This window comes from Lutjanus erythropterus, chromosome 3, assembly GCF_056507025.1.
Source record: "Lutjanus erythropterus isolate fLutEry1 chromosome 3, fLutEry1.hap2, whole genome shotgun sequence".
NCBI lineage: Eukaryota > Metazoa > Chordata > Actinopteri > Lutjaniformes > Lutjanidae > Lutjanus > Lutjanus erythropterus.
In genome coordinates, this window is record NC_139319.1 from 7,840,150 (window position 1) to 7,965,527 (window position 125,378).

At 39.8% G+C, this 125,378-nt stretch overlaps 5 protein-coding genes across 11 annotated transcripts; 4 read left to right on the forward strand and 1 right to left on the reverse strand.

The window, feature by feature from the left end:
- Positions 1-2,321: 2,321 nt before the first annotated feature.
- On the reverse strand, positions 2,322-42,358 carry LOC146329585 (zinc finger protein GLIS2-like). Its single transcript, XM_084714851.1, has 7 exons — positions 41,892-42,358; positions 19,406-19,594; positions 17,587-17,780; positions 13,760-13,945; positions 12,483-12,616; positions 6,891-7,009; positions 2,322-4,074 (listed from the first exon to the last, which is right to left on the reverse strand). The coding sequence occupies exons 2-7, from the start codon at positions 19,569-19,571 to the stop codon at positions 3,395-3,397; spliced, it is 1,479 nt and encodes a 492-aa protein (XP_084570977.1). The 5' UTR covers positions 19,572-19,594; positions 41,892-42,358; the 3' UTR covers positions 2,322-3,394.
- Positions 42,359-46,782: 4,424 nt separating this feature from the next.
- Positions 46,783-51,457, forward strand: LOC146329586 (uncharacterized). Its single transcript, XM_084712387.1, has 7 exons — positions 46,783-47,077; positions 47,152-47,385; positions 47,503-47,607; positions 48,843-49,058; positions 49,555-49,893; positions 50,968-51,225; positions 51,360-51,457. Exons 1-7 carry the CDS (start codon positions 46,945-46,947, stop codon positions 51,455-51,457), a joined length of 1,383 nt encoding a protein of 460 aa, XP_084568513.1. The 5' UTR covers positions 46,783-46,944.
- Positions 51,458-52,995: 1,538 nt separating this feature from the next.
- On the forward strand, positions 52,996-63,129 carry LOC146329587 (B-cell receptor CD22-like). 2 transcript variants are annotated; one of them, XM_084714853.1, is made up of 10 exons: positions 52,996-53,773; positions 54,659-54,961; positions 55,036-55,269; positions 55,621-55,725; positions 55,814-56,032; positions 58,185-58,517; positions 60,026-60,283; positions 61,641-61,734; positions 61,860-61,917; positions 62,448-63,129. In XM_084714853.1, the coding sequence occupies exons 1-10, from the start codon at positions 53,719-53,721 to the stop codon at positions 62,523-62,525; spliced, it is 1,737 nt and encodes a 578-aa protein (XP_084570979.1). In that variant the 5' UTR covers positions 52,996-53,718; the 3' UTR covers positions 62,526-63,129. The 2 variants fall into 2 exon arrangements, with proteins under 2 accessions (XP_084570979.1, XP_084570978.1); XM_084714852.1 differs by having other exon boundaries at positions 53,003-54,961.
- Positions 63,130-66,648: 3,519 nt separating this feature from the next.
- Positions 66,649-78,312, forward strand: akap8l (A kinase (PRKA) anchor protein 8-like). The gene is made up of 13 exons (XM_084714854.1): positions 66,649-66,794; positions 68,673-68,711; positions 69,230-69,455; positions 71,943-72,546; positions 73,463-73,577; positions 73,698-73,747; positions 74,666-74,696; positions 74,787-74,892; positions 75,180-75,321; positions 75,807-75,912; positions 75,999-76,129; positions 76,619-76,714; positions 77,829-78,312. The coding sequence occupies exons 1-13, from the start codon at positions 66,770-66,772 to the stop codon at positions 78,309-78,311; spliced, it is 2,154 nt and encodes a 717-aa protein (XP_084570980.1). The 5' UTR covers positions 66,649-66,769; the 3' UTR covers position 78,312.
- A 2,810-nt stretch (positions 78,313-81,122) lies between these two features.
- On the forward strand, positions 81,123-103,304 carry LOC146329589 (bromodomain-containing protein 4-like). 6 transcript variants are annotated; one of them, XM_084714855.1, is made up of 22 exons: positions 81,123-81,251; positions 84,598-84,752; positions 85,719-85,959; positions 86,057-86,149; positions 89,070-89,207; positions 89,321-89,453; positions 90,794-91,119; positions 91,230-91,601; positions 92,423-92,551; positions 93,404-93,625; positions 93,800-94,029; positions 94,121-94,221; positions 94,330-94,587; positions 95,907-96,005; positions 96,519-96,908; positions 97,177-97,791; positions 98,731-98,831; positions 99,068-99,188; positions 99,556-99,689; positions 99,805-99,995; positions 101,444-101,687; positions 101,777-103,304. In XM_084714855.1, the coding sequence occupies exons 3-22, from the start codon at positions 85,831-85,833 to the stop codon at positions 101,843-101,845; spliced, it is 4,095 nt and encodes a 1,364-aa protein (XP_084570981.1). In that variant the 5' UTR covers positions 81,123-81,251; positions 84,598-84,752; positions 85,719-85,830; the 3' UTR covers positions 101,846-103,304. The 6 variants fall into 6 exon arrangements, with proteins under 6 accessions (XP_084570981.1, XP_084570985.1, XP_084570984.1 ...); XM_084714859.1 differs by having other exon boundaries at positions 99,556-99,683; XM_084714858.1 differs by having other exon boundaries at positions 95,910-96,005.
- Positions 103,305-125,378: the final 22,074 nt, after the last annotated feature.

The following is a 125,378-nucleotide window of genomic DNA, read 5'->3' on the forward strand; positions in this document are numbered from 1 at the left end:
AAATTGAAATTTAAAAAAAAACTTCAAAGCCAGTTTTCCCACTTACACTTCATTTACACCTGGTATTTAAATGTGATCTCTGTCTGGATATGAAGAGCTTTAGCATTAGCTTATATTAGCTTTACTTTATGTTCAACTGAATACCAAGTGTTTCAAAAAATACTAACAATATCAACGCCAAGTTTGCCACAGTTATCACTGTAAACTGCATATATGCAGTGCGAGAACAGAGTGCGTGACAGACATAGCAATAGTAACTAAGATGGGTGGGGCTTAGTGATGGGTCAATTATATCTGTGAGTTAGTTTTTCTAAAGTTATACAGGAAATTAAGATTAAAATAAGCATCCCATTTACACCTAGAATTAAAATGAGATCTGTATCAGGTTATCCAGATAAGGAAAAACGCGTCAGTGCAAAGTAAATTCTTCATGATCAGATCTGCCTGCCCACATCTGGAGGTAGCCTTGCTTGCTTTGTGTTCAGATCTTAGGTAGGTGTAAACGCAATCCATACAATCTGGATAACGTATCTGGATACAGATCCCATTTTAATAGCAGGTGTAGATACACAGATACAGACACAGCATTGACATCAGAACACGTTTTTTTTTTTTCAGTTGATTGTGTTTATTGACATAGAGTCATTGTCATAGTCGTCAACACTGGTGACGTCCTTGGAAAGTGTTGCAGTGGCCCTGATGTACAAATCACATCTGTTGTCAAGTTATTAAAGTTCAGTTTTTCTAAAATGTAATGAAAAGTACATTTATACACTTTACATTTGTGTAAATATTTTTCATATATTGTGTGATATATTTCGGTTGAAACACAAGGCACTTGGACACCTTTGAAATACTGATTAGGATAAATCAATGTGCAAACGAGAATACAAGATACATTGACACAGATACTGGCCACGTGAGGCCATTGTCAAACATTCACCCTTTAAAATCACCCGAGACAGTTTTTTAAACCATCTTTTGGCTTCTTCTTTTGTACCTTTTAGTGTTTTAACATTCATCTGAAGCAAATGTGTACTCATTATTGCCTAATACACACCTTTGTCTGCCTACCACCTTTGTTCCTACGTGAGTGTTGTCGTCATCAATCCACTGTCTTGTGTAAAAGTCAGGGCTGATCATGTACAGATCGTTGTCTTGAAAGATTGATAGAGCAAAGAAGTGGCTGCAAGCGAGATAAACGGTAAGCAAAGGGAGTTAACCTCAAACCTACATTCAGTTGCGTCAGCACAGTTGCTTACTTTCTTCTTGTGACATGAAAAAAATCACATGGTCAAACGGATATGTCTGTGTGGATTATTATACTTTTTTCTCACCCATCATAGTAACTTCAATTTGCCGATCTGAGTCACGGTCTCTTTGTGTTTAAACAAACAACAGAGCAGCTGGCAGCCACGCTGAGATCACTTTAAGACTTAAAATCAGTAAGATAACTACGCCATAAACTATGATGCTTTACAGTAACCCTCAGGAGGTTCGGGTTTCCTTGAGGGGTTAATTATATTGTGTGGATGTTGTCTGGGCTTGAGAAGGAAGCAGGTAAAGAGTCATGCTGTGCACAACCGCTGCACATGACAACTAATGTGCCAGATTAAATCCACGGAAACCTTATTTAAACAACAGGACAGAGTCTGACATTAAAGGGTTTAATTTTAAAACGCCTTAAATCCATTTTATGACCAGGCAACTATTGAAATTGGTGTCAAAACCACACAATTATTTTGTATACTGGATTATTTTTTTAACACCGGACGACATTTAATTGGAGTTGTTGTCAAATTTTTCAAATGATTGAAATCATATTTTGCAAATGAACCGTTAATTGAACAAACTCTTTGCCTTGGCATGGATGTAACAAAGGTAGATGCTCCCCATGTTCATGCTTTTGCCCATATTTACTGTAAAGAAAATGGGTCAGTGGAAGCAGACAGAGGGGATTGTCAAACATAAAAACAACAAAGTGGTTAATGTACCTGCTCTTCTCACGGTACCTGGTTTAGTAAATCTAATACAGGTGATTGTCTACTGTGAAATGGTTTCTGACCACGAACGGGAGGAGACAGGTGAATCAAGGAATATTTAAAGGGTCAGTTCACCCAAGTCACACATCAAGACATGCAGATAGATGTGATTTTGTGGTTCAACTCTTGCCACCGTCGTCATAGTGCTTGCTCTTGGTGGAGTCTAGACCTGCTCTGTATGAAAAGTGCCACAGGACTACTGTTATGATTTGGTGTTATACAAATAAAACTTGACACAAGTATCTGCCATCACCTCAATATACTGCATACAGAACTTGACACTGCAACAGGATTAAGAGTCTAGTTTAGAATTTTAGCATGCTAACAGTTTTAACACCAGACAGTAGGAATAACTGAGGTTCATGTCATTTCTGCAAATAGGCTACTGTCGAAATGAGTTCAAATACTGGTTGAAATGAAATGCTGCCGAGCTAAAGTCAGGGGTCACCAAAGTCAGTAGGATTCATCCTCTTGGGGCCATGAATGTCCGTACAAAATTTAATGGAAATTCGATCAAACAGTTGTTGAGATATTTCAGTCTGGACCAAACAAAATTAATCTGGGAATTAAGGATCAACTTGCTGGTTGATTCAGGAAATTATCAGATTTATGGCACACGTTTTAGATACATACATGCTTCTTAATCTTGAGGGCTGGGGGCAGGTATGACGCATTTTCAAGTCTCAGGTCCAAGTGAAGAGACGAGTCATTGTTTTTTTAAGTTCAAGTTGAGGTGACAATGTCAAATTGAGTCTAAATTCATTAGATTTGTGATAATTTGTCATATAACTCAAGTCCACCTCTGCCTACTGGTATTTCTATCCTTAGCGTGGCTCGTTGTGTGGTTCAAATAAAGAAACTATTCACATTGATGTCTGTGGATGATCCAGATAACTGGGACTTTGAATTTCACAGCTGTATCAAATGTCCAAATGTTCTTTGCTGTTTCCAGCAAAAATCTGAGGATAAAAATGGACCGCAAGGAGTTTCTTCGTAATTTGGGTGAACTGACCCTTTAAAGCTTAAGCCAGGTGAAACTTGAATGGTTCTGAAACCTTTTGCAACCCAACACCCAAAGGCTGTTCAGGTTTTGTAAAGTCAACACAAAGACTTCTGTAGTTATCAGTCTTTCAGTTTTTCTTCAGTTGTTTCTGGGCTGGAATGACTGAAGTGCTTTTTATGGCTCTGCAGGAGATATCGACCTTTGATCCCTCACACACACACACACACACACACACACACACACAAACACACATACACATTCATCATAATCACATGTATGTCTGTGAGTACACACACACACATCCATGCAAATACAAACACACACTCCCTGGTTGTATTGCTGACACATCCTAGCTGACAACAGCTGGTTTGAGTAGGAGGGCCCTCGGGGGAACAACCACCCAGGATAAAGGGTCACTTCGTCTGGGCCCCACCCCTGCAGACAGGTTCAGCACTTCCCCCTCCTCTCCCTCCTCCTCTTCCTCTTCACCTTCCGTCTCCTTCCCTGCCATCTGTCCAAGACCTCTCAGAGCTCCCAGCCCTAACATCGAGGCAGCTGAGAGTCCAAAGTGTAACAGAGGAGAGTCCGCGAGTCCGAGCGGCCCCATGCCGCCGCCTCCTGCTCCGCCCAGGGGGAAGAGCGGCGCCCCGTGGTGGCCCAGGGCTCTGGCATGGCAGAAAGCAGAGAGAGGCAAAGAAGTCCCCAGTCCTCCAAGAAGAGCCGCAGCGGCCCCCGGGATGATGATGTGGGCCCCGCCTACAGGTGGCAATTTAGCGGAGCTCTGGTCCACGGCGAGGCCCGGAACAGTTCCCAGCCTGTTCGGGGCGCCTTGCTCCTGGGAAACAAAGTGCCCATGTGCCTTGATGTGTTTGCGTAGTGAGCTTGGATCCGTGTAGCGCTTCAGGCAGCCCGCCATCTTGCAGTAGTAAGGCTTGTCAACATAGTGGGTGCGGGTGTGTTTGAAGCGGTCGCTCGAGTTGGAGTAACGTTTGCTGCAGCCTTCATAAGGGCAGATGTAGGGTTTCTCTCCTGGAGGAGGGAAAAGAGAGAGAGAACAAATTACACAACTGTCAGAGGGATAGAGGAATGAATAAATCATTTAATTACAGAAAAAATACAAACAGACAGAGAAGACTGGTTTGAATAGGTATAGGTATGTGAATTTATAATATTCTTTTTCCTCATTTGAATTCTATTGATGCTGATTATTCATATAATCAATTAACATTACTTTTGTAATCATATTCCTGCTAGTGTTTTTTTCTTTTCTTAGCCATTCTTAAAGGGTTACAGGTTCTGGTTATTCTATTACAAAACACTATGATCCTTGCAAAAAGCACATACCAGTCAATTATGATATTTGACCTTATAAGTCATTACAAAATGCTTTATAATGTTCTGATTATTGTTATAACACTATATAAACATTTATAAGTCCTTATAACTATAATGAGCTATGAGCAAATTATAACACATTGTAAGTGTTTATAATGCATTCTAGACATGTTATTTTTTGTTTTGTTACATGCTGTACATTTTGTATATTAAATATTAGGCGAGCACACAGAAAACACACAATAAAATAGGATAACAAACCATGAGATTAGATAACGTTATAATCTTCAGATGGTCACTGTGACTGCTGAATGTTCAGTTTTCTGCCGCTGCACATCTGTTTTACTGCCCCTAAATGAGCTCAGATGTGACAGACGGCAGTTTTGTGTGGACACAGACAGGAACATTGGACGAGAACAACGAGAAATTGAAAAGGCAAACAATTATGCAAAGGTCACCAGGCGGTTGGCATAAAGCCTTGGGATATTTGCTCAAGCTGTTTATACCAAGTAAAGTTATTAATCTATCTGCATTTGCATGGGCTGCTGCTGTGTAAATACATGAATCCATATGTGCACAAGCTGTGTGTACTAATACTTAAGATGAGTCCAATACAGTGAAGATGTTTCACTATTGTACTGTGCAGGACAGTGTTTATTTACCTGTGAAGGGTGTGTAAACACATACATATCAGCAGGAGCTTTTAATTTACAGAAATTACATTAATTTAATTTAGATATTTGGTCATAAACCAACATTATACACAAAAATACATTTTGACCTGATGATGGATGAAAGATCAATTCAACCCTACAAGTTTGTACCAAATTTAAAACTGAGAAACTGAGACAGTTCAGTAAAAACTGAAAGGTCAATCTTGAGTTGCTGCTGAAGTAAAGTTCGCGACTAAAGAACAGTTGTTCATCCGGTGTAGATGCTGGCAATTCCTACAAAACATGAAGTCATCACAGCATAACACAAACATCAGCCACACAATCACAGAGGTTCATTCTGCAGAGGTGATTAACTGTTTGAAAAAGCGATAAGAGAGGAATTGAAGAGAGGAAACTGTGAATTGACCCTGGCAGCACCAGCAGGAATTAAACACAAAACAGTTTCCACACAGACACCCAAACTACACGACTACAAAAAACCCCCAACACTCTCTGCCAGCAACAAAAATTAAGAAAAGTTTATAAGGCAACTTGGGTGCAGATTTCAAACTAAAGTTAATAGAAGAAAACTCCACTGTTGAAATATTTCACACAACACATTTTAAAGGTTTTGTTTATTCCACTCTTATCTATCTTAATCAGTCATCTGAACCATAACAGATTGGTTGTGCGTCACTTTCCTGTTGTCAGAAAAACAAGCAAAAAAAACTAATGGCATCATGCCTAAAAGTTGCTGCACATCAGTTTTTTTTTAAAATGACAATTTCCTTTGCTTTCCCAAAGAGTGAAAGATCACTTCATCACGCGTAATTAAGGCATAACATGCAAGATATTTCTAAAAAAGTTATGGTTCACGCAAGTGTGTCCTGCCCTCTGCCGGTATTTCTTCATTTTCTCATTATCTTACTGTGTTCAGGACGCTTTATGGACCACAAACGCCAATATTTGACATCGAGGGAACGAAACAACGAGCAGCTCAGATGTTACTGAGTAAATGTCGTGTGCCGACTGTGCCGGTAGATCAAAGCGAATCAGAAAAAGAGCCTCAGTTATGGTGCGAGCAAAGTTTTTACTGTAAAAAAAAAAGTCCCTTCCATAAAACACCTGCTTTAAGAATGGGAGTAAAAAAATTAGGTATCAATATATCAGTTGAGAATGTATGCAGAAACACTTTTGTTCACAAGTGGTCAACAGCTGTGAGAAATATATGTAATGGAGAAAAGATATTATACAGTTTAACAAAAACTCGTCCAATCATGATATAAAGGCACTAAAATAGTTAACTTTCAACACTACTTTTAATAATTATAAATAATTATATCTAAAACAACACAAACAGAGCAAAATATATGTATTTATTTAACTTGAAATAAGAATAACTTTTGAATATACACAGAATGATGCTATAAAGCTAACAAATAAAAACAATCTGCATTATGTTTTGTTAAAAAAAAAAGTTTTCATATAGGACTATATTGGACACCATATGCTGATACAACTATAGGCTGATACATCTGTCGATAAAATAACAAAGTGGATCTAAAACTGACCTGTTTTCTTTTAGTAAAACGTTGAATAATAAGCACAAACAGCTGATGTCATTACAATAAAGTCACACTGGACAGTAAGAGAAATTCACCCGTCATGTTCATGGAAACATCCAGGAGTGTGTCACCGAGCTCAACGGTGTGTCTGACGTGTATTTTTAATTAATAAGGAATGACATGTATCAGGCTTTGGATACAATGATAAATAGTAGTGGTAGATTAGTGGTTCGGGTTTTGGTCCTTTTGCTGTCACTAATCCTTTAAAGCTGCCTGTCACTCAAGAACTCACCTGTGTGTGAGCGGGTGTGTATCTTCAGGTTCTCCAAACGTGAGAAGCTCTTGTTACAGGTGGGGCAATGGTGCGGCTTCTCATTGGTGTGTGTGCGGATATGAATCAGCATTTTATACCTAGAAAACATGAAAGAATTTTTGAAAATGTGTTTATAGAACACAACGCATGCACACACACACACACACACACACACACACACACACACGGTACGTTGCTTTTAGCATGTTCGGTGTTCGGTTCTGAGGACGTGGCTGGTAATATTTGAACTACAACCAGTTGTGTCGCCACAGAAAGCTGCTAGAACTGTGAGCATCCATCTGAAATGTCATGAACCAGTCTAACAACTGGCCTCAGTTCTGACACAACACACAGTAAGAGTCCATGAACCAGGAAACTGGTATTCTTGTGTTGCAATGCTTTGCATACAGTCCGGGGTCATTTACATGGGTGGATGAAACGTCTTCTTGACAGGCGTGGTTTTGACTGGTTCCTCTTTGTGTAGTTTTGTGCTATTACTGACCATTATTGACCTTTACTTTTTCACTGGTGTTTGTCTTTTTTAAACTGCACTGTTCACCTGCCTCATCAAATAGCCTTTATTTTGATGGAAGATGCTACCTCATAACATTTATCTCTCTTATTATGCTTGTTTCATCTTTTTATTCATTTTTTATCCATTTTTCCTTGTATCTTACGTACTTATTCTTGTTTTTTCCCTCTATTTTGTTGCTGCTGGTCTGAGAGTTACCAAACACAATTTTGTTGTATGCATATGATGACAAATTAAGTGTCCTCTGTCTTCACACAGCTATTTCACCACTTCTTACACCTGTTTCTTGGTTTATGTTCCCTTGCTCTCTTATGAAAACTGTGATTGTTGGACCCTCACTAACATGTACAGATAATTACTGTTTAACCGCACTGATCAGTCAGTGTGTACAAACTCCTGCTGTGCAGCCAAACTCCCTGAACTTCATCTTCAACTTTTTATTCATTCATTAATTTTTATTGGTTTATTCAACAGGGACGGTGCTGTAAATGTTTGCCAAGAGCCTGTTTGTCATCTGTAGTCCCTGGACAGATGTTACAAAGCCACCCTAAAAAACAGAATATAAGATTAAAATAACAAAGTTACTCATCACTTATCGTTTATAAGCATGCAGAACAATAATACGTGTGTAGGGAATTTGTGCAATAGTTTTGTACAGGACGTTTGTGCAACCAGTTCGATTTATGGCGTTGTGTAATACTCTTGGGTGTTTGCTTTTTTTGGATGTGTGGCTCTGGTGGTGATACTGTATGTTAACTGTAGTTTGTTTGTGCATGTGTGTGGTCGGGTCGCCTGTCTTCTCTCAAAAGTCCAAGACAAATTTCTCCTAAAGGAGATTTATCTGATCTGATCTTAATAAAAACTAGAAAGAATATTAATATTAAGCGAAACATCATCAGAAGGTCCTTATACTACATTGTTGAGTACTATTTAAAACATGCAACACAGACGCCCATAAAACAAAACATGCACAACAAATAAATGAGAGATTTTACTGTTTTCACAGGACTAAAGACAACATGATGCTGCATTGTTAGACACTAAATCATGCAAAGCAGAAGCACACATCTAAAAGAACGCAGAAATCAGTCTGATACAGCAAAACAACAAGACCGGAAATAGCATGATAGTTTCATGTGGAAACTACTTTTCACTACTACTTCTACTACTTTCTTTCTGCAGTAGAATCTACCAGAACTATTTTTTTTTGTCTACTAGAAATTAAATAGTTCCTACATGAAACTGCTTACATCGAGGTCTGTGGATTATCTTGAGTATTTGGGTCATGATGTCTTGAAAGAGACACCGGTTTTGATTTTTTTAAATGTATTTTTTGGGACATCTCTCTAGCCGATTTCACCAAAACTCTGCAGCTCGCACCAGAACAATCTAGATGAATAAATAGCGCTACAAGCCATTGGAAAACTATGTAATTTTGATTTTGGGTTTAACTACCTTCTAAGCCATCACCCACAGGAGCGGAAGTGATCAGCAGTATCAGACGGCAGCAGCAGATCCTTTTTCTGTTCATTCAATCAAGAATCGGATGCCAAAGAATCAAATTAAATTATTAGATTCCCAAAGTTTCCCAACCCTTTGTTGTTGAGTCTCATTCCTGATCTGGTAATGAGACTCTCCAGAATCGCTTATTCCACCCTTAAGTTAATTGACAAAACGCTGATGACTATTTTGGTACTTTGTTCATGCTTAATTACATATCAAGTAAGAAAATATCTGGCCGCAGCCTCTCAAATGTCAGGATATATCAGCTGTTAAATATGTCTTAACAGTTTAAACTGAATGCCTTTTGTGTTTTTTAATATTTACCAAACAGGAGCACTTCATGGCCTGACCTCAGACTGCATCTGTGAATGACTGCGTCCTTATCACCGTGCACACACACAGGTCATCAGGAAACAGGAACCTGTTTGTTATTCCCGTGTTGAGGTGTGTGACTGAAGAGGGGCCAAGCATTTGCATTTGCACCGATCAAACATTGTCCAGCCAACGCAGATAAAGACAGATGGGGAGTACAAGTAACAGGATTATCTAATCTGGATTTCAGACACATTTAGTAAAAGAGGGGAGAATTACAATAAAGAACGATAAACTAACATGCACAGTGCACACAGTTATCAACAGGGGCAGAAGTAACTAATTACAAATACTCAAATTACTTTAATTAAGTAGTTTTGGGGGGTAATTGTGCTTTTAAGAGTAGATTTTCATGTCTGTACTTTTACTTGTAATTAAGTATTTATTTCACCATGTAATCTACTTAGTTACTTTCAAATTCATAGTTGAGTACTGAGTACAATTTGAATTTATATCCAAACCTTTCATCTGCATTTTGTAGCCAATCAGGTGATCTGATCACAAACGAGCCGATGAAAATGAAGACATACAACTAAAAAAACAAAACGAAATGCTGCGGCAGGAAGATTTAGGAAAATGTATCTTATAAATGATTAATGATTAATCAGTTGTTTTCAGCCATTGGTTGGAAAAAAGGCACAAAATTTACAACCCTAGTTTGGAGAGGTGACTGTGACATCAGCAGTTGAAAGTAACTAATACTAGTTTCTCAGACAAATACTTTGTACTTTTACTGAAGTACATTTCGAACACCAATACTTTTACTTGTAATTGAGTGATATTTTAGCAATGTAACAGTATTTGTACTTGAGTACAGATTTTTAGTACTCTTTCCACCACTGGTTATCAATTAATTATCATGGACTCGGAATGGAATCAATCAATCAATCAATCAATCAATCAATAAACTGCACACTGTTACACCCTGAGGTTCCGCTGAGGTCATGTCATCCTTGTTTTCAGTTTCTCTCTGTGCTTCCTGTTTTATTTGGTGCTCACCCTTCCTCCACCCGTCTCTTGTTTCAGGTACTTTACTTCCTGCCCCTGTGTGTTTCCCTCCCGTGTGATTGCCTACCCCACCCTGATTGGTTTCACCTGGCCCTCATTGCCCCTCCTCCTCCTTGTCTGTTGTCAGTTTGTCTCAGTTGTTTGTGAGTGTGTTCCAGCCACATTCTTAGAGATCTCTTAGTTTTTGACCCGTCTTTTGCATTTTGGACCCTGTTTTTGCCTGCTGCCTTTTGATACCTCTGCTTGAGTCTTGGACTGATCTACTGTGTACCGACCACCTTTCCCATTAAAGACCTCGTGTTTTGAGTCCTGCATCTGAGTCCTCCTTTGTTGGCCCACGTCTGATACACACAACAAAGGAAGGAACAACTGGACAAACTAATAATCGACCATGAAATTAATCTGCATCTATATTGATAATAGATGGTTGGTAATTTTTTTTTATTTAAATAAGTCAAAATTCTCTGATTTCAGCTACTTAAATGTGAATATTTTCTGATTATTTTTGAGTTGTGGACAAAACAAGGCATTTGAGCTTTGATCAGCATTTTTCACCTTTTTCTGACCTTTCATGGACCAAACAACTAATCAGTTAATGGAGAAAATAACCTGCATATCAATCAAATCAAATATTTGTTAGTTGTAGCCCTAAAAACACTCACCATGTTTTATATTAAGGTAATCCAAAAGTTAGGACAGTAGTCAAGTTACACTACTTTAATATTGTGATACTTGGATTATGTTACTGGCTACTTTACCATGTAATTAGTAACTGTGACAGACTCCATTTTTAAATGTTCTGTCTATAGCAGTGCAGCTCACACATGCTGAGTATCAGCTGTAAACTCAACTGGACCAGCTGTGGGTTTGTTGTTGTAATTTGATGATGTGATCTCAGGTTCTAAATCTAGGTTTTCAGAATCGTTCAGTTGATTCTCAGCTAGACTGCGACATGATTAAACCAGCCTAACTGGTTTCAACCTGTCATCAAAAAGTTCAGAGGCCATCAGTTGTCATCATCTGTTGAGAGAACAACCGTTGAGAGATGATCCCTGTAATTAGTGTCTTGACTTCTTTAAGTGACGTAAACTTTTCCAAAAGCCCGAGCTACTTCTCTGGTGCAGAGTTGAAAAGCTCTCCTGTGTTGTTTCACCGCTCGCCACTTTAACGCACAACAGTACAAAGTTTTTCTCAGAATCCTTTCCAGCCTCCATCTTAAGGTCATATTTAAGATCAGCTGTTTGACCTCTTTAACTTTTGTTAACTTTTGTTTGGATTTCTTAGATCAATGTGCAATAGACAGTTGGTTTGATTAAAAACAATCAAAAGTTCCCTGCTCTCCCCGTGTCTGCGTGGGTTCTCTCCGGGTTCTCCGGCTTCCTCCCACAGTCCAAAGACATGCATGCTAGGTTAATTGGTGACTCTAAATCACCCGTAGGTGTGAATGTGAGTGTGAGTGGTTGTCTGTCTATGTGTCAGCCCTGCGATGAACTGGCGACCTGTCCAGGGTGAACCCCGCCTCTCGCCCAATGTCAGCTGGGATAGGCTCCAGCAGCCCCACGACCCTTACGGAATAAGTGGTTACAGAAAATGAATGAATGAATGAATGAAAAGTTCCCTGCTATTAGAGAAAGTTTGATTTGTGTGACATGAGCTTTAGGGTACGTCAAATCTGGAAAAAAAAAATAATGTGAACAAACTTTTCTCACATTGCATGAGTCTATGATTTTGTATTTTTTTTTCCTTGTAGAGTTCCCTTCTTAACCTCTGCTAAGTGCTGGTAAGTAAATAAAATTATTATCATTACATGAGTGATTTCCAGACGTCATTCTGAGGTGCTGATGGTGGACAATTTCCCTGTTTAATGACTATTATAAACTAAAATATAGATCAGTTAATCCAAAAATAAGTCAACAATAAAGCTGAGTTTGTAATATCGATTAAAAGGGGTTTTTACGGCTTAAAAGAAACCCTTCAGATTAAACATAACATTTAAAACTACATCTCTTTAATCTAATATTGTTATATTTATTTAGTTAAAACAAGCCAGTCATTATGTATGAGACTTCTGTACACAGTAGGAGAGCGTCATTCACCAGTGTGTGTGTTTGTCATGAGATTAGCTGGTATTTCATGTGATGCTGGCGTTAACATACCTGGCATTGAAGCCCCTCCCGTTACGAGCACAGCCCTCCCACTGACAGCAGTAACCGGAATCCTTCTCCGGCTTGACGTGGAAGTCGTTGATGTGATCCACCAGGTCCTGCAGCGAGTCGAACAGCAGGTGGCACTGCAGGGTGGAGGAGGACGCGGACGATCAGTGGTGCTGCGTGCATGACTGCTGCAGCTTCAACTTGTTTTTGACAAGTTTAGCAGTGATTCCACACATCTGACGTGTTTTATGTTAAGTTGTTTCTAACTTTCTAACTGTATTAAGTTATTGTGCTGTTTCTTTGTTTTGAGCTGCTGAGGGACTACAGATGTAATATGATACGGTGCATGAAAAGGTGACATTTCTATTTTTTAACTGCACACTGTCCAACAAAACAAATAAATAGAAAAGAAATTGAGTTTTATTATTTAAAAAAATATGTTTCACTTGTATCATAATTGTACTGACTGGACTGATTGCATTAAACACAAACATTTTATATTTTCTTAAAACACTTTAAATGAAGACCTTATTCAATTCTACGGTAACTTTTTTGTTTCATCTGTGACTTATTGCAACTTTCCTTTCATACAGAATGTCCTGTGTACACGCTGCTTGAGTTTTTGTTTTGTAAAAAAAAATAATTCATTGTTTAGTCTTTAATATTTCAGAATATATTGTAGCACTTTCCAAGAAGCCCAGGTCACACTTTTAGTGTTTTTTGTAAATGACCAATGATCCAAAACCCTGAAATATTAAATTTCTAATGAGAAAAGCAGTGAATCCTCAGGAACACATGGATATTTAGGGTTTTTTTTCTGTTTGATAATTGGCTATATGAACTAATCAACTGTCTTAACTGTTTTTCAACTAATAATTTAAGCATCATTTTTTAATATTGTAATTATAAGCCATCATCATCCTCTATCTTTCCTTTTCTGACTCCCAGTGATGAATTATTTTGTTCTCAGCTCCACCTTGTGGTCAGACTAATACTTAGAATCCTTTTCTCTCAGTCCTCTGTGATTTTCTTAAAGCAGAAATTCAGCACGTCTGATTGTTGACTTATTGTTTTTGATTAATGAGCTGAAGACTCAACTGAGATTCTTGCTGTATTTTGTGTGAGATCATTGTAAAGTGAAGACAATGATGTATAAATAATGCAAAATGCATTAGTTGCATAACTGCAACTGTAAATGTCTTAAAAACCCTGACACGTGCCCCTCAGTCTGCTTTGATTTCCTTTTTTTGTCTGTTGTTTGTTTTCAGAATTGTATTTACCTTCATCCAGCGGCAGGCCAGCTGCCCGTCCAATGAGGGCTCAGGTGAAACTTGCTTCTCTCTGTTCTGACCAATGAACATGGAGGAGGGAAAGCTGTACGCCCTCGGTGGACTTCCAATCGGCAGATAAAACGGATAACCCTGCGGCGAAGCTCCGCCCTCCACGCCTCGATGACGAGCCTGTTCCTGAAAGAGAAGAAGACAGAAAGGATAAAAAAATAAAAACAACCCACAGGCCTCACGTCATGTCATTCCGACTGTAATTACAAGAAACCAAGTGGGAAAAACTGCTCATGTCAACCTCCAACTTATGGTTCTAATGCAGAGATATTAGGGATTTCTGCAAAGCTCCCACTGCGGGGAGATACGTCTATAAAACATCAGATTTTAACATTGACTGCTATGTGAACTGGATCTCTTGTCTAAGATACTGCAACGAGTCCCATGTCAATGGTTAGATAACTTTTATGGAATTTCTGTGACTGTTTTCTGTCTGGCTTCCCATTTGCAGCTGTCTTATCTACTGGATATGAATCTAAACAATTACATAGATCAGTAAAATGTTTTACAAATTGGCTTTAAACTGATCTTAATCTTCTATTGAAGGTTTTAGTTTTAGTAAATCTTCACTTTTTACTACAGAATATTAACTAGATAAGAGTGACGGAAACAAAAATCTGTTTTATTTCGCATTTTTAACAAAGAGACACAGGTTGTTAGACCTTCTTTTATTTCTCAAAGATCAGACAACATTCAAAAATCATACCAGCTACTTATACAATACTGGATGAGAGAAAAAAAAACTTTTGTTCACATTTGATGTCACTACTGCAGCATATCTAGTGCTGACAATGATCAACACATTTTAAAGTGACAAGGCTGTTTTGCACTTTGCAGGAAAATGTCAGGATTACACTGTGAAAGCAGTAAAATAAATGTTTGTATGTCTGATGCTGCAGTGAGAAAAGGACTGGGCTGAGTATTGAACCTTGTGGTATCTCACCTTTGACCTGACTGAAAAAAGGAATGATTTATCAGTGGTAATAGGAGGAAATGATAGTATAAAATTATAGTTTTGGTGCTGTGGAATCTGCTGCCTCTACTCTTGAAATATTACTACTTTGTCTTCTTTACTTTGAGGATAATCACTGCTGTCGGAGCTTTATGATCCATTTAATATAGTGAGAATTGTTGTTTAAGTGCTACTTGACTAAATACTGCTGCTTTTGGTTTAAAAATGAATGTATGGTGAATTCAACGTATTTCTAAAGATCTAAAGATAATCCATGCTGGTCAGCTCAGTGAATTATGGATGAAAAGCTGCTGCTAAACACTTTCAAAGAGATATTTGAAGTAAGTCTGGAGGACATATTGAGCGGCTCTCACAGTTTAGGGTTTTTAATGTGTTAGATCATTTAAAATCTGTACTTTCTGAGTTAAAAAGACGAATCTGGGCCAAGAGGGGAGATTTGATGCTCCAACAAAGAAGCTGTGTGTTTCGTGCTTTACCGTTCAAGCATGGCTACAATTTGATTTAGAGGGAGTCGCTGGACGGACGGCTGCGTGCGCGATGTGCAGACACTGCAGCAACAAATTAGATTCACTCCCAGGATCCCAATTCAATTCAGTCCTGTTGAAGAAGAGTGGAGCACATTCAGCCACAATCAGCGGCTGGCTGGATTATTCTGAGAAGACCGTGGTTATGGACAAGAGTGACTGCTGACGTGAAGATACACACCTTAAACACAACGGGCTTCCTTTATGAAACAGAAGGGTTTGAATTTAAAATGCCTGTATCCTTAATTTTAATAACAATCTATCAAATGATCACATGAATCCAATGCAACAAACTAAAAGGAATCACTTTTGGAGATGAACCTGCAGAGAATAATCACCTGAATCTGCAGCTCCCCTCGACTTTGCTGTACAGTGAATTTAAGCTCATTGTGTAGCTGTCCGGCCCAAATTCACCCCAGCATCATTCTGAGCCGCTGCAGGCAGCTGTTTTCAGCAAATAAGCACCAACCAGCACTTATTTAAGTTAGAAATCTTAGCCTGCCATTTCACAAAATCCAAAATGTTAAGTTTGTTTTGTTTTTACATTTATGGATTTTATTGATGCCGAATTGACGAGAAGACTGTCGACATATGACGACTTTAATCTTGTCTTTCAGGAGTTAAATGCTTTTACAGACATGCACTGAATTCTTAATATTTCTTAAAGGGAGTTTAATGTAGTGGAGATTCAGTCACATTCAAACTGGTTGATGTTTTGGTACAACTACAAACACTAGGTAACTGCTAAAGTATGATAGGCTTATCTGATGTTGACTGCTGTTAGTCATTAGTTTGATGATGGTTTCCTAATGAGTGTATTGATTACCGATGGAGGTGCTCAGTTTCTACGGCAGCATGCAGCACATGGTTGCATCTGAGTTCATTTTCTGTCACTCACTTCTGAAAGTGCAGCACAATGAAAAACTAATACAGTGTATTTTCATGCGCAATATAAGCTGAGCAGCTTTGCTGGTCATGACTGAAGGCTCTATGTTGCAGGAAACAACACATTCAGATGTTAAAGTAGAACATTTTAATCTTGCACCAACACTTTTAACTAAAACTAGACGCTCATGACTCTGCAAGACATATTTCATAAGATGTCAAACTATTCATTTCACCCATAGCGACAGATTGTTCTTAGACTTTTGATAAATTAATTTCTTCTGGCAAAAAAAAAAAGCTGGCACAGCTGTCATTTCTTTAATTATATGGGGTCTGATTGATATGGTTTTATAAATTATATAAAAATGCTTGTAATGCATCTTCTCCAGTGGTGGAAAGAGTACTGAAACTTTATACTCAAGTACAAGTACCGTTACATTACCAATATATTACTCAATTACAAGTAAAAGCACTGGTATTACAAAAATACTTAAGTAAAAGTACTCAACTCAAAAACTACTAGTATTAGTTACTTTGTAAATAGGTGGCAATTACCAAGTAATGTATTTGAAATTTCTTAAGAAATTACCCCAAATTCCAGAGTTAATTATGTTATAATTAGCAGGTACCCTTTTCATGTAGTGGGTGGTAATCACCAAGTAACATATTAAGTTTGCAGAATTTCAAATAAAGTTCAAATATATGAAATGGTAATTACCACCTACTTGCATAAAAACAAGACTTGCGAATAAAGTCAGAGAAAATTCAAACATGCTGCTTTGTAATTCCCACCAACTACATGAAAATGGTATGACAAAAATGCAGAAGAAAAGTCTGGACAAAAATTCAACTTGTACTCGGTGTTCAGTTATGATTTTGAAAGCAACTAAGTAGATTACATGGTGTAATAAATACTTAGTAAAAGTGAAAGTACAGACTTGAAAATATACTCATAAAACTACGCTGTATTCATTTCAATGTTTTTGAGAATTACTTTGTCATCTCTCTTCGTCTTTCCATCTCTGCTCTGTGTTTAAATGTACTTTGCACCTGCCAGTCTGATCGTATCCGTAACTGATATGAAATCACAGGCTGAAGTTTTAGTAATTTGATGCAGTTTTATAGTCAGATCATTCCAGTAAAAGTAAAGTGACTGCACTAAAATTCATTTCAGGAGCCCGTTTCACCAAAACATGCAACACTGCATGCTGTGATTACCAAAATGAGATCATTTCCTCTCACTAATAAAAACTCTACTATTACTACTTGCATGAGTAATGCCAGAGGCCCGTAAGACTCTTTAAATGTGAGTAGAAATCATTTGTGAAACTTGACAACTTCTGTTTCAAGACGCATCGTCTGTCTGTGAAAAAATGCGGACTGACCTGTGAGAAGAGATGCGGCTGAGGGCTGCTGCTGGTGTGAGGGGACTCCAGGGGCGAGGAAGGGGAGAGGGAGGAAGGGGAGGAGGGAGACGGGGAGAGGGAGGCGGCGTGGCGGGAGGCGGGTGACATGCTGAGGTCCATGGCTGGAGGGCTGAAGCAGGACCCGGGTCGTTCTTGAGAGGGAGACTGGGAATCTGGATTGAAGATAAGAGAGTGGAATGATATCTTCAAGCCCTTTCTTACAGTTTGGGCGAACCTCCAAGTGAATTTGCTTCATGTTGAACCACTGAAAAACAGTTAAGATCCCTTTACACTGTGTGATTTTGGGCTTTCTGAGACTAAAGTTGACAATCGTGAGAGAAACAGGGTGAATTCTTCTGTCATTTCTGTCACCAATTTTGAGCCTGAGCCAAACTTCTGAAAATTTAGAGCCAAATTCTCACAATGTAATCCTGCAAAGACCTACCAACCAACAACAAAAGAAAAAAATCCATGCACCAAAACGATGGAGGCAAAACGAAAACGAAGCTTTCCTTCTCCTCCTTTTCTTTTGGGGCTTTTCAGTGCATAGAAGCGTAGAACCACCTGACTATTGTGAGACCAGTGTGACTCTCCTTTCTGCCCTTTTTTTTTCCTAAAAAACTCTTGGGTCTTACGCTGCTAGGTGTTTGAATAGTTGCTAATTTTGTGAGTTTATCAAAGTTTTTTATATTATATTTACTATATTTCAGTCAGACGACTCATGTTTTAGATTGTTTATTGCAGCAGAACAAAGTTAGCGTTTGGCGTCTAGCCTCCAGCCTCATCGCTCCTCACAGATTATATTTACAGAGATATTGAGGAGTGATGAACACATATCTTTGACGCCCTGTCGGAGCCTGCAGGTGGATGCTGGGGCTGAATGAACAGGCAGTGACGCTGATGGCCTTGACGGGCAGAGGGAGAGATGGGAAGTTTCAGCAGTTTAAATAGAGCGCCAGACTGGAGGGGTGCGTTTGGTATGTACTACAGAGAGCGAGGCGTGTCACATGTGATTGCAGTGCAGCTCATGTTGACTGCCTGAACTAACTCGCAGGCGTCGCTACATATATGAGCAATGCACAACTTTATATGTTGAGTTTCATGTTTTAATAGTTGACTAATTTATCAAACTGTGGTCATGATTAGTTCTGTTTTCCAGCAGTTCATAAGAATTCAGAATCTTTACAAACAACACTGGTGTCTAAAACTGTACTGCCAGGGAAGGTCCAGAGGAGGAAACGGCGAAAACAGCTGGGGTGGTGAGGGCAGGGCATCAAGGCCTCTGTGGCCTCAGGACACATCATTTTTCGAGGGGCATACATGGGGAGCACTAACAGTCTGCCCTGACACATTTAGCTCCACTGAACTAAAGAGGGTCACGGGAGGAACAACTGAGAGGGCAAAAGGGCATTATTAAACACACATTAGATATTCTGCACATTGTTGAGAGTTTGGGAAAGTGTGAAGTTATACGATTCATTCAGGGTCACCGGGGCCAAGCTGTGGTTATCTTGGTCGCTTCATGTCAGTGTCACGCTCTTCTTGTTATGAGCCGTACTGACAAATCTGTGGACAATGTGCGTCTATCGGAGGACAGAGGAGAGCCACCATTCATTGGATTTACATTATTAAGTTACTGGGAAAGTGAGAACATGGAATTCACTTATTATACTAATGCATTATCACGGTGACAGTCTCGATGACTGCATCATGGCAGCAGAAAAAGGCATGTCATGTGAGTATGAGAGAGACACAGAGACTGTACGTTGTAGTTCAGTTTTACCTGGTTAACTCTTACCTGGGGAGGAGGGCGGCGAAGGGAAGGTTGTGCATAGCAGGCGTGGTCGTGTGGCGCTGAGAGGGGCGCAGATCGAAGAGGGACAAGCCCTCTTTCCTAATCTCACTGGACCGTCTGTCCGTCCTGAGGGGAGCTTCAAGTCCAGCGGCTCGTCCACTGACAGCATGGCTGCTGGTTACTCCTGACAACCTGAGGAGAGAGAGCCAACATGCAGACAGCTGTCAATATTAGAGCCGAACGAGATGGTAGAAAAGTCATACTGTGATTAAATTACAACCGCAATGTTCAATACAATCAGTGGGAATGATCATTTTAGCAGAAAAAAAAATCAAACGCGTGATGATGTGACATTTCTCGGGGTCTGTACCAAACAAAAATGTTTTTTATCTGGAGAACAAGATTTGCAGTCAAGGGCATCTCTGCAGCACTACAGTACTTCATTAAAATACTGTTTTCTCTTTTTCAAAATTGCAATTTGGTTCTGGTGTTGCAATTTGGACACTGTACTTAGCAATTCAGCAATTTCGATTCGATTGCAAGTAATTAATCAATATCCATTTTCAGTGGTGTCAGTGTTTCAGAAATAAAACAGATCTTTGCTACAGTTTTGCACAAAATGATGATTGTCTTCTGCTTTGCAAGGAGATTTAGCTTTCATTGTGTGTTTGAAGGTATCAGTGATTTTCCTTTTTTTTTTTAATTTTACACAGTTCTCTGACCAAAATGTGTTTTTTGGATTTGCACTTAAACCAGCATTGATTTATTTTTTTCGGACACTTGGCAGCAGCGCTACATTGACATGTTGTCACCTCATAAAGTTGATATGGTGAATTTGTTAGCAAACCGCCGCGTATTCACACATCCACCAGACACAGAGAAGTCTCACACTGACCTCCACAGAGCTCAGCGCTGAGGAAAGACGAGGACACACTGATGATCATTCTGCTATAGGAGAAAACGCTCTGCCTGGTTTGAATTTCTTTAAACCAATCAGAATCATCTAGGGCGCTAAGTGTCCCTGCAAAATAATGCTGGGGGAGAACTTGTTTAGGTGAAACATTTGCACGTGGGGAGGACATATGTAATATATAAACCTAGATAAGGCACTGCTGCTCAGTCTTGCCTCCAGTTTTCTCAGTGGACACTCGCAGTACTGCAGCAAGAAATTCCCCTACGACGCAAAAAGCATTTTCTCCAAAAGCCACCATTATGAAGGGGACATCTAACAGGACACCTCAAAACACAAACTCAACTATGACTCTTTCTATTATGATTTTTTGATCCCCGGAGATTAAAATGTCTGTGGCGTCATCACAACGTTAAGTCTATGGACCGAGTGGGAACTCGTGGACGGGGGCAACGGGGTAAAACACTACTGCGCATATTCAGGAAGTAAACCCAGGAGCTACGGGTGACTGAACAGCACCCATTCAGTCCAACTCTCAGATGCTGCATGCTGTATCCATATATGTCAACCTTGAGACCTCAAATATGGGGAGGATTTTGAAAAATTTGAGTTTCAGGAACTTTGTTTACTGCATTTTGGTAATTTTTACATAAAAATACTGCAACCGCATTTTATGTTGCATGCTTTTCATTTTCCTTGTAGTTCTCAGGAAAGAATACAGAATAATTCGCCCCTCTAGCGTGAACTTGCATGGATCTAACTAAGATGTTATGCAACCAGCTGTGGTTGCTTTGCTCCAACTTTGACTTGAATGGCTACAACTAGAACAGTAACCTTCACATGCTCTCAGGTCTCTCTTACATGTGTTAACCGCAACAGGAAGTTCCCCCCACAACCCCGCCCACCCCATCGTCACAGTGTAGTGATACGTCTGCTCCAGTATCTCCAGTATCTCCAGTGTCACAGTATCTCTCAGTGGGACACTGATCAATCAGGTGAGTTCAGTTTTTTTTAATTAATTCCAGCGACATTAGACACAGACTCAGATCGTCACGAGAGCAGATCATTATTTAAACAGTGTGACTTGAACCACATGAAGCCAGCTTATATGTTGCTGCATAATAAATAAATAACATAATATAATATAATAAATATTATAAATCAATAAATAAATAAGAGGCTGAAAGTAAACAGTGTCAGATTTTCTTGAAACAGGGAATGCTAAACGCACATTTACTCTGATTTCTTGATGGGGTTACGTTCTTCACTCACTTGCACCCATTACACAAAACCATCCCCTGTAAAACAACGTCATGTAGGAACTAACATCTAACATCACCCTGAGGCAAGGGAGCATGAAGTCCACTGTTATACATTAACATAAACCAATCAAGGGCGTCAAACTCAGTTTCACATGAGCAAGTTTCATAAAGCTAAGTTCGATCTGATAGGATGTCAGTGACAACAGACAGTGAATTATTTTTCTTTTTATTTATTTATTTTTTTTTTTTAGATCTATATTTTGCAGCCTATCAAGTGCAGAGGTGTTCACAAAAAAGTTTGGGTCTTCAGTCTTTTCCTAAAGTCTGAATTAGTCTGGAATCTTTCAGTTCATTTTCAATTTCTGAGGAGCTTCAACCAAAATGCCTCTGCCAGCTGGACAGACCTAATCTATAAAAGCAACATAATATGTGGCATAGTGCAGAGCAACACATGCAAACTGCAGCCAGGTGAGAAGCTTTCTCAAACTACAGCTAAACAGTGCACTAAAATGTCTCTGAAAACATATGAGGTGATAAATAGGCCATGTAGAAACAGAATCTTGACTCATATTTCCTTCCTTGTTTGAAAGTTTAACCGATTGGCCAGAAGAAATCCAGGAGGGGTTGAAATCTTACAGAACAGGAGGGTGGCCAGACTCATCTGCTAATAAAACATGAGCTTGCAGATTGGTCAGGTCTCCAGGCTGAGGAAAAGTACAAATTTAAATGATAAAATGAATGACTGCATGATTCCTTTCAGTAACTTCAGATTCAGGGTGCCGCTAATGTGCACGCTGGTTCACCATTCTCCCCGTCATGGCTGAAAACCTGTGCTCTTCAACTCTGAGAAGTCAAAATGACCACTGTAAAAAAGTCATTATCTATCAGATGATCAACTGATCAATCAATAGGGGTGAGAAGAGTGCACATTTATATTCACAATCTATTTAATTTAAAAAGAAGTTCAGTTTAAAACAGTTTTCCATACAAAACTTTATTCTCAGCCGAACATTTTTGAAATATAGACATCGGAAAATACAGTGACCTAGATTTAACTGTTGTCCTGTCCTCTTCTAAAACCATTCAGTTAATTTGAGAATGATAGCAGGGTCCATTCCTGTGTTGTGAATTTTAGTTGTTGCTCAGTTCCTGAGGGAAAGAGCTCTGAGAAGCATTATGATGTGGGTTTGTTACTGCGATCCTCTACATTTCTGTGGTCGGCCTTCGCTGAGGGGCTTAACAAGATTTTGCAGTAGTTTTCCACCCGTAGTGGTATGATACTCTGGGTGAGGCATGAGACAAAAAGCTACCTCGGTCCATGACTCAACTCATAAGTTCTTGTTAGACCGAATGACTCAAGACCCAGATATCTGCTTCAAAGCAGAAAAATCTCACAGGAGGAAACCAAACAGGAAAAAAATGTGCACTGAAGTGGACCGAACCTGCGAGCAAATGCTTGACAGCTGCTGTGAAAGTTGACATTGCACACTCTCGTTTTTTTAGTGACACACTGCTTCTGACTAACGCTGTTACACACAATTCACACCTGAGAGCTGCCTGACGCATCCTCAGTCATCGGTTTGGTTTATGTATAACATCGGCTCTGTTTACCGGCACTCACCATCTTCTTATGAATCTGATTTCCTGAAAATTACGTGGTAGCAGAAGCTGCCATTAGTAGAGACCGATATGCATGGTCGATATTATCATTTATAAATAACTAAATATTATCATATATTATTCTATTCTATCAAGTCAGTTGAGCGATGAGTTAAAAGTAACTAAGAGTACAGGCATGTCAAAAGATTTATGTTTGACTAAAGCTACAGTTGTAAGTTTTAGGTTCTCCCACACATTTGGAAGGGGAGGGTGAAGCAAGTTGGTTGCAATCTGCAAGCTCAACACTGTTTTTGAGCTTTTGAGAAGGGCCTGGTGTCTCAAGGACCTCAAACAGATCATTAGCATTTGTCTAAAAGCACTTTATCCCGCTATCTGTATATATCAATACATATCGATAGTGAAATATTGCAAAACAAAGCTCTGTACTGTACATTAACCACATGGTAAATGTTGTTCACTGTAGGCAGGCACCATGTGAGTAGTCTCCACAGGGGACCACAGGGGACCAGAGGGCACATCCTCGCCAGTCTATGAAAAAGTTGTCATCCACTCTATACCAGGCTTGTCTAAACTATTAAAACACACCAGGCTCGACTCATTTAATCAACTGATTTCAGTCTTCAAACAGCTGATTAGTCGAGTTGGATGTTGGATGCTGGTTGGTTGGAGTGAAAACTTGCAGCCACTCGGCCCTTCGTGCAACAGTCTGGACGTCCTTGATCTACACAGATTCGAGGCTCATGCTTGTCTGGATTTAATTACATGAGGTCAGGCGGAGGCAGCATTCACTGAATTAATTTGTGCACACACATATACCGTTAAAAAGAGACATGATATGTTGCTAAGTCTGCAGCCTGAGCGTAGTGCTGTTATGCATGACCACTCACTGTGTTTTAGTGTTGTTACAATTGAGAGTGTAGAGCGAAGTGACAGGCCATCGATCGCCCCAGAGACAGCTGCTCAAAAGTACTGAAGTTTTTGTATACTGTGCAACACTGCTATGTTAATTGTCTGAAAACAACACCAGGCTGCTACAGTATAACCATACAGACCTCTGCACACACCAGATGAGTCAGAACTCTATTTTCTGCTGTTCTTTTTTATGGAGGAGACACCTGGTTACTAGGGCTCATCTTTTTCCAGCTTTCTTTTTATCCCATTGTTTACGGTCTTCACCTCAATACTTAAAATACCGTCATGAGAGAGGTATCGACTTTTTCAAATTAACATATTTCCCAAAATGGCTCACTATTCCTTAACAAATTTACCTTGCAGACTTTTTCACTTTCACTTGAAACTTTACACCCACAGCCAAAAAGAAAAAAAAAAGTGTGCAGATATCTGTTTTTCTAGCCAGTTGTTTTACTGGCTACTCCTAAATGGCGCCAGACATGGGTTGCAAGTAGATTTGTGACACAACTGCAGAACCTCTATTGGGTGTCCCACTGTATGGCTCTTTAATGATAGCTGGCAGCGAGAGCATTCTTAATTTACTTTCACTGGCTGGATTTCCAAACACAGTCTGGGATTCAAACTGGCAACTTTCCAGCTACATGTACACCTCTTTAACTTCTAAACTTGCTGTCACCACAGATTCCTCCACAATCACCGACAGGATCCCCCGACATAATATGAGGCAGAGGCTAAACCACAATGAAGTCAGTGTTTAGGTCCTTCTGCCGGCCTGCCAGCTACCTCACCACACTGGTTTCACATTCCACAGCAACCTCGCTGACTTCTCCCTCTCTCTCTCTCTCTCACACACACTCACACACACACACTGTTATTTGGAGGTATTGTGACGGCACGCACATACAGGACCATATGTATCCAGGCACGCATGCAGACTGGAGTCACACCAGCAGGCATGCGCAAAACTAACAACCACACGTGAGCTCCTCCACCTCCAGCAGCTCCTCCCCCTCTTTTCCCTCAATGACCTGCGTTTGGGCAGCATGCCCGGGCCCTCTTATGGATCCCCTACTGCCTCGCAAAACACATACTTCTGACTATTCGCACACTCGCACACAAACAGACGTGCTTGTGCACACATGCACGGACACACGGTCACATATAGTGTATATTCTAAACACATGTAAGGAGTAGCCCTTCACACGCACGCAAACGGTTCTCTTTCTGTACTTGTGAGGACCCTGGGTGACATAATGCATTCCCAGCAACCCCTAACCCTAACTACAACCATCTCAACTAAATGGCTGCCCCTAACCATCACCCTGAGTCTAATTCTAGTCTAGTGGGATTGTATGAGGTACTTTTCCATAGTCTGTCTGCGTTAGTTGGCGGTTGACACACCCCCATTTTGAAGAAGCTGGAGGAGTACTGGCGTAGGCAGCTAAGCTATGTACTTCTGTGGACAGGGTCAGCAGCAAATGTATTTTAGCGTCCTAAAAAAGGCCCTGTTACAAAACAATATCAGCTGAAGCATACGCTATATTTAGAATATTTTCACCCCTCTATAAGCAAAATATGACTCATATTCATTTAAACTGGCAGAACATGGTAGTTGCTGGTCAACTGCTGCCTAAATTAGTTTAGTTTGGATTGACTGATAGATATAATTGGGTATCATCTGCATAACAATTGAAGTTTCTGGAGCATCTCCTCATAAATGAAGCATATATTGGGTGAACAGACCCTCGTGGAACTCCGTGACTAACTTTGGCGTGCATAGATGACTCATCGTTAACATCTGATGAACAGGAGTTAAACCAGTTTAGTGCAGCTCCTTTTAATGCCAATTAGATGTCCCAGTCTCAGTAATAGGATGTCATGGTCAGACAAGTACAGAGACAAGTCCGTTGTCTGATGCAACGACACTGTCTCCTAGAAATTTCGTTTGTATATTAGTGAAATGTTTTCATAATTAAGTTTTCGTGAGGTGGTGGCGTAATTCCTGCCTGGATTATATTCACAGACAACTTTTCTTTAAAACAATAGATTTATATAAGAAGCTGGATATACAAGGAGGTAACTGACGTGGACAGTTGTCGTATTAATTGCAGGACTTAAACACCAGAGTCCGGGTTTCACGTCCAGACTCATGCAAAAAAAAAAAAGTGCTTTGGTTAAGGCAAGGAAATATCATCATTTCTGGTAGGTTTTGGTAAAAAAGCACTTTGGGTAGGGTTAAGAAAAGATGGTGATATGGGGTAGCTTTTGGCGACAAAAGCACCATCTGAATCCTAACACAGCTGTGAATTGAGGTCAGCTGCTTGCTCACACACACACTGCTGCAACACTGTACTCATCACGAGTGGATGGTGTACTGCAAGATTGCCTATTTTGGTCGAAAACAAATTTAAAATGTTAACGTGTCCTCAATATAATAATAGAAACATATTCCCGTCAGCATTACATTTCCCTAAAGAGCGAATTTTCTTTTGCAAATTAGTTGCAAAAACATAATTTCAAGGAGACAAGGCTGGATGCAATCAGAGGGTCATTTGTCACTGTCACCAGTTCTGTTTCTGTGCTATGATGCACTATAAATCCTGACTGAAATACCTTAAGTAACATATTCTTTTGTTGAAAGTCACACAGCTGATCACCGACTGTTTTCTTATAGATTAATGGGGGGTTAGAGGTAGGTCTATAGTGGGCTAAAACCTATGGATTTTGTGGGTTTTAGTGTTTTTTTCTCACGTAAACAAACAATGTGAGCATTAACTACACACTTCTTGGTTTTATGTATGAACTCTTTTATATAAAAGTGTGCAGAGTGTTGCTGATGCCTCCATGTCTCCAGAAAGGCAGCAATGCACAGGAATATACGTCCAGTCACATATGACTTCTGTGCACTGGAACTTAAAAATACACACCAAATCTCTCCTATGAAATACATTATTCTCACGGAAACAGTAGCAGCAACTTAATATATTTTCACACTGTTGCATGTAGAACTTTTCAGACTCTCACACAGAGTGGATGCCCCGTTCGGGTGTAACGTTCACTAATGCACACAAACACACGAGAGAGTCTTTCCCCCTCTCACAGGAAACCTTTGCTTCCACGGCGCCCTGATCTGGCCTCTCCCTCCCCATTTTTCTACTCCTCTCTCTCCACTTCCCTCCCTCTCACTCCTTCCTGTGGTTTTCCTCTCCCAGTCCTCCAGCAGAGCATACCTCTCCTGTTCTCCTCCCCTCTTCTCTGCCCTCTGCACCTCCCACTCCTTTTTTCTTCTCTCCCATTTTTTTATTCTCCAGAGTGTTTTCCATTTTTCTTCGGTTTCTCGCCATTCTGTCGTAGCAGAAACACATCACTCTTTATGAGAAGTCGTTCTTGACTTCGGGGTATATTGCTTCTTCATTTAAACGTTATGGCACATCATTTTTTAAAACAATTTTCTCCTCATTCACCTCTTGCTACCTCTCTTCTGAACAGAGAATAAATCTAAGGGTGAAAAAGAAAAGTAACTTTGATTTTAAAAGTTATGATTTTAGGGGATTTCTGAAGAAGCGGGATGGATTTCAGTGGGAGGGAGTGACAGCAGACGGTCTATGACGATGGAACGATGTCAGCCCTTGTTTTTTAGGGGTTACATCCTTTGATCTTTCCATCCCACATCCTTATAAGGTATTACGCAATGCCGCTGCAACAGCAAGGATGACAGGAGGCTTTGTTTTCGTGAGCTGGAGGCACACAGGGACAGGAGGAGAGAGACTGACTCTGAGGTGCATTCATGGGAAATGGCTGGAATTGGCTGAAACTGGACACCTGTTTGAACAGTGAATAGCAGGGAACATTTCAATGGACAAAAACAAAAAGACAGGGTGGTTTGCACTGTGGAGAAAAAAAGGGATTCTAAGGACATAGACGGGGTTGAGTATTGGGCTCTTGCGGTGACAGAATTTCCCCTGCGGTTATTGAATTTGTTTTTGCAAATGACTCCATTTATGATAAGTCAAGTAATTTCGTGCTGAGTGCAACGTTATCTGTGGATTTCACTTCACTGCCCAGCAGGCAACTTTATGGTCTGAGCAAGCTAGCTGCTGGGTGCTAATCATAGTTTCATAACGTTGTCAATGAAAGGTAAATTTACATACAGCGATGACAAAAACTGCAACACACCATCATTGAGAATCAGACCAGAACCAGCTGCTTCCTGAAGAACAACAGAGCTAACAGGCAGCTCACACTGCAGTGTAAAATCTGACAAAAGCAACATGAAAAACACTTGCCGACGTCCGACCTAGCCCAGTCATCACCAGTCAAGACCTCATGACTGATTTACAATTGAAAACTGGTTGACATTCAGTCTGAATTCACTCTTTTTGCCCTGTGGCGACAAACACAAATTTATTTGTTCAGTCGTAGGTTGAAAAAGAAAAGAAAAGCCTTGAGACTAATATCGACTAGTCTCCAAAATCATATTTCACTAGTAGGTGAAATACGGCCTTCATAAGGATGTAACTATATAGGCTGTGTGCTGCCAACAAGGAGCTTCCAGGACGTCCAAATGGAAGAAGTTCTTAAGTGTAAATGTTAGAAATTAAAAAATTGTGCTTGTTGTTGTGGCCTAATTCACACGCACAAGCACACACAAGCTTACAGCTGCAACTACTCCATGACATATGTACTGGTGCACAGTATAAAGAGCGACAAAGACAACAAATTCAACTGGAAGATGAGGCAGATGAATGGAGTAAACACAGGTCTTTGAAATTTGGATGTGGATCGTAAGTGTGGGTCTAAAATGGTGACAGGCCGTCGGTGACGCAAATCCCAGTGAAACATGAACATTCAAGCACCATCTTCAAACAGTTTCTGAAAACACTTTCACTTTAGAACCAATTCTGAACGTCTCTCCACTGGTGATCACAGACATTTTTTTCTACATATTTTCAACGGAGAAATGCTCACTAAGAATACTTCCTCTATTTAGTTGGCTTCAAATGAGGCTTAATGTTTACACTGTTTCTCTTGACTGTCCCTCAATATTATAAGATTAATCCAATGTCGCCTCAGTCACTGGCAGCAGCCAGATTAGCTGCTTAACATGCTAACATCAACTTCAACAGGTTAACTTACAAAATAAACTGATTTATTCATTTAACACACATCAAAGTATAAAACGAGAAGTGAAAAAAGAAAAAAACATGAATATAGCAGTTCTTGCTTTCTTGTGGTTCTTGCCATCCCCTGCGGTTGGCACATCAATAGCGCAGTATTTCAAAATTGTGGTTATTGCAACAGCCCTAGGGTTGAGAAGCATCTAGAAAACAGCAGGGGGTCTCCCTGACCACACAGACTGTAACGAGATGGAAACAACAAAAGCAGACAAACAAAAGTTAATCTTCTCTTATTGAAATCTGAGTATTTTTCAAATTACGCAATGTCTCTCTGACTGTTTTCAAGAGCCCGAGCCTACACGGTTCATCCAAAACAGTAATGACCATATCACATTTCAAACTAAAAGTCACAAAAACAAAACCACCACCACTGCAGTTAGGTGGTTTCTGACGCCACGGCAGCGAAAGGAAATTTACTGTCAGTGTTCGCAGCTTGTGAACGTGTTGAACCACTGTTTTATATTATGTCAGCTCTGATTCACAGCGTGTTCTCGGTGCCAGCGTTCAGGAGAGTGAATTTTTCTCCGGACAAGAGAAAATGGCAATGCATACGGGCAGACAGAGAGTGAGCAGGCGGTGAAAACGACAAATAGAATAACTAAGAGTGAAGAAAGGAGGGAGGGCAAGACAGACATGGGCTCCCACCCTTTTCTTCTCCTCACACTTTTCCCATTATTTGTCTCGGTATTATCCTCTCTCTCTCTCTCTCTCTCTCTCTCTCTCTCTCTCTCTCTCTCTCTCTCTCGTGTCTCGGCAGCGCTAAGTGATGCAACTCTGCAGAGCAAGTCTGCAATCGCCACCAGTAGAGCCTGCAGTGTCTCTCGCACTGACACTGGCGTCTTCACCATTTAGGAGGGGAGTGGTGCTGGCTGTCAGGGGAGGAGGAGCGGGGGAGTAATCTCTCAAGACAGGGATTATTTAGCCCTTCACTAAAAAAAAATGCTCTTTCCAAACTTTCTCTGAACTAAACAAACTTACTTTTGAATCACTGTAAAACTTTTTAAAAGTTGTTGCAGCAGGTAGAATAGACTTTCTAAAACAAAAACACAGCTCATTAGCTGCACGAATTTGATCAAAAGTGCTGAATACACAGAGGACACCAGAATTTCTTATTCTACTTGTACCAGAGAAAGGGGAGAGGAGATGTCGCTCAACATTCCTTAATCAGGCAGAAGTTATAGACAAAGTTGCAAGAAATTAACTTTGTAGTTTTTGTAGCATTGCACACAACACTGTTTGACATATCCTCTAGTGCATCAAGTAGACTAAAACAAATAATGTAAATTACAAAAAGCTAAATAGAATTAGTTCAGATCTGAACATACATGTTAAAACAAACAAACTGACCGATCGAGGCAGTGGTAGAAAAGAAACTCCTGTGCTCCAAAAGGTAAACTGACTAAAAAAAACACTTGGCAGCTGATTGGATGAACCATCTGTCCATCACGTCTAACACGGGCCAATTCCATTGAGAAAAGCCTTCAGTGCCGTTCTTTGCGCTTCTTCTTCTAATGAAAAAATACTCTCCAGTTCTGATGAAACTGATGCTACCACAGTATCTACGCTGACCTTTTCAGGAGCCGCCATTGTTTGTTCAAGACAAGTTGCTACTATGGACGCTTCTCACTGTCGTCACACCTAAAACCACGTCCACGCTGCCAGTAGTCTCTCCTAGGACGTTGACTGGTGTTGATCTCACAGATCTCATGCTTTGCAAGGACTAATTCATTCCACATAGACCTCAAAGTATGTAAAAATATAGGGCTGAGGCTTAACAATACCATATATCACTGTAGCATTTAAGTCTAGGCCTAGTCCAACTCAAAAAAGGAAAAAACATTCATTTTTGATGTAGCCTGATATATCAGACTGAATTGTCTGGAGCCTGGAGGTGGGAGGGTTCGATTTCCCCTAATCAATCACTAGAGACCAAATCATTTTAAATCGACGCTGGTGCATTGCCGTGCCAACATACTTTGTTTTTGTCCCCAGTCTTTGGGTTTATGAGTGAGTATGTGAGAAGGTTTTATGTTACTTTAGTCAGTGTGTAGATAAACTGTGTGTTGTGTTTGCAGCTGCAGAAAAGAAATCAGACGTCCCTGTGAAGTCACTATCGCGTCTTTCATGTTCATCTTCACAGCCAAGTTTGTACAGACTGTGAAAAGCTAGTTAACGACGACGATCAGATGATTGATCGTGCTCTCTTTTGGTCGTGGGCCGCCATAGGGTTAGCTTGTAGCTGCTAATTAGCTAGCTGCGCTGTCGCGTAAACGCTTTACATAAATTGGGCTTTTTATTTCTTTTCTGTGGCAGCAAACACATCACACAGCCTTTCCGTAACTATTATGCTGCAGCCTAACATATCTATGCACAACGGCCTCGACTGCAGCATCTATCTTGTCTGTAGCATCAACATTGTTATTACTCTTCCTTGACAACCCTTAACAGTGCACTGCTAATCATTACTCCCCCAGCAACACTCATTGGTCATTTGTTTTTGACTCTAGAGTTGTTGCGTGTCATGATGCCAGACCAGGGAATCAGTCGACTCTGTGGAGAGGTGGATTCATAGGTCTGGACCCTGGCAATTTCTGATATATCTCTGATGTTTCACTGCAATTCAATGTCCTCTGAAAAAAAAGTTCACACAGAATAGATGATTTTTCTGTCAGTTAGTCTGAGCCTTTTATTTTTCTGAACAGCAGAAGCTCGAGAGCTGAGACACGTCGTATTTAGTTAAGAGGCAGAGCTCTGTTTTTCTTACTGCAAAATCTACACTGTTGTATTTGCTCTCTGCACTTGGACAGTTTGGTCGCAATCTCTGGGTCCCCAAACGATATTCTGGAACATGTAGAAAACAGCGCTAGAACACAATAGGCATGTTACTCCTGTCAAAATGACCTTCTGAAATATCTGAACAGGTAGGATCCTTGGAGGAAACTGCTAGAGAGTTCATTCTTAAACCAAAAGGAGACAGAAGACGGATATTTTGAGTGAGATGGGAAGGAGATTCCATTTGGGTCGGTGAAGTGATGCAGCAGGGCTATAATAAAGGATAAACCCACCTCATCCCACTTTATCCCTTAGTAGCTCAAAGATGAACTTAACCATGTATAGTCATGATATACACACTTCGAGCCGATACCATTTGGAGAAAATTTGGGAGAACATCCTGCTGGCTGCTGTGGAAGACACCAAAGTTTACTAGTTTTAATCTTTTGTCATAGAGGAGAGTCAACAGATTGTCTTCTTCAGAAACACTTTACACTTACACACTTATGAATGGTAGGAAATAATTCTTATTAATATTTGAGCTTTTTAGCATCTTTCACATCATTCTTTTGATTTTACTGCATAGTTTTAGTTCACTGCTCTATAAGTGTTGTGTCTAGACGCACAGAGTAGCTGTTTGCAGCCTGAAAGCTCAGTTAAATCCACTGTTCATTACCTGTCCAGCATAAAAACAGCAGGCAGGCAACCTGGTGAGAGCAATACGCTTCTAAAAAAGACAGATGTTTCCTGGAGCAAAATAATATTTCAGTTTTTTTGTTTACCGGTTGCTTTAAAGGTGCTCCGGGGAATTTTCAGCAAATACCAGTTATTAATGACAACAGTAGCTGTTAAGTGAACTGCAGTCAGTTTCCTGTTGCTCGGGCTCACACTCCGTAGGCGCGAGCGAGCTTCCTGGTCATCAGTCAAAACAGCGGAGCGGCATAGACTGAGACTGATCGTGACTGACCAGCATCATGTTGATCAGTGAGGTAGGTAAAGTTAGGCTTTCTGTCATGGTGGGTGATGAGTGTTGCACACTGTCGGTGCTGTAGGGGAGCAAGGCACTCAGGAGCGCACATAAACATCACATCATTTAGATTTCCTGGAAAACATCCTGAGTTCCTCACATAGAAATCAATCATCAATCCACAGGCTGCTATTGGCAACCGAGGAAGTCAGAGAAGGTCTCATTCAAGAATGTTACGATCCATTCACACACTGTGAGGCAATTTACATGTATTAATAGCTTTGTATTGTCAAAGCAGCTTTTAAGTTAAAGGTCAACACATGGTTAGGTTTGTAACATTACATAACATCAAGTCAAGCACGTTTATATACTGATTTAAAACGGTTAATAAGATCTTTGTTTGAGGTGTCCTGTTAGCCAGTCAGAAACTATTTCCCATGGCAAGGGTATGAAAATCCATAAAATCTTTTAAAAAGATAACCCAATGCACCTTTAAAAGTATATTTATAGTTTAAAGGAATAGCTGGGAATTTTTGAAATAGGGGTGTATGAGGTACATCAGTGTATTATCCACAGTAGATGGCTAGTACTGCTAGAGTCTGCAGCGAACGTATATTACCTACCTGAAAAAAGGCCCGCCTAAAAAGAAATCAACATTTAGAATATATTCATGGCTTCTACCACCTCCTGTAGGTATGACACTGACAATGGATAAGCACTTCAAACAAGCAACCCCAAAAAAATGGTCATATCATCACTACAAACAGGGAGTTTGGGAGGGACGTCACAGTCCTCTGCAGATGGTAGTTCGGCTGCATTTATATAATGCTTTTCTTGTCTTCCGACCACTTAAAGTGCCAGCATTTATCCCATTCACACAGGAGCAATTTGGGGTTCAGTATCTGGCCAAAGAATACTTCACCATGAAGACTAATAGAGCCGGGGATCGAACTGCCGATCCTCCAATTAGTGGATGAACCTTGTGTTTAATCGATTTAATCTTATTTTTGTTTGAGCCACTGAATTCAGGCTTTTTTTTCCACTTCTTTTTTCCTTCCATAATTGTTCTTCTCCTGGTCTTCTTCATTTATTTCTCACTCTATCCCTTCTCCTTGCTCATAACCCCCACCCATAATCCCTCGCACCACCAGCGCTACCACCATCCAACCGTTTGGCAGCGGGACAAGGTCAACACAGAAACCTCTACACTTCTTCTTTCTGCTTTCCCTCCCTGTAATTCTTCGCATCAGCGGAGCAACAGATCCCTCCGCCCTCCCCGATCCTATCATCCACCGCCACCCCTCCGAGGAGCGGGGGGGGGGGGCATGAGGAAGACTAAAGATGGAGAGGAAGACGAAGGAGAAGTTTCAGGGACGTTGCGCGCAGATTATTCTGGGTTGTGTTGAAAATACAAAGCCTGGTAGGACGAACGAGGGAAGGAACACTAGGAAATGAAAGGCAGAGAACGGGAGGAGGGGAGAGACGGAAAGTCAGAGGGAGAAAAGTGTTTTTAACCTTTGTTGTCAGGCGAGACGGACGAGGCCAAGAGCAGTCTGCACCCCAGAAATCAATCTCTTTGTCTCTCTGTCACTCATTTTCCGTTTCTATCTGTCTGTTGCGTCTTTCTCTTTCATTTCTTTCTTTTTTTCTGTCTCTCCATCCCTCTTTCATTCCCTGAGCTCTGTCATCCAGACCTAAAACACACAAACACATGCGCCTCACATTCCTACGTGCAGAGCAGATTCACCCAATTTGTTTCCACTGCGTGCGTGTGTGTGTGTGTGTGTGTGTGTGTGTGTGTGTGTGTGTGTGTGTGTGTGCCAAGCCAGTAAATAATAACCAATCCCAGCTGTACTGTAGGCCGTTCCTCTCGTTCTCGGTGGAGAAACAAAGAGGCAGCGAAAGGAAAAAGTCTCCAGCAAATAAGGGAGTAATGAGCTGGAAAAAAGTCAGCAGAGAGTTAAGCAGGAAGAATTAATAATGTTTTAATGCTAGCAGACATTACGAGTCCTTTAGAACTGGTAGTCAGCGCTCTCCACGTATAGCAGTTACATGCCATTTGAAAAAAATCCAATTTGTACTCATGTCAACGGGGAGCCTCGGAGTCAAACCACCGTAATGCTTTTTCATCTCGCCAGCAAGCGTTTTTTAGAGGGGAAAAGCTGCTTCGCAGGTAGGTTAACTCCACGGCTTCCTTCAAAATTCCTTAAACTAATCACTGGTGGAGTTGGCTTCCTGACACCGGAGAAAATAACCTGCCAATTTCATCCCGATTCTTCGGATTTGTGTGACGTAGCAGAACCTAATTGGGGCTCAATCTTAACGAAATAGAGCAGTGTTTTTCCACCTTGAGGGAAGAGAAGAGGTCGATCAAAACAAGAGAACAACAGAGGTCATGAAAAGTGAACAGTGTAGATCAACGAAGCAACAAGGACGGTACATTTTAAACTGCTAAATGCATCATTATTCCTTATGTTGAAATGCAGATATTTCCGGCCAAACGCAGTCGTGTATTAAAGGTCCAGTGTGAAAGATTTAGGGGAATCTACTAACAGAATATGGCATGGACGAAATATAAAATTCATAATTATGATTCCACTGGTGTATAATCACCTGAAAGTCAGAATCATTGTGTTTTTGTTACCTTAAAATGAGCCGCTTATATCTACAGAGGGAGCAGGTCGTCTTCGATAGCGTCCACTACATTCCAAGTTTCTACAGTAGCCCAGAACGGACAAACCAAACTTTGTCTCTAGAGAGGACCTTTCATGTTTTTCTTAAGTTTCGTGACCACCTAGCTTCTCTGGTGATGGGAAAAGAGTCGGATCTTTTCTGTTCCTTTCCACAATCTTTATTTATTTATTTATTTTTAGGGGTTAAGTTGGGTTTATCTGCAAAATAATCCCTGGCTCCGAATCAAACCTAGGCATCCCACCAATAATATTAAATTTTGCATGTATCGACCAGGTTGAGCAGCACTAAATACCAAGTATTGCGAGGCCATACTACAGCCAGCGTCTGTCTTTCAGCCTGCCCGGCAGATTTCGACCTGATGGTATGATCTCTGTTTGTCATCACACATGATTGGTGGCACACACAGCGTTCTGTCGGTGCATGGGCCGAGTGCACGTGGAGGGCAAGCAGTGTGGCTTGTATTAATTTACAAAAAAAGAGAAAGACAATGACTTTCAGACGGGAGTCTTCTGCAATTAATCACTAAAAGCAGCAAGCTCATAGAGCTGACTCATTCGCAAACAACACATCAGTACTGGTACTTTAACAACAGCAACATTTTTAACTATCAGTTTATTTTCATGTGACTACAGTGATTATTAGTCCCGTCACAGCTGTAAAGTAAACCCAGGTTTTTGATGAACTTCAACATGTGCATACTTAATAAATTGCAAATTGTGCAATTAAATTAATTATGTTTACTTATTTTCTGGTAGCAGCTACATTAGCTAACTGTCACTAGCATGTTCCCAGATTACTTGGTAGTCAAAGTAGCTCACTTTACTTTAAAAAATAAATTAACACTGAGTCAAGCTGTTCTTTGATTTTGTTGTAAGTTAGATTTAGTTTGGTCAGAGCTATTAAATATTAAATCATCCATCTTTGATCACTACATCTTAGCCTTTTTTACCTACAGATTGATATAAACTACAGGTTAAATGAACTGCTTTTTAAAATACAAAAAAAACAGTGTTTTATCTGTTGGATCTGGGAAATAATGATGTGCATTTTCCCTTTCTTAAATTTTAGGGAATAGATGATTAATTTATTATTCAAGGTATAATCATCAGATTACAAGACGATCAAAGTATTCGCTGTTGTTGCTCTAGAGGACTTTGAAAGCTTGTTGAGGCTGACACCAAAGCAATGGGTCATCAAAGCTGTAAGAAACGAGAGTGATGAAAGAAGAAGAGAAATCAGCTACAACAGTCTGTCCATTGTAGTCCACATCTTTGAGCCACTGGGACACAGAAGAAGCCCATTTCTGACTCTACGCCCATCTGCCATGGCACTTGATCCCTCTTTACAATCATAATTCCCTTCCTCGCCAAGACATCTTTTTTTTTCTTTATCCATTTTTTCCTCTTCTTCTCCGCTCACGCTTCGCTCCGTCTCTTTGTCGGGCCTCTTTTTTTTTTTTCAGCATTTCGTTTGCCTCCTTCCTCAAACACAGACCAAAAAGAAAGAGGCAGCGAGTGGGCCGGAGGGAGGGAGGGAGGGAGGGTAGAGGAGAATAAGACTAGGGAGAAGGGGAGAGATGGAGGGGAGGGAGGGAGGGAGAGGGGGGGTGTCGGGGTGGGGTTTGCGGAATTTGGTCTATGTTTGGTTTGGAAGTGAAGGCCCCGGCGCTGGGCTCTCAGGAGGATAATGGAAAAGAGAGGGAGAAGAAAGGGAGGTTTATGGATGTGTGTGTACCCTCACAGGTGGTCGGCACATACTGATGGGGGGCCTTTTGTGAGGAGTCAAAATGTGTGTGTGTGTGTGTGCGTGTGTGTGTGTGTGTGCATGCATTGGTCTGTGTGGTTTAAGCAGACATTTGACATGAAAAAACACCAACACTAGGTGGACATTTTGGATTAGCGGGACATAGTGTCCCTCTAATGCATCAAATAACTTGTTTGTGCACCAGTGTTGTTTTAGTACACAAAAAACCGTGTGTGTGTGTGTGTGTGTGTGTGTGTGTGTGTGTGTGTGTGTGTGACAGAGTTATGTGTGCTCAAAGCGTGTGTGTGGACATTTGTTTATTTGCAGATGTTGGTACGGATGCATGTGAGCTTTTAGCATGTTAAGAATTTAAAGAAGGAGGACAGAGAGAGGAGGTGAATAAGACATTCCTAAGATGGAGGAGGAAGAGGAGGAGGAGGAGGAGGGGGTAGACGCAGGGAGCCAGTGGTTAGTTAGTGGTTAGAAACTAAGAGGAGAAAAATGAACGTCTGGTCCAGGGCCGGGCCCAAAAACGATACCACAACCAGCCAACGAGCCAAGCGAGAGGAGAGGAGAATTGAGGAGAACCGGGGGAGGCCTCCTCTTCCTCCTCCTCCTCCTCCTCCTCCTACCTCACCCTCCTCCCATATGAGGCCTGCTAACTCCTGCCTCTGCCGCAGGGGAGAAAATGGGGGAGTGGTGCTTTTATAGCTGAGCTGAACCCGCTGAACCCATCATGTGCAAACAGCAGGCAGAAGTATGGAGACAACAGAGGGGCCGAGGCCAGCGGCCACACAGGGGGGCTTCACCGAGGGGGGGGTCTCAGGTTAGGGAGCACAGGAGGTACAAGAAGGAGGAGGAGGAGGAAGGGAGTGATGGAGGACGAAGAGGAGAGTCATCCCAGCTCTCCCTCTACACCATCAGTGTATGGTTGAACAGGGAGAAACTTCACCATCTTTCTCCTCCTCTTCCTTTCTCCACTTTCTGTCTTTGGCTGCCTCACTTTGTTCGTTTCACTTTCTTTCACTTCTTTCCTTCTTTCTTTTTCCTGACTTCTGTCATTCCTACTGTATTTTTCTTTTCTGCAACATTTTCTGTACTGTATTGTTTTTCTTTTTCTTTCTTCCTTCTGTCATCCGTTCTTTCTGGCACTGTTTGCTTTTTCCTTCCTCCCTTATTTTTTCTTATTTTTTTTTACGTGTTATCCTGTGCTTCCTTTATTCCTTTTGCCCCTTTTCTTAATCCACTTTTGACTTTTCCTTTCTTTCTGCCATTCGTTGCTTCTTTTTCTTTCTTTCTTTCTTTGGCTTGTTCACCTTACTTCATTCCACCATTTCTTTTCTTTTTCAAAATCTGTTCTTTTTACATTTTTCCTTTGTTCTTCCATTCTTTTTCTTCACTTTCCATCATTTGTCTCCTCCTTCCTTCTGATGTTGTAAATAGTGCCTAAAAGTCATACCTGCGTAAAAGTAAAGATTGGACCAAAATACATAATAAGGTATCTCTGGTCAGAGTCAGACTGTGGACATTGTAGTTGGTTGGTGCTTGCTTTTGCCTCACTTTGTTCTTTTCCTAACTTTCTTTTGCTTTATTTGTTTCTTTGGCTGCCTCCACTTGCTTCCTTTGCCCATTTCTTTCTTTCCTTCGCATGTTTTTTTTCCTTGACTTTCTTCCTCCCTTCTCTTTATTCCATCCTCATTTCCTTCCCTTTCCCTTTCTATCATTCTTTGCTAGATTCCTCCCTTCCTTCCTTCCTACAAACACCTATTTTAACTCACACACGCACACACTCATATATGCCATATGTATGAGCAACCCTCCCACCCTGCAGCAGACAGTGTGGGTGGAAGTGGGCTGTAAGGCAGACGCAACAACAGGAAAAGAGCTTGCTTGGCTCCGGGCCTTTTTTAAAATCCATCCATGAGCGTCTGTCCAACCTTTAGAGAGCAGCATGATGCAACGAGCCTGCAACCTGCACATCGCTGCCGTCACACAAAAACCTCACATCCTCAAAACTTTTCACCCTGACCACCGTGATGCACCTCAGGAAACTAAGGAAGGGGCTCAAGTGGAGCCGACGCACCCACGGGCCACTCCCCAAACATGCCCTGCCTCTTGGGACCCCGTTAGAGTGTTGGTTTGTGTAAAAGCGTGATAATCATTGCAACTGGAGTTAGGGAGTTTCTCTAATGGGGAGGTGCACTCCTCCTTTTAGGGAGGATGAGGAGTCATGATCGTGATCTGCAGTGGTGTCACGGGGGTGGAGGACTTGTGGGATTTGATGAACCAAACTGCTGGGAGGAAGAAACAGGGAAGTAAAGGTCTTGTCCCCACCCTGTTTGAGTTGGGAGTTTTTACAGAGGGGGGTGTACACAGGAGTGTGTGTTTATCTCTGACTCAACTTAACACTTTTAAAGTTACAAATTCAGTTCACCTTGCTGTTATACCAGCCAGATCGGAAGAACGCCAAACCCTGGCTAACGTCCAGCCAGGAAAATGGATTAAAATGGGACTCGGACTGGACAGGAAACAACGGGAAATCAAAGGCCGTTGTGCCCATGTCTTACAAAGACCGGCTCCACAACATCCCGGATCAAGCACTCGATGGGCAGATCTCTTCTGAGCTCACAGGATGCAACACGCAAAACTCCGGCAGAATGAGGGGAGGTGATGTCAAACTGTTGACATGAAGATGTCAATCATTTTATCATCACCATCTTATTCCTGCTGGTCACATTCAAGCTGATGCGAATTTAAAAAACATGCCAGATAAGAATGTCTTGGTGTGTACTTGTATATGTGTGTATGTATATTTATTTTAACATGTATTTCATCCTATTCTATTCAGTTTTATTTATCAGTGTGTATGTTATATTTGAAGGGACTACAGCTGTATTTTTGTTGTGCAACCCTGTGTCGTGTAATGATAATAAATTACCTTGATATTGACTAGAGCTGCAACGATTAACTGATTAATCGCCAGCTATTATAATCATCAATTAATCATTTTGACCCATTTTTTAAATTTTAAATGTCCAATTTTCTTATTTCAGCTTCTCAAATGTGAATAATTTTCTGGTGGTCCTCTTTTGACCATCCATCCATCCATCCATCCATCCATCCATCCATCCATCTTCAACCGTCTATCCAAAGTCTTTTGACAGTTAAATAACTGCTTAAACAGCTTTGTTTTGGTCATAATTACTCTAAAATGTGAAGTTTGATCTTGAAAAAATGACATTTATCAAGCACTGAACTATGACTATTTCACAAAGACCTATAGATACCAGTTTTTCAGATATACAAGGCTGTTTGCATATTTGATTTTGTTTTAAGGTTCGAGTCAATTTAAAGGACAGTTCACCCCCAAATAAAAAAATACACAAATACATATTTCCCCCCAGCCTGTGGTGCTGTTTAGCCATCAAGTTTTTTATTTTTTTGGTGTGAGTTGGAGAGTTTTGGAGATATCAGTCCTAAAAATATCTGGCTTTTCTCCAATATAAAGGGACAAAATAGCACTCGGCTTGTAGAGCTCACAGCACCAAAAAATACATCTGACAAAATCAAATCCAGTGTCTCTTTCCAAAAATCACGATGTGGTTACTCAAAGAAAAAAAAAAAAAAAAAAAAAAAAAAAACAGTCCTCGTTGTGAAAAGTTTCACATAGGAACTACTTTCTTTCAGCTGTATAATATACTGGAACTACTTAAGAATCTACTGGAACTACTTTCTTTCAGCTATACCAGAACTATTTTAAAATGTATTGGAACTACTTTCTTTCAGCTGTAGATTATACCAGAACTACTTTAGAATCTACTGGAATTACTTTCTTTCAGCTATACCAGAACTACTTTAGAATCTATTAGGACTACTTTCTTTCAGCTGCAGAATATAATGGAACTACTTGAGAATCTATTGGAACTACTTTCTTTCAGCTGTACCAGAACTACTTAAGAATCTATTGGAACTACTTTCTTTCAGCTGTAGAATCTACCAGAACTACTTGAAAATCTATTGGAACTACTTTCTTTCAGCTGTACCAGAACTACTTAAGAATTTATTGGAACTATTTTCTTTCAGCTGTAGAATCTACCGGAGCTACTTCAGAATCTACTGGAATTATTTTCTTTCTAGATTCAACTATTTTTTCACGCACTCTTATTATATTGGCGAGAAAGCAGCCATCTCTATGCCAATATCTCCAAAACTCAGCAACCACACCAAGAAAATCTAGAAGAGTGAGTAGCACTACAGGTCAGGGTTGTATTTTTGATTTTGGGTTGAACTGTTCCTATAACTCCCATTATAAATAGTTGTCATGCCAGATAAAATTCCCAATAAAAACTGCTAACTGAGCAGCACAGACATTTAACAGAGGAACATCAAGGGGTTAACAGATAAACGTTGAGGAGAAGTTCTTCTGATTTACCTTAAAACAGTGTGAAGACAGTGAAACAGCCTCCTCTGCTCCCTGTAGTCTGTCTGAAGATGCTTCCGAGCCTCCAATAGAAACAAACTGAGAACACAAATTACCAAAATCAAGCGAGTTCGTCCGTCGTTTCCCGTATCATCTTCGATTAAGTTATCAGTTGTCTCTGGCTGGAAATCGGTATTGTGAAATGAAATCCTCCCACGGGGGGATCGTTCAAGAGGGGAAAAAAAAAGCCTGTTGCGAGTGTTCAGTTTTCAGACGTGTAACTGAAAACCTTGTCCTGTGAGTTTTATCTCAAAATTAGAGTGACTTGAGCTAAAGAGATTACCGACACTGATTCCCTGAAAGAAAAAAACTAAGTGTCATTCAGGTGTGAAGATGCAGGCTGCTGTCAAATCCGCCGCACAAAGGTACAGAGGCTCTCCTGGAGGTGCATCGCCCAGTTGCGACGCTGGTCAACTGAAGCTTCCAGCGGCGGAGAGGAGGGAAGAGACTGGGAGAGGAGGGAGGACGAGGAGGGAGGAGGGGGAGGAGGAGGGAGGGGTGGAGAGACACTGGAGCAGCAGAGGAGAGAGAGAGAAATGCCAGAATACAGATCCAACTTCCTCCGCCAGCTGTTGACTCTCACGATAGTCTGAGCTGTGCGTGTGTGTGTGTGTGTGTGTGTGTGTGTGTGTGTGTGTGTGCGTGTGTGTGTGTGTGTGTGTGTGTGTGTGTTATCCCACCACCATTAGGATCTGATGTTATGCTGTGTGGCACAAACTGAAAGTACAGAAGATGAGGGGGGAAAAAAAAACACAAAATGGAAAATAAACATGAATAATGCAGTGATCCATCTTCTCATCTTACAACACATATATGCTTAATGAAAAAAAGTTAGCCAGCAATGCTATTTGCACCAGGGGCCAGTCTTTCAAAACTTTTAATCCAGATCAGTTTCGTTAACCATCAAGCACGTTAAGCCCCACCAAAATAAGACTGAAGAGGAGGAAGAAGAAGAAATAAAATCCAACGGGGTCCTCGCTCCATTGGGCCCTAACTATGTCTAAAAATGTAAACACTGACTTCTCAACTCAAACTCCACTCTCATACAGGAGAATAATAGTGAATTTATCATTATTGATGGCTACACTATGGCGGTCAGGTGCGAGTAGCTGAATAGCTGTTACGTACCTTTTCTCCAGATTTTATCTTCTTTATCTTTTCTATTTTATTTTATTGATTTTGTCCTGGTTTTTTCAAAGAACTGTCAGATAGGATCATTCCGATCCAGATATCACAAGATCTGGATTAAAGAATGTAGTTTTGCAGTCGTTGGACCAGCCTTCACCTGTCAGTCAAAGTGATATTTTATTAACACAGACGTGAAAATGTAGGGAAGTACATTATTATTACTAATTAAAAGTCTTACTGGATTAAAAAAAAAAAAAAAACAATAACAAATGAGACACAAAACTGTTTTGTCAGCATACTACAGTTTTTATTGATCAAAAGACCCTCAGTAAAATATTAGATCACTTGAGCTTCTCTTACTGAACACCCAGCTGCTCCAGTTGGTTGCAGTCTGGTCAGTTTCCACCACAGTGAGGAGCCTTGCATCCTCTAGTGATATTATCAAGCATGATGCAGGTGAGAATTATTTTGCATATTGCACAGAGGAAGAAATGTGAGGTTCTTGTTTTTGCACTGACCCATTTTTACACAGCAACAGCTTGGAACAGCTTGAACAGCTTTAGCATGATCTGTGTTACTTTAATATGCAAGAAATGAACAAAATAATGATTAAAAACATCCCCTGAGCCCTACATGTCTCCACCTTGAATCCATGATGAATCCATCTTTCCAGTGGGATCAGGATAATCTTGATTTTTAACTCCAACTTCAGCTTTCAACTTTATTTGTCCCAGTAGGCACATTCATTTTGGAGCATAAGTGCAGCATAGAAAACGCACATGAATTAAGACATAACAGCAAAAAAAAAACAAAAAAAAAACAAGGGGTAGCACAGACTCAGCTCTGCATCAACACACAGCTGGTCAAGAGCAACAACAACTAAAAACGATGGCCAAGCTGTCATCCCGCTGTATAAAATATGTCCAGCATACATCACAACATCGCCAAGTAAAGTCAAGCAGTGACAACAACATGAAAGGAAAAAAAAAAAAGAAAGAAAAAATGGAATGCTACTTGTTGATTGAAGTCTGACTCTGTTTATTTAAAAGGGCGGTTCACCCCAAAATCAGAAATGCAGATTTCTCCCTCTGGCCTGTAGTCCTGTTTATTCATCCAGATAGTTTTGGTGTGAGTTGCAGAGTTTTGGAGACATCGGCTGTAGAGATGTTTGCCTTCTCTCCAGTGTAATGGAACTCATTTGCACTCTGCTTGTGCTGCTCAAAGAGACAAAAAAACAGCATAACTAAAACCCAAGACCTGGTTATGCAAGTTTCATGTAGGAGCTACTTTCCTTCTAGTTAAAAAAGAAAGCAATGTTTGGAATGAGACACTGGTTTCAAAATTTTCGAGTGTATTTTTTCTGGTGCCAAAAGCCATTTAGTCCAATGATACTGGAGAGAAGACACACATTTCTATGGCCAATATCTCCAAAACTCTGCAACTCTCACCAAAGAAAATCTAATCTGTCATCTTGGTAAACACCTTTCTCTCACTTCTCTCTTCTATGGAACCAGAGGGCAGTCCAGAGCAGAGCCCTGTTTTATGCCTAATGCTTACTGCAAAACTAATTTTCCTTCAGGAACAAATAAAGTTGAAGTTGTGTTTTTAATACATTGCATTGCAATCATTACATTATCAACTGTTCACATTATGAATAGCCCCATCATAACAATAGTGATCACATGAGAAGCATAAACCAGAGCTGGATTTCTCAAACTCTGCTACAGTCAGAAAAAAATACCAAAATTTAGCACACAACTTGCACACAGCTCCAGTTCTGGTAGGATTTAACTTCATAGATTTGGCCCTGCTGCAGTCTAACAGTGTATATTGTCTCCCTCTGGTGGTTTTCAGTGTGAACTTGCAACTTTGAGTCCACACAGTAATGCTGAATCACACTTTTAACTTTAAGTTTCGACAAACCAGACACGAGTTACTGGGCTGACTTAAAATCTTTGAGTTAGCTGAACTTCTACTGGATAGTTTGTTCACCCAATAACTGCGAGTCATATTGACAAAGAGTCACCAGTTATTTATTATACTGTGACATAAACTTGTGATTATTTGTGAGCAGTGACCTATTTCATGAAATCAGAAAAATAAGGCTTTGTAGAGAATTTAAACCCAAAGTAAAAAGCAATCAATGTTTCTAAGCAACTTAATTTGTTGAGTAAAATGCAGTGCAAGTTTATTTTTTATTATAGCATAAGGAGAAGTATCAGTGGACTACCCAGCTCGTCTTAAAAAATATTGTACTGTGTAGAACAAACAGGACAAAAAAACAACAACATATTGCTCAGTTTCGTGCAGGATGCTCATCGGTTGCTGAGGTTACACCCACAGCTTCCTCCTCACATGTTTTATTTTATCCACCACTAACTGAAGTCAGATCATTGATCTTATCCAGCTTCAGATCTCTCTGCTCTCACTGATAATTTAGACTCAAAACGCTGTTTATCACTGCCAATCTAGACTCAGTGCGCTATGTAATTTCTAAATTAATTTTCCAGAGTAAAACTGCGATAAAAGGCAAAATGCAACAGATACATCTTAAAGGGACAGTTCACCCCAAAATCATTTCATCACAATCATAATTTTTTTTTCAGCGTGAGTTGCAGAGTTTTGCAGAGATGACTGCCTTCATTTGAAAAACTCAACTCTCTTGAAGGAAATGTCCATGTCCTTTAAATGCCTATAAACCGCACATAAACCTTTTAGTTACAATTCATAATCTCAAGTCAGTGATTAGGAAGTGATAAAAAAAAGTGTTTGGGGTCAGTCAATAATTCCTCATTTCAAATAATCCATAACTGTGTAAATCCCGTCGATTTCACACTCCATCTTCCCATCAGTCATGAGCAAGACCCCATCACAATGTGGTCAAGCGGAGGGTCCAAGAGACTTTGTTGTGCATCTACATACAACATACATGGGATACATGAACAAAGGAAAAGTTCAGTGGAGGTGAGGTCTGCAGTTTTGTCTTCACACCTTTACCACTTCTCAACGACAAGCCGTCTACAAATAACACTTAAATCAGCGACACCTTCGCCTCTCTCTGTGTGTGTGGACACTTTGACCCCTTTAACACCTTTTGAGCAAACGCTTCTTGCTGCATTAACGCCCAATCTGATTCTTTTGTACTTACTAAGAATAATAATGACTTCAAGAGGAAGGAAGTGAAGCTGAGAGCTGCGTGCTGTGTGTTCACCTCCACTGATCAACAGTCCTTTTCTTTTTGACCAGAGGTGTTAATTTGGAATAACAACTTTATACAATCAGTGATCTGATTAGGAGCTGAGTGAGTACAAACAGCCATGACGCTGACTGACGCTGGATTTACATTGATGGGTTACATCCTCTACATCTCAGGTATTTATAATTGCTCACTTTATATCCACTTTCGTATTCTTAATATTATTACAAATACATTGTAAATAGGATATGTACAATATCTGTTATGATTAAGACAAGACAAAATCTTTTTTGCATTCATATCAATTCATTTGATAAAAATATAAGTTAAGAAAGTCCTTCATTGCTCCTACAATGGGGAAATGTCAAATGTTACAGCGGCAAAGTGGGCAGGAAACTAGAAAGAAGCATCAATAAAAAGCTAGCAATAAATAATAAATAAATAGACAACCAATATAATAAGGAGGAAATATAAAATAAAATAGAAAACCACATATTTGTCCAAATGTTAGGTCTCTGGGGACGAGCAAACAGCATCTGTGCCTTAAAAGGATCATCAGTGAATCTGCCCTGCACAGCTGAACATCCCACTGCAAACAACAAATGGTACACTGTAAACTTGGAGGAGTACGACATTCTTCAGAAGGAGCTCCCTGCAGATGGAAATCATGCAACGTACAACATGTCAGAAGGGAATAACTTCACTCTAACATTCAAAGATCTGAGAGAGAGTGATGCAAACAGTTACTGCTGCAGAGAGAATACTGACCAACCACAACGCTGCTGGGACTATAGAATTCAGCTCCACGTTGCAGGTATGGTGGCTGTCAGTAGTTAATTACTTACACTTAAAATATATTAATCCTTAATTTACTCCTCATTACCTCAGACCTGCAGGTGAAGGTGATTCCCACCACAGAGGGACAGACAGTAACACTCATGTGTAGCACCAGCTGTCCTCTGACTGAAAAGCCTGCAGCCTACATCTGGTACAAGAACGGAGAGTTTCTCTATCAGGACTGGTCTCCCTGGTACCAACAGCTGGTCAGCAGTGATGAAGCAGTCACATACTCCTGTGCTGTCAAAGGCTACGAGGATCTCAGAGCCCCTGAAGTCTCAGTGGGTGAGTGACAACGCTTAGCTTCTTCTTTTGTAAAACATTTGGCTAAACTTTAAAAAAAAAAATACTATGGTCTGAAATAAAAAAAAAGATACTGAATATCATTGTTTTTTTGTCCAGATTCTGTCACTTCAACCTGCTTTAATGTGACCTATGCTAACAGGAAAATGTGTTCTGATAAGCAGACATCAGAGGATGAGTTCTGCTCCATCACATATCCCAGAGGTTAAGTTTCCTCCACTCTACAAGCATTTACAAAAACAAAAACACATCTTCAAACCTCCTCGCCCCACATTTAACACAAGAGAATGAGAGAATATCTATTCATAACAAACCAAGTTAATCAGGTGAGTTACAGATTAGAGCCTTTTCTAGAAAACGTCACTAAGCCACACATTTGTTATTAATAGTGGTAGTAGTAGTATCAGCAAGTAAGAAAATTGTTATAGCTTTGCTTTCCGTAAATGGGGAACTGGCCACCTGTTCACACTCCAAACAAACAGGTGGCACCGTATCACCAGCATATCTGATGGGTTGAAGATTAAAGGAGCAATACGTAGCTATTGTAGCAAAATGAGTGCAGCAGTCCAAATAGCAAGTCGGAGGCATAGACTGTGTATTAAATAGGTTGAAATCCTATTTAACACACAGTCTATAGTTGAAGTGAGTTGTTTCTCTTTGCTACGAGGTCTCAGAGACGTATACAAAAGCAGCTTCTCATTTCTAGCTGATGACAGTGACTTTGTTGGCTAAAATAATAAATAATATCTCGCAAGCATGTGAGCTACTGCTAACTCCTTGACTTGGCGGAAAAGACCATCTCCAGGTGATTTTTAACGTTTCCATCTGACATGTTTTGAAACTGAAAGTATAAATGTAGCTAAAGTTACCTGACAGCAGTGCACATGGTATTACGTTAATACTGAAAAACTGAGGCTAAAACTAGCTTACATCTCAGCACGCACTGGTCAGATGGTGAAATACGGCAGATACATCTACATGATAGATGACAGAAATACACTGATTAACGTGGGAAAAGGAAGCGCAGGGACTAGGTTAATGCAGCGGACTCGGAGACAGGTCACCCAGCCAGATGCGCCGGACTGCAATCATGGAAGACAGCTGGGAAAAGCTAAGCTAAGCTAACTCATCTTAGACCTGAAACAGCAAGACAGAGTGAGATGCATCATCATCGACCCACCCCCCAAAAAAACAAATGCAGATGCAGTGGGATCTAACAAGTTTGTCTGGAGGTAAAGTTACTGCAGCTAGTACGCTAGTGTTAGCTAGCTTAACATGCTAACATTTGCACCAGAGTTTTCTTATTAGTAGGGATGCGCCGATCAAATTCATACACATGCGCTGCACAATGGTAAGGTCCTGCATGCAGCGACACATGCTTGCATGAAGTTGGTAAAAAAAGAAAATCTCACTGGTATTTTTTTCCTGTCTCTCAATAGAAGTGCATATTCAAAAGACACTCTCAGAGGGCTATGTCACTCTGAGCTGTACCACCAGCTGTCCTCTGATTGGCTCCCAAACCGCCTACAGGTGGTACCAGAACGGACAATTAAACAGCTTCACTGAGAGTCATGATTATATGGTTTCCCGCTCCTCTGATAAAAGATTCTCCTGTGCTGTGAAAGACCACGAGGATCTGCTCTCTGCTGAAGTCTGTGAGTATGAACGTGAATGTGTCAGTTTGACATTTAAGATTACAGCGAAACTTTAGGCGTTTCTTTTATCTGTTCAGAGTTCGACATTTGTATTTGTTTGTATCCCTGATAGCTAAGATTTTATGAAACATGGCCTGTCACACTGCAGTTACACTGGGATTAAACTGTGGAAAAATTAAAACATTTAAGCATTTATTTTAAAAACAATCATGGCAGTTAAATAAATCAATAATCACACTGAAGCTTTAAAGGGACAGTTCACCCCAAAATCCAAAGACATATTTTCCCCTGGCCTGTAGTGCTATTTAACCATCAAGAGAAGGCAGACATCTCTGAAGCTGATATCTCCAAAACTCTGCAACTCACACTAAAAACATGTAGATGGATAAATAGCACTACAGGCCAGGGTGAAAATATGTACTTTTCATTTTAGGGTGAACTGTCCCTTTAAAATAAATCAACAGAGCTACAATTAAGTTTTTCATCTATATTTCAGGTCTTAAGAATAAGAAGTGTTGGAGTGTGAATTATGTCAGCAGGAGAATCTGTGGTCTGAAAAACTCCTCAGTCAACATTTCAAGTGAATATTTTCATCCTGACGACCAGCAGCCGAAGTCTAAATTTTGGTATAAAATAAAAAGAGGTGCGAAGGAAGAAACTAAAGAGCTTATTGAGGCTGCGGGTCGAGTGGAGTATCATGACAACATGAGGAACCTCCACGTCCTGATGATTCAAAACCTGAAGAAGAACGACTCAGCAGAATACAGATTCGGACTCCAACAAGACAGAGAACAAAAACAGTTCAATACACCTGGAGTGACTTTGTTTGTCACAGGTAATTATGTGAAATATCACACTTTATGGATGTAACAAATGAAGAAAAATTTAAATATTAATTGCAGATGAATTTCCATTTAGAATTCAACCAATTAAAACTATATTAACCAACGGTTTAGAAATGTTTTTTGTGCCTCATTTGACATTTTGTCTGGCAGAGCTATTTGTTGAATAAAAAAAAAAAATCTAATTAAAAAGAAAAAATAAGAAAAAAGGGGAAAACATTTTTAAAGGGGGGCATTTTTATATATTAATGATTAATGGATTGTTAGTGTTTTCATCTGTCAGTTAAGGGAAATGCACATAATTTGCAGCACTACCTTTAACTTTAACTGCTTCTGCTTTTCTTCTTTTAATAATATAAAATAAAGGCAGCAGCCAACCTAAACATGCAAAAATCAACTGAATTGAAATGAAATGAATTGTCTTTGAATTATTTATGAATTGCAAAACAAAAACAATGCAGAGTCACAAGAAGTCCTTTTTAAAGATAAAATAAAAATGATAAAAAAAAAAAATAATACAATTATTAACCATGTAATATCATGGTACATATTTTCACAGTACAGTAAGTTATTGAGACATCTTTTTATTGCAATATCGCAATATTTGGTACATCATTATATCCCCAGTACCTTTATATTGTTATATAGAATTTGTTATTCACAATGTTCAGCCCATACTCTTTGGCTCTGTCCCACTCAGGAGCCATGTTAACCAAAATCTGCCCCTTGCACCTCTGCAGCTCTCTAATTAGCATCCTGCACCTCCTGTATGTCATTTGTACAAAAACCAAAGTGTAAAAACAATAAGACAGTTAAAGTTACAGGGAGTTATGTGTATTTCTTGACCAGACACAGTCACGGTGCATATATCCAGACTTTCAGACGTTTTGGTGGCATCTTGCAGTAGGTGCTTCACCATCTGTTGCCTGGCGGGGATCTGCACTCTTGGTTATAATATGTGTGTGTGAAAGCAGTTCACTTTACTTAATTGACACACAAAAGAAGACACAAACTTTAAATAATGTCTGTTTTACGCTGAGTAATCTAATAATCTAATCATGTTTCAGGTCTGACAGTGACGTTCACTCCTTCTGCAGAGGTGACAGAGGGTCAGAGAGTCACACTGACCTGCAGCACCAGCTGTCCTCTGCCTGACAACACAAAATACATCTGGTCCTTGAACAGTCGACCTCTGACCCTGCCAGAGAACCAACACAAACACCTGGTTCTAGACCCAGTCAGCACTCAGCATGCAGGAAACTACTCCTGTGCTGTAAGAACCCACAACAAGATCAGCTCACGAGAAAAGACTCTGACTGTTCAAGGTGGGCATGACTTTTAAGTTTGTAGGCATTAGAAGCACTTTTTGCACCTATGCAAAACATATGTAACCCACTCTCTGAGTTGTTTTAAAGTTTGTATAATCAGTAATACAAATCTCACGTCCATCTTTTTTCAGCTCATGGAAAATCTATGGCAATAATTAACATAGTAAGGCTGACAGTTATACCACTGATCCCGATTCCTCTGCTTCTCTTCAACCTGTGGATGAGGTGAAACACTGTTTTTACTTTTACTTCGTGTTATCAACATCTTACTGACTTGATGGGTGACAATAGTTATTTGGTTTGGTCTGACCAACACAAATACAGGAAGAAGAAATCTCTGATCTCCGCAGCTGAGCACGATGACAGAGGTCAAAGGTGAGAACATAAGCTGAAGGCCAGGAACGCTGTCTGTGTGTGTGTGTGTGTGTGTGTGTGTGTGTGTGTGTGTTTCCCTCTGTCATCTTCTTTGTTTTCTGTGTTCTACAGATCAACTCATTACATGAGAGCTTCTCATTATCGGTCATGAATCCTGTGAATGCAGCACAGAGGAAACCAGCGCAGCAGAACACTGTTTAATGTCGGCTTTGGTTTTAGGCACAGACAGACCCCGGGTGGCGCTCAAACACCTGTACTTTTGGCTTCTGACTATACGTATCCTTTTGCAAAACATGTATTTCATATTTCTTTCTAATTTTATATTTAAGTTAAGTTCTCAGTTGAAAGTATGTTTAAATGCAAATTGCTGCAACTCAGTATAGACTTGCTCTGTAGTTTTGAAGGTAGATTGGTTGGTTGGTTTATTATCTTATTTATTCAGACAGCAGTGTTTTTCAATTTTGTGTAAAGATTTGCTGATTTTGAATGGTTGTTTACATTATAGATCTCTTTGCAAACTGATCATTTTGTAAAAATATTTTGAGTGTTCAATATCTGTGCGATTGTGTGGGTACTGAAATCAATAGCTTTGTAAGTAAGTCAAAAAAGTGGTATGTCATTTTATTTTCAGAAATAATTATGAATAAATATTATCACCTGAGCACCTGCCCCTCCAAATGTCCCTGGTTTTAGTTATCACAAATAACGTTTTAAACAGTCGGTCTTGTTCATTTAGGTCCCTTTTGTTATGGAATTTTTTGTGAGCCATCTTTATCTCAAAAGCCCCTGAAATGTGTGCAACAAAATATAAAGGTCACACAAACCTATGTTATATGGTCATCTTCTTTCCCTTTTGGACAAAATGTCACAGCAGAGGATCTTTTCAAACAAAAGCTGTGTGGTGTATGAACACAAAAATGTTTTAAACAGCTAAACAAAGTAGATTTGAGCAGTGCTACCTTTTTAAGATTTTGAACTGCACAGTGCGGTGTGACGTGTATCCAGTTTATCAGCTGCACATCTGTTTACTTCCTGTCAACGCTATGATAACTGTCACCTTCAAACTTGAGATTTTCCATCCAGTTAGTTTCTTCGCTCATCACAGTTAGCTTGTTATATATTGTTAATACTATTTGTTTGTATTTTGTGTCTTTCAGCGTTCTGATAATCACCCTTAGTGTCTTATTACAGTTCAGCATCATCATCTTCATTCAAGCTCAACAGGAACAAAACAAAACTCACCAAAACTGTCTCGGCTCGTCTTTCCACAATTCCAACAATCACCAACTCTGGTTTGGTTGAAATAAACTCTTAATTCACCTTGTTTAGTGTGCCAACATCATCACGAGTGAGAAGAAACGGCGCTTACAGCCAGAATATTTTCACGTCTAACACGGCGAATTGCGGGTTTATTTCGACCAAACCAGAGGCGGTGATTGTTGGAGCAGCCGAAAGACGAACCATGAGCCAAAGATGTGAGTTTGAGTTTGTTTCTGTCAACGCTGAATGAAGACGACAATGCTATCTGGCGAGCTTAGGTTGCTAAAACTAAGACACTGAGGTGATAATCAAAATGCTCAGAAAATACTAAAATGAACAGTAATAACAATATGTAGGAATCTGTGGAAAGAAGCTATCGTAAGGAAGCAAAATCATTCATTTGCAGGTGAAGACATGCAGCTAGTAAAATTGCACACAGGCTATCGAACTTCAGAAACTGTTTCTGATTCTGTGGAAGAGGAGATGATTTTCTGGCAGTTACTTGATGTGTCAGGCTTTACAGACTTTTGCAATACACTATGTAAAAAAATGACCCCAAAAAAGTAATTACTGGTAAAGTATAGCGAGATAAAAGTAGTGACAGCCTTTAGATGGAATCAAGTTTTCAACGTGACATTATGTGACATTAAAAAAAAAGTTTACAGAGTCCTGAAAGAGGAAGGAAGAGAGATACAGTGATTAGCTGTGTGCTGTTCATCAACCAAACCATACCAAACCAGTAATCTACTCCGTCCTCTTCAGACATCACTTTAGGTAGTTTTGACTGGCGAATTACATTTCATAATTTGTGTTACTCAATCAATTATCCGATCAGAAACAGGACTACGGGCAGCCATGCTGCTGGCAGAAGCTGGATGTGTGTTTATGGGTTTGATCTTGTGCATCTCAGGTATGATTTATTGTTTATCTCTTTTTGCTACGGTACTTAATGATTACAATGATATGTGATTTGTCTGTTTTACATTCAAGAGTTTGTTCTTTTACAGGCAGTCTATTCGCTTCACATGAGATCATCTCTTTTATTTGTGGGCAATCATTTTTCATGTGAAATTGATTAGGCTGCTGAAATGATATAAGGTCCTAATAATGGCCAAATCTATAATAATGGAATGGTGAGAAGTGTTCTATATAGGGCACTTCTACTATTGGTCACTCTCTCTGAATTGCCATGTTGGATTTTGGGCTAATATTTTGTTGGCAATGTCTAAACCTTGCTGTACAGGGTACCATGCCTGCTGCATACTGATTGTAATGATAGTAGCAGCAAAAGTAGAAGAAGAACAACATAAACAACATGGATGTGCAGCACAGAGTGAATAAAGTCACAGATTAATATAAAAGATACAGATGATTATCATTACCAGTGAACACAGCACTGACCCCTTTCAAAATAAAGGTCAGATAATGGTTTAATGCTGAGCAGAATACTATTGACTGACTTTGCTAGATTTTTAATTTTTGGTTTTTCCATGATGGCCTTGTGGACGACATGAAACCTTTCAGTGAGCTGCATTTTTCCCAGCTCTGCTGTATACGGTCATCCCCTTTATCTGAATTTCACACTTTTTAATGCACTTATTTCTTTAATCCAAATTATACATATTTATATTGAAAATTATTTTATTTTATATTTCATTTCCATATGTTTATGTACATGCATGTAGCATGCATGTTATATTCCTACTTTTTATGTCAAACGCGGGTTTACATGGTTTTCTGATTTTTAATTTGTTCTGTATGTCCAGATGTTTGCTGATAAAATCTTCTGTTAAAGGGGTTCAGGGACGAGCAAACAGCATCTGTGCCTTAGAAGGTTCATCAGTGCAGCTGTCCTGCTCAGGTGAACGTCCCACTTCAGACATGAAATGGTACAATGTACACGAGAATGGATCTACATTTGTTTTGAAGGAGCTCCCTGCAGATGGAAATCGTGCAAAATACAACATGTCAGAACAGAGTGACTTCACTCTAACAATCAAAGATCTGAGAGAGAACGATGCAAAGTCCTACTGCTGCACAGAGAAAGCTGACCAACCAGAACACTGCTGGCAAAACAGAACAGAGCTCCGTGTTGCAGGTACAGTGGCTGTCAGAAATTTATTACTTACACTTAAAGTATATTAAGTCTTATTTTACTCCTCATTACCTCAGACCTGCAGGTGAAGGTGATTCCCACCACAGAGGGACAGACAGTAACACTCATGTGTAGCACCAGCTGTCCTCTGACTGAAAAGCCTGCAGCCTACATCTGGTACAAGAACAGAGAGTTTGTCTATCAGGACTGGTCTCCCTGGTACCAACAGCTGGTCAGCAGTGATGAAGCAGTCACATACTCCTGTGCTGTCAAAGGCTACGAGGATCTCAGAGCCCCTGAAGTCTCAGTGGGTGAGTGTCATTACAAAACCTCTGGTTTAACATGTCTTACTTTCAATGGCATTCAACTTGAAGTGGACAGACACAAATCTTATGACGTACTATTATCAAGTTCAACAGTGAAAATAGTGGTATCAATTTTATTGAGTCATCACAGACAATATGATAAGTATAAGCAATATATACAACACATATATACATATTAAAATGGCTTTTAACAGCATACAAAAGTTTCTTTACATTTTTCTCAGAGCAACATAAATTTGCATCATCTGCAAAAATGACAAGTTTGGCAGAATTCAGTAAAACTGAAAAAAGAATTTATATAAAGTATAAACTGTGAATGACATTTTTCTTCCCCAGATTCTGTCACACTCTCCTGCTTTAATGTGACCTATGCAAAGGGGAGAATGTGTTCTTATGTACAGAGATCAGAAGATGAGCCCTGCTCCATCACATATCCAACAGGTTAAGTTTCCACAGACACAAACACACATCTCATCCTTCAGTAATTTACAGTGACTGATGAAGAGCGTTTTTTATCATCTTCCAACAGAATTACATGTTCAAAAGATTTCTGAGATCGGGAAGTTGACCACACTGGCCTGTGAGACCAGCTGTCCTCTGACGGACCCTCAGACTGCCTACAGGTGGTACATCCACAGAAAGTTACACCGTCCCTGTGACAGCCAACATATTACACTTTCCTCCGCCTTTTATCAAATCTACAGCTGTGCTGTGAAAGGCCATGACTATCTGCACTCTGCTGAAACCTGTGAGTATAAACCGGCTTATGATATTTCTCAGTTTATGAACTACGGCATTCATAACATTAGTCTGAAGGGAATTAGGAAATATAATAATCTGAATAATGTTCAAACACCATGGGGGATGGACAACAGAAAAAAACTTATTATTTGTATTTTTAAATGCTCCCATATGGAAAGATGTAAATTTTACTAAATGTTTCTATGTTTTATGTAAAACGTGCAACTCCTGATACCAGATACAAGATCCTTTGTGCAATTTAACTTAACTTAAATAATTTGGGAACTTTAAAGTACTACTTATGTCAGTAAATCAGCAAAAACAATTAAACTTATGAGTTTGGTACCTACTGTATTTTTCGGACTATAAGTCGTTCCAGAGTATAAGTCGCACCAGTCAAAAAATGCATCATGATGAAGAAAAACATATATAAGTCGCACTGGACTAGTCGCATTTTTATGGGAAATTTATTTTAACCGTTGTCCGTGCTCTGATATAAAGGTGGTTGCATTGCATGAAGGTAACACCAAGAAGGTCCTCCCGCAAAGTCATTTATACCCTATGGTGTTCTTCACCATAGGGTATGTGCAATATGTGTTATGTATTTGTATGTGTAATATCTGTAATGTGCAATGTGGATTATGTGCAATTTATTTATTATGTTGTTTGTTTTATCACTCTGTGGAGGCATGTTGTGTGCAGCAGCACCAAAACAAATTTCCCTATGGGGACAATAAAGTATATCGTATCGTATCCTATATTCGTCGCCTTCGCAACTACCAGGGCGTGGAGAGGTAACTGCACTGTTGACAAGCCTCTCCCGGCAGCACGTTGTTCAAGCACCCATTTGTGAACTCGTTCCTCCAGCTGTGGCCATCTTGCGTTTAGCCCGCGATTAGCTTTCTTAGTTTTCTTCATTGCAGTAAGAGTAACCTCGCTCCTCCCCTTCTCGCTCAGTCCAAACTTTCTTTCTGCTGCTCGATTACCGTTTTCAGCTGCATATTTCACTGCTTGCAGCTTGTAATCTGCAGAATATGATTTTCTTTTGGGGGGGCATTTGTGTTAAGTCTTTCTCAGTTGTCTTTAAGTTAATTTTTAAATTAATTTTCAGTGGTACAGGAGTAGCAGATACTGGTAGTTGTCACAAGCCTAGAGTGCCCTCTCACTGCTGTAGGTAATGTTTACTCCTGACCTCATGTCAGTCAGTGTGAAATAACATTTAAGAACATATGAAATTATATATTTTAATATATACAAGTCGCACCTGAGTATAAATTGCAGGACCAGCCAAACTATGAAAAAAAGTGTGACTTATAATCCAGAAAATACGGTATTAGTGCCAGTTTTGTATAAAAACCTTAAAAGATCAATGTGCAGCAATTGCACTTGGAAAATGAGTACTGCAGTCGAAATATTAAATAGGTTAAGATCCTGTTTAATATACAGTCTACGGTTGAAACGAGTTGTTTTTTGCCCCAGCCAGCTCCTCCCCAGATTCACGGAAGCTCAGGCAGGCTGCAGGAGCGCTGCAGGAGCGCTGCAGGAGCGCTGCAGGAGCACAAGGCGCGTGCAACACCGTAAACTGACAGTAACAAGCGACGACGAGTCCTACACTGTAAATCGTCCGTTAACGGAAAGCTACGCCCGTTCAAATTAACCTCTACAAGATTATTAATGATTTCTTAGGACTTATAAACAGACACTCGTTTGGCGAATATTCATACTCTTGCCCCCCACCCAAAAAAAAAACAAAACAAAAAAAAAACTAGAAACATTATATGAAACATATACGGAAAACATAATTCGTGCATGCATAATGTTTACTTGATTCAAACTTATTTCATATGTTGATGTTGTATGAGAAAAATGCAAAAGGAAAAAGGTACACAGCAGATTTATTTTTGATTATATAAAAATTGGTTCTGAGCAGGTGATTTAACTGGACAAGAGGGAACCCGTGAGCGCCGATACAGAGGACTACAGCACTGGGACTTTTAAAGCCACTACAAGTTTGCTACGAGGTTTTTAACTTGGTTATGAAATGGTCCTGATTAAAAAAATATATAAACAACACAACAACAACTCCCAGTCTGTGTTGTGTCACACAAAAGAAGAAATAATCCAAACTGTGTTACTAAAATCTTTCATCTGTATTTCAGGTTTTACAGGTGTGTCTTGTCACATGGTGAATTATGTCACCAGGAGAATTTGTGCACTGGAAGGTTCTTCGGTGAACATTACAAGTATATACTCAGACAACAACGGGTGGTACAGTAAATTATGGAGTAAAGTAAAGAGACGTAACGAGGAAGATGTTGAAGTTTTGTCTGAGGTTGCGTGTCATCTGGAGTTCCATAGCAACGGGATGGAGCAGCGCGTGTTGAGAATCACTAACCTGACAAAGAATGACTCAGCAGAATACATGTTCAGAATCCAGACAGACAATAGAAGGCCATTGTATGATTCACCTGGAGTGCTTCTAGTTGTCACAGGTAATCTTTCAATCAAGAATCTGTTGCTCCTTTATCACGTGGTAGCAGCCATCAACGGATTATGGCAGCGTCTGCAAATACGGGCATTTGTGACTCTTTAGAATTAGTAAAAAATCACCCTCTATGGATTTTAAATTTAACCATCATTGGCTGTAATAAATATAAATAGGTACGCAAAATTGCATACAGTTTTTTAAGACTTTAATCTGAAACATTTCACGGTTTTCATCATTTTTTTCTTACACATTTTAATGTAATGTTGCAACAAGGATAGTTTTATTATGTTTTTTCAATTTTAGACATTTAAATGTATATTCATTACGCTTTGTGCATCATTGTAAAACTGGCATCATTTTAAAAATAGGGGATTTCATGGTTTTCTCTTACTTCACAGAGCAGCTGGATTCACAAGACCTCGTGAGAATCCATCTTGCCGGGCTTAAAGTTAGCATTTAAAAGCATTTAAAGCATTTAAGCATTTAAAACTCACCAAAACCATCTTTCTTCATCTGTCCACTCTTCCAACAACCACCAACTCTGGTTTTGTAAAAATAAATCCTTAATTCGCCAAGTGAAAAGAGTGACTCTGCGGGCTATTTACCGCTCATTCCTCACCGTTTTCACCCTTTTCTCAATGGAAAAATATGTTTTCGCTTTTGTCCCAGCTGGTTTTGGCAAGAGTTTGAGCTGACCGGTTGAAGTTATTCGTGTTAGATGTGATAGACAGATGGTTCGTCTAGTCACCTATCAATTTATATGGTTTCTAAAGACGACTTCACAGATGGTTCTGTGTAATAAACCATCCGCCGTGTCAGGTTAGTTACACGTACCACAGTTTGAAAACCTATGTCTTAGTTTATCATAACTTTACCTCAGGCCAACTGATATATTTTTAACACTTAAAAAAACTGTAATAATTCTTTTGCTCCTTGTTTTGGAAAATTCAGATCACTCACAATTCAGCCTTAAGTGCTTCACATTGCAAAATTGAAGCAACACAGAAAGGTAACAAATAGAAACAAACAAATGCAGAATAATACAAATAAAAAATTTCAAGAATAAAATTACGAAAAATAAAACAAATGTTTAAAAAAAAACTATAAATGTCAGTAGAATGGCATAAAAGAAACACTAAGGATAAAAAATAATTTAATAATAATCAGCTGAATAATTGTTAGTTGCAGCCCTAAACGGTTAGTAAAAAGAAACTTCCTAAACTGCTTCTTCTCCAAACTGGGGCTGTGCTGACTGCAGTTTACTGTAGGTACACTGACTATGAATAAGTACCTCATACGACCCCTAAAATAATCAGAACCATCTCTTTACCATAAATTAGTTTTTCAAACTTTGCCTGAGCCTTTAGTCTTGTGCATTTTCTGTGCAATATCTCTTGCATATTGTATGTTTTCTGAAATAACTGGCATCAGGTAATTTGATTATCTGATAGACACACAAAAGCTTAAAAATGTCTCCTTTTTTGTAAAATGATCTATCAAACCATCTTTCAGGCCTGAAAGTGACAATGAGTCCTTCTGCAGAGGTGACAGAGGGTCAGAGAGTCACACTGACCTGCAGCACCAGCTGTCCTCTGCCTGACAACACAAACTACACCTGGTACCTGAATGGTCGACCTCTGACCCTGCCAGAGTACCAACGCAAACACCTGGTTCTAGACCCAGTCAGCTGTCAGCATGCAGGAAACTACTCCTGTGCCGTCGAAACGCCCCAAAATATCAGCTCTCATGAAAAGACCCTGACTGTCATGGGTGAGCATGGCTTTAAATTTGAATTGAACAGCACTTTTACCATTGAAACAGTCTGTGTTTGAAGTACTCTGTGACATGAACGATTGGTTTTTGACTCTACGACCAGAACCCAGCCATTACTGGATTTTTGGGTCTGATGCTGATATGAGGGAGTAGAAAATTCCAATATCGGCCTACATACAGAATATGTAAACACTCTTTTTGCAATTATCCCTATCCCTTATCAAACTTTGACCAGTTTTAAAACGGAAACAACAACCAAAAAAACAGGTAAATAAATACAATGCCTCCATACTGCTGGTTTGGAGTAATCCAAGTCTCTTAAAGGCCTGACGTGGCGTTCACTTGCAGGCGCACACATCAACTAAGGATTTTCACAAAAAACATGGTCTCAATCGGTGTTTCCCAAACTTTTTTTCTGGGGACCCGCTTCTTAAAAATGACAAATAATTGCAACCCAGTGTCTAATAAGCCTGTCAATAAACAGTTAATTTTGTTCATAAATTAACATTCCTGACCATTTTTACAACCATTTCCACATCACCTTATATTATCTTGACAAGAGCTGTGACAATTAATTGATAATGAACTGATCATTTAATTGATTGCCAAACAATTTTGATAGATGATTAATTAGTTTGAGGAATTATCTGAAGAAAAAAGTCAAATTTCTGTGATTTCTGCTTTTTAAATGTGAAAATGTTCTGCTTTCTTTACTCTATTCTGCATCACTTTGTATTATCTTGATGCATACTATTGAAATCATTCACATTTTAATTACTTAATAAATGAGAAATAAATGCATGTAGGGCTAAAGATAAACAATATGGGACATTTTTACATCATAATGAGACAAAATAAGCGTGTTTGATGAAATTAGCAGGCTCTCATTTTTACCTCTTATCAGTAAAACAATATACACATTTTACATTTTAAATTTGTGGTATTTCCATCATAGTCTTTGATTTATTTGGTGACGTGAAATAAAATCTCATACGTCCCACCTGTGGTTCCTGACCCGGTCTTAACTTGGCACGTTGAGACGTTAGGAAACTCCAGAATACACCAGACAAGCAGTATGAAAGCTTGGTCACCATTCGTTTACATTTTTTTTGGAGATTCTGCGACACTGTTTTCCCATGAATCTCCAGTGGTATTTTGTAAATTAAAATAAATAAACCTTCTACCAAGGACAGTTCTTTTACATTTAGAAGGACAGTTAAGACTCAGTCCTGAGGATTGTGGAGGTTATGGTTTACATCCAGAGCCGAAACCCACAAAATGTAATTCTACTGCTTTTTATTGTTTTGAAATATGATGCACTGGTAACTTACATCTGTCATCAACCTCTCTCCAGCTCTAGAGAGAACAGTAATGATAATGAACGCAGTAAAAGTGACTCTTTTATTACTGATCCCACATGCTGGATGTGTCTTCTGCCTGATGATGAGGTAAAAAAACCCCTGCTATTTCAGTTTTTGCACTTTTATTTTCTATATTCGACGTCTTCTTGTTTTCTCGTCTTCTCATTTTTTAACATTAGTAACTTGCACAATGTGACTCTGATAAAACCCAGGAGGAAGAAAACTCTGACTTCCACTGCTGAGCGAAGAGACGTGGTACAACCTGGGCAGGTGAGTACAAAACCTGAGACCTAGAAATTACTTTTTATTGTTTAAAATGTTTGAAATGTGGATTTTTTTCTTTTATTATAATACAGTGGAATAGGTATTACAATACAAACAAACACAACACTTTGTGAATGCAAGTGACTCATACATTCATTCAAATTGGCCTTTGTCTCTCCTCCTTCTTTGTTTCTTTTCATTGTTTTTATGTTCTTATTTATAAAAAACTACTTTTGTAAAATTTGAAAGGTGCTATAGGCCACTAAATAAACTTTACTTACTTACTTTATTTCTTTATTTTTTAGTGTGTTGCTTTTTATTAATCTTTTAACCTATGTAAAGTATCTTTGAGTACTATGACATTTTTTATTTTAGTTAGTTTTATAAGTACACAATACAATTTCACCACAAGGAGTTTTTAACTGGTTATGGAATAGTCTCAGCTTTAACTAAAATGTGTTTCATACCTAGTTTTTGATGTTAGTTGACTGTAATGACCTTGGCTCCCTCTGTCATCTGTTTTCTGTGCACTTCAGATCGACAGCATCGCGCTCGTGACCGTGACTCCTGCAGCACAGAGCAAACCCGCAGAGCAGCAGGAAGCCACTGTGTGACATCAAGATTTTAGATATCTCTGTTTGCAGAGCGCAGATTAAACATCTTGTCTTGTTCGGTTAGATTCAAACTGGCAAGACGAGGTTCGAGCACTGCAAAGGCAGCTGTAATCTCTAAATAGTATGTGGCCCGAAGGTCACAAAAGGCCACATAAATCGACCCTTGTCCTTTCTCCTCCCTCAGCAATCGCTGGGTGTCCGATACAAGGCTCTTATCTGCAGATGATTAACACATCTGATCATGGAGGCGTAATGGATGTGTGAAATGTTGATTCTAGTTCAAGTCTGTTAGATGCTTTTGTTAACTTTCTGTGGTGAACTGTTGCATATTGTTCCCACCATTAACAAATCTACTCAGTTTTTTGTTATGATTAAACAGTATTCTTGCTGTATTTTATATATTTTGATGCCATTTTTATCTGATTACAGTTTTACTTATTTCTTCTGTCTTGTTTGTTTGATATATTTACAGTTGGTTGAATTTCATGTTTAATATCATATTCATATTTTATAAACTGGAGACAAGCCCTCCCCTGCATATATCCATTCATTTTATTACTGTATGTATTTTAACATGATGTTTTGACAGGCAAATAGATTAAAACTTAATCACAACAGACTGATTTCTTTTTAAAACTATTTTTTTTCTCCCCTACTGTAGGTAAAGTGTCCAAACAGAGAAACAAGTGCGTTTAAAAGAACATGACACTAACAGTATCCAGCATTCAAGTGAAAAACCTTTAAATTAATGTTACAAAAACATGAACAATTTTGAGACACATCAACCAGGAGACATGAGACATGCAATGTACTGACATGCGCAAAAATATTTTACTTTATTGCCATTTACCTTGGACTGAAAATCACCAGTGTGCTTAAGCAGCTAACAAACAGGTAGTGTGAAAACTCATTATTTACTTTGAAAAAAATATTTTTGACCGAACAATCTTATCTCCAGGTATACAGCCTTGAAATGCAAGCTTTGAAGAAAGCTAGAAATGGACCTTCAGTCAGGATTATGTCGTCAAAATAGAGTAAACTTTAACATTAGCTAACTTTAGCATTAGCTCATGTTACGTCCTGAAAATAAACATTAATTCAGTGTTAATGTTTGTTAAATTAGGCTACCTGACAAGCAAGCAGAGTTGGGAGGGTTACTTTAAAAATATGTTCTGATAAAGTTACTTATTACCTGTTAAAAATGTAGTTGTCAACATAATCCTAGTATAACAATAGGAAAGTAATGTAACTTGATTTCTTTCCGTTACTTTTGGATTACCTGGGTTTAAAGTATGGTGAAATTGTTTAGCCGACTATAGTATTTTTAGGGCTGCAACTAATGATTATTTTCATAATCGATTAACTGGTCGATTATTTTCTCAGTTAATTGATTCGTTCTCCTCGTCCTCTGGTTTTGTCCACAATTCAAAAATATTCAGTTTACTGTGAGAAAGAAGTAAAAAAAAAACAGAAAATATTCACATTAAAGAAGCTGAGGTCAGAGAATTTTGACTTGTTTAAAAAAAATATGGCTTTAAATTCCTGTAACGGTTATTTTCATTATCAATAAATCTGTCCAACCTTTTTTCTCCTTTAATCAATTAGTTATTTGGTCCATCCAATGTCAGGAAATTGTGAAAAATGTTGATCAGTGTTTACCGAAAGTCCAAGATGATGTCCTCAAATGCCTTGTTTTGTCCACAACTCAAAAATATTCATTTTACTGCCAGAGTTTCCTTAAAAAAAACTGATTCAACACAATTAATAGATGCAGATTAATACTGCTGTGTGAGTGAATGCTGTTGTTGTGCAGGGCAGCAGCTGCGGCAGCTGCTGGATGTGTGAAAAGCATCTGAAACAGCTAAAACATCCACCTGAAATTTATTTACATTTTAAGATCACAGCTAAAGTAATAAAATCATTTTCTTGTTCATTTAATTCATGTGAACGATTAATGACTAAATTGTGTTAAATGAAATTTCTCATAGCTCATCTACATTCTGCAGGAGTTGTCATTCAACAGACAAGAATGCGACACACACACACACACACACACACACACACACACACACACACACATCAGTATTTTGTAAAAACAAAACCTCAAAGCTGACAGCATGTTTCATTATGTGGTGTTATCCAGTAGATGTCACTGTTTGACTTTATCAGATGCTTGACTGCAACAATGTGCCATTTGCCTCAGAGTGATCAGTGCTATCAATGATTTGTTTGCCTCATTTGAACTTACATGTTTGGAAAACTTGGAATATGTGGAATATTGTAGCCCTTGAGAGATCGGTCTTGGTCTTGAGACGAGTCTCAAAATTATGAAAGTATGAAAATAGTCTATTACAAGTAAAAATCATGCAAAATCTTACTCAAGTAAGTATTACAGGACACTAGCTTCAAGCCTAAATGTACCTCTATAGAAAAAAGACCCCTGTGAAGATATGGCTTATTAATTATAGTTTACATTAGATTGTACTGATGCATCAATGCATGGCTAATAGCTTAATCTTCAGCATTATGAACAAGCGCATTAACAAGAAAGGGAAAACAAGTAACACACACAAACATATTTATGAATACACCTGCAAAAAGTGGATGCCTAAAGGTACAATATGCAGCATTGCTTATAAACGCACCATTCAAAGACATGGTCTGCTCCAGGATCTTCATGAATTACTTTATAAGGAAATTCTCATTTTTTGATAAAGGTAGATACAGCACACAGCACATTCAATCTAAATGTAGTTTTTCATTGAATCTGGACAAAGAATATTCAACAAATCAGCTGCAGTCCTAATAGAAGTGACCTCAAAGTAATGACAAAAGCATGTTTAATGTGCAAAAGATGAAAGACTTCAGCACCGGACAGCACCCGTGCAGCCGCAATGTAATAACAACAGAATATGTCCAAACCTGACAACAAGAGAGAGGCTATTTGTTCCATATGCATGATTAGACAGCTCTGTTGGTGATAATATTTCAGATTAAATGTCTATCAAGTCAGAAATGAAAGGAATAATATCCACAGTGCAGCCACAACAAGAAGCACATTTATCCCTCTGCCTATCAACTGTGCACAGGTGGTATTAAATCAGATTGCTGGTAATGAAGTGTTACATATTTCTTTATTTTAAAATGTAGAAGAATACTGAAATTCTTGAAGGGGCTTAACCAGGGCTATGAATATATGTGATGTGGCTATAGCACCACCCAGCTCCAGTGTGTCACCAGTTAGCAGGGCGTCTCCTGTCCAGCTTTCTTTTTTGATGAGCTGTTGTCGTCACGTTAACCTGTAACCAAGTCAACTGTTTCAGAGCTATTTGACCAGTGATGTGACTGTTTGACAGAGTAAAATAATCACAACACCCACTGAGCTACATTTTTAGGAAATATTAAATAAATGGTGCAATGCATGCTTTTGCACCTTTGTAGAACCAGGCCTGTCACCTTGTCTCTGAAAACACTGGGGTTTCCAGCTGAAGCAAAGGAGACGAGTTTTTCAGCCACATAATCAGAACCATGGATAAAGTATTAGGATGAGAATGTCTTCTTGAAGATTTTGCCCTGGGTCTCAGCAGATACAGACACCACCACAAACTTCTGGTGGGTCATACGTGATCATTTAGAGCAGTGCTTCCCAAACTTTTTTTCTAGGGACCCACTTTTTCAAAACGACAACCCATCGTGACCCAGTTCACATTAGGCCTTATAAATAAATCTTGGAAAGAGTTTTTTAAAAAATTGCATAAACTAACATTTCTGACCATTTTTACTGCCATTTCAGCATCATCATGTTATCTTCGTGTGTGTTGTTGAAAACATACAGTAAACAGTATACACATAGGGAAAAACGTTATGAATGGGAAATAAATTTAACAGGTCATCTTGGTGTTTTTATCTCCTTTCATCAGGAAAACAATATATTTATATATATATAAATGAATAATAATAACATTATTATTATTATTATTATTATTATTATTATTATTATTATTATTATTATTATTATTATTATTATAAAATGTCGCATACTAGGTCTTTAACGCAAATTTCCAACGAGTCGTAATTTGTGTGACGCGAGGAGGGCGTAAGGATGATCACGTGACTGTTGTCGTGTCTGTCGGCCCCAGTCGATCCATCTCGCCCTCGCTTGTTTGAAAGAGCGATACTCAGCCTGAAGGCGTAACCGCTGCATGTTTCGGTCGGATTGTCAGAACACCGTGTACTAAAACACCATGGACAGCAGAGGCTACGGTTCTGGTAAATATACACCAGCTGCTATGCACCGCAGATACCTTTGCATGACTAACTTTATTAGTTATTAGTTTTCCGGTTTGCCTCGTCCTTTGTTACCGTGAAACGCACGGCAGTAATGTTAACGTTAGCCGTTAGCTAGCTGTTAGCTAGTTCAGATGCAGCGAGGCTCCCAGCAACAATAACCAGCACCGGCTATAACTGTTAGCCTGAAACAAAGAAGGCTAACATTAACTGCATAGTACTAGTGTTACCCGTGTTGTATTAATAATTACATCAAGAACTAACTTAAGAGTGAATGAAAAAAATGGTCAGCTGCATACCGGGCCCGTTAGCTAATATTAACAAAACGCAGCTAGCTAATTTAGGTTAGCCAATTCGCTACCAGACTGTTTATTTGCTACTATGCTAACAGAGATGGCTGTGAGGCCCATTGTTTCGGTTGATGTGGGTCGTGTTAAAGGCTCTGCTAAAGTTAGCTGATCAATTCTGTTAAAATGGAGTCAGTGTGAGAATAACTTTTAAAGGACAAGTTAGTTAATAAAATGGCCGCCTCAACAGAAATGCATTCAAAACTGAAGTTGGTTTAATAATACCACCACAAACACAGTTGTGAATCTCCCCATTGCAATAAATGAAGCTTGTAAAACCGAAAGATAACGGATTTATTGTCTGATGACAATTTAATCCTAAAGAAAACCCAGCCGGCTTGATGTTGAAGAGAAAGCTTAAAGTAGGGCTGCAACTAACGATTATTTTCATAGTCGGTTCAATGATTGATTATTTTCTTGGTTAATCGATAGTCGCGAAAAATGTCTTTCTTTGTTTCCCCAAGTGCAATATGACGCCCTCAAATGCTTGTTTTACTCCCAACTCTAATATATTCAATTTACTGTCGTAGATTAGAAAGGAAACAAAAAAAGCACTCAAATTGAAGAAGTTGAAATCACAGACATTGGTGGTTTTTCTTTAAAAAATATTAAACCAATTAATTGATCATTGAAATAGTTGGTGATTAATTTTAATATTTGATTAATAATCAGTTAGTCCTTGCTCTAGCTTAAAGTTCTCAGGCACTGTGACAGTTTGTCACTGAGTAATTTTTAAATTCTTTCAATACATGGTACAGATTTTCTCTTGTTCAGGCTCCTGATAAGGATCCTGTTTATATTTGTTGATACAGAAATGATTTGTAGGCCAGGGTATCCCTGCAGCACGACAGTACTTCATTATAACACTGTTTTGTCACACTGTGTTTTTTTTTAATCATTTCGGTATTTTGGATGTTGTAATTAGAATTGGGTATCAATCAAACATGTTCAGTGCTGTTGCTATTACAGGGGCCTTTGCATCAGTGCTGGTTCTTGAATGATACTTTTTTCTATACCAAATCCATTTTAACATAAAGAATATTACATTTCACTCTATGGTATTCTATTTTAAAGGAAGAAGCTGTTTAAAGACCTGGTGGTTAAAAAAAAAAAAGCATGATGCATGCTTAACAGCCCTCTGACGTAGATAAGATTGACTCCTTAGATGTTGAAATTTGGTCTCGAATGACAAGGCAGTTTTCGATACTTGATATTATTGAAGCAGTTCAGTCTCTGCCATCAAAATATTAAAGTTTGATACTTTGTTTTGCTTGGCCATATTGCCATTTTGATCATATTTTGATATAACTGTGCAGCTCTATTATGTAACATTACATGAATAGCGATACTGAGCATAAAAGTAACTTGATACTGACCAGTCAGGAACCGGTTCTGACCAGTTTAGTGCTGCTTCTCACTACTCATCCTAAATGTCTTGGCTCTTTAAGTTTGAGTATCAGCTGCTGTTAACTTTCATTTTGCCTATACTGATGTATTCTCTCCCCTTTTGTAGGTTACTCCAGTTGGGGAGGTGGAGGTTCAGGAAGCAGAGGTGAGGAATTGAGTAAATGCACTCATGGCACCTACATTTTATTCTCTGTTGCAGAGCTGCAGCCCACGCAGATTTTTTGTTTTAATTAAACCAGATCTTGGTGATATTGACTAAATCAGATATAGTAATGTAAACTTAATGCTGATTTTGGTATTGTCACTGTTTGTGTTATGACTGCCTCGGTCTATTTAAAATAAGTTGCTGTGAAACAGTCTTAATCTGAACGGACAAAAAAAGCACACACACACACTGTGAATATGATAATCAGACACTTTTCAATTCTCTCAGCTCACATAAACACAATCATATTTAGTTTCAATATTTACATCGTTTCTAAATGTGTGGACTAACATTTCATACACCTATTAAATAAAATCAATTCTATTATCTGTATCAGCATCTGAATTGTTGTTCATTCAGATTTTAATTAAATGAATAATGGTTTCATCACTGAACTATTAGTGTAGTCAGGCAGACAATAGTTGTCCTATTAATCTTTTGATTCCTTACTACATTAGGTTCCGGTGGCTTTGACATGTACGGGGGAGGTTATAAGGATTCGATGTCTGGGCTCGGGGGCTATGGAGGAGGAGGAGGCGGCGGCCACATGAAGAGAGGTCTCTCCGGGGCGTCCCTGCTCTCATCCACAGGCACACATGCAGATGCAGTCATTGCCAAGATTAACCAACGCCTGGACATGCTCACTCAGTTGGAGGGGGGTCTGAAAGGGTCTCGAGGTGACAGGTAATAACTTTTTTTTCCTTTTTTCTGTTCCATACTGTCTTCATAAATCAGATACAACTACCACACACCCATGATAGTGCGAGTAGTAAACTTACCAGTACCAGCGTCTTTCAACATCTTAATGTGGCATGTGGTTGGTTGAGAACATTGTCTCTCATGCCTGGACTTTATCCAACCAGTTAAAGTGGAAATGGACAACTTTTGTGCTTTAACGTGTCATTATGAAGTAAATGTTGATTTCACTATGTAATGGCTTGAGAATGATACCATCCATGTTTAGATTGGTTCCCTATAAGCCCTGCTTTCATTATGAAAAATCTGTCTGCCACCAGGCACGATTTTCTCTCCATTATAGACTAAATAAATAAAAACTGAAATCTAGAAAAGACTAAAAATATTATCATGTTTTCTTTCAATGTTACTCCTCCTCCACCTCAATGGCAACACATTTTGTTGCGAGGCAACATCGTCACTCAAATATCACTGTGCTATGTACGTCCATAAATAGTTTGTGTCTGCTTCCAAATTCAATATAAAATTGTGACAATTTTAATTAAGCTCTTCAGTGATTTCCAAAGTGGTAATTATCTCTTCACAGAGCTTGACTTTGAGGAAATGGAAAGCCATCCGGTGTTGTATCAAAGTGTGTTCCCCTGTCAGATAGTGTTTCCTGTAGAGGTGCCCTCAGCAGTTGAAGGTTATGTTATGGTTTGAAGTAGCAGAGTAAGGTAAGGGGGAACACATATCGACAGGGAAACAGATTTGGATGTCTGCTGTCTTTGCCACACCTCACAACAATATTACCACTGGGAAATACTAAGGGGCTAAAAAGTTGTCCGTTTCCACTTTAAAATTTTCTTGTTTTTAGATTCACCTGAAAAAGTATCTCAGTAAATGTCTTGATTCACATTTTGCTGTGGTACAAAAAGATGCTTAGGCCTTCTAATGCTATTGGTAATTTAAAAGTAAAACAGATTTTTGCCCACTTTGGGCTCATCAGTAGAATGGAGTTCTGTAAAATAAATGCAAACCATTAAAAACAATGACCATGCCAATGTGATTGGAAACTTAGTCATTATTGTTGTAGACTGGTCAGGTTGCCCGACTAAATTGGGCTGTCCTTGTCTGCAATGACATTTATACTTACACTTTACACAAGAGCTGCAATGATTAGATGATTAATAGATTGAAAGAAATTCAGAAAACTGTCATGATTATTGATTAATTGTTTTACTTATTTTTCTAGAAAAAATGTTCGAGTCAGGTTTTTTAAATGTAAGGATGTGTTGCTTTTTGTCATCTAAGAAAGTAGTAAATGAAGAGTCTGGGTTTTGGACAGTTGTTTGGACAAAAGAAGGAATTTAATATGTAACTTTGGGCTCTCGGAAAATTGTGATGAGTATTTTTCTCAATTTTTTTTTTCATTTATGGTCTAAACAATTAATCAATTAATCATGAAAATAATCAGCAGATTAATTGATACCGGAAATAATCGTTAGATGCAGCACCAGTGGCCTTGGTGAAAATGTGTATGCCTCAATGCTTGGTTGGGATGAAAAGAGTGCAAGTTGCTCACAGGCTGCATTTGAATGCCTCAGCATCTGAGGAAGCTTTGATTGCCCCCCCTCCCCTGTTTGCTATGTTCTGGTTTGTCTGATTGCTGGGAAGAAAATGTTGTTGTGACTCCTCAAAAGCTTAGACGTTAGAAAATGCATGGCCACTCGTTGGAGGTGCAGTTGTAGATCAACTTTTCCATTTGTAACACATTGACCTCCTTGCACATAAAGCCAGTCCATCTTTACCCAACACTCCTTCAACATTGCCTTTGTCTTGACTTTGTTTTTTATTTGTTCACACACTTTGTTGCTCTCATCCTCCATGTGACCTAACCCTGTGTTCTGGCTTTAGGTTGCACAAGAGAGATGAGTTTACAGGTGTTAGCTTGATTTTACTTTTCAAGCAGAACTGTTAATCAAAGGCTGCCTGCTGTATCTGCAAAAACATTCACAGAAAAAAAAGCCCAATTTATGTTTCACCCCCTTTCTTGAGTATTTACCATAAACCAGTCACTTCCCAGGATATTTCACTACTTTTACCTGTCTTGAGACATTACTGGTTCTGACGGACCATGCTCATGTCTGTTCAAGGTTTCACAGCCTAAGAAACTGCATTTCCCCCAATCCGCAGGATACAGTTTGTCCTCCAACAGAGAATGTGGTTGGATGAGTTTCTGTTAACTTAACGATAAGAGAAAAATCACAACTGTATTATAAAGACCACAAATGAAGTGTTAACTTGTTTTGGATCATCAATTTCTGATCTAATGTGGTTTCTTAAATAAAGCTGGGAGTGACAAGAAAAAACAAATGGAGAAAGCGAGACCATGGAGGAGAAGGAAAAGCAGGTGGAGAAATCCAAACCTGACTGCCCTCCCTGCCTCCACCGCTCTCTGCTCTTCTCTATCAACCGTTTCCCTCCCTCCTGCAGGTATGACCAGTACGAGTCATTCGACTCACGCACCTCCGCTCTCACCTCCTCCCGAGATCTCTACAGATCTGGCGGCAGTAGCTATGGTTATGGCGATGGCCGTGGGGACAACATGCTGTTGGGTCAGCGAGGAGGCTCGGGCTTCGGAGGGGGAATTGGGCTAGGGGGAGGAGGAGGCTTTGACAGCCCCTCCTCTTCCTATGGAGTCGCTAAAATGCGACAGAATATGAGGGAGTCCTTCAGCAGTGGCCAGGGAGGAGGCTCTGGAGGTGGAGGATGGGCTGGAGCAGGCCGACGTTCCCCCAGAAGGGGTGGAAGTGCTGGGGGTCGAGGAGCTGGAGGAGGGTTTGGAAGCCGCAGGTCTGACCCCACTCCATTAGGCGGAGGTGGGCGGGGAAGTGGTAGTGGTGGCCAGTCACACCGCGGCCACTCTCCAGGAGGTGGTAGAGGCAAGCTCCCATCCCTCCTGTCCAACCGCATGTACCCTGAGAGTGGGGGCTTCCATCAGGGTTCCATTCAAGGGCCTCACGACTTTCCTGGGAGGCATTTTGGAGGTGGCCCACGGGCTGGCCGCCAGCGAGGCCGCAAGAGACCCCTCAACAAAGTAAGTACCTCCAGCCAAATAAGACCTCCTCAGACACTGGGCAAAAGTTAAGCCCTTTCTGATTCCCTCCTTTCTGTATTCTCAACCAACTGGCAAGTCAGCCTAAAGTGCTAGTGCCTGCTATGTGCCATGTAAAGCAGTTTGTCACAAATAATCCTTGACACATTCGACACATCACTTGCCCCTCTAACTCCGCCCAGCCCTTATTTAATGTGGTCAGAAATGCCTCATGGAACTGCCCTTTTTTTCTATAGTAAAGGCAAGTGACAACTCTCCCTGCCCAGTTCTTTGTCTTGTTTACCTGTGGGGACGTTGAGTGGTTTCACTTTGTGGATTTTATTTTGATTTTTCTTTTTTTTTTTCTGCTTTTGCCCTAATCCTGGGTAGTCTTAAAATAAGGCTAAAACTATTGATAAGGAAATGCCCAGAGAAAGAGGACATAACAGGTCTGATAGTTGGTTTTGACAAGCATTAAAGGTTCAGTGTGTAAGATTTACAGGGATTTATTGGCAAAATGTGGCGCAAATGGAATGAAATACAGCATTCATAAATATAAGTTTTCATTAGCATATAATCACCTGAAAATAAAAAATCATGTTTGTGTACCTTAGAATGAGCCCTGCCATGCTGAACTGCCATGTTTCTACAGTAGCCCAGAAGGGACAAATCAAACACTGGCTATAGATAAAGCGTTTTGCATTTTGTGGGACTTCCGTGGCCACCATCAGTTCTCCTACATGCTTAGAAGAGGAGAATGAGACGTGGTATTTGCGGTCTCCAAGGTCACAGCTACAGGCCACTAAATCCTACACACTGGTCCTTTAACTCTACATTTTATTGATGTGTTAAGTTCTGGTTGTATTGTTTATGTTTTTACCATGTGCATGTGAGCTTAAATTGATTTTGTTGACTGTAGCAGGTGAAACCACAGCGTGACATCCAGAAGAAGAGAAAGCAGACGCCCACTGCAGGGGATGAGCCAGAGTCAAAGATGAACAAGACAGAGACTACAGGGTCAGAAGCTACTCAAGGTACTTTCTGAAACAAATTCTTGATTTACTCAAAATGAATTAAGAAAAAAAAATATCATTACTTTGTAGACAACATTCTTATGTCTGTCAGCCTCATGCTGATGTGCTCTGTTTCTATAGAGCAACCAGAGAAAAATGGTGACGATGGTGAATCAAAGACTGCAGCTGCGGTGAGTAGATTGAGCTTGTTTGGCTATAACTCTGTTTTTCTTTTTTTAATCTGCAAATATTGGCCTTGAAAGTCTTAAATGTGCCCTTATTGTACTTCATCAGCACCCATGAATAAACCACTTGATTTTAACGAAAAACATCTCTTAAAGTGTAATTAATCAATATTATTTAAGCAGAAATGCAAATTAAAAAAGGATTACATTTCATAAGTGCAACAGTTTTGTTGCTTAAAATACTCACTTACCCAAGCACTCACAAAGAAGAGTAAAGTAAACACACTGTTCTGTGTTTTTTGTAAAAGGGCCTTTTTCCATTAGTGGACATTCCTGTGCAAAGATTTCTGTGGGACTCGATGACTTAATTTAGAGTGGGGGGGGCAGGTGCTAACTCTGACTGTAGCCCAGGTTAATGGCAGATACATGATGCAGATGATGACAAATTTTGTGCATTTTCCTTAGCTGAGAGCTGAACACATTAACAGTCAATAACGAATCATTAATAAGATACAAAACGCACATCTTTTTCTGTTAATTTTTATGTAATCAGTTCTAGTGGCACACTAGTTATGTGAAACAACTATTCGAACACCTGTCCTCATTCCACAAATGGCTTGGCCAAACAAAACAATGTCAGACGGCGTGCAGTCACAGCCATTTCTAGACTAACAAGGCAGACTGAACCAAATTGTGGGAGAACCCATGAGATCTGGAGAAGTGGTACGCAAAACATACATTGCGGGTAATACACTTTTTAATCAGTTAAATTCTTAATAGTTAATTAAGTCAGTTAATTAGTAAATAAACAAAGCATGATAAAGTATCACCTATTTGAAAAAAAAACTATACCTAAATCAAAAACGTAACTTCTTCTGCACCCTTTTCTAAATAAAATAAGTAATGGTTTACTTTCCTTCACAGGAGACAAAGCCTGCTGCAGATGGAGATAAAGGTAAGATTGTCTACAGTTGCTATGGTGATCTACATCACATCCTGTGAAAATCTTGGCATGTCTAACTCCTGCTCTGGTGCTTGTGTTTAGCTTCACCCAAACAGGAGGAGAAGAAAAGTCCACAGGGCAAACAGACCCCGGGCCAAGGTCAGGACAAGCATCCCAAAATGAGAAAGAGGCGGGGCTTCCTGGAAAGGTGAGAGGATAAGCTATACACCCCTCACGCCTGGGTTCAGATTGACTTCACCCTCCTTTTTCTCTCTTCAATGCCTTTGTTTTCACCTGTTTAACTGCACATTACCACGTCATTGCTTTGTTGCAATTACTGACCTGTCATTTTGCAGTCAGGTCAATTTTATTTATATAATTCAGTATCACAAATTACAATTTTTGTTGTAATTTGGATTATTTCTAATCAGACGGTGTTTTGTCCACTTTTCATCACACTGTGCCTTTTTTCCACCGGGCCTCTTTTTTTTTCAGGGTGATGTTTGCATGCTCTGTTTGCAAGTTCCGTTCGTTCTACAAGGAGGAAATGGAAACTCACCTTGAGAGTCGCTTCCACAAGGACCACTTTAAGTTCCTCTCAGGCCAACTGTCAAAGCCCACTACAGACTTCCTACAGGTGACTGAGACTTGTCAAACATCACACTTTGACACTCGCGGTCTCATATAGATGCATGAGGGATTCCTGTGTTTCATCAGTTGAATTCCAAGTCAGGAAAACAGCCATATGGTATTGTCAGCCATATGGTATTTGACGCTCTGTGTTTTTCTCCTCTCAATATTGTGCAGTCTGAACAGATATATCAACCTTTTCAAATAAGGTAGTTTTTATTGCCAGATTACTGACTTGCTTATATATTAGGTTTCTATTATTCTATTCTTGAACCCAAGCCCTGCTAAAAGAAAACAATTGGTGATCCATTATAATTCATAAGATTAATGGAGACTGGTGCTGCCTACACTGCTGGTTTTGAACAGCTCGTGCATGTAGAATATGTGGCTCATGTTTGTTGATATTTTTGAACATGCATCAGGGTCACCAGAGCCAAAAATCAGTTGCATGAAGTGTAAAGTAATATGAACTCTCTGGTTTTGCTTTTATAGGAGTATTTGCAGAACAAGTTCAAGAAGACAGAGCAGAGGGTCAGCCAACTGGAAAACCACAGTGCTGCCATCTGCCAAGTGTACAAAGAACAGGACCTCACCAGGGGTAAGCAGTAGCAGCAGCAGTTATATGCAAGAATTGAGAGGAAGATAATTGACTGTTCATCGCTAATATTGCTCATGTCTGTGTAGATCTCGGTATGGAGCACTTCATGAGGAAGGTGGAAGCCGCCCACTGTGCAGCGTGTGACCTTTTCATTCCCATGCAGCCCCACTTGATACAGAAACACATCAAATCTCCTGACCACAATTACAACAGGAAGGTATGGTATTGGTTCATACTCTATTGAAAACTAAATTTACCCACTGGTTTGTTTGTTTTCCTGGAAGAAACAACAAAAATAATTAGAGGCAGTTTATCTTTTTTTAAATGTTGTTTAAAACTCCTATTGCAGGCCTGGATATCAAAATAGTTAATTTTTTCTAACCCTTACCCAAGTTGGAATTTAAACTGCAATCATTGAGCCCTGCGTTAATCAGTGGCTCATGGGCCTTACTAACATTTGTAATGAACCTGGACTTGTGTAGTATAACATCACTTACACTGGGTTGAAAAATGCCAGCGCAGTTTTTCTTCAGTCTAACACTCTTTGTGCAGTGGTGTTTGGCTTGGGTGTACCCCCTGCAACTCCTATACTGACTTATCCAGAACAAACACTATTTCAAATGTATGGCCAATGCTGACTTGGATGTTTTGCAATCTGTCTTGTGCATTACATGGGACTCTTCTCACTCTCTCTCTCTCTCTCAAGGGTATGATGGAGCAGTCTAAGAGGGCCAGTCTGTCAGTTGCTCGTAGCATTCTTAACCACAAACTCATTGGAAAGAAGTTGGAGAGCTACCTCAAGGTATGTGCAGTGTCATGTACCAAAGCATGGGCTGGCAGCCAAAATGCACAGTATGAATAGTTGTGCTATATTTACTAGTGCTGCTTTGTAAATAGAAATTCAGATAAAAGTTTGGGGTTACAGTGTAATTGAATTTTTTTAACCATAATGTAAGTGAAATCAGTGTACATCACTTCATAGTTTTGTATTGCACTTTTTCCCATTTATAGTTTATTGGCACGAATAATCTTTGTCTTATACATTATTCATATATTTGGTTACCTTTGTGCAAACTTTTTCAAAGTCTCATTTAACCCATATAACTGAATACAGCGCAGTGGTGGTGCAATGAACGCAGTTTGTCTGTGATCCTCCATGGTTAGGCACTGCAAACTAAATATAACCATCACCGTGTGAAATACAGTCTTACTGCAGCTCTTACTTTGAAAGTAATAATTCCCTAAAATTTAATGCAGCGTTGCAGTGAAAAGACGAGACCAAAGTATGCTCTCTTATTAACTCTCAAGCGTGCTGTCTGGCATTGGAGTCTTAGCGAATTTAAAAAAAAAAAAAAAAGGGGGGGAAGATGATTTAAAAGACATCGGTTTCACCTCCATTTTTGATGATGTAACTCATCAAAGAAATGGATCATAAGATTGTGATATTTATTATAACTGGCGATATCAACTGTCTTCATTTCAGGATTATTAAACCATATAGTGTATTATTATTATTATTATTATTATTATTATTATTATTGTATACTTTAATAGAGTACTTGTAACAACTATCCAGTATACTACTTATACTAAATATATATAAATATATGGCATTTTCTGCTAACTCATGTTTTCAAATGTCATGGGTAGATGCACACACTCATCATTCCTAATAGAGTAAATACAGAACATACAATGAATGCACAAATGAAGCCAGGTCCATTTGTTTATTGTCTGTTAATGGATTCTGTAACCACGAGTGAAACATGAGCTTTTGTGCAAGGAACAGTACAAATAACGGTCTCTGAGACATCCTTACGTAGAGACTAAAATCTCTGTGATTTCAGTTAAACTAATCATGAATGCAGGGATTCCTAGACATACAAATGTACTTAGAAATGTTCTTTCATTGTCAGGGTGAAAACCCGTTCACTGGTAACCAAGATGACCAGGATCCAGAGGACTCCATGGTGATGGACGTGTCTGAGCTGGAGATGACCAATGAGGCCGCAGATGGCCAGACAAATTCCACACCGGTCAAGGACACGCCGGTGACCGAAGAAGAGACAGGCCAAGAGGCGGATGAGGGTGAACCAGCAGCAGCAGCAGCAGCAGCAGCAGCAACGGAAGAGGGAGGGGAAGGGGAGGGGGAGGGGGAGGGGGAGGAGGAGGAGGAGGAGGAGGAGGAAAAGATGGAGGAGGAGCAAGGAATGGAGGGAGAGGAGGAGCTGGGGAACCAGGAAGAGGAGGAAGGTTTTGAAGTTGGAGAGGAGGAGGAGGAGGAGGAAGGATATGTGGTGCACGATGAGATTGGAGAAGAGGGATTACAGGGTGAGCTGGAGGAGGAGGAAGGAGTAGAGGCAGCAGAGGTGGAGGAAGAAGATAAGAGTGGCGAATGACTTTTACACCGCGTGTGTGACCTCTCATCATTAACATCTGTACGGACCAGTCGGTGAACCCCACAGTCCCATTTCACACAGTTTCATCGTCAGGCATATTCAGGAATAGACATAACTGCTCCCACCATTTTTCACTGTCGAATGACTGAGTTTATATATATATATATATTTTGTTTTTGTTAAAGGAATAGTTCCACCTTTTTGGGAAATACATTGTCTTTCTTAGATGAGAAGAGTGTCAGTAAATAGTAAAACTACATAACTGTCTCATGCATGCCTACCAACTGTCTTTGGAGGTGTTGATAGACTTACTTCTGGACTTTGGAGAGCCAGGCTAGTGGTTTCCCACTGTTTCTAGTCTTAATGCCAAGCTAATCACCTCCCTGCTCCGGCTCCGTATTTAACACACAAGAGTTGTACCAGTCTTCTCTTTTAGACAGTAAATATATGTATTTCCCAAACTATTCCCTTTGATATTTTTTTTCTTGTGCCTTTTGTTTAAAGTATTCTTGATTTAGATTTTGATCAGAATTGATTAAGAAATCATGAGTATTGTAAAGGTGAGAGATATTGTGTACTTTCTTCCTTGTCAAGACTTACTTAATGCCATAGTATTCTGTCCATCGGCAGTATTGATGATAGTGAATGGATGATTTTCCAACCTTTTGGTAAAATCCACAACAGGGTGGGCTTTTTATTCTATGACTAGGGTGACTGAGATAACTGAAGGGCGTGTCTGTAGAATAAGTGGAATATTCAGAATTCATATCAGTCATGTAACAAACTTGTTTCACTCTGAGTAAGAAATAAATTTGTTGATTAAATCAGTGTTTCACTGTTTTATATTGAAGATTTTAACATGTCATTTGCTTGTTTAAAGTCAATGTAAGGAAAGTTCAAACAACAGTTTCATTTCAGTCTGAGAAATAAATTTGTTGAATGAATCAGTTTCACAGTTTTGTCACTATTTGCTGATTTTATCTATAAAATATGTGTTCACGACTGCTTCCTTGGATTTAGCACCATCCTTGACCACAAGGCATCAAACCAAACACAAATATCAAGACAGGGGTGTAACGTTGTACGCTGACATGATTTCACTTTGAAATGGCTAATGTCACTACCTATCGACACGTTTTTCTTTTTCAGATTCCCTTGAAGGAATATTAGCTGTTGCCTCAAATACATCACGATCAATACGATGAAGGATGCATCCAGTAAAGTTAAATGCAAGTTTATCCTGTAAAACAGTGAAAAGATTCAAGAATAATAAAGGTATTTTGTTACTTTAACGCTTTCTACATTTGTGCATGATTAGGCCTTATAGCTAATTATTGTACCCCAGTACATATTTTAATATTAGGGCAGAAACTAATGATTATTTCATTATAAATTAATCTATCAATTCTTATCTTGATTAATCCTTTATTAATCAATTAGTGGTTTGGTCCATAAAATGTAAAAAAAATGTCTTGTTTTGTCCAAAACTCAAAGGTTTTTAGTTTACTGTCATAGTGGAGTAAAGAAACCAAAACCAAAACCATTTGAGAAGATGACATCAGAGAATTTGGACATTTTTTTTAAATCAAAAAATTACTAAAAATCATTAATTGATTCATCTTTAACTATTCTGATCATTTAATAATCAATTAATCATTGCAGCTCTATTTAATATATTTTGAAAATAACTCAATGGCCAAAATTAATGTCTTTTAATCCAACTATTCAGAATTTTTGGGGAAATTCCACATACATAAAATTAAATGGACCAATAGAAAACCGATCTTTACCTAACTTCTAATTGATATTAACCCATATTACAATTATCTAGTCAAGCTGAAATATAGGTAAGGTGAGACCAAATTGGAAAATATGACATTATCGACTAAGGCTTAATTATTAATCAATGCTTATTTCTGTATTATTAATGTTATACATAATTAATATGATATAATGCAATAAAATATATATTACTTTCCCTATACCTATGTATTATTTTTGGTTTTACTGAATGTCAAAGCTTCCTTTTACGTTGCTGTTATCTGTAAAGAACACAAAGCTGTACATGAGTATTGCTTTCAGTGGCTTTATACAACATGGAAGCCCATTTCCAACAGTAAAAGAAAAATCACCATGGTAACTCATAATCATGAGATAGAAATTCTAGTTAGAACTTTTTAAATGTCATATTTATGAATTCATGTCTTATAATTTATGACCTTTTTATCTCATTGATTTTCCTCATAATTTCGTCTTTTTATCATAATTTACTCTTTATCTCATACTCATGGTTCCGACTGTTTTAGCTAATATTTATTACTTTTTAGAATTTTCACTTTTGTAAAATCACATCATTATGACTTTTTAGATCAAAATTTCGACATGTTATTTTATAGTTTTGACGTTTTATCTCAAAATTATGACTTGGCATACTTTTTTTTTTCGTTATTCTAATTATTTATTTTTACACGCACGTTTAAATATTATTTCTCTTTCCTCTGTACTGTGACGCTCTGAGGACCTTCACACCTTAAATGTACAACCAGCTTACCGCACTCTTGCACTCTTGTGGTGAATTGGAATAAAAACATGCGTAAAAAATGACTTTATTTTACCTGTGTTAGTTACTTTGGGCATCTTAATGGATCAAAGACAGAACTGGAGAGACTCTGAGCGCGGTGACCTCGCTGAAGGATTCATAAACACCAACCTGTTATAACCGCTGTAATCATTACACGGTATTGCATGATGTTGCCCCGGGGGAGGGAGAGAGGAGGGGGGGGGGGAGAGCGGGAGGAGGCGGAGCTGTGGGTGACATTTCGGCGGCTGACAAACTTCGGCCTGCCCCCGTGCGTCTGACGTCATCGACGTCGAACGGGACTGTTTGTTCTGGATTTGGGGCGAGGAAGACCTGCGAGCGCTGACAACCGACTGAAGAAGGTAAAAATAGCGTTTTGTGCCTTTGTGTAGACGACATTGGTATATGAAACGAAAGCATACAACTCCGGGGATCCGGTTGAGGGTTCACAACGGGTATCAGGGGCGTATTTCGCGCGCTGTCAGTGTGCGCTTCGGCAAGCGGAGCATGAGCTGTCTTCGCAGGCCTTGCACCGGTTCGGGCACACGAGATAGATGAATTTCTGTGTTTTAAGTTAGCGCCATTTGGTGTTATTTTGCGCAATTTGTGTCGTGTCTTTCTCCTCTCGAGTCTTGTGTTAAGGTCGTTCTCGTGGCATTTGACACTCCGTGCTGTCAGGGTGCACGTTAGCTGCAGGTCGGTCTCATGCTAGCCAGTTAGCTGCTAGGCTGTTTGTTTGTAGCCCCGTAGGCCGTATTCGTGACATAAGTTACGTCCTTTCGGCAGCGTAGTTTACGCGCGATGGCGCAGGAGCTCATGTGAAGTGCGACGTACGTCATTTCGAGAATATCAATCCCGTCCAAGTTGTATTCTGAAAGGCCGTTTACGTGCGGAGCTGTCACTGGCTCTCAGTGAGTGGATATGGCGATGTACTGACATGGAAGGTTAGCAAGGCAAATGTGTAGAACAAAGTTATTTTTGAATAAGTCTTTTCTTTGTGTCCAGTGTTAATGATATTATTCATGACACTTGACGCCCTTAGGTTCTGTGCTTTCCTCAGATAATGTTACCGGCAGCGTTAGTATGAAAAACCTTGCTACGTGATACGAAAAAGCAGCAAAATGGCTGATAAATTTTGTAGAATAATTAATTTAGGTTTCACTTGACGTTTATTCGCTTCATTGTCTAGACGTTTAGTCTTTTCTTCTACCTAATTGGCTGCGACATTGCTTTGCGCTTAATACTATTTGTATACATGAAGTTAATGTGAATGCAATTGCATATTGTCAAGACTGGATGAACTGGGTCAGTAGATTATAAGAATTTGGTCAAACATCGACAGCTGGCTGCTGGTCAATTAATATTGATATAAATACGTGGTGTCTTAATGGTAAGGGAGTTTGTGAGCATAAATCACTATATTGTACATAGTGTACTAAAACATTTGTTCCCACAGACAATCCACTTGAGATACATATTCTACATTATTGTGATTTATGGAAGCTTGTTGACATCAATGGCGCGGTGTTGCAGTGTTTGTTTTGGTTTCATTTAGGAAATTCTTTGTAGAGATGCCCTGGCCTATAAACCTTGTTCACTGAACACTAAAATTTTCATACAAAAATGATCATTCCTCCTAATTGTGAATCATATCACAGTCACAGTATCTGTCAAAATAATTGCAGTTTGATAAATTCACCATATTGTGCAACCCTAATTGTATATATGTATTTACCAAACATGAGCTTAGATAAGTAACTCAGTCTTTTGCTGTGAAGATTTAGGTATGTGGTGGAAGACATTCAGCAGTCATCCAGGAACAAAAATGTCAGCTAACGAAAGACAAGCTATTGTTTCCATTTTAGCATGGACGGATTGTCTCACAGAAATTCCAAAAAAGGACCTTAGAGGACTGTGACATACACTATCAGATGGCATCTAGAAACCGTCAAAGTTCAAGGTCGGGGTTCAGTGTATGGTGGCGATTGCAGTACTTGTCTCTTCGTCAGGTAGTTTGTCTCGTTAAAGTCACTGAAATATAAGTCCATACAAGAAACTCTAGCACAAAACCTATAAAATAGCAACAAATTATTTGCATGCACATAATGAAAGGCTCCATATAAAATAAGAGTTGCTGAGAATAATGTTTATCTTACAGATTGCTTACTGTACTGTCCAGTTCCCTGGGGAATGAAGAGGAAAACATACCAATATATTGTGTATAAAGTAAATGTACCATAATGCATGTTGTCCTTTATGTCCTTATCTTGGAAACAGAATCAAAAGACACATTCATAAGGGTATTTTGCTTGCAAAGCAGTCGATGATTGCACTACAGGGGTGTAGAAACATCAGACAGGAGTAGGTTTAGAATGATATGAGATTTTCATAGAATGATAACTGTCTCAGAAAATATGGTATTGCAAATTTAATATTTTTATTAGCAGTTACAATAACCCTTTCATGTATGCTAATAAAACCAGAAGGGTTTTTCTGGGTGAATAAATGCTTTATTATATTTTTTACAAAATAGCATGTCCCAACAGACAAGAAATTTGATATAAACTTGAAATATTTTGTAATAGCACTAGTATGGTAGAATTCATTATTGTAGGTAAGCAAATGTACACAGTATGGTAACTGTACGATACACAAGAGTAACTCTAAGATCGCCTGGACAGTTCCAGTTAGAGAGTTAACTGCCAAGAAATATTAATAAACATTTATTAATTGACTCTAGGATGTACAGTAATATTACACACATGTCATTTACTCAGTAACATCATTAACTAACCTGTGATAAAGTGTTTGCCACAGCCACACATACTGATTGGTCTCTTTTACAGTGCCTTTTTACCCAAAGGGGTCATGGTTTTGGGAACGTCATTTATGGCTGTTCTCATCTGTGGCTGAATCAAATGAATGGTGAAACGTCATGGACGTAAACATGTGCATCGTGTTTATATTCCAAACTAAAGGCTACCTCTTGAGTTTTAATGGTGGTTTGGTTTCATGAAGTTGAAGGGAAAAGGCACCTGGACAAGAGCCACGTTGTGAGGAAGTTAGGGCTGCACAGCTGACTGAAATTTTATCAAATTGCTGCGTGGCTTTTTGCAATTCTCGAATTGCGAGAGGTGCAGTATTTGTTAAAAGCCAAATGTGTATCAAAAAACTTTTGAAAGAATGAATTTCGTGAGGCAGAGATGTCCTGTCCAATAATTCAGATTCTACAGACTTGATAAAAACATCTTCATTTGGAGACTCAATGTTGTCTGTAATTAGATGGAAAAAAAATATGTGCATGCATCAGCAATACACCAAAATGAGCTGGAAAATATGAGGACATCCAATACTGGCAAAAATTCAATATCGTGCATCCTCAAATGACGCTGTTTGACTGTCGGTGAACCCGTTTTAAATATTGCACGTGAGGAATGAACAAAAATGGTGCATCCTCAAATAAGTGGTTAGAAAAAGATGTTCGGGTTACATCAAAGAACCATCAAATTTCTATCATGTTACAGAAATATCTTTGGTTCTTTGCGTGTGTCATTGGCTCTGGTTACAGCAGCTTACAACACGGCATGGCCAAACTTGTACTTGTCAGTGTATTTTAATGTCAGTTGGAAACAGCCCACATGTAATATGTTGACCTTAATTTTAACTTAATTTTAATCAGACATCCCTCTTCATATCTCCCTCTGTCAGGTGTGACTCTCAGCCCTCTATCTCTGTGTTGTGGTTTCCTTGCCCCCGCAGTGTGTCACTGACAAACCTCCGGTGTCACTCAGGAAGTCGCCACCTCACCAACTGAGATATGATCACACAATTGGATTAGACCACAGCTGCACAGCAACAAACATGTGAGTCTTTATAAAATAATTTGCATTCTTAATATTTAAATGTGTCAGAGTTAACCTTTTTTTTCTACTAAGGCCTTTATAAAAGAAATGTTGAGCACACCAATGGCAAATATTGGTTTTTCCACACCTTTCAGCCACAGTTTCTAAAGTAAATTGCTGAAAAAAAAATCACAGTTATCCCCTCGCTCTTAAAATAATCTGCTTTTTATTTGGTAGTTGATCAATTAAAGTTTACTTGATTGACAAATTCTAAACAACTGATTGATTGAACATTGATTGTTATTATCCCTAAATAAAATACAACATAGCTTCTTCAAAATCAAAATATGTTTTGCATTTTGAAAGCTTCCTAATGTACCTAATGTCTTACAGTTTAAGTAAATGCTGGACAAGGCAAGTGTAAAAATCTGTTAAATGTTTACACATTCCAATTCCGCTTCTACCTGATGAGACAGAAAGGCTGCAGGCAAACAGACATCTAGCAGGTTACAGTTGGTCTGGAATGCGCCGATTTGTTTGTGCACGTGACGCGTTTTCAGCGCATGATCCTCTGTTTAAGATGACTTACAACAAGGGAGACAAATTAGATTGCTCTCAGAACAGTTAAAATATCAAAAAGATTAATTTTTCTTAAATAACTTCTGTGTTGGTAAGTTGTCTCCCTCTCACATAACGATCCCACTGAAGCTGAAGCTTTAGAGCAGCGTGCAGACACTGTGGACTGACAGCGAGACAAACAGATAATTGAGACGGAGAGCGAGGGAAAATGCTTAATGTTGAGTCGAAGTGATAGTGGGTTGGTTTCAGATTGAGCTGATGTGATATTGGGTTGGTTTCAGAACTGAGGTGTGATAATGACGACTGTGTATCCTGTGAAAGTTGAATCAGAGTTGGCTTCACCAGCGAGCACAGGAATGTAAACAGTAGTGGCAGCGGTGATGATGTGTTTCTCGCTCGTGCCTCCAGAGAGTCGAGTGAGGAGTGTAATGGCCTGAGGGGGGTCTCCCCGGTCCCACCTGCCCCTGCCAGGTCCAATCCGCCTAAACTGTCTGCTCAGCCACTGCAACCCACCACCGCCATGGGAGACGGACTGGAGGCAGGCAGCAGCCAGAACCCTCCCTCTGCCCAACCACCTCTCCCTTTCAACCCTCCAGCCCCTGAAACATGGAACGCCTCTAAACCCAAACGACAGACCAATCAGCTACAGGTACGGAGATTTCTGTATGTGCCTTATTTACATGTAAAATGTGTCTGGTGTTTGGACTTAAATCCGATTGATTTTGTATGTTTCTGCTCTTTTTCAGTACCTGCTTAAAGAGGTGTTAAAGTCATTATGGAAACACAACTTTGCATGGCCCTTCCAAGCTCCTGTAGATGCCGTCAAACTCAATTTGCCTGTGAGTCATGTGTTTCTGTGCCATTAATCAACGTGTGTAGTCCAATTACTTTTAATTGTCAGACTTCCTTAGTGGCACATTGTGACAATGGACTTGACCTCTTAACTAAGATGAAGATGCTACTATTTCTGTGGTCCCAAGCTGTCATGTATAGACAGAAGAAACTTGTTGAGGTTAAAAAACACCTGGAACAGGGTCTTCAGTAAGTTATGGTTCGTTATTGTTTAGGGCTGCACCTAGTGATTAATCTACCTCTGTTTTTTGTTATTGGGTTAATATAACAATTAATTTACCTAAAATCAATATCAAAAACTTGTCTTATTTACACTGAAATATTAAATTAAATCACGATCCTGAAAAATGGGCACAGAAAGCATACTAGACTAATGATAATAGTGGCATATTTTAAAATTTGTCTAATTTCCACCCTGTTTAATTGACTCCATGTCGGATGCCTGATCAGAATAATACTGGACCTCAAATGTAAAAGGGGTTGTGATGCATATTACTTTAATCACAAATCACTGTCAACCCTTCACTGAACTGGACAATCACTATTTTGACTTAAACTTAAACTGGTTATGGCATGGAGTTATTTCCTCACAAGAGTCACGCAGCTAAGATGATCACTGGCAGTGTATTTTTGCATCAGCGTGGGGCAAAGAAAATAATTGAAACAGTCTCTGATGTTCATATGTGGCTGATAAAGTGAACATAAAATATAAACAGCTGAATAACGCGGTTAGATGGCACATGGTGATGGTTAACAGCAGCGCTGCAGACATTTTAACACGTGAGGGATGAAGAAACGTGGAAAATCTATTTTAAGTGACTTTTACAAACAGAAATATGTTTCATGTGTTGATAATCCTGATATACTGAGCTTGGGTGCTGACTGAAAGTAAACAGGATGCTGCAGTGTCGCTCCTGCTGCTGCAGGACGACATGTCGCTCAGTGCTTCACTTCCAGCACCCATGCAGAGTAGTTGTGCTGCTGTGATAATTTCTCATTTAGTTTGTGGGGCTTCTAGAGAGCCAAACCATTGTGTCTTTGTCTAAAATATTTTGACACTTTAGATGCTCTCTGCAGCTTGTTCTCCGTGCTCTGACCAGGCGCAGAAGTTCATTGTGATGCATCGACACACGTTATGCAAATTTATGTATTTTCATAATCGATGATGCTGATTATGTCGCCAAATTGCCCCAGTCCTATTATTGTTTATTTATTCGAATTTTCATGACGACAGCTGCTCCTCTGGGGATCCATTCTTGTTGCTGCAGAGTTTTTCAGGGGAGGAATTTGAAAGTGCTGCAAAAGTACTGTGTGGTTCTATTAAAGGTTACAGCTTGCAATACATTATTTTTTATCAATAATTCTCTTGAAAAGAGAGTTTTGTAACTGTTTCTCAAACAGTAATTATTGGGCTGCCCAGTGGAAGATGATGAGTCGAATCATTAATCAACTGAGATTTTGTCAGTCAGTGGGCGATAAAAAAACAGAATAAAACAGATAGAAGCTCATATAACTATAAATAAGACCAATCATAAATATATTTTCATATTAGCTGGAACACTTGCTAAAAAGCCCTGTGACAACATGTGCTGGTGGTTTCACTTGATGAGGTGAAACCTGTGGTTGATTCGTTGATAAACAGGTTTCAGCTCTTGTGTTTTTTAGCTGTGTCATTGCACACAGAGCAATGCAACAGCATGGCAGACTGTAAAGTTTGGAGACGGTCAAAATCATCACAAAAGTAACTATGATGGAAGCGAATAAGGTTGATAGAAACGGCGGGCAACGTGACGCCAGACAGCGACTGACAGCGCTGTCAGCAGCCCAGCAGGAAAGACGCTATGAGCAGGATGCACACTTTTACTTTCTCTGACTGTGTGAAAGTCTGATGTTTTCACGTCACGGATAAGGAAAAAAGGCATGTAAACAGGAGGTAGACTCATGTAGGCTGATACAGGAGTTCAGTTTGGAGCTGAACTGAAAAATAAAGAAACAATAAGTCAACTCTTTGTATTGAACGGCCAAATCCGATTCAACCGAACTCTCAGTCGGGTACAGCCCTAGTAAATAGTGTATTTATGGCCGTAGGACAACATGTGGAATTTGTTTATTCCTTCATCATAATGAAAAAACATGTCAGCCAGTGCAATGATGTGGCTCACTGATGTGTTTTAATAGTTTTTTTCTATTTTATTTTTACTTTTAGACTAGTTGACTAGTCTAGCAATAAGAAAATTCAAAGAAAGCAGTTAAAATAAAGTACAGTTTCTCAGTTGATCATGTTGTCTGTCCATTTGAAGTCGATAATCACATTCTTCAATAGCCACATGTTACTTTAAACGTAGCTCAAACGTGTGACCATTTACACTGTGCATTGTGAACATTGCACATTATCCTTCAAAACATGACAACGGCTCACTAATGCTTCAGCTTTTCAGACCGAACAGGATCACAGCGAGTAAACAACGTTGTTTACACGGAGCTGACATTAGCAGCAGCCTGCTCTACTTGCATCAAAATACTGACAAACTGCACATTTTACAAACTGTCATCTGTCCCACTTTACTGATGACAACATCGGGGCCATCAGTTCATTCGCGGTAGGAAAGAGGGGCTGCTGTATACCAGAGCTGCAGCACAGAGGTGGGCGATTGCATAACATCTTAGAGGCAACAGTTAACTGGCATTGTACATGAATAAAATATTGACAAGTAGTTTAACTGACTGGTAATTCTGGTGCCGACGAGCGAGGATTGCAACGTTTCATGCACATCTCGATATTAATCATCTACTTTGGACTGATGAAAGAGGATGAAACTTAAACATACACTGTGTCTTTGGTTTGTCACATTCTTACAGACAAGATATTAATCTAATACTCCGTCCCTGCTCTCCTTCTACTTTAAGGACTACTATAAGATCATCAAAAACCCAATGGACATGGGCACGATAAAGAGACGCCTGGAGAACAACTACTACTGGAATGCCCAGGAGTGTATCCATGACTTCAACACAATGTTCACAAACTGCTACATCTACAACAAGGTCAGATACTGGCCACTTACGTTCCAGTTACATGTGACTTCCCTGAAGTTCAGGAAAGCATCTGTACAAAGAGCTTTTGTCTTACCAACGTGTGTATGCGTTTGTGTGTTTAGCCTGGGGATGACATTGTCCTCATGGCGGAGGCCTTGGAGAAGCACTTTCTTCAGAAGATCACAGAGATGCCGCAGGAGGAGATGGAGATTGCGGTGGTCACCAAGGGACGCCGAGGGGGCAGGCGGGAGGCAGGTATGAGATTCAGGGGTAATGTAGGCTCAAAAATGTCAGAATAAGACTGTCTTCCTTTCAGTAGCAAAGATATGTGTGTTTGAGTGTATTGTTGGCAAACACTAAAGATGGTGTTGAGGAGTTGCTGTGACAAGTAAATACTAACCTAACCAGTCAAGCTTGTAAAGTTCTTATGTTGTCTGTACCAGTTCTCCAGCTACACCTGGCACGTAACGTTTATTGTTAAATCAAATCTTGATGGCTTTGGACTCAGTAGACCTGTCCTGTAAGGTTGAATGTTTCTGTTTATCAGGTTTAACTCTGGTGTGGATTAGGCGTGGGCAACATGACCTAAAATTATATCATGGTATTTTTAATTTGTTTGTTTGTTTGTTTTTTATGGTGACCTCATTATGTCATAGTGTTACAAAATAACAAGGAATACTAATAAGGGAAGATGTTTTAAGAAATACAAGTAGCTTGCTCCATAATGTAGGTTAATTAGTAAACATGATGTGATTCAATAGACACTTTATTCATCCCCTTGGGGAAAGTCCTTAGACAAGATATAGGAGTAGGCATCTCAACAGCATTTATTCGGCAGAAAACCCAAATTATGCAAATGTAAGTAAGATAGTCAGTGCACAACAAGACTGTTTATCAGTACATTTACATACGGCAGCAACAGATACAGCAGATTGTACTCGAGTAACAACAAAACCAGTTATGCTTTTGTTGCCGTCTGGATTTTCACAAAAAGACAATGTAATGTTCCACATTAACCCACTACTCCTGGTTTATTTACCTGGCTTCAAACGAGACTGAATGAGTTTCTGTCGAGTGCCCCTCAATATTACGACGTCAGTCCAACATCATCCCAGCCTGCAAAATTTAAAGCTTATCTGCAAAATGAACAATAAAGCAACATAAAAATAATTAAACTTAAACCTTCCGAGTTTCAAGTCAGTACTGATTGATACTTGAGTTCCAATTTTGGAGGAAAGCTTGATTTGCACCGACCCTTGTTCAGAACCTAGAATTTTCCAGTTGTTGTTTGGACATTTGCATCAAAAATAAAGCTGATCCACAGGGTCTTCACTTTGTCACATGGTGGGAATAGATTAAGCCTTTTATGTTGGTTATTTTAGCCACCAACAGAGAAACTGGCGTGCTTGAGTTTAAATCTAAGGCAGAATCACGATTCTCCCAGTGTTTTTTTGGTCTCCAGCCTTCACCAACTTGCAGCATCCAGCACCTATATGAACATACACCATCCAACCCCAGTCTGGATAAAACTGCTTTGCGTTTTTATCCTTGATTTCATCTTGGTGATCTTCTTGTGTTTATATTTTTCCTTCCAGCTCTGATCACCAAGTCAGATTCAGGCCAAGACTCATCGTCCCCCTCCACCACCCCTCACACGCGAGGCTTCTCGTCCCCTTCAATCACCCCGCAGACGCGCGCCGCACCCGCCCCTCAAGGCCCTCCTGCCCTGGCTCTGGCCCAGCCGCAGCCCCCACGCGTACCTCCTACACCCACCTCCCACGCACCCCACCTTGGACCTCCGTTTCCCCTCTCAACACCCGACGTCCTCGCCCAGGGCTTGACTTCTGTTCCCCCTCCAGCCCCGACACACCCAGGCCTCCATCCCGCCCCGATGCTGCAGAGCTCCCCCGCCCTCGTCAAGGTGAGGAGAAGGAGAAGGAGAAGGAGAAGGAGAAGGAGAAGCCATACCTATTTATCTCAAACTGATTTGTTGGCATTTTTCTAACCTCTGATCTCTGCCATTCTTAACAGCAAAGGAAAAGCCAGAAGAGGAAAGCAGACACCACGACACCCACAGCCAACGACCAGCTCAGTGAATCATCTCCCGTCTCTGCTGAGACTCGGCCGCGCCGAGAGAGCAGTCGCCCCTCAAAGCAACCCAAAAAAGACGCGCTGCAGCCGGACTCTCAGCATCACCTGGGAGGCAGTTTGGAGACGGGAGGGACGGTTACGCAGAAAAGGCAGGAACAGCTACGTTTCTGTGCACGCCTCGTCAGAGAGATGCTGTCCAAGAAGCATATAGGATACGCCTGGCCCTTCTACAAGCCTGTTGATGTAAAAGCGCTTGGCCTCCACGACTACCACGACATCATCAAACACCCCATGGATCTCAGCACCATCAAGGTGATTTTATTAAGACTGGTAACAAACATGTAATGGAAGAATGCAAGAATTTTACCCAAAATGCATAAAATATATAATTTGACCACAAGTTAGTCAGATGTGTTTTTTATTTATATACTTTAATTTTTATCAGCTCAGCTGTCTGCATCAGCTCATGTCACAGCTGCGTCTGACATGCATAAACGTGAGCTGAAGCACTGAAAACTTATTTTATCCACATTTTGTGATCGAGACGGAGCAGAGTGCTCCACAGCCAAAGAGCAGCACTCTGTACTGCTTTAATCTCACAGACTGTCCCTTTCCCTAACCCTGCAGTGCATATGCATCCTGTTGATGAACAATAGATCAGAAATATTCATACATATCGATGGAAAACTGCACACACCACAGAATGTTTGGTTGCTTATTTTCTGCTGACATTTTGAAACAATTAAGAGTCTATATAGACAGACCGATGCTTCAGTGTGGCGTGAACGCTGTCGTCATGCAAGCCTGACACTGCCGTGACATTAGTGGTCTAGACAAGGGGTAAAAGATAAAGCTGAAAATGCCTAGAGGGTGATTAAGCATTTGTTTATTTATTTGGATTTCTTAGAGCTCAAAGCTAGTCTCCTGGGGTCCAAATAAAACATTATGTGCCTTCACGAACTGATTGAAAATTGATTTGTATAAAGAAAATATTCCATTGGAAATTCCCTCCCTTCCCTCCTTCAAGAACAGTTTTTTGTGTGTTATTCTTCAGAAAATGAAGAATTAGTTTTCAAATATGAAGGATTTGGATGTGTTTTGATCATGGCGGTGCATTTGGTTGTCTCTTTCAGAAAAAGCTGGACAACAGACAGTACAGAGACGCTCAAGAGTTTGCCGCAGACGTGCGGTTGATGTTCTCTAACTGTTACAAGTACAATCCCCCAGATCACGACGTTGTTGGCATGGCACGCAAATTACAGGTAATCAACACATCATAAATGTCAAGCAATCCCTAGTAAACATTAATCAGATGTTTGACTTTGTTCATATCGTCCTACTGGAAACCTCTTATAAATGACCAAAAGTATGAGGACACTTCTGTGTCCATAAAACTTTCTCTCCAGCCAGATTCAAAAATACTTTTGAAAATCTTTACCAGCAGAGTGCAGCAGATTGATGCTCATTGTTTAGCAATGAACTGTTTAACAGTCACGCAATAGTTTAAATGGTTGTGTACTGTTGGCTGATACCATTCCAGATCCAGTTCCAAGTTATCAAAATACCCTACAGTAGTTTTTTACTACCATATTAAACACATTTACCTCCTGTGTCTCTCATGCTGTGGTGATGTCAAACAACTCTCTCTGTTTTTGCTTTAAATGCTGGTAACACAGCTGTTTTTAGTGTTGTGGCTTATTTCTCAGAACGCGGGACAAATAAAGTAAAATGCAATATTGTAAGCACGGTCTTGTCACCTAACACAGTCCGTGGGTGTGTTGTAAATTTACTGTCTTTTTCTTGTTTTCTGTATTTTCTCGCCAAAAATACTGGAAAAATGCAGCATAAGAAATTTGAGAGAAGCAGCTGGTTATGACGTATTGATTTTGCAGAAATGAGTGTTGACACAGTTTCATATTGAGAATTGATATGTATTTAAAAATCACAAATTTTGACAACAGTTTGGTATTGCATATTCACTGAAACATCGTAAACACGTCCATGTTGAACCCGTAAATGTCATTCCAGTTATTACTGTCCAGCACTGTTTTTGTTGGCAGCTTTGTGGTTCAGGTAGAGTTCATGGTTTCTCCTGCTGTCTTTGTTCCCAACAGGACGTGTTTGAGATGCGTTTCGCCAAAATGCCTGATGAGCCAGAGGAGCCCGTCCCTGTTCCCACCCCATCGTCGGCCCTCCACCCTGCCCCCTCCACTCGACAAGCCCTGCCTCCTTCAGCTGTGTCAGAAGACGACAGCTCCAGTTCCTCCGAATCGGAGTCCTCCGCAGGAGACTCAGAACAAGAAAGGCAACAGCGATTGGCTGAGTTACAGGAACAGGTTAGAGGATGGAAAATGAAGGGGGAGGGAGGCTAATGAGACACGACAGGTGGGTGGGCCACGCAGAACAGCTTTACCGAACGTGGGTGAATGCTGAAATACGGAGAAACAAATACGCAGGCTGCTTTCTTTTCGTCTCTTAAGACCACAACTGCGTGTCTTTGTGTCTTCTAGCTTAAAGCTGTCCATGAACAGCTGGCAGCACTGTCCCAGCCCCAAGCCAGCAAGCCCAAGAAGAAAGAGAGGGAGAAGAAGGAGAAAGAGAAAAAGAAAGAAAAGCACAAGAAGAAGATGGGAGCTGAGGAGCCTGTGGAGACCCCTCCCTCTGTGGTGCTTCAGTCGTCTAAGAAAAACAAGAGCAGCAAGGAGCTAATCATTGCAAAGAAGGACAGGAAAAAGCCTGGGTAGGTGTTACAGAGGTAATATGATAAGTGATGTTATTGCTGTGATGTTGTTGCTGCTGCTGGAGCTAATCAGATCATTTGTCAATCACAGTAAGAAAGAAGGAGTTAAAAATAGCCGCCCAGCTGTGCCACCTCAGCCTGGGCCAACCCCTCTCGTCCCCTCGGCCTCTCTTGAAGCAGAGGATGACTTGGGTATGTATGTGAGAGATATGCTTAGCATGATTTTTTTTTGTTTGAAAGTGTCTTTAAAAAATAAGTTTGTATCAAATATCAATTTGCTGTTATACTTTTCCTCCCCAGACGTATTTGGGGGCGTGTCAGCTGACAGGTGCAAGCCAATGTCGTACGAGGAGAAGCGCCAGCTGAGCCTGGACATCAACAAGTTGCCTGGTGACAAACTGGGCCGCGTCGTGCACATAATCCAAACACGTGAACCTTCGCTGAAGAACTCCAACCCGGACGAGATCGAGATCGACTTTGAGACTCTGAAGCCCTCCACGCTGAGAGAGCTGGAGAAATACGTCTCCAGCTGCCTCAAGAAGAAGAAAAAGCCATCAGGTAGGCTGTTCGTGTGTGTGTGCTCTACACTTTCAACAGCTGTCACCTGAGTCACAGCGCTTACACAGATAGATCTTTCTCTAATATTAATATTATTTTAGAGTTATAGCCAAATACATGGGACAAAGACATAACGCTTTGCACAGGTGGAGTGGTGTTTTTGACCCGCTACACTGAACCCGCTCTGTTTTCTAATGGGATCTAAAGGAAGACACTTCATAAAAATGCAGTTGGTTAAACACTAGTGCTGACTTAATTAAAGGAGAACACTGTAATATTTTTACTGTGTTAAATCCTAAAATAACCAAGAGGCGTCATCAGAGATTAAGGAAACACAAATCATTAATAATCTTGTTGAAGACATTGTTTGGGCGATGTTTATAACAGTTGCTCTCTATAAAGCGACAGTTATAAACAGCTGATTAACTTACAGTGTAGGGCTTGTTATTATCGATCTGCGAGGTTGGACATGTGCTCCTGCAGAGCTCCTGCAGCCTGCAGGGAAGGGCCAGAAGGAAACGGCTCACTCCAACCATAGACTGTATTTTAAACAGGATTGCAACCTATTTAATATGCAGTCTAAGGCTCCAACTCACTGTGTGGATGGTAGTGCTCATTTTTGCTCATGCAGTGGCTACATATTGCTCATTTAACTAGATCATTTTAACTACAGGATTAAGGATACACATTAATTCGACTGATTTAAAAAGTAACAACACCCACAAGGTCGCTTTGCTGCATCCCATTTACTCTGGTACCATGAGGTATTTATTTTAAGCCTTTTTAAACAGGTTGTACTTTTTTTTTTTTTTTTTTAACACAAAAAATATGTAGCCTTTTTTTTACCTGTTGTAAGGCTGTTCAGCCGCATGTAGAGGGGAAAAAAAACACCAGCTGCATAAAAATAGATAAGAAGTGCGAACCCTGTACAGTTTCTGTGGTAAGTGTAGCATAAAATGTAGCATGTGTTACTTCACACCAGTGTCTCATGTATTTTGGCTGATAGATGAGAAGACTGACATTACTTTCATATCTGTCTATTAAATGTAAAGCTATAGCAAGCATCCGGTTAGCATAGCTTCACATGAAGATGTAGAACAGGAGGAAATGGCTAGACTGGTTCTGTCCAAATGCTGTATCCATATGAGTATTTCAGTTAACTTTTATCTAACCCTCCACCAGAGAGACAATGAGCATATTTGTTTGAAATTATCCATGCATGTTGGTTTTTTTTGTTATAAAAATGTCTTGTTTTTACACGAGCGAAACAAGCTGTTGGCCCATCAGTTTCTGAATGTTGTTGCTGTGTTTTGTTGCAGTAGAGAAGCCTCTGGAAACAACAAATGTGACAAAGATGAAGACCGGATCCTCATCTTCAGACAGTAGCGACTCCTCTGATAGTGAAGACTCTGAGAATGGTAACGCACACACACAACAGCTGTCAGCTCTTATTTAAAAAAACAAAAAGTAGGTTTCAGGGGTCTTCAACATTTTTCAGGCCATAGACCCCTTAGCTGTTAGAGAGATGGAGCAGGCACCCCCTACTACATATACTGCATTGATTCTTTTTGGTTTTCTCTTGTTTGAACTTAACTGTAGTTGCTAAGTGTTGTGTGCATTACCTCTTTCACACTCCGCTTGTGAAAATAAAACGATCATCTGTCGCTCAGAGTGTCTGTACACTTGGGATGATAATACAGCTAATTGGCCAGTATGTGTCAGTATGTAGCTAAGTAGTTTCCTGTTGTTCCGTACTGTGATTTTGTAAGTTAGTTTGCTCACGAATGCCCAAGAATTCATGGGAAGCTTTTTGTAAATGTGTAAATTAAATGTTTTATTTGTTTGTTTTTTCCAACATCAATAGACAAGTTTATCTTTGCTAATAATTTGTTGGATTCACATTAATTCATTCAAATTCGTTTTTCTACCAGGGCTGGTTCCCAAGCAGCAGAAGAAGACCTTGTCTAACAAAGACACCAAGAGACCGCACCAGTCCCTCAGTAGCGGAGCAGGCCCAGTTGCTCCTCAGCCTCAGATTCAGCCTCAAGTGGTCCAGTCCAAACCACCGTTTGTCCCCCCTCCCCCTGTCCACGTCCCTGTCCCGTCTCTGGACTCGTCCCAGCTGCTGAGCCCTGGATTCGATCCTCTGGCTCAATTCATGAACCCTCACCTGACGCAGTCGAACACGGAGCCCAATCCAACCATTACTACTGTCGGTGCCCCCATCGTGTCTGGCCTCCTCAACGCAAACACACCCACTGGCCAGACGCCCACTGAGACGCACCCTTTCCTAAACCAACATCCCATTATACCTTCACCTGGTATGTACACCTCAGAGTCACCATGCACAACTTGTGTCTCTGTAGTTTCAGAAGTCTCCATGAATGTGATAATCATAATTTCCTCTACTAGAATTAAGTTAAAAAGATCTTATCATCTCAGCATTCAGCTTGTGTTTTCAGGACTGTATCTCTGCTGTTGACCATTTCATTTTTAAATGTTAAAGTCAAAATTGCAGCAACAGATTTTTGGGGGGCTAAAAAGAAAAGATCTGTAAACTATATTTTTTTCTGTTCTTCTTGTTTGCAGCGATCCACAATGCTCTTCCCCAGCAACCATCAAGACCTAGCAACCGAGCGGCACCGCTTCCTCCAAAAATCTCACAGCCTCCCCCGTCCTCGCTCCCATCCCTGCCTCCATCCTCCTCACCCCAGCTCCAGCCCTCGGTCCCACTCACTCTCCCCCAGCCCGTCCCCGTCCCCGTCCCCCGCCCCCGCGTCCCATCGCCCCCATCACACGGCATCTTGGGCACCCTCTCCGCACAACCTCCCCAAGCCCTGCTGGAGGACGACGAAGAGCCGACGCCCACCAGCTCTGAAATCCCGCCCCTCAGTCAAGTCCACACCTTCTTGCAGTCGCTCCAGTCTCGACCCGCCCCGCAGCAGCTACACGCGCACGCACACTCGCCTGCGCAGGTCGCCTCTCAGCTGGTGCCGTCAATGCACACGCAGCCCGTGACGACGCCGACCCCTCCCCTGACGCAGAGACACGGCTCAGGCCACATGCGGCAGCCGTTCCCACACACGCACACGTCAGCATCGCAGCAGCAGAAGGGCGTGGCCCTGCAGCAGAAGGTACAACAGATGCAACAACATCAACAACAACAGCCGTCACCACGCAGCAAAGCAGAGCCTTTCTCAACAGGTAAGAGCTGTAAACTTGAGGCAGTGGTTCCCAAGCTGACAAAGATAACATGTTACACAAATACTGTGTTTTTTCCTGAATACTCCTTTTGAAGACTTGGGATGGCTTGGTACGACTTTTTCATGTCCAATAGAAGTCTGATACCAGGCTTGTTTACTCTCTTAAACTGCTAAACTGTTAATATCGTATAGTTGCCGTTTACTTAACCTAATTATCTAAAAGCATCATGCTCAAACTGTTATATTCTAATCCCATGAAGAAAAAAATACACGGCTAAACTTTTTCCACACTCAGAACTTTTAACATAATTTTTGATTATTCAAACTTTCAAAATGAAATGTAAATAAATCCATAATATGGACTCTGCTGTTTTCTTCCTTGAGCTTAAAATTACCTGACATCATGATAAGCTGAAATGATGACAACGCTGCAGAGACGTCTCGCTCACTTCCTAGCTACTGTTCTTCTGACACAGTTTAGTTAAGTATTTACATGACAGTTTAGGCTAATCTATCTACAGCACTTATTTAACAAGAAAATACATTACTTTTACTCTTGTTATTCCCTTCTTCCAAAACAGTGGTAAAGAACACAAGGAACTAATGTTAGGAGTTGATTTTTCATTAAAATTAAATTATAACAAGTGCAATGCATGCTGGATTAATCAGAGTACACAAAGCCAAGTTACATTACATGTGTATATATTACATATTGAAGCACTGCAAGATACATGGTGCTCCAAAATGAAAGCACTGTGCTTATTTTGATATTTTTAGTCTTAGATTGATATTTTTTTATTTACTAAATGAAGGCTTGGGAATCACCAAACATAACCATAATATATGTGTCACAGTAAATCTAGTTAAATTTGGTATTGAGGGAAATAACGATGTATGTGTTTGTTATGTATTTTCAACATTTCTTCTCCTGTTTTTGTAGGTTGCCTGCGTGAGAGCCCTTCCCCCCTGATGATGCACTCTCCTCAGATGCCTCAGTTCCATACGATGGGACAGCAGTCACCCTCACAGACCAAGAAACATGTGAGTGGACCATCTACTGCTTTATGCTGTGTGTGTGTGTGTGTTGACTGTCTCTGACGGCAAAACAAAATCTGCCTTTCCTTATTCACATAAACTGTGAGCTAGTTAAATTTTAGAGACACACAGATGTTAAAATGTCATCCAGTTTAGTGCTGACATTTTACAAATATGTTGTTTTTGTTTTTGATTCTTGATAAGAGTCCTTGTATGTAAACATAGTATGTGTCTCCCTGTAGGAGCAGAGGTCCAACCTGGTGGCGGTCAAAGAAGAGAAGCCTTCCCAGTCACCAGTTCTGCCCCCCTCGCCCTTCAGCCCTGCCATGCGTCAAGACTCACACAAACCCGACAACAAACACAGTGAGTAGAGAGTTTGTTGTATCTTTTTATTGTTATATCTTTAGGAAATAAATGACTGAAATTAGGGCTGGCTGATTACTTGAATTATATTGTCAATTATGATCTTAGCTTACGAGTCTGAAAACAAGATAATCAAGATAAAACGATTGTTGTGCTGCATTCTGTTTCGTAATGATGCTCTTGTTTTGTGATGTAATAAATCCAGCACCAGTAGGTCCTTTTACTATGTTCAGGGGTGCTTTTTGGACAGGGGTGGTCCTTCTCAATTTATCTACAGAAGTGTTATTGCTTATAATGTTAGGATGTCCAGCGAGGTGCATACGTGTAGTTCATCCTCATTTATGTCTCCTCTCTCCTTTCGGATTAGATCTGAAGTCATTGGATGGCTCTCGCCCCGGTTCTCGCCACTCAGACTCCCCAGCACCACCTTGCTCCCAGCAAGACAACAAAATCAAGCAAGAGCCCAAAACTCCTATTGCTCCCAAGAAGACACAGGTGCGTGTGAGTGAGAGATGAGACAAAATTATCCTCAACCACATTAGAGCCACATTACCCCCTTTGGTTTATGTCTTTTCTCCTTCCATTTAACCAGTCATTTTCTACCCTCTTCTCCCAGGACGTGAAGTTAAAGAACATGGGTTCTTGGGCCAGCCTGGCTCAGAGGTCCCAGTCGACGCCGGCCTCCTCCGTGCGCTCCTCCAGCGACAGCTTCGAACAGTTCAGACGGGCCGCCAGGGAGAAGGAGGAGAGAGAGAGACAGCTGAAAGCACAGGCTGAACAGGCCAGGAGAGAGCAAGAGAAGCTACGGTAAGTGGGAGGAAACTGAAGTAGCGTGTAACACAGAAAGCAGAAAAGACTTATTAGAAGCACCAGTATGCTTTGCCTACCTTCCAAGCGGCCATTACTTTCATTAATTTCTGAACGGAATAAAACCCACTTAGACACTTGGATGTTACTTAATCATCTCAGAGAACATCTTGTCCAGCTTCCACTGAAGTGTCATTGCATCTTAATGGATTTGAAAATGCTGATGGAACAGTGACACCACCGTCTTGAGCCAAATGCAAGACACTGCCAAATTGATATAATCTTTTTTTCCAGTCTTCTCATTGTTTGTGCTGGTTAATTTCCAAAAGCATACAGCAGCTAGTCTAGTCCGAATGCTGGAGATTCCTACCAGCACTTGAACGCACCATACAAGTCCATTTCATAAGCCACTTTGAGCTTTCAACTCAAACCAATTGACACAGTTTTTATTTTAGTCGTAAAATAAAAAGAATGGAAAGGAATAACTGCTCGTGGTAACAGAAAAATAAACTGTGGTTCACTTTGAACAAAAAGCAGAAAGCATCTGTAATTTTTAGTGCAGTACACGTCATTTGTAGTGAATCAGTCAACAGTCAGTGTATATAAATGTGTAAGGTGATGGGTGACTCACTCTCAAGCAAGTGGAGTTCAAATATGCCAGTTCAGGGTTTTATGTGTTCAGTAGCGATTTGTCGACTATTTTATCCAATCAGTACTGATAAACTGATTCATCTGTGCGCCAGTTAATTGGGCTGATTATCTGGTGTTTTTGAGGTAGCTGGCATCGGGCGATTCCTGCACTCACAGGGTGAATAAACTGAATAAAAAATGTCTGCAGACACATCTGCAGGCAGCCTTGTCAGTGTGGCTGCTGGGGAACAGTATCAGTGGTCTCCCTTGTGAGTTTTAGGAAGGTGGTGAAAAAGTCCTGTACTAAAACTCTTGTGCACTCTGCTGTAAACTTTGGCTAAAATTTCCTCAGTCCCCGTTTACTTTTCTAAATTTTAACGTGTTTCTCAGATCCTAAATTACAGCAAGTCTAATCTAAAACCATTACTGTCTAGCGTTAATATGTTGTAAAATGATGCATTTGAATGCTTTTGGTTTTAACAAACTGTACCCCAGTCACATTCGGAAATCTACAGTGTAACTCAGTATATTTTTCTGTTGCATTAATTAATTAAAAATCCATCCAGAACAATGTGTTACTGGCTAAGATAACCATGTATATTAGACTTTTTTTTTTTTATATGTTTAATGGCTGCTCTGCCCTTGTAATGTCAGCATCAGCCAATAAATTCCACGATGGCAGCACAGATTAATATAAACTAAACATAGTTTGTGTTTTTGTTAGAAAATGAATATCAGCTGATACATTATTTGAAATATGTTTAGTACGAACAAATCTCACAGGATGCTATCACACCCCACCCCCCCCCCCCCCGTAGCCGCGACGATGAAGACACCATGGAGCAGGCTCGTCGAGCGCAAGAAGATGCCCGCCGTCGCCAGGAGCAACAGTCGCCGCTGGCTCCGACACCTCCGGCTTCCACACCACCCACTCACTCCCCACAGGCCCCACCCACACAGCCGCAAGCCCCGCCCCTGCCCTCCTCAGCTGCACAGAACACTCCTGACCAGCAGAGGGAGTTGGCGCGCCGCCGTGAGCAAGAGAGGCGCAGGAGAGAGGCGGTACGGTCCAAACGTATGAAAGAGAAACAGATTTGTGATGTTTAAGGTCAGTCTTTAATGCTTCTTGTTCTCTCTCTCTTCCTCTGCAGATGGCTGACACCATCGACATCAACTTCCAGAGCGACCTGATGGCCATCTTTGAAGAAAATCTGTTCTGAGAGGGAAAAAAAGCTGATGACAGGCGTGAGAGAAGGACCTAGAGACACACATACGCAAATTTACAAACACGCATATAAACCACAATGCTCTGATACACATGGTCGCTGCTCACACACATGCACACACACGCACACACACACACACACACGCACACACACACGCACACACACATAAATACACAGACTTGATAGTAACTGTCCCTTTCTCTCAGTAGTTGAAACAGCTGGCTTGTGTCATGTGAATGAGAGGGGGGGAAGTGAAATTGATATAAGCGACCCTCTTTTCCTCCAACCTCAGATACGTTTTGGTGTCTGGCTTGGTGTTTATGGTTGTCGAAAACGGACAGTGAAATAATAAAGATAGTTGGCTCCTTTAAGGAAAAACAGGAAAGACAGAATGATAAGGAGGGGACAGAACTTTTACATTAAAAAAAAAAAAAAAAGAATAATGGCAGTGAAGAGGTGAATTTAATTTAAGAAATTAAGTGAAAAACCTTATTCTCTAATGTCTTGAGAGGAGAGAAGAGGGTTTAAAAGGAACGGGTGAACAAATTACAAACGGACAGATCACTTTTGTTTGTTTTTTTCCTCTTCTAATCTCGTCTCTTTTTTTGTTTTGCTTTGTTTTAATTTTTATTTTAAGCTGGATTTTACCTGGGAGGGGTAGTTTGTCAGGTTCGGCGGTCGTCTGAGAGTCGGTTGTTTTCTCAGGACACAGTGGGAACGCAACACCCCCGGCCACATTCACACACTTTTCTACGACATCCTTCCTCCCTTCACTTCTAATTCTCTCTCTTCAGTCACTAATCGGAGAGGTGGAGGAGGCGTCAGGTGTGTGCACACGGTGAATATCCGAGGGCGACGAGGAAGGAGCGATGGCATTTTAAAAGTTTCAGAGTGTGTCCTTTGCCTTAGCGCTCTGGCCTGTAAACTAACAATCATACCCCACAAATTATACATATTATATATATAAATAGATACATGAATATATATTATATACGACGAAACGTCAACGAAAAAGAACATGAGAGGAAATTTGGATTTCGGGGAGCAAAGCTCGTCTCTGTGTTCATCTCTGAGCTCTGGTTTTGATTTTGTAGAATTTACTGTAAAGAAGAAAAAAAAAACTTTTTTATGATTCTATTGAGAGGATTGTTTCGTCTGTCGTATTCTCTCTCATACCTTTTTGTTTGTTTGTTTTGTTTCTCGACTCTATGCCAAAACCAATCTATTGAGTGCTGAAAGTTCATTCACATTTTTTACATGTAAAATGCATCTTCTTTTCACTTTATATTAAAGGCTATGTTTTTATTGCTATTTAATTTTCCTTTATCCCCCTTTTAAATGCAAAGTTCTGCAGCAGTTTGATCTGTAATAGTCAACAAGCGGTTCCAAAATCACTGTATGTCACTACTTTACAAGCCCCCATCATGCTGTCGCTGTTCAATATCTGCACTTAACTTTCATTGCTTTCATCCTCTCTTTTTTTTTTTTTAAATTTCCTTTAATCATGTACATGTTTTTAGTCCTTCTTAGCCGTCTCGTCCACCACTATCTTCTCACAGCTTCTACAGTCTGTAAAATAGGTTCTCGTTTATCATCTTTGTGTCTTTTAGTTTTTATTTTTTAAAATGTTTTAAAAACGGTAACTGTTTTTGGGATGTCGTGTGCCATTGTGTTTTCCTGGAAGTGGGAGGTTTTTCCTGGTTTCCTTAGGTTGGCCCAGAGATCTGTGAGTGTTTTCGATTCTATAATCGCTTTTTTTTTTTTTTTTTTAATGTTTCATTCATTTCTTTTTCCCTTTTCATATTTGATTGTTTTGAGTTTATTTTGTTTTCTTTTTTTTTCCCTTTGCTATTTTTCTCCTGATTTATTTTACCCAGAACAACCTGTTGGTATGTTGGTGAGTGAGGCATTGAGGTCAATAGATTCATCTTGTTAAGATTATGGAGTACAACATCTTTTTTTAAGAAAAGTATTAAAATAATATTTAAAAAAATCTTTAAAATTCTTGTATTTGTTCTTTGTCTTCCACACTGTCTGTGAACTTCATCACACATTCACTGTTTCTGTGGTCCAGCTGGTTATGATTTCAGCCACAGGAGGGAGCCGTACAGTAGGTTCAGTTGGAGCTCTCGTTCACTGGTGTGTTCTCAACATGCCCTGTATAGTCAAAAGAATGCAGCTTTAGTAGCTTTTTCGTGGTTTTAGTCTGTGGCAACAGTTTGTGTTTGGGACTTTCCTGTTTCAACATGACAGTTCCCCCCGTACACACTTAACCAAAGTCCATATATACGTGAGGTTTCCCAGTTTACTGTTGAAGAAACTGACTAACCTGCGCAGAGTCCTGACCTAAACTCTCTACCTCCTCTAACACCTTTGGGATGAACTGAATGTGAACCAGACTTCATCAGTAAACATCAGTGTCTGTCTGCTCTCACTGGCTGAATGGGAGCAAATCCCTGCAACCAGATGAAGTGGAGGCTGTTGTAGCAGCAAATTAATGTGTTTGGAATGAGGTACATATGGTAAATGTGGTCAATTGAAGCAATAAATTCCTCACTCTGTGCTATATTGACCAAGAAAGCAGAGTTCCCCTGGCTCCAGGATACTGTGCACACAAGCTTCTGCCATCCACACACGTTGCCAAGCCTATAGACATTACTTTGTTGGCCATTAGACTAGATAAATACTTAATTATAACTACATGTTTGCATACACACCCCTGCACGTCATGGCAGCTGCACGAATCCTGCATCCGTTTGGAGCGATGGTTATGCGTGTCCTCAGAAATTAACGCTACACGAACACAAACGTGTGGTTCAACAGCAAGTATATCCAGCTTTAGGTGACAAAAACATTCAGTCAGTGCACCCTCTGGTTACTCAGAGGCAGAGACGAGGAATCCAAGCCTGTAGTTTGTCCTTAACATCAACAACAACACTGTGACATCAATGAATGCAGAAGCTATTACTCAAGTTACGTTACACAAACTACACAAGCTTTCTAGATTTAAGTTCATGTAGTGTTCATGTAATCTTACTGCTGCTGCTGCTGAAGAATATGATGATCATAGCAATAACTACAACAAATAATCATAAACATCAAGAAAAAAGAGGAACTGTAAAAAAGTGGATTGGTATATGTCAAAAAATAAGGGCAAAGGCTGCTTAAAGCATACTGAAAATGTCAAGGTAGTGTTTACAACCTAATCATTAAGCTATAATTATAAACCTTTTTGAGTTTAAAGTGGTACCGAAAAAGATGCATTAGCTTGACTTTGACATTTTTATGATGCATAAAATCACAAGCTTGAAGTGTGAAAAAAGTGTGAAATAACAAACAAAGGAAACGAAAGTCAGTCAAAAGGGAAGTGGACACAAGGTTTTGATACTCGGAACCACTGAGCAGGATGTTCTTCACAACAGAGCAACAGATGATGTTGTGACTGAATTCAGTTCACACCAGCCACAGGTGAGAGAGACGCTGCAGACACGTTCAGATGATGTCAGTCACGATTTCAGAACGTGTTGCTTTGACACACATGAATCACACATCTGAAACCTTGACACACACACCGTTGTTTAAACTGTATCCTAAACTGTGTCCTGCGGCCTTGAGCGATCTGATAATGTTCACAGTGTGCTGATAATCCTGCCGTCGCTGTGAGGATCTGCTCTGTCCGACTGTTCTTTATCTTACTAAGCAAGCAGAAAGTCCCCCCGTCCAAGCGCCTTTGACTTTCAAATGAGTGCCTTTGTGGGCTTTTGCATACCATTTGACATGTTAAAAAAATCAAATCCAGGGCGTGTACAGATACTGCATTTCCAAAACGCCCACTGGGAGGAGAGGTCAGTGAAACCAAACTACATGTGGGAAGACTGCCAAGCAGGGCCCTGAATTTATCAGGTGAGGATGAGGAGAGGCCTACATAAAGATAAACGATGCTGGCGATACGCTGCACTCGCTTCTTCCTTCTCCAGATAAGAATGGCGGGAAAAAAAATATACAGCAGAAAGAGAGCGTATCTAAACTGTGAAAGTAAAGACTGAGAGTTTGTGAGCAACTCCTTTTAAAAGCAGCTTTCTGTACATGTAAGCAAAGATAAATGGTTGCACTTTATTTTACAGTCCACTATGAAGACGTAACAAGCTGTACTTTGTATTAAATTAGACAAAACTATGAATAATATGTTCTTTGTTAGTGGAACAAACACAGCTACACCCCATAAAGACACCATGCACCTACAGTACACTAATAAGATGTAACTAGCCGTATTTTGTATGAAACAGAAATAAGAAATACTAGAAATAATATGTTCTTTATTAGGCATTATGAGCCCCTAATGAGAATTTATTAGAGAGTAATTAGGGACACATTATAACAGAGCTGTCCTGTAAACTAAAGTGTGTTATTTCCCAGTTAGACCCTTATACACTTTAGTTTCTGGTACAGTTCTGTTGTAATGTGTCCTGAATTACCGTCTAAGAAAGACTCATAACGGTTTTAACAGTGGGAAACAATACACTTTAGTTTACAGTACAGTTCTGTTGTAATGTGTCCCTAATGACCTGCAAAAGTATAATTGGTGTCTAACCGTGGGAAACAATACACTTTGGTTTGCAGGACAGTTCTGTTACCCCATTTAGACACCATGCACCTACTTTACAGTACAGTTCTGATATAATGTGTCCCTAATTACCTGCTGCTAATAAAGTCTAATCAGGGTCTAACAGTGGGAAACAGTACACTTCAGTTTACAGTTCAGTCTTGTTGTGATGTGTCCCTGATTACCCTCACAGAAAGTCCAAAAAGGAGTCTTACAGTGCGAAATAATACACCTTAGTTTACAGTTCAGTTCTATTGTAACGTGTCCCCAGTTAACCTCTAAGAAAGTCTAATAAGCGTATAATAAAGAATATAACTATTTCCTGATGAAGAACATATTATTTCTAAATTTGTGTAAGTACAGCTTTTAATCTGAGTTTCCTGGAAATCTGAGTTTACTGTAAAATGAAGTGCGACCAGACGAATTTCTGCCTTTTGCGCACAAAGGTTAAGTAATAACTGATTTTCTATCCTGGAAGCGAAATAGATGTTTAGCAGGGAAAAGGGAACCTGTGAGTGTTTGTGGTGAGATGACTAAAGAAGTGAGAAATGTGCTGAGACACCATAAAAGTATGTCAGGCAGAGGGACGGTGAGAGCTGAATGAACGGCAGAGAGAAGGAATGAGAAACATTAGTTACTACTGCATGTGGCAACAGATACTAGAGAGTTGCATGAGCGTTCACAGGGCGGTCATGTGATCCTCTTACAGAGGCAGAGGAGCACTGCTCTGCACTCTTGACCTCCACTGTTCAGGTGCAGTTTGTTTTATATCTGCCAATGTATGTATTTAAAGGGACAGTTAACCCCCTCAAAATCAAAATTACATAGTTTTTCTCTATCTGTTGTCGACCAATAATGTTAGATGATTGGATGTGGTGAGGAGTAGGGATTACTACATTTCCTGAAAATTATGCATTTTCTCTCTTGGGAACAGAAGCTCTGTACCACGATGTATCCTGAGAAATGCGCTTGTTTTTAAGGTATAATTTCAGCTATACCGTTAAAACACATGGGTCATATTTCAGGAAAAATGTAACAAGGAGAAATGTGGGTTCAAAACCTGACTGCTTTAGTGCGTTATTTGTTGTTTTAATAATTATTTAGGCAGAAGAACGCCATTTCAGCATTAATCAACATTATAATTAACATAATATAAACTGTACGTGCTGCATGAAGCTTGAACTTTGCTGTAGCTGCAAGGATGAAAAGTCAAGTTCAGCCTGCGGTCTGTCACTGTCTGACTGAATCATGGAAGTGATATTTTACAGTTCTTCATATTATAAACAAACAAAGTCATTTGGTGTTTTTAAAGTAATTCTGTTGAGCTGAGACAGATTCCATACTCTGTTTGCGTTCAGAGGCTGCTGGTGCGTGCAGCAATGTCAGATACAGCCGGCCTAATAAACTCAGTGAAAGGGTTAAAAAAAAAAGCAAAGCTCTAACAAGCTCTCACTTACATGAGATTTCAGATGGATTCTTTGTGAGATAAAATCTAAATCGACTGTTCTTGCTCACTTTTTAACTTTGAATTTTGTCTGAAAATGTCACAGTCCAGCGCATCCCTTCTTAGAGCGCAACTGTACTAACTGTTTTAATGGTCAGACGTGTTTGAATTCATGGCACTTTGTGCTTCAGTTAATTAAAACGCTTAATTTGTTCAGTCAGTAGGACATAAAGGCAACAAAACAGACAAATTATATGTTTTTTATTTTAATTGCAATATTTCTGAATGCTCATCATGGCCTTGCGGGCCACATGCAGCCTGTCGGTGGGCTGGATCCACGTCTGATCTAGACTGTTTTGGTGTGAGTTGCAGAGTTTTGACTGAAAAAAAAAAGATTTGAAAAAAACAACAGTAATACTGGTTACTCAAGATAAGCCACAGACCGTGTTGTGAGCAGTTTCCTGTGGGAACTTCTTTTTTTTTACAGAACTACACCCGGCCACAGAATCACCATAGTTTGTGGGTGTAGTTTACACTTCCTTCGGCTTCCTTCTTCCCATACAGAAATGTGAGGCGAAAGGAAACGTGCACCTACTCACAGACAAGAGGTTACAGCTCAGCCGAAAACGCAGCCATTAATGTTTACATCTCGCACTGTCACAGGCACGAGCCTCTCATCCATGAGTACATGAGTTGTAATAAGCGTGTTGTTTTACTAAAGTCACGCGAGGCACATACTGACCCTTGGTTTCATACAGAACAGAGTGAAAGTCATGTGTTTGTTTGACCCATCCTGCCATCCCACTTCCTCCACACATAGACTTTACCATTTTTTATACTGCGTCATGTGACATTTATTTAATGAAGAAAACTGGTGCATCACCTGCATGCAAAATTGGACTTTGTATATACACAGATTGAAGATCATAAGGCTTATCACATATTTGAATATGGAACTTTTTTTCCCAGTGCTATATTACAGAAACTTCCTAACTTGCAGATCTTACCTTAATTGTTCGGTAACCGTGGTGATTTAATGATGATTTAGGGAAAAAGTCATAACAGATGAACAGATCCTAAGTTAATGTTCCTATCCTAATCTTAAATACACTCTCCTAACTTTAGGATAACCATTAAACAGTCCTAACTTTCACTCTTCCACCTATAGTAGCTAACTTACAACCTAGCTATGGTAGTATTTGCTAATATTAGCTAATGGTAGTGCTAGCTAACAATAGATAACAGTAGTGTTGGCTGACAGGTGTGTTGGCTTATAGTGGCTAATAGTAATTTTAGCAAACAGTAGTGTTGCCTAACAATAGCTAATGGTAATGTTGGCTTAAAGTGGATAATGGTAGTGCCAGATAACAATAGATTATGTTAGTGTTAGCTAACAGTAGATGGCGGTAGTGCTGGCTGACAGTAGCAAATGGTAGTGTTGGCTAACGGTTGTGTTGGCTAACAATAGATAATAGTCATGCCAGCTTACAGTAACTAATGGTAGTGTTAGCTAACTTGTTTATTTCAAATGGCTACTATTTTATTGCTTTTATGGATGCTGCTATCTGAGCCCACTCTTTCTTTTATTGCCAAAGTTAGCGTAATTGTAAATTTCCCTAAAAGAACATTTTTGGATTTCTCTACAGATGTTGTAACCTCTAACTCATTTGTTTTGAAACATTCTTTGCATGTTTGTTTCAGTATGTTTCAACAATTAAAAAAAACAACAGTTACAAATTGCTTAGCTCTGAGCAACGAGAAAAGTCAGTATCAGTTGCTAGGCAACAGACATAAAAGCTGACAAGCAATGTTGGATTGAGTATTTATGATTTCCTAACCGAGATGAAACAAGCTGAAGGATTCTTAAAGTTAGCTATTATTTGCTTCTGTAATATACAATTAGGAAATCCTAACTTTCTTAACTTTAGACATAAGATATGAAGTTTCTGTTTCTGTTGAAGATTCAGAGCAGTTTTTTTTTAACTTCTTACTTTACAAAATATAAAGACTTAATTACATTTACCATCACTGGTACCACTCATCAGTAGTACAAAGAATGAAACACATTTAAATTTCGACCACTTGAGTTCATATTTGGACATTTTATCTCATATAACAAACGATACCAAAAATCCACGTTGTCTCTTGTTCTCTAACAGGCATGACCACATGGACGGCTGCATCCACTCAGAGTTAGATTTTTTTTTTTTTTTTAACTGTGATGTCATCTTTCAAGAGAGAAACATGAGTGTAATTGTGTGTGGGTGTGGGGGTGGGTGTGTGTGCGGGTGTAGGGGATTTACAAACATACAGTACCACCATGCCAGCAGTTTGAACTGCACACAGGCATGACTTCCGCTCCAGACTCAGATTGAGTAAGAGCTGATGCCTTCCCGTTAATGGCATTAAGAGCAGTTGGGGGTGGAAATCAGTGATGAGGGCAATCACTGGGACATCAAGGCCCTCCCAAAATCGATGCCAGATGACAATAAGCAGCTCCATATGTGATTTATGCACACGCAAACACATACAGTCACAATTGCACAAGAGCCCACATAACTCTGTCAAACACACACTTTTATACACAAATGCTGACACATTGTGCTGCTCACACGCAAACCGCTCTCATGCTCTGGATCTTTGTTTTATGGAGCACATGGTGGCCTGTGGGAGGTGATCTGGCTGTCATTCAGTTGTTGACTGGGCCTTCCACACGCTGGCTGAGAGAGTCCACGCCCTCTTCAGTAAATCACTCCGAAGCACTTCTGGTTTCCCTCTGTCGTTGTCTCGGGATCCACACAACATTTCCTCTTCCTCCTTCAGCTTCCTGGTCTAAAATAGAGCTTCCTTTTGTCTGATTGGACTCTTTTAGTAACGCAGCGCTCTTTTTTTGAAGTAACCTCTTGACTTTGTTTTCACATTTCGTAACTACTTTATGAGCCCCTGGTTATTTCATAAATAGCAGCAGTACATTATCTACTCAGCAGGAGTGAGGCCTTCACAGAAGGGCTGGCAGGATAAATTAAAGGGATAGTTCACCCAAAAATGAAAATTCAGTCATCATCTTCTCACCCTCATGCTGATTAAAGGTCGGGTTTAGTTTGTTAGTCCACAAAACACTGCTGGAGTTTCACGGGAAAACAGTGCTGCAGAATCTCCCAAACAATTTAAGTGAATGGTGACCAGTTTTCAAATGAAAAAAAAAAACAGCTGGAAAAAAAAACATAAAATGCCTCTGTGTCGCTCGTCTGGCGTAATCCAAGCCTCCTAAAGCCCCAACATGTCTTTCACTTTCACGCGCCGTCACAGCACAGACACTCCATTCAGAAGGTGCGCGTTCACATGAGAATGTGGCTCCAAGTTCAGGATTTACAGAGAAAATTTAGGTTACAAACTTGGTGTATGTGATGTTTTTCAAGTCAACTTGGCATGATGGGACTTTGGGAGAAAGAAAGTAGTTCCTACATGAGGCAGCTCACAACAAGTTCTGCAGATTATCTCAGTTAACCAGTTAATAAAAGCCATCTACTTCCATCATACAGCCGATGTCTCCAAAACAAACTAGTTTTGTCAAGGGTTCTTTGCAAGACTAAGGGTTTCTGTAAGAACACTTAAGAACCAACCTGTCTGGTTTCAACCCAGTTTATTTTTGGTGGAAATGCTCAGGATGGTTTAAAATTGGTTTTGGAACCGGAGTGGGGCTGGTTGGTGGAAAAGGCCCAAAGGATTCTGGGTGTAACTATTATACAACAAAAGGGTTCTCTGTAGAACCTCTGATATTGTCCTTTTTTTAACCAAATAAGTTCTGGTTCTTGAACAGGTTCTGTTCAAGATAGTTGGGTACTTGGAAATTCTCTGAATCGTCCAGGTGCTCGAACTGGAACAGAGCCAGTTTCATGAAAAAGGCCTAAGAGGGGATTGTGGGTGAAACTTTTCCCAGATGGTTCTAGCTATAACTCTTTCTGGGGTTCTAGGTTGAACACTCTGAAAGGGTTCCAAATGAAACTTTTATAAAAGGCTCTACCAGGAACCAAAAAGGGTTTTTCCTGTGAGGACAAGCCGAAGAACCCTCTGTTTCTAATTAACACTTCGTGTACAGGTAAGAAGAAAAATATGTTTTTTTGATTTGGGGGTGAGTTGTCTCATTAAAGAAGCCGACTGGACAAACATTTCAAATTTTAGCTCAGACTAATGCATAAATAGGTGAAATCTTCACACAAACGTACAGTTGGCTGAAATGTCCGGCTGCTGCAACCGCAAGTAGTAGTAATATCAGTGCAGATGCACATATAAATACTCCGTTTAGCGAGGAGGTTTTACCCTTCAGGTTTCTTCTATCTCCTGCACAAGACTTATACAACTATATTTGTTTTTTATATTGTTTTTATCACTTGCTTTGTGCCAATTAAAAAAAAAAAAAATTATTTATTGTGGTTGGAGAAGCTCTCAGCATAGACTCAACTATATCACACTTTGTAAGTTTGTTTTCAAGCAAATTGTGCAGCAGATTATTCAAATGAATTCTGTTTAAATTCTACCTACTTATTTATTCATTTTGCACAACTATTTGGCATCTTTGTTGTCATTTCTGGTGCAACAATGAGACAGCAACTCACAGCTATTGTACCTCATGTCAAACACACAGGAAACTATATTAAAATAGAGCGTGACCACAGCTGCTGATTGTGCCAGTTTCGCTGAAATGTTTTGCTGCCACATTTCCCATTTTGAATGCCGAGCAGACCTTTTGTCAGGCCTTAATACTATCAGTTCAAAGCCATAAAGTTGACCACTGATCCCAGAAACTCATCCAAGGTTTTATCACGGTAACTTTTTCCATGTTGTCATCAACTCTGAATGGATCTTATTGATCCATAGATCAACAAACCCTGTTTAATGTTCACTCATACAAAGAAAACTTCAATAACACGTAATTTATGGTTCGTTAAGTGTCCATTTCAAGCCTTAAATTTAATCGTATATATATCTGGCCTGCTGGTAGCCCTGGTCTGGTAGATATTGCGCCCTAACACAACACATTTGTTTGGTCTGCCACTGTGACAAACAGGTGTTGAAGGCATGGAGGGCAATCAGCATCCTCATCGCCATGGTGACAGCGTACGCAGCCTCCAGGCAGCTGTTCGTGACGCTGAGAGGAAATAAGGGAAGGGAGCAGCTCGATACAACAAACTGGAAAGTCTGACTGGTGGAACACACACACACACACATCGGCTACACACATCGACACATGCAACCCGCCTAATAAGGAAAGCAGACTGTCGACATGTCAAACAAACACGCCTGTCACATTTCTCACATGCAAACCTCCACATGCTTCATATAAACAGGAAGGAGGATCCACTTTTTCCTCTCGCTCGCTGTCTCCTCACTCTTCTCTATCTGATGTGCAATCACCCTGTTATTTCCTCCTTATCTTCTCCCTGCTCCTCTCCGCTCGTTTTCATTATGAGAGTTAGTTTGCGCTTCTGATTGGCTTTTAAAGTTTCATAAACCTTATTGCAGCAATATCAAGTGCAAACAGCTCATCCTGAGCTACAGGTCCGTCCCTCGTAGTCCAAGTACCAAACTGTGGAAGAAAAACAAGATAAGCAGCCTCTCTGGATTCTGCCCTCTCACTGGGGCGGTGAACCGGGCTGCCTGCGGGCCTCGTGCCCTCGTCTTCTGAATAAAAGATGAGCCTGACAGCCTATTGTTGCCAGAGGTTGGTGGTGTTGTTTCAGTGGCTGTCATTGTTGTTCTTGTACTGTACAAGTGGCAGATTTGGTCGTGAGGAGGTTGAGGGCATGAACCGATAAACATTTAAGGTTTCGGAGAGCGGGTGAAAGTGAAAGTTTTAAACTGATAGTGTTTCAGTGGAATTATTTTCTTCTGAAGAATTGAGTATAAATACCTCTACTAACAATAGTAACAATGTGTATGTTTAGGGCTGCAACTAATGATTATTTTCACTATTAATTAATTTGCCAATTATTTTCACAATTGTTTAGTCTATTCAACATTAAAAAATGTGAAAAATAGTCATCACAACTTCCCAAAACCCAAATTGACGTCTACAAAGTGTTTCAACCAGCAGTCGAGTACCCAAAGACTCTACATTTACCATCTTAAAGGGATAGCTCACCCAAAAATGAAAATTCAGTCATTATCTACTCACCCTCGTGCCGACTGAGGGTGAGATTTCACAGGAAAACAGTGTTGCAGAATCCCACAAACAACAATGGACGAGAATGATGAACAGTTTTCAAACATTAATAAAGAAACAACAGAATAAAAACATGAAATGCCTCCATACTGCTCGTCTGGTGTAATCCAAGTCTTCTAAAGTCCTGACATACCGTTTGCACACCGTCACACCACACACACACCCAGGTCAGACGGTGTGCATGTGGACATGAACATGGCTCCAAGTTACGGATCTACAGTGAAGATTCAGGCTAAAAACATGGTGTAAACTCCAGCAGCGTTTTGTCGACTAAAGAACTTAACCTGACCTTCAATCAGCATGAGGGCGAGTAGATGATGACCGAATTTTTATTTTTGGGTGAACTATCCCTTTAAATTAAAAAGAAAACTAGCAAATCCTCACATTTAAGAAGCTGGAATCAGCAAATATTTTTGACTTTTTTGCTTGCAAAGTGACTGAGAAGATTAGATCGATTATCAGAGTAGTTGGTCGACAAACCATTGCAGGTCTAGTTATGTGGTCGTACGCTCTAGCGAGTGTATTCAGTCATCATTTTTATGGCTTCTGAGATCACAAAACGACATCAACTTAAAATAATTTCCTCCTAAAAGTTACAGCATCTCTCCTTGGTTGTTTTAACTTTTATGTGACAGTAACATAACCTGATGTCAAGCAAAAAAATCCAAATTAAAACCAAAGATTCAGCTACAGCCTACAGAGGGGGGAATACTGGCATAGTAATGATATGCTGAAAAAAAAGTTTTTTACATTATTTATACAGTGCAGAAAACTGAGGGGATTTAAAGCATGAAATGGATTAGTTACGCTGTGTAACAGAAAGAAAGCAGAAGCTGCAGCTGCTCAGATGGATATTTAAAGAAACATGTACAGGACAGTGGTGGGAAACCCAAAGGTAACTTCTGTATTTTTCAACCTGGAACCTTTTTCTTATGATTTTGTGACCTAAGCGACTGGTAGAAGCGAAACTGAGCTACGGTAATCCCTTCATGCAGCTGTGCAGTGTCACAGTACATCCACTGCCACTGCTCAGACTGTTATTCTATATATCTGACAGCATCATAGAAAGGATGGCTACAGAGATAAACACGTTTTTAAAGAGTAAGATCCTTTAGATTAAACAGAAACAGCCACCATATCGCTTTGTTCAAAGCGACCAGACTCCATTGACAAAAACTTGAAATTTTACCTCTCTCGTCTACCTTTATCAATTATTATCTTTATGTTATCGTGCGACTTTTGGAGTTTTAAAGAGTTAAAAACCTGGACTGTCCAGAAATTACCAGAATTACCCTTTAATTGCATCTCTGAAGTATGGGTATTTTACATGTTTTTTTTTATTCTTTGGAGGTTTTATACTCACCCAATCTCTGTCAGTTACTTTCAAAGCAGCAGCAGCAGATTAAAGTATTTTAAGCATTTCCTCTTGATTCAATTGGACGACAGGAAACATCGGAGACGGAGCGAAACAAAGGCCACAGTCGAACCAGCGACGCTGTGGTCACATATGTTATTTGCATTTAACCACAAGTTCAGTCAGACACCTCAGTCAATTTGTAAATGAGGAATTTACATTCACCAAGCTCATGAAATGATCTTTCTTTATTTGCACGGTGCTTTTCCCCCCCTGTCTTTGGTTTCTGTCTGCAGTTTCTGGATTGTCTCTCTGTGGATTACAACCATTACAGCTTTCTAATTTAACCATATACACGCACTTATTTCTTCTATTTGCAGACAAAAATAAACAAATATTACAAATAAAAGATGTGCTCTTTACATCATCACCCTGACTCAGATTATCACACCTATGTTCAAAATGTTAAATTCTGTTCCTTTCTCTTATTAATATCTTTTTTAAAGAATCCACCGACACCATAGAAACATTTTGAAATGTTCAGAGTTTTGTTGCTTTCTCTTTGTAGCTCTAAATATGTATGTACGTATGAACATTTTATAATATTTATCTGAATGCAAAAAGTGACTCAAATAAGCAAATATGTTGTGGAGAAAAAGGTAGAAAATTCCCCACTGAGTCATAATAGAGTAGTGGAGGGTAACAGAAAATGTCAGTGCCTCAAAATTTGTACTTAAAGGGACAGTTGACCCCAAAATAAAAAAAAAAAATTTTTTCCTCTGGTCTGCAGTGTGGTTCACCCATCTAGATTGTTTTGGTGTGACCTGCAGCCTTTTAGAGATATCGACCTTACCGGAAAATTCCACCAGGCACGGCATGTCTGCACACATCCTCTGATCCGTCCCCCACACGGCTGCAGCGCCCACCAGCAGCATTTCACAAGTATTTCAGCAGTGGAGCATTTCGCCCACCTGATCATGTTTACTTGATTTTGTTGATTAGATCCTCTTTCCTCGCTCTTTGTGCTTCTACTATGTTTATACAGACTATGTGGGTAAATACTTTCTTTTCTGTCTTTATGATTGTGAATCTACATGGGGTCTTTTATTTTGAAAATTAATCGGATTCTCCCTGCCTTTTCTGTGTCCGATTTCCTGCCCATTGGATCTGCTCTGTGCTAACCAACGCCACGTCCATCAAAAATAGACTTTATACATATTCTCTTTGAGTGGGAGTGGAGAGCCGCATGTGGGACACGTCTGAAACTTCTGATGGAATCACAAGCATGCATGATTATATTTTTAAAAAATCAGTAATTTGACAATTATTTTAGTGATTTAGCAATGATCAGAACTCCATAGCAACAGTCTGTTCTTCATAGCAACGGTCTGTAATATAGAAGTAACAGACACTAGAATGCTGTAATTGACCAATCAGAATCGAGTATTCAACTAAGCCTTGTAATAATTCAGAATAATATGAATTAATTAATTGTTTGTCAAGTTAATGCTACAGCTGGTGAAGGCAGAGCTCATTTTAATGCTTTTATACACTACTGGGTAGCCTGTGAATTTAATCAATAAAGTCTTATCTTTATCTGTAATAATACATCATCTGAATTTGCAAATTAACTTAAGTTATGAAATAGATATTGTGCAGTCAAAAGGTGGAAAAATGGAAATACTCAAATTGTTTCTAAGTTACTCTCCATCATTGGTCAAAAATGCACCTTTAAATACCTCCTGAATAAATATGTTTGTAATATTTCAGTACCATTATAAACTGGGAAACATAGTCCTTACCTCCAGGTAACCTCAGGCATCAGTTATTTACCTATCATATCTGTCAAAATCATATAAACCCGCCTGTGACGCCTCCATCCTGTGCGTCAGGCTCCAGCTCTCATTGGCTGCTCTCCCTCCTCGTCGCGAGCAGGGGGGCCGCGGTGGGCGGAGCCTGAGGGCTCAGGTTGGCAGCAGCTGCATTCCGAGGAGCTCCGTCTCGCTCCTTTGTGACAGAGAGGCGGCAGCAGCAGCAGCGCAGGACCGTGCCGCACCCTTTCTGCTCCTCCTGGGACTCACCGCGCGGATCACTGCGCACAGGTAAAACCCGCTCCAACTACAGGAAGCGCAGGAAGAAGTCCGCGCACAGGTGACCGACACTCTGCAGCAAAGTTTACGGGACGAAAACGAGAAAAAGCTGGAAATGAAATGAGCGTCGATAGAAACTGAGAGAAACGATCATCTTTTAAATTAATTTAGCCGCGTTTTTTTAAAAAACTGGTGCGCAGAAGTGGCGCTGGACGCGACCTCAGGTACGAAAGCACAACTCGACGAGGACTCTGACCTGGATTTACCTGACAAACGAGTTCATACACACCTTAAAAAGGTGAGTTCACACTCCCCCCCCCCTTTTCATTCTTTGTTGTTTTTTTTGTGTGAAATGCTTCTGTTGTGAGTTTGAAATGTTGGAGAGGAGAGGCAGCTGAAGTGTGTTTGTTGTGTGTGTCTCTTTTTGTATTGTTCCTCTGTCGGGGCTCCCATCAGCACGCGGAGGCATCTGCACTGTCTCTGCGCGGCGTGGAGGGAGTCTGGAGTTCATTACTGCACATCCTCAACACTGTCAGTGTGACCGTGCCCTTTTCTCAGAAATGATCCCTTCTTAAAATGCAGCCAAGCCACTTTTAACCTCTCCTTTGACATATTTCCTAACCTCCTTTTTTTTAAAAGCCTGGCTGGGTGTAACCACAGCTCATATCCTAAGAATAAAATAGTGCACTTCTGTGTCCTGGTCTCAAGCCAGATTGGCAAATAACTTGATAAGGTTTTATGGTTTACTTTCCACAGTGCAGATGTTAGCAGTGTTTTTAGTCACCTGTACAGTCCGGTACAACAGCCCTGCAGTAAATCCTGTCATTGTGAAGGTTGTCCAGTTCACCTCTGTTGACACTGTGTCACACACTGTTCACACACTGTTGACTCAACTCTGTGGCAGTTTTCTGAGGAGGCTGTAAATAGTGGTGGTGTCGTGCTGGTTTGCAGTAAATTCAGATGTTTTTCCGGCTCCCATTTAGAGCTGCAGTGATTCATTGATTATTAAATTAATCACTAACTCTTCCGACAATCACTTCATTGGTTTGAGTAAGACAAAACAATGAAAACTCTCTGATTCAGCTTCTTAAATGTGAACAACTTCTGGTTCCTTTACTCATTTACGACTTAACGACGATTGTGGGCAAAACAATAAATTTGAGGATGTCACTTTGGGCTTTCAAAGGCACACTTTTCACCATTTTCTGACATCTTATAGACCAAACAACTGATCCACTAGTTGAGAAAATAATCAACAAATTAATCAGTAATAAAAACAATTGTTAGCTGCAGCCTTACACCCATTTACATTCACAGGAAGTCAGAAAATAGGATGCCGTCATTATCTTTTAGTTTATAAAATGCCAGAAAATACGACTAACTTTAATTATCTTTGTGTTTTAGTTTGCTGCTCTGCCAGAAATGCAGAGAGGAGTTGCAGATCCTCATTTAGAGAAATAGAAACCAGCACATTTTTTTGACATCTGTGCCTGATTGACATGTTAAATGATTTGTGAATTGCAACTGGATGTGGTTTAAAGCACCACTGCATAAGATTTGCAGTGATTTATTGGCAGAAATGGAAGATACTATTGACAGGTAGCCTGTGGGCAGTTCCTATAACTGAACATCGTGTGTCACCCAACACTGAACGCCAATCGGATACCAGTGTGTTGTTACAGCTCTTTGGTACTAAGCCTGTATTATGGATGGGATATGATTGTTGTCATTGTTGTACAGTCTGGCTCAGGTTAAACCCTTTGTAAAACATGAGCAAATAGGCTAATTATAGAGAATGAATGCAGAAGAATATGACTTCGCCATCCGGGTGGAAAAAGAAAATCTTATGTGAAGCTGCTGGGAATTAACAAGGTTTGTGGTGTCAGATTGGTGCACAGACTTGTGTACTGGCATTTACGATTGATGAATTAGTTAAATGATTAATAAATTAGAATAGCTGTTGATGTAAAGCACTGGTGTGTAAGATTAGGGGCATCTATCGGCAGAATATGGCAGAAATGGAAAACAGTATTCATAATATTCACAATATGGCCATCATAGGTGAGCAGTACGCTATTGTAGCGTTGTTCTGATGCCCTGATGTCGCCTAAATTGCTGGTATCGGCAGTGCACGTGTTTACCCACCGATGCAATACTAAGAAATTTAATAGCCCTGAACCGAGACACTGCTACCTCCCAGCAGTAACCTGTGTCATTTTTTTTCCCCAGGATGGTGAAGTCATGTTCTATGGCGTTTATTCCTTGTATGTATTTGTTAATGTTGAGTTTATGAGTTTAACCTGAGTCATTCAACAATGGTAGCAATCACATCACACCCATGAAGGGTTTGGAGTACACAGCTGTTTAAATAAAAGACTATATTTTTTAAATGCATTGGTGTTACATGTGTACTTGGTGTCAGCTGATACTCAAAGTTCGGGGATCAGAGTCGGTGTTGGAAAGAAGGAAATGGTATCATAACATCAAATTTAGTTGGTTGTACTCCTTTATTTGTTTCGTCAATCAGCTTATCAGTTAGTAAACTAATTGTTTCAGCCCTACAACTCATGTCTCTCCTTATCAATCACCGCTAAATATCAATACACTTTTATTGCTAACTGTAATGTTACTGTAGCGCCTTTCATTAAAAGCTACCATAAGTTTGGTCAGATTTAAAATCTCTGTTACTTTTTCTTTGATCAGGTAGTTTCTGATGGAAACCGAGGAAAAGTTCTGGTACAGCTGCCCGTATGACGACAACTTTCGACACTGAAAACTTTTGCTTCTTTTGTAGACTTTTTGAAGAAAAACACCATTAAATTGAATCAACTTTGTTTGTGAAAGATGAAACATGCCTGTTAAAAGTTTCCACCGTTGACTTATCTAAATTATACCTATTTATTCTGAAACATGCTGACATTTCAGCCTGTCTTTTTACCTTTGGGTTTTCAACGTTAGCAGTGTATGACTTTAGTTTTCATCCTGCCAAAGGTCTGATCCATTAGAAGTTCCCAGAGCTCAGAGTGACATCTTTGAAAATGATTGTTTTGTCCAATCAAGCACTCCAAAACCCAAAGATATTAACTTTACAATGATTTAAAACAAAGTAAAGCAGTAAATCATCATATTTGAGAATCTGGAACAGGGGAATGTTTGAGATTTCTTCTTGATAAATTACTTAAGGACAAACCGATTTTTTTTTTTTTTTTGATTTGATTATATGCATGTGGATGATCTGGGACAGTTGAGTTACTGTTGTGTCGAGGGATGTTAATGTTCCATCATTAATCAATTAAACTGATTAAAACGTATTAATCGATAGTCTAGAAGTAACTGTGCTTCATTTGACATTGTGTTGTCTGCTGGAGCCATTTGTTGAATAAGTAAGTAGTTTAACTTCAAATGAGGGAAAAAAGAGGGAAAAATCTCATTAATCTTATTTCTGATTAATTGATAAAGTGATTATTAGTGTTTTCAACTATCACTTTAGGAAAATGCACAAACTCTGCAACCCTAGTCGTGTCGTGTCTCATGTTGAACACGATTGATTGTGACGTTATGAAGTGAGCAGATGACCAGTTTCATCAAAGGAGAAAGAAAAGATTTTAAGATCAGTTACCTGCCAGTCAGTGAGCAGGAAATACAGACATTACGTTCATAATGAAACTTGTTGGTCACCCTGTCTTACATTAAGCTTTCTCATAAAACACCTGCAGTAAATGTTTCACTCTGACAAATACAAGTTAGCTCAGGGACTTTCCAGTATGCCAAGAGATGGTAGTAAGAGTCAGAGATTTAAATACACCTGAAAGATGGACAGCAGATTCAGGATGTATATTTTTATTGATGTAAGATAATTAATTTAGAATTGTTCCAAACTGAAGTTGATCAGACTCTGCAGTATGGTTTATAAATAACGTATCAATGTTTTTCTTATTGAATTGGGTTTTTTTTTGTCTACAATAAGATGTTTAATAAAAAATCATCAGTAATGTGGATACACTGTTAAAAAAAACAGTTGAGAAAACTTTCAAGGTGACTGCCTTCACTAGATTTTTGAGTCTTGAAATCAAACTCTTAAAGGTATAATCAGTAGGATTTGCTCGTAAACACACCAGAGATAAAGGTCGAGTCTCGTTCCCAGGACTTCATACACAGATGTTTTGGGATGATAAAGTGTCTCGGGCACAGCAAAATAATAAGAAATACAGAGCGAGGGGAGGGTCTCTGCAGATACAGCCACCACCACACACTTCTAGTGGTGATGATTGTATTTCTGAAGCTATACATTTTTTTTTGTAGGAAAACTTAGAATATTATGCTGTTAATTTACTGCATAATCTTTAGTTTAGATAACTTTTCTTCTTTAGATAAACTTGAATCTTTGAGTTTCAGAAAAACAAAAAATTTAAATTGATTCACTTTCACTCAAGTGAGTTTACTCAACAATTTTTGGAATACAAATTTATATATTACACATGTATGTATACAAGTTTATATAAAGAAGAAGGGTAAATTATCTCAGCAACGTATGAAGAGTTTTTGAATTGGGCTTAAAACTCGAAAATCTATTTAAGTAAGTTGCCCTGAAATGTTGAAAGTTTTTTGTTTTAACAGTGTATAATGACTAAGTGCATAAAGGGAAATGACAGAACAGTCTGGTAAGTTTAGAAAATTACATCACTTTACTGTAATGCAGCCTTTAAAACGAGGAAAAGACAACACTTATTTCATATAACGATATCCAAAATCTAAGACAATATTTAGCTTCATATCTCAATATTGATATAATTAGGGCTGAAACTATCATTGTCGATTAATCTGTCAATTATTTTCTCAGTTAATTGATTAATTAATCCTGTCACAATCTCGTCATTTGAAAACTAGCATGTTCCAGGATGTTTGGACCTCTTATTCAAGTCTTTCCTGTAATGAGTATTTTTATTATAAATTAATCTGTGGATCGTTTTTTTTTTTTAAATAAATCGAGTAGCCGGTTGGTTCCAATTCAGAGGCATTGCAACAAAACACCTATGACATATTTCTGTAGTTTCCTCTGTGGCTTTTTGTGTTTCAGGTCTTCTATAAAAAGACAAAAAAAAGACCTGCAATTAATTTACCACATTTATGTCCTCGTGTGGTCAAAGAGTGTGTCTGTGCATGGGTCTGTGTCATTAAATGGCTAATGGTTAATCATTGTGCAGACGACACCCGGTCAGTGCCACCAGTTGCGTGTCCACACCTCACAGCTGGATGGAAACACTTTAGAAGAGGCGATTAATTAAAACAAATGCACCAGAGAGAGTTCTCCTGAGGAGATGATGAGAATTTCCATTTTTACCTGGAATTAGAGCCCACACATATTCTGTCACTGTCTCCCACCACATCCTGTGCAGTACTGGTTTTCAGTCAAGTGTGCATGCGTTTGGTGTAAATCTTTCCTGTTGCTAAGAAGTGCTGGCCGAAGCTGATGTGCTGAGGCTCCACTTTCAGAGAGTGAGAGGGGAGGAGGGAGAAGAAGAGACTCGGGTGTGGCTGCTCTGGTAATGACCGGTTTGCATTCAAACTGGTGTTTACTGATTCAGCCCAGTCCATTCACACACAAACACAGACGTATGATGCATGAAAACACACAGTCATGCAAATGCAGTCCCCGGGAGCCACACAGAGCGAAGGCAGCGCGGTGAACTCGGTGTCGGGGGGTCAGGGAAGCAAATACTTTCTTCGGGAAATAGTTTCTTCGGGAACGGAGCTCAAACACAATGAGGTCAAGTTCAGGGGTGTGCCCAAAGTTTTAATGAGCTCTGCTGGAAATGATGTAATCATTAGACATTAAAGGGATAGTGTGGATTATTTGATGTGGGGTTGTGTGAGGTGCTTATCAATAGTCAGTAGTCGACTGCGGTCGGCACGCCCTCCGCAGCAGGACTACCAGCACAGAAGCTGTGGATGAGATCGGCAGAGAAATGGATTACACTTAAAAAAGGTGGACCTAAATAAAATCAGTAACAGTTTGAGTGTACACAACCTGTACCTTCAATATTTTCACCACTTTACCTCTTCTTCAGACAGACTTTTCTGACAGGAAACTGCTGCAATATAAGCCAAACATCACTCTCTCTAAACCAACCAAACTCCATTGGCAAAATCGTTAATTTTACCTCGAACAACACAGGAGCTGCTGGTCCGCAGCTGCCTCAGTCTGTTAGTTAGTCTGTGTTACCGTGTGACTTCAGAGAATCCGAACTGTCCCTTTAAAACACCAGAGTCACACACTAACACACACAAACCAGTGGTAAACCAGCAACCTCTGTGTTCTGTGAGGTAAATGGAAACTGGTTGGTTTGGAGAGAGCTTTTATAACTGCAGTTTCCCATGAGAAAAGGTTGTCTGACGGTGAGTTAAAGCAGTAAAATACTCTAAATGTACACTTAAATACACTTAAACTGATACTGATTTATTACTTTTTTTAAGTGGCTAAGATACTTTTTGCTGTCACTGTCCATAGCAGTACATTGTTTAGGGATTGTGCTGACCGGCATCTACTGTAATGACTGTAATGTAATGAACTGTAAGTACCTCATGCGCGTTAGGGTTGGGCTGATTAAAAAAAAAAAAATGTTCAAACCGGTTTGATTTTAAGCCAATTACCGTGCCAGACAGGTAATACCAACTTAGCCCATGAACAAGGTCAGTTTACATGAAGTTTCAAGCCAGTTAGCAACTTAGCTGTGATGTGTAATATGTGATCTGCTGCATGAGACCATTTCTCATGATGCTTTCTAGTGCTGGAACACATAAGCAAACTTAACAAAAGTCTTTTTAAGTTTGTTTTTTTGTGTTCCAAAATGCAGATGTTGCTTTTTGTTAGCGTCTGTTCAGAACACTGTGGTTTATGTTGTTGATAGGCTAATTGGTGTTTTTGTGCAGGATTATAGTGAACCATGAGTGAGGTGGCTATTACATTTCTTAAGGCCAGCTGCAGTTTGCACTGGAGATTATGAGTACAGCTCCTGTGTCGACTGTCATGTAAGGACTAACAATGTTGAAACCCTCCCTTTATCACCTGGACCTGTTCCAGAAAGTCACATTTAAACAAATCCTGATACAGTTTATTAGTGGAAAACTGAGATGGTTGGTTTAGTTTTGTACATGAGATCGGACCAGTAGAACTGGAAACTGACCCAGCCCTACCCTACATAAAATAATTCAGACTATCCCTTTATTTTTGATACCACTCCCATTTCTGTAAGGTAAACCTAAGGCTACAGTCTGCAAAGTCTATCAAAAAGACTGGAAACGGGGGGGCAGCCAACCTGGCTGCATCAGATATAACTAAAATATCTATGGTGGTCCATTTGTTTAATTTGCCCAAAGTCTGAAGCAAACAGCTTTGCTCACTATTTTACAGGGTTTTATGTGCAAAACAATTTCTTGGTTGCAACCATTAACTTCCTGGAGTCTCCACTGGTTCCCAGGCAACGACTCAGAGCTAAGGTTTTTGAACATTGTTTTTTTGTAGTGGTTTAACAAGCGGTTGCGCATGCAGACAGACACCTGCACCAGGTTAGCTCCGGCTGCTGGCTGTAGCCTTAAATTCACCTTATAGACATGAGAATGGTGTCAAAATGAACATCTGATCAGTAGCATCTTTCGCTTAGCTCATTGAGATTTTTGGTGCATCATCCCTAAACTGGACCTTGTTGCATTTGAGCTGTGTGTCCCTTCCCAAAACTAAGCTAAGCTAACTGTCTGCCAGCTGTAGCTTCAGCTTTACTGTGCAGACATGAGAGTGGTATGAACTCTCAGCAAA

Bases quoted from the DNA above. Each gene is read 5' to 3' on its own strand.
- LOC146329587 (XM_084714852.1), top strand. From the start codon at position 54,550: ATGCATGTTATATTCCTACTTTTTATGTCAAACGCGGGTTTACATGGT. The intron at 55,726-55,813 runs GTTAAGTTTCCA...ATCTTCCAACAG, and splicing joins CTCCATCACATATCCAACAG to AATTACATGTTCAAAAGATT. The intron at 61,918-62,447 runs GTGAGTACAAAA...TGTGCACTTCAG, and splicing joins ACGTGGTACAACCTGGGCAG to ATCGACAGCATCGCGCTCGT.
- LOC146329589 (XM_084714855.1), top strand. From the start codon at position 85,831: ATGGGAGACGGACTGGAGGCAGGCAGCAGCCAGAACCCTCCCTCTGCC. The intron at 91,120-91,229 runs GTGAGGAGAAGG...CATTCTTAACAG, and splicing joins GCTCCCCCGCCCTCGTCAAG to CAAAGGAAAAGCCAGAAGAG. The intron at 101,688-101,776 runs GTACGGTCCAAA...CTTCCTCTGCAG, and splicing joins AGAGGCGCAGGAGAGAGGCG to ATGGCTGACACCATCGACAT.
- LOC146329586 (XM_084712387.1), top strand. From the start codon at position 46,945: ATGTCAGAAGGGAATAACTTCACTCTAACATTCAAAGATCTGAGAGAG. The intron at 47,078-47,151 runs GTATGGTGGCTG...TCATTACCTCAG, and splicing joins AATTCAGCTCCACGTTGCAG to ACCTGCAGGTGAAGGTGATT. The intron at 51,226-51,359 runs GTGGGCATGACT...ATCTTTTTTCAG, and splicing joins AAAGACTCTGACTGTTCAAG to CTCATGGAAAATCTATGGCA.
- LOC146329585 (XM_084714851.1), bottom strand. From the start codon at position 19,571: ATGCTGTCAGTGGACGAGCCGCTGGACTTGAAGCTCCCCTCAGGACGG. The intron at 12,617-13,759 runs GTAAATACAATT...TCCACCCTGCAG, and splicing joins TGGCCTGCCGCTGGATGAAG to TGCCACCTGCTGTTCGACTC. The intron at 7,010-12,482 runs GTATGTTAACGC...CATGTTTTCTAG, and splicing joins GGGAGGGGCTTCAATGCCAG to GTATAAAATGCTGATTCATA.
- akap8l (XM_084714854.1), top strand. From the start codon at position 66,770: ATGGACAGCAGAGGCTACGGTTCTG. The intron at 66,795-68,672 runs GTAAATATACAC...CCCCTTTTGTAG, and splicing joins CAGCAGAGGCTACGGTTCTG to GTTACTCCAGTTGGGGAGGT. The intron at 75,913-75,998 runs GTAAGCAGTAGC...ATGTCTGTGTAG, and splicing joins AGAACAGGACCTCACCAGGG to ATCTCGGTATGGAGCACTTC.